This window comes from Ruditapes philippinarum, unplaced genomic scaffold (genome assembly GCF_026571515.1).
Source record: "Ruditapes philippinarum isolate M1 unplaced genomic scaffold, ASM2657151v2 ctg913_1_1_1_1, whole genome shotgun sequence".
NCBI lineage: Eukaryota > Metazoa > Mollusca > Bivalvia > Venerida > Veneridae > Ruditapes > Ruditapes philippinarum.
This window is the reverse complement of record NW_026854943.1, coordinates 454-144632: the sequence shown is the minus strand read 5'-3', so window position 1 is coordinate 144632 and position 144179 is coordinate 454. Positions and strand designations below refer to the sequence as shown.

Sequence of the window (144179 nt, the reverse complement as noted above, 5' to 3'; positions counted from 1 at the left end):
ATTATGATAACTGTAGAACATGGAAGACTAGTCTGGAATGTTTTTAGTTTAATATATATAAGGGGACATTTTTCATTACTTTTACCCTTAAGTCATCAGTTACCTTTTATGTCATCAATATATTTGGATTATCATTCAACTTGGATATTAAGTAATTTATTGGAGCTTGGATTTTAAAATAGATGAAATTATTCTTGTGTATTTTACTGTGGGTATTTATTCTAAAATGTTATTGTATTTAACTTGGATTTAACTGTGCTGTTCAAAAAAGGATCATTCCAGGATCAGACTAAACATTTGAGATTTACATTTTTATTTGAACTTCAGGTATTTGTAAACATAAATTGTTAATTCATTTTTCTTTAATAATTTGTCAGTAATAAATTTGTTATTGTTACAAGTTTTTTGCTGGCTTTTCTTTCTCGCTACGCCTGGTTCGTAACAATACCAAAATATAATGCAAGGAACTATCGCTGCATTTTCGAAAATTGCTCTCAAAAAGACAGAAAAATGATTAAGATAGTAAAAAGAAAGTTAAACTTAGTAAAATTAACCAAACAAACAAATATGATTAAGTAAATGTTAAAATATATAAACGAAAAGCTATATTGGAGCTTTTTGGATATTTATATTAGACCATCAAGAAATTATCATGCTGTTTGATAGCAAACGCAATGACAATGTTTGTTTGTTTGTTTCCTGCTTTATCCTTAATTTCCTTTACTTTTGAAAAGGCGATTATTTCTTCTTCAAATCAATTAGATATATAAAAAATTATAAAAGATTAATTAATCGTAGTATAAATTTTCTATATAGCTTTTAAAGAGCAGTATGATATTGAAGATGGAAGTTCGCAGCTGAATGATATATTAACACAAACGTTTCTAAGAAAGTATCTGTTAAAAGATAAAATAATACTGATAAATGTGAGATAATTTGTCCTTTAAACGATTATATACATTTGTCAAGACACACGTAAGACGTAGGACTTTAGTGAATAGATAGATAATTAAAATGTAACTTAAAGTGCATTGATCTACGAAAGGCATATGTTCCATCAGTATTTCAAATATTAGTTAAAACAACACCAATGAAATATTTGGATAATCTTATAAAATATTTCTTGAAAAAAAAATGTTTATAGTGTTATAAATTAATTAGGACGGACTTTTATCACTTTTTGATAAATAATGATAATATCTAGACAATCAATTTTCTGCTTTGTACAGATTGATCATGTGTTTCTCGCTTACCTACAACATTCATATGTTATAGTTCGTTCGTGGTTAGTTGTTTTGTCTGGTACTTAATAATATCAACATATTTTTATGGTTTTACAAAACGTCAGTTATGGGTCAATAACCGATATATTGTGCCTCTTCTCAAGAGATGATAATATTGTAGCTAAACAGTATCAATATATTTTGATACAATGGAAATGGGTCAATATGATATTGTTTTAAGGTTAAAAGAATCGAATGATATTGTTTTAAGGTGAAAAGATCAAATAAATGTGTATAGAATTTGTTCTACAAAATGATGAATAAGACAAAATGCTTTGTTGATATTGGTTACATCAAGAAAGTCAAAATTGGCAAACATAAATAAACTATAAAACTAGATTTAATATGTTGATTGTGAATCACTTTCAAAAGCGCAAAAGATATCAAGACTGTAAAACATTATCATGCGGCAAGATCTAAAATGCCTTCTGTAAAAAAATTTATTGCTTGAATTTTAGAAACAGTGGATATTTTGTTTTTTCTTCATGTGTACATTGCAACAACCCTCACCGATTTCAGTTTGGGTTTAACGGCATTACTGACATACAACTGATCGTACCGCACAGATACTATAATTATCAGAACTAAACTAATAGAAGTTGGTACAAGTGTATTAGTTAAAGTGCTATTGTGCTCATTTGTGTGTAAATAATAAGTGCACATGTGAACGTTTAAGTTATCTTAATATTTTGCAAAAATTTATCCAATAGGCAAACATAATGATCAATAATAATCATTACCCATACACAGTTCTATATAGAACATCCGGAATATGACGTTCAATTTTCAAAACGAGTGGGGCAGTCGTTTTGTAATTTATAGTGTTTTATACTTTATCCTGAGCATATTTCATTATGAAATATTATTGGTCAATCACCCTTAAAACAGAAATTTGCCAGATTCCGTTGCAGATTCGTTTTTTATTTCATTGGAAGGTGTATAAGACACAAACCCCCAACCCAAGCAAAAATGTCTGGGCGATTTTCGAATGTCATGGTTTTGTTTTAAGACAGGCGATATCTGTATATAAGAAGTATAATTATTCGTTAAAAATAATACCACCTACTCGAGTGAGGCATGATCATGTTTTGTGTTTTGTTTTTTTGTTTGTTTTTTTTTGACCGGCGATCTGTTCTTCTGTATATAAAGTGTATACATTTTTGTAAAAACAAATCATTTCTCGAGCCAGCATTCAAAATATCTTTTGTCTGATTCCTTACTGATTTTTTTCCCAATAATTTAGCGGGTCTTCTTTACAGAAATATAAGGCCCAAAGCACTAACCACAAGATAAATGTTCGGGGCACTTTCGAGTGGCATTGGACTTTGTTTTTGACCGGCGGCTTGTTCTTTTTGTATATAAACTGTATAAATGTTCGTACAAAACACCATTTTCTCGAGCAAACCGTTATAACATACACCATTTGGCTGATTCCATTGCAGATTCGTTTTTCCATTAGTTTAAAGGGGTTTTTTTGTGAGATTTCCAGTGGCATGGTCGTTTTTTCTGTTTCTTTTTTTCTTGATTGTGTGTATTTGTTATTGTGGTTTTAGGGTTTTTTTGGCACCTGTGATTTGTTTTACTGTGCATTAAATGTATGAATTTTGGTAAATAAATCAATAACATAAAAAACAAGAAATACATAACAAAAAAGGCTCAATCCAACCTTTAAAATACCATTTGTCTGATTCCGTTGCAGATTCGTTCTTTCATTACTTTGAAGGTTGATTTTACAGCAATAAAATGCCTAAAGCTCGAACCCAATAAAAATTTTCGGCAGATTTCTTTAAGGAGCTTTTATGGACTGGCCATTTTTCTTTTTGTATATAATTATAGTGAATACTTTTTTGGTAAAATCCCACCATATTTCGAGTCAAACGTTAAAACACCATAATTTGTTTTGAGAGTTTTCATATTATACAATTAAACTGATGAAATCATACGCTTTGGAGCATACATATTATGGAAAATTAAAAGTGCATTTATATAATATATCTCTCATTTAGGCCAAAAAAATACAAACCTTCGTGTACTTTTGACGTTCTTGCCTGAACTACATGAATATCATCTTCTTAATAAATTATGCAATCACCTCAAAACAAATTGTCTGTCAGTCATACATGGCTCTTGGTGTGCATGAAACTGTGTACAACCGAAATAAACATATCGGCCTGCATCTACTGAACTTTTCAACTTGCACACAAAAATATAAGAAAAAGAGAAATACATGACAACCGATAGCTGTTATTTTTATGATAGGTAGAATACGAGAACAACACTGTGCATTGTGTCTGCTATTGAAGATTTTTCAGAAGCCAACTTATAAATGTCGCTAGCGTAACGATACAAAAAACGTCGTAAAATTGAAAATGACACTGATTATATTACTTCATGTGTTGTATTATGAAAAATGTTCGTATCTATTGAAAGACATTTGATATAGGGAGTGACGATTCGCTCTTAAGATAATGTCGCTTAATCATAAAATACCAAAGCTTCAGCACGCATCGTTTTAATAATGCAGTTATGTTCGGGCGGGAAAATAATGAGTTTTGCAACAATCATTTAACCTTTTAAAACTAGAGTAATAAAATCTGAAGTTTTTAAATTTCTTATTACCTTAATTGGTAAACATTATAACCGGTCGGTATTATGACCGTAAATAGTCTGTAGGGAAATTGTATAATCTTTTTTTCTATTGTCCATCAATAACAACTCATGTGTATTTGGAAAATGAGAAAGTTATTGCAGTACATTTAAAATCATTCTTTCAACTATGAGTTCGATTATTCTATACTTTTATGTAATTTTGCCGTTTATATTTCATTACGGCATTATTGTGTCTTGCAAAAAGGTTTACGCTTTCCTATATCACTTTTCATTTTACAAAATTCTTTTAGATAACTGTATATAGTTGTAATATAATGCACTCAAATTGAATATTGTAGAAAACCGGACTTTTTGTCAAACAAAAATCTTCTATCCCTTCAAAGTGATTTGTTTTTTTGTTTTTTTTAATTCTTAAGCAAAACTGAATGATATGTTTTGCAATTTCAAGTTATTTAGTAAAATGTGCCTTTGTTTAAAATAAAGACATGTTCATGTACCTACGTATTTTATCTTTGCTTTGTGCATTTTATTACAATTTTATATTATTGAGATAAGCATCTTTGTAAATATTAGACCAGTGAAAGTTTATTTGAATATATATGATAGTGAGACATTGTTAATTTTCCAGTTATAAAAGAATTAGTCGCAACAACATTGCGTGCGTGAAAAGCATTTGATATATGCATACAAATTATGTTTCTCACGATATGCTTATAGTCTGTGCACGGAATATCTGAAACAAAACGCAATCAATGAATTACAGAAGAGATGGCCTATCAAGCGTATATTTTTGATGAAATTGTAGAGGAAGACAAAACGGCTTCATTTAAGCGTAAGATATAAATTGCTTTAGTCATAATCGACAAAATGTAAAAAATCAATGTTATGAAAGGAAATAAACAATTATATAGAGTAAAGTGGTGAGAACAAGCCTGCTGTTGATTTTTCCACGTTGTTAAAAAACAAGCAATGTATTTTCTCGAATCAAAATAGATAGTACGTTGAAGCCCGTTGAAAACGCCAAAGTTGAGATGTTGCAAGCTCGGTTTTGTTAAGCATGTTGGTTATGTAAGCACGTACAGCCCGCACGTCCTTGAATATGATTTAACAGAAAGTGATTAAAGGGAAATTAGCAGAAATCGCAAACACTTTAAAAGTATATCTATTCACAAGTGACAACTTCTACTAACTAGTCCATGCACAGCACAAAAAATGTTTTTCAATAACATTTTTCAAATAAATACAAGTGTTAGGGGATTAAAGAGGGCATTTTTCACTATTTTAGGCCCCCAAAAAGGGGTTGAGTAAATGAATTTGATAAGGGTTAAACACAAAGTAGAATCTGTTGACCAGTTACACTTTCAGTGAAAACTGCTGAACAATTAAATATATAGAAAATATGCTATTTTGCCCTGAATTTTTTATTTATATTATAATGTTAGTAAATATAAAAGATTCGACATCGCGCAAACCAATTAAAGAAATTGCTAAAGTGGTTTTTGCCCGTTTTTTTTTTCAGCAGATTAACGTACTGTACGTCATGCGAAAACTGCTGACCAGTTCAACGTAAATAGAATCTGCTGACCAGTTAAACATATAAAAATATCTGCTGACCAGTTAAACTGGCAGTGACAATTGTTATTGATAAAGAGAGAATATATGTTTAGACGTAAATTTGTACATACTGTTATTAAATATAAATTTTTATCTTGCAAAATAATAAAAACAAAACAGAAATCACTTAAGTGTTTCAGCAGTATTTTTACATTGAACAATGCTGACCAGTAAGATTTATTAATAAACTATATATTTGGATTTATAGAGAAAACTTATATACAATGTATAAGAAATAAATTTTAAGGAACTCTTAACTTATGTCATAAAGCGAGATGTAACAGAGCTAAAGTTTATAATTCTGATTTTATTGACTTACTCTTTTTCTCCTGGAAATAGAAACAAATTAGTTTTCATCTTTGTTCAAGCAGGTTTTAATATAAGCCAAAATCCTCTGACCTAATTATTTCTCATCCAATTAAGAAAGCTGGCACAAATACGATTACAATCTACATAGCTATGTCTACAATAAATAGGCCTAAAACGAGTTGTTATATGTGAGTAAATCTAAGAATACAAGTTTACACTCTTATAACCCATTACTGCATGAGCATTTTGTGAAAAATGGATGTTATCATTTAAAAGTTCAAATTGCTATAACTTGGAACAAACGTTGACTGGACCATTGCCTTTGTAAGAACATGCTGCGTCTTAAATCTCCTGTTACCTTGGCAACGAGGGGACATCTGAAAATTGCCAAAAATCACTATTTTGCTTTGGTTTTTTTCCCCTCAAAAATGATTTCAAAGTGTTTCAACTTCTCAATGGATTGAGTTAGAGTCAAAGGTTTTTCAGCGTTGGTTACACGTTACCTTATGATCGACCTGGGGTCATTTTAGCCTATCAGAAGTCCACAATTTTCTTGGCGATGAGGGGGGGGGGGCTACCGCCCATTTCAATCCCGCCCCAACAGAAGGGATACATCACTCTTCTGGCAACCCCCTGATGTATCTTTTACAAAAGTGGTCACTTTTTTAAACAACATTTAAACAAAAACAAGTGTTGGGGCCTAAATAAGGCATTTTTCACTATTTGAGACAACAAAATAGTGAGTGGATGAAAAGGGCGTTTAAAAGCATGTAATTCGTGGAATATGGTAAAGGTAAATGTTTTGTTTATTATAGTGTCACCCCTACTGAAAGGGCCAGCCATTTTGACTTATGAGACACCTTTTGGTTGCATACCATGTACCTCCCAATTCCTACCACTTTGTCAGGCGCCAGGCGGATAGAAATCGGTAACCATTCATTTTAACTACCTCGCGGCTCACGAAGCGGCCATTTCGGAACGAGTCCCACAAGATACATTCATCCTTCAATTAACGCTCCCCGTGGTGCTCGAACCTTCGACCTCCCGATCCGAAGGCGGACGCCTTAACAACTAGGCCAACGGTACCGTTAGGTAATTGATCAGGGCTTTGGATGGAACTGAGGCAAAAAGTTCTGAAATTGAATTTACTCGGTACTATCTATCACGAGCCTGTGAAAGGAAATGTTTGACAGTAAAGTATCTATTGCAAGCTATGTATATGAAACGTCGTATCCTATTAATAGTTTATAATATGTAACTCTAGTATGTCCAATTCTACATCTTAGAAGAACAGCTAGGTAATGACGGTTAAGGATAGATAGATATATATTTGTGTTGTTTTTTTTGTATCAAACGTTAAGATTGTATTTTGTTGAAGAAATTTACAAGGCGAGAATTTAATAATTGTGTCACCTTTTGTTCATTGCATGCAAAGTTAGCTGGAATAGCTCAAAGCCTATAAGTATGCAAGTTAAAATTATCCAAAATATAGAGTATTTGTTCTGCTTCCAGCACCAGTTACTAATATGCCAAGTGCATTCACCTCTTAAATTATGTAATTGTAAAATACACAATTGGATTAATAACTAAATGTAGGTAACCTCACAAATCGAAGTTATGTTAAAATTTTTACAACCTTTCTTCTTTTTCTCTGATCATTCATTTTTTCCTGTCTGAATATTCATCTACAGACGCCCTTGAACTTTTATTTTTTTACCTTTTAACTTCATTAACTCTCGTTCCACTGGATGACACACTTAATGGGTCAGCCACTCTAGATTGACAAACCGACTGATGTTTCACTTTACCGATTATGGTATTGATTTAAGATTTCCTTTTTCCTCACATTAGTTATTCTAACATTCAACACATGTATCAACAAAATAAAGTTCTTCTTCAATATTTTGTCTAACGTTATATGATATAATGATGATCGGACTGCTACCTGACTAAATTGAATTTTCAATTATTATTTTTATGTTTGTGTGTATGTCCATATTGGAAAGTGCATCACTGTTTATACTTTCGGTTTGGGTTAATAAGGTCATCCATGTTTACACGTTCTGTTTGGATTAATCAAGACATCCATGTTTTCGCTTTCTGTTTGAGTGAGTTAATAACGTCGTTTACAATTGTTGATCTTTGCTAATCTAATCACACTAAAGAAAAAATCATATCCATTTTTCAAGTTTTTCTTGATTCTGAACAAAAAATCCTGATTTCACTTTTGAAACATATTTGGCATCTTCATTTCTTGCTATTCAAACAGTTTTGCCACCGCTCTCTCTTATTTACTTTCTGGATACATCAGAGGAAGATCTTGCAAATGTAAATTACAAAATTGAGTGTGATTGTGACATCTCTTTTGAAGGTATTTGTCTGCATTTCAAGCAATCATTGTTTTAAATATTTCCGATGTTTATCAGTGAATTAATTCTAATAACGTCAAGGCAGTTAATATATTACTTAAATGGATAAAATAGATGTACGTGTTGCGGATCAACGGGAAACAACATCTGCGAGCCTTTAAATGTATAATTCAGTTGTTCGTGGTATGAACTTAAATCATTAAGTTAATATTTTATATACACCTCAGTTGCATTATAAGAAAAAATATGGTTCAATTTAGCATCTGTAACTGATTTGAACATTCAGTGAATCGAATCCCTTCTGCCATAAAATGACTGGCTTGTCCGGCCCTGTTGCTACTATGATTTGTATAAATATTCCACCTATAACATCGAAAGTCTGACAATATTATGATTAGGAATCTATTTCGTGATATTCTAAAAACTAAATCAGTCAAAAAATGTTGGATGTAAGCCGATTCTTTGGTTAAGTTGATGCTTTGACTAAGAATCCTTATGTTTTTTTTCTCAACCAGTAGATTTAACTAAGCCCTCAATAAGTAAACTCACTTCTTCTGAATGGAAATCAAATCGGGAAAAGGCTGTATTTAATAAACTTCATGATATTAGCCGTTGTCTTGATAAATTACCCAATTCAACGGTTGTAAGTATAGTGTGTACAAGGCTAAACTATTTTTGATCTATCAAAAATAAAACTGGTATTTTACGAGCCTTGATGTGTCACTTTAGGTTATATTTGAAGGTTCTATCTGATGCGAGTGTCTTGCTTATATAAAGGTTTTACATATGCAAAGTAACTAAAAATTAAGTCCGTATCAACACATCATGAATCTTAGTCAATATATGTTTGCTTCGGGGAGTCTTTTTACCTATAGATATATTAAACAACCGAAAAAAGCAACATCATATCTACAGATTTACTTAAAAGGTAATAACAAGGGATTTACAACTTCGGTTTATCGTAGTGTCATGTCATTTCCGAATATCCACAGAATACAATTTCAATAGATCAATAGATTCATGCTTTCAAGTTTCATCTAGGCAGCAGTAGTCTAATTAACTGTTGGAAGTAAAGCTAGAAATATCCAAGATATTTCAAGATGTCGAAAATATAGGATTTGAAGTAAAATTGTTGCCTGACAATAGAAGTTAAATAGAATTATAAACAGTTGCTTTCAAATAACTACAAACTAAATGAAAGGCCAAGAACAATTATTATCTGCAAGACGTTTTTGGGTAGGCACACTACTTATGGTCTTAAACATGAGTTTGCATAAATAATTCCATTATTCCATAAGGGAAAGAAAATTACTTACAAAACATGGTATAATGTCCAATATAGATTTTTCTGAGAAGATATTTTAATGGCTTTTGAGTGATTGGGTTATAATAGAGACAAGGGGATCTCTTAAGAACACAACCATTTGTCCCTCACCGCTGTGGGTTCGAATCCCGACAGGGACTTTGGATTATTTCATGTGAGGAAGCTATCCAGCTAGCTTTCGGAACGTCGGTGGTTCTACTCAGGTGCTAGTTCGTGCCTGTAATAATGCACGGAAGGGCACCTGAGGTCTTCCTCCACCAGTAAAGCTGGAACGTCGCCAAATGACCTATACTGTGCCGGTTTGACGTAAAACCCAGCAAACAAACAAACTCTAAAGAACACACAAAACGGCAAATCTGAAAATATTGCAGGCTCGGTGTGATTGAGTATGCCCAGCACCGGCTTAAGCAGAATTCAGCATTAATCATGGTAATTGTGAAAATTTGAATTTAGAAACCTTTAACGAGACTCGTAAGTGCCATTCCATGAAAAGCGGCGGATAAAATATGTGTGACCTTAACGAGAACACAATGTGCAGAACTTAATTTAATGTAATTTTAAAAAGGATCTGAGGTTTATTAAGTCTGCATATCCAGGACAAAAGTCAAACTTAAAAAGCAAGCAACATATCCTAAAGGAGTTTAAACAGCATTCAAGTTGGAAAAGCCAAAATAGAAGAAACTGAAAATGCTACATAACATGTATACACAAAAATCATATCGTGCTGAACGATTTTCAAGAATCGATAATATATATCATCTTTTATTATCAGTATTGGGCGACTTTGAAATAGAGAAATATGACGACTTTCTGGCTTTATTGATGGAGGTAGACATCAGGTACCCTTCCATTCACTATTTCAGGCACGACCGGGGTACCTGTCGTGAACTTCTTACGTTCGGAAAGCTATCACGCGACAAAATGAAGTCACTTCAATTTGATCCTCTCATAAAAGAACTTCCTGTTATTTTAGTAACACTATGTTATTGTATTCATATTGCATAATGTGTAGACTTTAAAACATAACAATATTCTCTGTGTAATTTTTAATTACTTTTTCTAACTAATGCATTTTAAAACCCTTTACTAACTAATTTTAGGATTAATAATCATAGTGATTTCAAAATTAGTGTTTTGCGTAATATAAACAGTTATCTGACAATATGTCGTTTAACTCAAAGAAACAAACAAATATTTTGAAACCATGTTTATTACATTATTCAAACGAAAAAGGACTGTAATGCATGCTTATGCTAGATCAGGGCACACATTCAGCAAAAAAGTCTATAAATTATTTACTGCAAAATAATTTACCCCTGACTGAATCGGAAACTGAACTGCGATAAAAGACGTCTATGTGACATTAATGTTATAGAATTTGTCAACGAAAAAGAGAACAAAGAAAAACGTTTTGGTGTCAGACAAAATTAGAAAGATTCCAAATTAACAGGTGTTAACAAGTATCAACTTTGTTTTTGTATTTATATTTTTCGATTCACCAAAACAAATAACTTCAGTTAGGAAAATCAAAATAGAACAACATATGAAGTAACGATTGTTAATTGTGTGTAATTAGCATCAGTTTTTGTTTCCACGCATATTTTCAACATTTAGATGGTGAGGTCCAGCTTTTTACATTTTTGTAAATATGACAATAGATCAAACACCTTGATATCAAGGATTATTTATCTAAATTTCTTAATGGGGTTATTTCAATCTCAGTGATTATTTGTGTTAACAATATTTACCGTTTTGATACAATATTATAAGTATATGTTTCATTCCCGAGTCACATTAAGCAAGCACCTTCCAGGAATATATAACCGTGAAATGCCATCCTAAAATTATTTAACATTGCGCCCGCTCCTGCATTTGTTCAGTACCCTTCTGGGCTTTGTTGAGAGATGCGTTCAAATATCTGGCAAAAAAGTGATCTATTGGAAGCATTAAAAACAGCATCATTACATGAAAAGTGCACACTCGGTTTGACCTAGCACTATGGTCATGTATTATTGTATAGTAAATTGTATATTCTAACACGATCTGCAGTTTTCCCTATTGAACATAGAAGAACCCAAAGTGTGTGTTATTGTGATATAAAAACACTGTTGGACATTCTATATTTAGTCATGTGACGTAATAATTATACATGTGAGGTGACTAAAATGTGACGCGCTGACAAAAATTACGGAAACAAATCAAGCGCAATTTAGGTTAATATCAGGTAGACCGTACGGCAGAATTTATTTGTTGATGTCATGTTAGTCTAATCAAAATGAATCGAAACCAAATTGATGAAATCACTGTTTGTCGTTCGGATGTGCATCATAATATCACTGGGGCTATGCCCTCGTGATATAATTCCTCGCATCCAAACTCCAATTAATCATTTCATTGAGCAATGAAATATCAGTTTGGGATATATTTTTTTCTTAAATTAAAGCATAATATACTGTTTTTATCCTTTCATGCCAAAGAGAATAGTATAGTTATTTATTTGGATAAATAAGTGTTCAGAACGTGAAATATGCAAATCTCCCAAACAAAATGTCAAAATATTACACTATTCTAGAGTTCAAACATGTTTTATATAAAACAAACTTAATAATCAGTAGGTAGAAAGGTCAAACATCGAATACCATGATGTAATTTCTCAAGCGATTTCATAAAAATCATTTGATAATTAGACCTGTTTATTCTTTAGTTTTTAGTATAACATGCCTGAAAATATTAGTACTATATCATTTATTTCTAAATAATAGCACTTTACGAGTATTTATTTATATTTTCATGCGAACTTTACGTACGTTATGTTTGTAGAACATAGATTCAGTATGTATGGAATTTTCAAGGCCATGTTCGCAATAAATCGTATCGTTACAAATCCCAGGTGAAAATTTACTGAATTCTGGAATAAGCTGGACTTTTCAACTTAATAACAAAATACTTTTCCATATGTAATAAATAATATGATTTATTACAAAACAACTGGAGAAACGAGGGAAACGTATACATGTAGATAAGAAAAATTGTGCTTAACACCGGTGATATCACAGTTGCCGCCACTGAGCACTAATAATGATATATTAAAGTTTATTGTTATATAAATTAACATAAATCAATTTAAATCTATAGCAAAAAAATCAATGAGGAAAGCGACATTCTTATGCGTTTCTTTACAAAAAAATCAGAATTGACTTATTCTGGTTAGTTTATACTTATTAGATTTAGTTCGATTGTGAAGGAATTGTTCTGTACAAACAAACCTTATAAAAAAACAAAATGTCTCTATTGTTGACTATTTGATTATTTTATTACACCAAATTTTAGCAAAATCATTATTTACACAGTAAATTGTGTATACCAGTACACCAAATCGATTAGTTTATATGCATTTATTTTAGTTTAATTGTGTTGGAAGCTATAAGTTTACTGAAACACACTCGATCGAATCCGTTCATGGAACCAGCAAATGTTGAAGTTTCCAATAAGTTTCAAGGATTTATTAATACATCTTTGTATCTTAAACGAGCTAACCTTAAGTCTGCCTGGTAATTTGATGTTCCAAAAATATAAACAAATTTCCACACAAATCACAATACTATAGCTAAAATAACAATAATTTACATTTTACCAACCCTTTAACAACAAAAACGCTAGGCAGTGCATGTTTTCATATAAGCTTCTGATGCAAAAAAATGAAAGTTTGCTTTTTCTCATACATTTACGGAAGTACCCACAATTCATCGGGTGTGTTTAAAATACGCAACAGAGATTTTTGGGTGTAACGAAGTAAACGGGGAAAAATGTCTATTGATTAACCTATGACAAAACTGTATAAAAGCTATTCAGAGTACATTTGTAGCATTTTTGCTGCCTTGAAAAATTAAACTCCAGCGAAACAGAAATTTTCTCAAAAAAAAAACGGAGAGATTTAATAATAAGGGGTCAGGGGACATATTCGAATGATCGCTCCGGTCAAATTGATTCATAACTCAGACATGGTGTTTTTAAGGTACTGAACATTTTTATATATTTGTGTGACATTCTAATTCTTTCATGTTTGTGTGAAGGAAATGAGCAGTGTTTTGGGTTTTTTACCCGAAACTAAGCATTTTGGTAGCTTTATATGTACATTTGACTCTCGAAATGGAGGTGAAAAAGTAAAGTAAAGTTGTTGGGTGGGGGTAAATGTAAATTTCTCTCAGTCGTTATTTTGAGGATCAATGTATGCAAAGTATTATTTTCTTCAATGTATGTCTATGCTTGAATAATGCTGTGCAACTGATTATCCTTAACAGATTTTAAGATATTTGGAATTGTATTTCTGGTCACACTGAACTACAAAATTGTTCATTTTTAGGTCCCGTGTCCCCTAAGTTTATTTATACCTATGTAACCGTATGGTTATGGAACAGTTTTTTTACAGACCAGTATGACTTCCGGTAATTTTCCGCTATTTTTAAATACTTTTTTAAAATAGTGCTGATAAAAGATCATAAAAAGTATGCATGTGAATGACTTCTTATGAAAGGTTGGTTGTTTTTATTGATGGATGAATGTTTCTATTTATTGTTAATCATTTAATTTTGTAGTGGTAAATGGTTTATCGACAGATATTTTACGTAAATCTTTTACTTTTGATAACTCTTTTCTTAATTTTTGGCTGTCGATTTCAACCATTTCTTTTCTTGACATGTTCTTATTGATATTAATTATTTCACAGTTGGTATAGACACAGCTTCACTGTATGAAAAGATTGAGAGTTAGGCGGTGTGTCACATACAGCATATGTAGATCTATTGTAAGAATATTTTTTATGTTTTCTATAATAAATGGGACTGTCCTAGATGATATGTTTCAATATTATATGTAAGGAATGAAACCACACGATTTCAACAAAAGACTATTACATAAAGTGACTGTATATTATTGACCCTTTTGTTTAAATTGCTATTTTAAATTGTCATTATTAACGAGCTAAACCATGCTATATTTATTTGAATTTAATGCATATTAATCTTTATTGTAGTAATTTTTCATCAATAATACTATTATCAATTGTAATTGTAAATGTTACTGTTCAATCTACTACAGTACGTTATCTGTCCAGATTTCATGTGGAATGTAGCACTGCATAATTAAACTACAGAACACAACCTTGCAAGTAAGATTTGTAATATTTGAACCTGACACCCGGGTTATACCTATATTTAACCAAAAGTAAGCATATTCAACCGAGTTTTGAAATTAAAACAAGTTTTTTTTCATGTATATTGAAAAGTTTCGATATTTTGAAGAATCTGATAAGACAAATTGTATCGGTGATATTTATACAATAACGAACACAATGTTATCACAGTATAAAAGTATTTAACTCTATCTATTACATATTTAATTAAATCAAATACAGTTAGTGACGTTCCATCCTATAAGATGTAATAACTTTAAAGGTATGCCTCAATTGATAATCTTTTTTTTCTCTGTTTTTATTTATTTATATGTTTTTTGTTTTTTTTATGTTGTTGTTTTTTGTTGTTTTTTTTTTTTTTTTTTTTGGGGGGGGGTTGGGGAGGGGGGAATATGGGGATGTGGCTATGTGACACAAAAAAATGATAGTCATTATGGCGTCATTTCAGCTTAACCAGTGGAGAAAGAACTCTGATGCCCCTCTTTGAAAAATTGTAAAATTGTTTCAGACTTTAATCAAAATGAAGCTATCGTTTTTATAATGCTCGATTTGTCGACAGCTTTCGATACTATCGACCATAACATCCTCCTCAATCGACTTGAGTACCATTCTGAAATCGCAGACAAACAATTAGAAACAATTAGAGTAGGTGAGATCTTACTTGACAGATCGCTTGCAGATAGTGTGCATCAATGGTGAGCTCTCAGATCCTGTTGAAATGAAGTATAGTGTTCCACAAGGTTCTGTGCTGGGACCAAAGAATTAAGTCATGTACACAAAACCTGTTTGTTCGATCTGTAGAAAACATCATTTACATAATCACTTGTATGCTGATGACTCACAGTTATACATGGCATTCAAATTAAAAGATGACAGCTCACAAATCAAAACATTCAACTGATCGAAGCATTTCTCAACGAAATTGTCAGTTGGATGAACACCAATTTGCTGAAACTTAACGCTGAAAAAACAGAATTAATTGTATTCGTTCCTAAACGAATTCTGCTTTGGCTAAAGATATTTCTTTAAAAGTGGGGGAATCTGTAATCAAGCCGTCTATGAAAGTTATAAACCTAGGTGCTATGCTTGATACTCATCTAGAAATGAATACTCATGTGTACAGTGTCTCCCGCGCATGCTATTTGCACATCCGACAGATTGGTCAAATACGGCAATATCTTACCGATGATGTGACAAAATCGTTGGTGAATCATTCAATTACATCGAGACTGGACTATTGTAATGCCCTTCTAAATGGCTCTTCAAACACAGTTCTTAACAAAATTCAAATCGTTCAAAATACCGCTGCACGGCTTATAACCAAAACTTCTAGGTATGTCAGCATCACGCCAGTGCTCAAAGAAATTCATTGGTTCCCTGTACACCAACACATAGATTATAAAATCCTCACTCACGTCTTTAAAGCCCTTCACGGAGAAGCCCTGCAATACATCACAAACTTGTTAACAGTATAATTATACACCTCAAAGACAATTAAGGTCTTTGCATGGACCGGTTTTACTGATTGTTCCACGTTCCAGTACTGTAACATACGGTGATCGATGTTTTTCAGTAGCAGCACCAAAACTTTGGAACACATTACCTTCAGAACTACGTGACTGTTAAGCTCTCTCGTCTTTTATAAAGCTTTAAAAACTCATATTTTTACAATTACCTACTTCTAATTATTTACACAAGTCTGTAAGTTTAACCGGTTTTATAAGACATTTTAAACGATTTATGTATGCAGCAGCACACGGGTATATCTTATTTTATTTTTTATTTTACTTTCATTTTGTATTTTCTTTGATATTTTACGTTTTATCCAATAATACTTTTGTGATCGTTCTTTTGTTATTTTTATGTACAGCGCCATTGAACGTGCTCTGCATGAAAATGGCGCTATATAAATCTGGTTATTTTTATTTTATATTCCAAACACACTCAATTTTGAACATTACATCAACTTTAAGTGTACTTCTGCCAGTATGTATTAATTAAACGTTTATGATTCTATTAGAAACTTGTTTAGAATGTACTGATTTTTCGGCGAAATGATATGGTTTAGTTCAGGTGTGTTCCATGCGTGGATTGGTCACTTAACCCCGCCCCCCCCCCCCTCAACTTCTACAATCCTCCTACCTCTCAAAAACATGTAAAGTGGAGAATTGTTTTCAATTCAAACATGTTCAAATGTTTGGTTTATGCTTTTAATTCAATTTCCATTATTCTTCAGAAAAAAATATACATATTTTTAGCAAAGGTATGCAACTCGCCGCTCAATTTTCAACACTCATCTTAATATGAACTCGATAACTCTAACATTCTTTCACTAATTTTCAAAGTATTGCTACCAAATGGTAGGGAATTGATTTTTCTTCAAGGAAATAAAGCTGTCATTACAATCATTTCAAGTTACATGAAGATATGTAATCTCGAAGTCATCGCAAGTGTAAGTCGACAGAGACCTGACCGCTGGGTATTGTCAAAGTTACGCGACGAAACGGCAGTTTATTCAAAACTAATGCATATTTTTTGTATTGCGGATATACATATGTTAAAGATTATATTATTATTTGCAATAACTGTTCAATCAAAATAGCAAATGAAACTATAACTAACCGTTTGTCCGATATGTATCGGATTTGTATCAAAGTTCCACATAGTATTTATCAAATACATGATAGCACTATATTTAATATCTACCAAAAATAATCGGTTCGTGATAATCTAATTTTTGTGACATTTGACCATACCTCTGTGGAGTACCTTTCAGGCTCAACTTGGCGTGTGAGTAAACAACAATATTACAAATCATTACAAAACAAGTAAAGTGACATATCGTTAAGTGAAATTATGGAAATGATATAAACATATTACTCTTCAGCGCATCGGTCGAATGTTTCAATATCGCTCACTGTATTGTATTCACTGTATTCCCTGAGCTTCGAAGGGAGCATACGTATGGAAATAGGTACATAAGGAAAAATGGAAATAATATAGTTGCATTATTAGAATCTGAGGATGACGCCATTATATATAATTAAGATCAAAAATAATGTCCTTCCAGAAGATGAGAGAAAAGATTCAACTAAAGGTGATTGTGGTTGTGAATTATTGTTGTAGAAGTACATGATTGGATGATTTGACCAAGAAAAATTTCAAATGTATTTACATGTACATACCTGTATGAAAAACACATGTCCATGAAAATTGAAAATGGCTGTTTGCTGTATATTTTAATTCGTATATTCAGATCCGTTTCATTGACTTTTAATAAAGAGTTTGTCATACTAAAGTGTTATCATTTTAAAGTTGTGTTCATTGAACGCTGCCTTTCCTTTTAAATCTTGACTAATATATGTTTGCAAAATATTTTTGTTGTTGATGATTTTGAGCTCATATGAGCAGTAGATCAAAATGAATGTCTGTCGTCTGTCCAGTGTCCACACTTAATTCGTTTACAATCAAGTTATCAGTTGTCACGATAACTGTCAGTTTGTTTCCCCCAGTTTAACATGATTCACATAAAGAAAAATCTTGTTAACACTATAGGCTACAGGTTCGGTTCGAATATCCTGGAAATTTGTCACAAATGTTGTTTTGTTGATTTCTTAACTCAAGCGTCACATCTTAGAATGGGGAAACTTGCTAATACTCTTTCGTTTATATTTTCAGCACAAATACCATGGAAACTTATCAGACTCGGTGTTTTGAAAATATCTAGCACAGATTCAAATATTACTCATCTGATGCCAAGAAATATGTCATAGAGCCCAACTTTTTTTAAAAAAAACCTTATAAACTAATCGTAGCTTCCGGGATTCGCTGAATCCTCTGGCTGACATTGGAAGCCACGCTGAAATGTCTGTCAGTGTCAGCTAAGACTAAGGCTAAGTAAGCCTTTGCCGAGCGAAACAAACTCAAGTAGGCCAGTTACAAAAGTACGATTAATATAGTTAATCAAGTTTAATTCCTTTACGTAATCGATCAGTCTCTTGGATTGAAATGAGGGGGGGGGGGGAAATCTCTAAATGAATTGACTCGATTTTTTTCTAACATGTAAAAGATCGTGGCATCAAATCAGACAAGGTAGCAATGAATATATTTGACAATAAATCGTTCATTGCAATCTATTCAAAATGGAGCATCGTTTCCTGTTAAGTAGTAAAAATGTAGAACTTTAGTATGTCTGATTCTACATCTAAGAAGAACAAGAATTTGTACAAAGTTATAAACGCCCCCCCCCCCCGCCTGATTGAAGGCGAAAGAAGGCAATTTTAAATGATTTGCTAAAATAAAAATCTGGAAAATAAGTGATCAATCGGAAGCATTAAGATTTGCAAAAATACATGAAAATTTCAGAAACAGTTTGATTGTGTCTGTACATGAAGGAAAGTGAAAAAGTGCATGACTAAAAAACGCATTGATACACTCCATTCATGTGCTGTGAATGTTGAAGTTCTCCCTGCTACTTGATAGCTATAGAAATGTAAGATTGTATAAAGCTATATATCTGCTGGAAAAAATTGTTTGAAAATTTCCTAAATGCTAACATGAAATAAATATGATAGTTAATTGTCTTAAATTTAATGGCGCATACACGAAATCATTGCTAAACAGATAAACTCCTACATAAAATAGCAGAATAATATTATTCCTGAACATTTTATTCTGTTTACGTAATATTTTGCATGTTAAATAACAGAGACAATTTGTGTTACAACTTGTTCGTGAATTGACCCTAAGATTAAGATTTTAAAAAAAATGATATATTATAAGTTCAAGTGATAAAATATGCGGCAAATCATTGGAAAATTTGACTGTTTAAACACGCGGTTTCACTCAACGGAAACAAAAAAAATTAAACAACATAGTATATATATTGCCTACTCAAAAGAATGAGCAGGTTCTACACGAAACAATATATCAAAACGTGATGAAATAGACTACAATATGTTTGACGCTCCGTCTTACACAGCCTCAAATGGTCACGTGGGAATGCACCGTGTGACATTGTCTAGTTTTTGTTTTTACATTTTTTTTAATAGTTTTTACCTTCTGTTCGATTCTTCAGTAAGCTTTTTCAAATGATTGTTTTTTGATCGCACTTGCGCTTAAAATAGCATGACAATAATGCGTTATTTATAGCTGCATAATCGAACTTTTATAATAATGTACTCTTTATGATCCTATCCTATAGGCAACACATAACAATGTACAGAAAAATTTCGTTAAACTGAAAGCTCAGTCTTATATAAATGCTATGGAGATAGAATTAAATTCATATTGATTTTAATGATAATCATCAGTTCTGAAGAGGTTCAAAATACGTCTTGTTCACAGCTTCAATTTATTTGAACTCTGAAGGAAATGTTCACGCACTAGTATAAATGTATTAGCACGTGCGTTAGAAATTCAGACATGTCTTGAAAAGTAAACATTTTAAAGAAAGTGGATTTTATCATTGTAAATTTTATGTTAAACTTAAAACATAATTTTCAGATAATATAAGTGTTTCTTTCAATGAACATGTTTAAATGGCAATCGTCTTTAAAAAGAAATCACGGAATTATGGAATAGCCTACGTGCACGATCCTAAAACTAAACAAGTTAAACAGAAAACTGTACGTTTACTGTAATAAAGTTCTGAGAAAAACTGACAACAACACAATAAGCGTGTTGGTGAAACCCAGTGCTATCTTGTTAACCAAATGTCATTTTGTTCTAGACAGTTCCATGAATATTCATAACTTACAAGAGTAGCTTAAACATTTTAAGACCGATAATACGAAGTGAGAAAAATTGATTCTGTCAGCATGCACTTGTGGGAAATCGTTTAATTTAGGAGATGTATTTCAATAGCTGGCATTACATTTAAATATTATCTAACAAATGTACATCGCAGACAGTGTCCAGTCAGCAGTATGCTTTGCTTGATTGTTCTTGATAACTTTAACTTATTTCAAGCAGTAGCTAGAAATAAGAATATACACAAAGGGGATCACGTGACTTTGTTTAGTAATACAAACGAGTAATGGCAACTTCTGAGTCTCGGTAAGTTCATTATTTTCATAAATTTAGATAAGAAACGTTCCCAACTAGACCTGGCCTATCATAAGCAATAATTTAATTTCTTTAAACATAAATACCATTGCATTGACCTACGTTTTATGATTTTCGAAAACATTGTTTTATTTGTGTGAAAGTTGCAAATGAAGCTTTAGTAATTCACACGAAACGATATAATTTTGTACCAAAATGAATGAAAATAAACTTTCTTCCTTTTATCAGGCCAATCTCCTGATAAATATATTTTTGTTCCTTCTCCTTTATTGTAAGAAATGATTGGATGAAGTTTAAACCTCTCTATGCTTAATCTGCACAAGTTTCATTTATAAATGATGTTACCTATACGCTAAATCCACAAATTTCTCCTATTGATAATAATAAATTGACATAGAAACTGGACGGTATTGTATACATTCCTAATAGCATAAAGTGCCAGACCATTGATCAAGTAATACAAACGTTTCCCCAAAATTAGGATGCGTGTTTTACCAAGATTTGGAAAACTGTATAAATTGTGCCCGCATCCCGCAAACCGCAGTTTCGTATAGCGAAGTTCAGTATTTTTTTTATTTTAGGAAAGCTAAAGTTCTTCTTAAAAATTTATAAATATGTTCATAGTGTCGTTAGTTTTGTGTATTTATAATTTCTTAAAAATACATCGAGCAAATTTTGGCTAGTTATGATTTATTTAAAAATATTCTGCTAAGGAACTTTTATTTTTATTTACAAACGGTACTTACAATTTATTTGAAAAGAATATTTACTTTACATATTTATTTTACATTACGATCTAAGCTATATTGTTATGTATTTCTATACATAAAGCAAATTTTAGATAGTTATGATTTATTTAAAAAATATTATGCTAATAATCTTTATTTTTATTTACAAACGGTAATTACAATTTATTTGAAAGAATATTAACTTTATATATTTGTTTTACATTACAATCTGTGCTATATTGTTAAGTATTAATATGTTCATGAATTTCAGTTTTGTACCATATATTAATTTGATTTGAAAATAAAGTTTCGGATAGCGGAGTTCAGTATTTTCTTCTTATTTCAGAATATAAGTCAGTCTTCTTTAAGAATCAGATCCCGAGTTATTCCCCAGGTCGTTTGTGTATTAAACTCAAATAAAAAGAACCAGCTCGATAATTTTAAAAGCGATGTTATCAAACTTAAAACGAAAGGATTCTTAGTTGCGATTCGTAATAAACATTGTGTACTTCCGTGAAAAAATAAAATAACTCTTGTATTTCGCTATTGATGTTTCGACATTGTCGGTTAAAATTGCCTTACTTCCGTGTTGATCTATTACGGATAGGGGTATTTTTATGAATCACAAATATTGCAATATCATCTGTAATAAACTATGACTTTAATGGTACTGTGCCGTCACATAATATATAGTGGTTAGAAATAATACTGAGGCTTAGTATAAACAACTATACAGCTGTAAAAAAGGGTTGGTGTTACTTCATTATTTTGCTTCTTTTTTGATGAGTAAACGGTCGACTTCACTTACTAATATTCCACAGGTCCTAGTAGGTTTTCATAGGATTACGTAGAAATATCATTTAAATGTCAGCTATTTTCTTTTGTTTGTGTTTAATGATTAAAACATAGGTTTAGACAGTAACACATATGTTATAATTCAATAATTTACTTTATAAGTACATTTAGACTTTAAGTTAATCAAAATCAAAAACATATACAATAGCTACGGTCTTTCAAGTTCATTTATTTCGTTTTGATTTTGTCTTTTACAGATAAATTTATTTAAACTCAATCTGAAAAATATGAAATCGATTTTACTAAAGTCGTGTGGAGGTTCTGTGACTGCAGGGACCGGTAGGGTAGAAGTGCGAGCATTTAAAGTCACAGATATAGAAAGAAAAGGTTTAAAGGTAAAAACAATCTAGCTCTATATGTATATTCACCCTGGTGAATACCTTACCGTTCTGTTTGTTATTTTATGTAATCTTCAATAACAATTATGCTTTAAAGATATTGATACCTAAAATATAACTAATGTTATTTAAAAAAATATATTTAAAATAATAAATTTCATCTCTCATTGCCAATTGCCAAGAGGAAAATACATTTTAATTAAATATCAAATACATGAGATGAGTAAAGTGTGAACAATATAATGTCGTCAGCGCGTGATCTTACGTGCAGTGTCCCCCAAGGAAGCTGTTTAGGGCCGTGGCTCTACCTCGCGTATGCAGGGACCATATTTGACATTGTTACCCCTACCATCTCCGTGTACGGCTTCGCCGACGATCATACTACCAGCAAATGTTTCAAACCTACACCCGCTCTCGAGGCCGAATCCATTGCGGAACTAGAAGAGTTCGCAACACAAGCAAATGATTGGATGAACAGTAATAAATTAAAAATGAATTCTTCAAAAACTGAACACATAATTTTCGGAAGTGCTCCTCAGTTGCGTAAACTGTCTAAAGATGAAATTAACATCTGTGGTGATAAGATCAAACGACAAAATACGATCAGATATTTAGGGGCATATTTGGACGAAAATCTGACTTTCAAACATCACATCAAGATAAAGTGTCGAACAGCTATGTTGAGCTTTTTTCGCATAAAAAATATTCGCAAATTCCTCACACAAGATGCAACAGAAACTCTTGTACTCACACTTGTTATTTCTCACTTAGACTATTGCAACGTGATTCTGTATGGTATTTCAAACTGTGATATTGCAAAACTACAGCGAATTCAAAACATGTGTGCCAAACTAGTATTGAATCGTAGGAAAAGTGACAGTTCTAAGCAGGCGCTATACGATCTACACTGGCTGCCCATCAAGGCCAGAATACAATTCAAGATTCTTGTATATATGTACAACTGTCACGTTGGAAATGCACCAACTTATTTGACCGACCTGCTTACACCTAAAGTTCAAAAACGTTCTCTGAGATCATCATCATTTTCAGTTGACAGTTATGAAGTGCCTTTTAATAAGTGTAAAACTTTCAGTGACAGAAGTTCAGTACAATCGGCCCGAAACTCTGGAATGATCTTCCATTAAATATCAGACAATGCTCATCAGTTGATAGTTTCAAGAAACACTTGAAGACTCACTTCTTCAGAGACTATTTTAATCTTTTTTAGTCAAAGTCAGTAAAGTGTCGAAACTAAGAGACAATATTTTTCTGCGCATTAACTCTGTGATGAATATCTGATTTTACAATGTATTTATTATCCAAGTAACATTTGCATGTCTTTTACCATGTCCTTTAATAATATAGCCATATTTTTAATTATTTTAAATAATATTACTTTCTTTTATTTGTGATACCATGTTTTAGATTTTATATTCAGAATTAATTGTTTTATTATTCTTAAACTACATTTATTTATTACTTTTAATGTTCTGATGTGATATTGTACAACGCCATTGAATATGTATTATATGTAGAAATAGGCGTTTAAGCAAATAAAACAGTTTCAGTTTCAGTTTCAGAAACGTCTTAGATGGGGGCTACTAGATGAAAAAATCTGTCTCGCGTTTAAGCTGATCAGGTATGACTCATTATTTAATATAGGGAGACGCCTACAGTCTATATGCGTAAAATGTTATGATGAATAAGATTTTTCATTGTAGTTGTGTACGTCTAAAATCATTCAATGTGGTGTCATGGTATATCTGGTAGCAATTACATGGGAAAAAAAGAAATATTATGCAATAATACAAAAAAATAAAAACAAAAATTCTTAATGCGATGATACAAAAAGAAATATCAGATAATACAAAAAGATAATACTAAAATATGTTTTATGCTTTAACACATTTTTAGATGAACCTCATATACAGTATAGGATAAGCATGTGAATATGCCTTTGTACTTTATCGGATAAATGAATCGTTTCGTGGACATTAAAGCAGAATTCCTCCGGATTTATATTTATTTTATACAAATTACTTTCGAATGTTCCAAAAAAAATATTGTAAAGTTTACAAGGACAGTTATTTACACATTGCAAGCTACGACAATTACTAAAATAGGTACGAAAAAATAGCCCTTTAGCCTACTGCATTAGTCACGCAGTAGGAATATGGTGATACTGCATAGTCAGGCATTAATTGCATATACTGAAACATGTAAGTTATATGCCAATTGTAATATTTGTATATTTTTCTCAATGTTGTCTTTCTTGAAATGTTATGGCCTATCTTATTTCGTGCAGCTTTAGCACATATTCTGAAATATTTATTTCCTAATTATGTTAACAACAAGAAATTTATATCTATTTAAACCATTATTGTAATTGCATGGATAAAACGAAAATGAAATAAAATAATTCACTAACGGAAAGAATTGATATTTTTGTGTTATTAAATATTCAGCTCGTGTGTTTTAATTGTTGCAAAAACCATTTTTTGACATTACTGGAAACTGTTGAATTTATTTCAACTACTCGAAGTTTTATTATTGCTGTAGCTTATGTATCTACTGAACGCAATTCAACTTCTTGGTGAGATAATCTAAAAATAGCCAATGCATATCATTTAACTTGCCACGTGCTGATCTACAGATAGCGCATCGTATTTGTAATCGTGTAACATAGTTGATACATGCTTATTAATTGGTACCACGTAACGAAGTATTTTAGTGCATTTACTTGTCTATAAAGCAAACGAATGATTTCTCTGCGAAAAAGGGGAAATGAAATGTTCACATTTGTTTCCCTTCAGTATGATAGATAGAGCTCCACGTTAGTATTTTTACGATTGATCATTTTATTTATTAGTTTTATACAATAGAGAATAGATTTCAAATCATTTTGACAAAAAATATTCGTTTTTCCAAAAAAAACCCAACTAAATAAATCCTTTATGATATACAGATACAGTAATTCAAAAAAATGTGATAATAAATTTAAACCAAAAAGAAAAACAATTTTAAAGGGTTGGGATGAAGGCACAATTGTGCAAGCTTTTCCTTTTAAAAGGAAACTTTTTTATAAATAAGCAAACAAACAAAACCCCTATCGAACAGTGTATGACTACTTTATCTTAGACGGTCTATTTAATAACCTTTTTCGTAAAGATTTTTGCTTTCGCTTCACCTGAATACAATACGACGTTCAACTCTTTTGATATTTTATCTTTCTTAAAAAAAATATTCCTTTTAAGTAAAACATGGGCAAACGTCCATTACGTATAAAGACGCCATATATTGATCTTGAAACGATTCAAAATGTTCTGTGTCAAATGTTTTTAATGTTACATATTTATTGGGTTGCGACTTGTATTTGTCGATCACATATTTATTTAACTTAAATATTGTTATCTATAAGGGTGTATTAGTCAATGTAATGTATATTTATAAGTCATGCAATTTTAATACATGATTTAACATACAGATAATATTTCTTAAATAACATTATGTTAAAAAGCAGACGAGTCTTTGGCCGAGTGATGAGGGTAGTTGACTAAAAGCACTTGCCCCTCTTCGCTCTGGGTTCAATTACCACAAAGGACTTTGGATTCTTTCAAGTGAGGAAGCTATTCAGTTAGATTACGGAAAGTTGATGGTTCTACTCAGGAGCCAGTTCCCGCCGGAAATAATGCACGGAGTGGCAACCGTGGTCTTCCATCAATACAGCTGGAAAGAGGCCATATGACCTTTTTAGTGTTAGAGGTGCGACGTAAAGTCCAAACAAAAAATCTTAATTAGCATAATGGGTTACACTGTTTTATAAGACATGCGTTAAAAATCATATTGCTTACTATAGTGTAAAATCAGTCAACAGATAATTCCTGTAAATCAGTTCTACTATTAGTTTCTAAAAAAATTTCTTCCTTGGTAGATCCATAAATAATTCATTTTGTTCTTTTTAAACTGATGATTTCAACGAGATTAGATATAAAGCGTTATTCTACTTGATACATATATAAGAAAAGTTTTAACATGATACATGTTTTTCTTTTAATTAGGCCGACTGGGATACGAATGGTGATGCAGTATTTCATCAACAATGTTGGTGTGATCTTGTCGCGACTTCCAAAACATCTTCACCTGATAAATGCCTTAGTGAACTGGAAGTGAAGTTAGTGAAAGAAGCAGAGAAGACGGCTGAATACCATGATTCTGATTCTTTTATAACAAAGGAAGCAGATCGCATAGTAGTAATGCTGAAGAAAGCAGAATATCCTATATTCTTTACAGGTACAATACTGAAAATGCAATATATTATATAATTGTACTTTTTAATATTGAATACTATCATACTTTTTGTTAATAATTTTTAATATTGAATATTATCATACTTTTTGTTAATAAGGTAATGATCTCAAAATTTACATTTTACATTGCAAGAGGATTTGTCTTCAATGTAAATTTTGCTTTTATCAGTTTATGGATTTGATAAGTCTTCTAATTTAGTTTTTCCCTATATATTACTGACTAAAACCGAGGAAATATCTTGCGTCTAATTATCTAATAAATTATCATGTGATGTATTGCTTGGAGTCATGATGATTTCTATTAAATTATAAAGTGACATTGGATCACGTGACATTTTTCTGTTTGGCAGGCGCAGGAATTTCTACAGCTGCAGGCATAGGAGATTTCCGAGGGAAAGATGGTAAATGGACTGAGAAAGACAAAGCCAAAGAACACGGTATGTACAAGGAAACGAATAAAACTGGTCCATCGTAAATAGTTGATCTTCAGGGACAGGTAGCACTACTTCAAATCCACACATGCGTGTACATGTAACATATTGAAATTACGTTATTAACGATGATGTTAAATATGAAAACTTTGTTTTATCTTTATACGGAAAAATACATTGAAAGTAGTAAATTTCTTACCTACAAATAAAACATACTTACAAAAAATGCGTTTGCTATTAAAATATAATATAATTATCAAATTAAGTATTACTCGGGCATTATATCAAAATATATTTTAATAAGCAATAAGTAAGAATAAAAAATATGTTGGGTTTTTTTGGTGTGTGTGTGTGTGTGTGTGGTTTTTTTTTAAGAATAATTATATGTTTCGCAACGCTAATAAAAGTATTGAACTAAATAATACTTGAGGTTTCAAATTCAAGTGCCAAAGGAGGTAAAGTAAAGACAGGTCGGAAAGGAATTATGGAGTTACGACCTACATATACGCATGAAGCCATTGTTAAAATGTTAGAAATGTGACTTTTTAAATACGTTATAAGTCAAAACACTGACGGACTACATCGTCTATCTGGTGTACCACCGGAGAAGATTTCAGAGCTCCATGGCAATGCTTTCATTCAAAAATGTGAAAAATGTGAAAAGCGTGTTGATGTAAATATAAGTCATAGAGCGCTTACCATGGGTGATGTTATGAAAGTTCCACCAAAGAAATGTGAGCGGTGTCATATAAGTCATAGAACTGGCATGACATGTCAAGACAAGGTTTGTACTGACATTATTCACATATTTGAACTGATGGCATCATGAATACCCCCCCCCCCTTTGTTTACAGCTATAGAACTCTTTCTTACACATGTTACACATCATTTTAAATTATAAATGCTTAAAACACTTAAAACTATAACATTGGTAAGTTTTAATGAGTATATGATACTCAGGGTATGCACAGAAAACTGCTTTAAAACACCAGCAGAATTTTACAGATCGTGAAAACTAATGACATTTCGTATTAACATATTAAAAATTAACGGATATGATGCAATAAATGCATGTATATAAACTATATATTTCAGGGACAATATACATTTTACATATATTTGATGACATGCACGGTGACATTTTATTTCTATTAGGAAATGAAAACTTAATTTACTTCCATGTTGTGTCAATAGTGACATCACAGTGCATGCTTGGTTTTGTCTAAAATCTTAATCAATTCCGAAACAGAATGTTTATGTTAAAAAGTACTAAATTTGGTAAATAATATCGGTCACTTAGACAACCAGGTATGGGGATTTTATTGAAAATCAACGTGGTCTGTTCGGATCTATTTCTTTTCAATGTATGAGTCGAACGGCTAGTCATTTGTCGATATGGAGGGCTTTGATGCCAAGATGGACGTTCCGCAATCTGAGTGGATGAGAGTGGATGAGAGCGTTAGCTGTGCTAAGGCGCCCAATAATATACAAGTTCCTAACGCCGAGAATTGCAATACATTGCCGGTACGGCGTTATCCTTAAGCTTACTGAATTCGGTCACTGGAGAGATCATTTAAGTCTAACCATTTTACTTAGTGTCTTTCTACTTGGTTAAATTAATAGGAATGCTCAGTTAAACATTATAGATCTACAACAAGTTGATACTACATATACACTGGATACAACTTACAAGAGCTGAGCTTTATTTCCTCACATAGTATTTTCTGAGTTCATGATGGAACGAATGTAACTAACATTTACTAACATTTCCTAACGTTTACCTTACTAGCAATAACTAACAGTTATCATTTTATTTATAATTTATTTAAAGATTCTATTCTATCTTACAACACATCCTTGGATTACTGAACGTGACATTATGCTCTTATTTTCATAGTCAAGTTTAGCTGAATTGACTTTATATTTCAAAAGATTGACTATCAAAATGGTGTTCGACCAACAATTGATTTTGGAAATTTTTTGGATAAAATTATAAATCTGCCCAAAAATTAAAAAGACTGTTCCTGTTACTGTTCTTTTTATAAACTAAGCGTTATAGGTAAATTCTTACGGATATTTACAGAAGTTTCGTTTGGATCTGTGCGTTATTTATTGTTTATGTGAACTTAATCATTCAATTAAAAAGAAATATGGTAAAATGAAAACTTATTTTGATATTCACCCGTTCACTCACTATATACCTTTGGATGGGTATAATGTCACTTGAATAAAATAAATAATTTTTGTTCTTAAAACAAGCTCTTTGTAGTTAATCTGGAATTATCCTATCAAGGCACCAACAGGCCGGAGTTTACCCTCTAGGTTGGAACAACGGCTATCTTTCCTTCGCCAAAAACATCACAATGTCATAAACATGTATACCGTTTTTACTCCTCATATTTTGAAAATGTAACCGATTGCGAATGTTAACAAATGTTTTAATACGATTCCATGAACAAAATATTTCATATTTCTTTATTTCTTTGACATAATCACACTTTTTAGTAATCTAGTATGACAAGCTTAAGGAAAAAACTGTTATTACCAGAATGTATCATTTATTTCCTATTTTAGTCATGTGGCGGTTATATGTTGAACACAATCATTAACTTTGGCGATTACCTGGAGAGTCCGATATCATTATCAGCGCAGAGGAAAATGCAAAGAAGGCAGATATTGTGTCCTGTCTGGGATCAACATTGATGGTAACACCTGCTAGTAGTCTTGTAGAGATGGGAGAGGAAACCTATACGCCTGGTGATGTGTAATAGGTGACCGCTGTACTTTTCAGAACTTGGTAGTCATGTCTTATTATAAAAGTAACCTATAGTAATAGAAAATTGCAGGAAATATTTATCATCCTATCAGCCTGTTACATTGAAATAAAAAAAGCCTGCAAAATGCCAATTTTCTTGAAAAGGGGTGGGGGAATAAAGGCACGTGAACCAAAACAATTTGAGTCGTTAACCACATATTTTTAGTCATTTGAACTGAGTATAGATTTTTAAAGACGTTTAAAGAAAAAAAATGAAATTTATATCAGGATTTTTTTATAAGCCGCTTTAAAGCTGAAAATGTGGCTTAACTACACCCCAATTTCTTTTAAATTGACATTCTTCTGTCCTTTTCTCAAACATTTTTTGGCGTTAAACGATAAATTTTATATCAGCTTATAGGACATATAATTTTCCGTCGAATACTGTAGAATTAAAGATATTCTGTCCTCCTATGGCGTTGCGATACCCGTAACAGTTGCCAAGGATACGCAACGTCGTCATGTCAAAAACGGGTTTTGATGTTCAACTTTGACGTCATGTATGAAACTATTGAAATAAAATCAACGGAATCTATCTGAAATATGTTCAACTGTTTACATGCCAATTTTCAGGACGCTACTCGAAGTGTCGCGTTCTACCTTGTGTACTGTGTAAAATTGCAAAAAGCCTAAGCTTATGAGCCATGTTATAAATTGAAAACAGATTTCGCCTTTTCATACAATTTTAGGAAATTGACCATCAATACTCCGACATTTACGTTTCTGCGTAATACTGTTAAATAGTTTTCTAAAATCAAAACGGCGTTAAGCTTTATTGTTTTGAAGATAAGTCCAGGATTGCGATTCATAAAATTCCTCAGTGAATTCTCAACAACTAGGACATGAGATCAGTTTCACAGCGAATTTGAAGAAATTAGACTTCAATAAATTCATTTTCATCAGAAGAGTGAAGAAATACAATGAAATGCACAACTTTTATCTACAATGTGTTATTAAAGAAAGATATATCGAAGGAATCATAGCCTACGAATCATATGTTTGGACATTTTCTTTGAAACGCAATTGTGTCATAGTTTTGATCTCAATACTGATTTTAGAATTATGACTTGCGATTAAATGCAACCCAGGTGTGCTTATTTGTTCCTTTATGTAATTTTCACTTCCATATTTACTTTTGAATAATTAAAAAAATGCAAATATTCTTTCGTCAACTAAGATAACATTTTTTTACCTAAACTAATAGATCTAATTAAAAGGTCATTTATTTAGTTTAGAGGATCAATCGTGATGCTTTGTGACAGAAATCAAGTAATAAATCTATATTTTTAAATATCATACTGAAGTCTTGAATTTATTTTCAAAGTATTTTTTCTGTTTTATAAAGATTCATGGAAATTGTCTTTTTTAAAAAAAGACATATAAATTTGTTCATGTAATTTTCATGTACATTAACTTAGATTTGTTGTCATCTTTAAAGAGTAAAAATATTATAAAAATGTAATACATTTTAGGCAAGGAACGCAATATGACGAATACTGCAGTCACCCGGATGAAAACGGTGATCCATGCGTAAGTCTAATACGTGGTGGTGTTGATAAACGTATGAAAGCGGTGATGCGAAAGGTTCTTACAGAAGATGAGTTGAAAAAATGGGAAGCTGCAAGAGACAGCCGGATGTTAGAATATGATAAAAAGAGACAATAAAGAACTAACTACGGCTATAATGATTTCTTGTAATACACATTTTCCAACTGAAATGTAATTAAAAATAGTTTTTACTTTCCAAAACAAAAGAATACCTAAACTGAACCAGAAAATTTTACAAAGTTCTAACCGCAGGTACAATATAAAAAGAAATGTTTATACTTTGTGTAAGATGTAAATAACAAAAGTCTTTGTATATGGCGCCATAATTCTTTTAGGATGGTTCTTACAATATACAGTATACCTGACTCTGGTGTTATTAAAAAAAACTCTAAATAAATCAGTTAAATTTGATTATGTATGCAATTGCAATATAAGTGCTTTGCAGTACATATTTCTTTTATCGGGGCTAAACGTGTGTGTGCAATTGAATAACATATGCTACTTATGATTTTTATTTCATCTAATGGCAGGTGTACTTAAAACTTACAGTTATTTCTCTTGATGTTTTATTGTGATAAAAATCTGTATATCTCTATATGGCTCTATAAAGCACTTCAACTGTGGTACATTTTTTAGAAGTTTGTTCCCAGGTAAGGCTGTAAAGGTAATTGCTGCACATCATAAAGAAGTTCAAAATCATGAGCTTGAACTATTTTATTTCCAACCTATTGTTATCGAGTGCATTATGCAGAATCTTATAGCGGACTTGTTTATCATTCATTGCAAACTGTGTACAGGTTTATATCAACATAAACACGTTTTTTATCAGATTTAAAATAAATTAGCATATGATACGATATTATTTAAGTGCAATTTTCATGATTTAAAGGTAGGAGCATGATTTATTATCCTTAAAACGGTACATAAAATATGCTAGAACAGAAAAGGGTGTTTTTTATCCTGTCACTGCATAAAGTGAACAGAAATGATTTTAATACTTTTTCTGATCAAACGGGCTATGTTTTCTAGCAATGAATATGCTAAAATATTCCATAAAATGTTCTATTTTAACAACTGAACTGTAGATATTTAAAATATTATACAATTGTGTTTTTAATATGATTAACTGTCATATAACTCATTAAACTTGCTATTTCGTTTTTGTCGTTCTTTTTTTCCGTGCGGAAATGACATTTAATATACATTGATAGAACGATGATGATGAAATGGAGAAATAATGGCTGCGTTGATTCAGTAAGCTGTTGTTTCCGTGAACATGAAACTTTACACTCATTGCTCAGTACTGGTTGGTTCCAGAAACGGATTCGAGAATATTTCAATAAGTTTATAGCTACCAACACAATCGAACGAGAATTCATATAAACTAAGTCAACAAACTTTTTAAGAAATACGTTCGCAAGTTTAGGTTTTTCTTTTTTAAAGGGTATATACATTTTTTCCTTCGTGTATGAAAAGAAGCAAAATTTTCATTTTTTCACTCTGAATTTTTTATCAATAATTCTGTAAATGTCCTCAAAATAAATGCACTGGGCAGACACATGAAACTAAATTTTTCTCTTCACAAAGAATAAATTGGTGGTTTCCTAAATTGACCTAAGCGGGTCATGTTAGAGCGTTTAGATTACACAATAGTTGGTACTGCACATGAATTATATAAATGTTAAAGAGCATGCCAAATAAATTTCAATCATACAATATCTACAATATCTGTTTTTGGGGAGGCTATGCCGACCCAATGTTAAATAACCGTCCGTCAAATCTTACTGCCGCGGTAATCAGATAAAAAAAATAGTACCTTGATTTTTTTCTAAGCTGACTCATCACTCATCAGACATTTACAATATGAACTTTTATTTCATATCTGCGATTTGTAAAGATAATAATTCTCTGAAAAATTCTTGATTTTTGTTTGTTATTTTTTCAAAATCACTACTCCGTGACGTCATACTGCCGCGGTAATCAGGTTTAGGCATACGTACGTTGGTAATAAATAGTTCTGGTATGAAAACCCTTCTATATAATAACTTTATCAATATTTTTTAAACAAAAAGCATAAATGAAAATTTATAGGTAAATGCTTTAATTAGGTGGCAAAAATTCTTAATATTTTTGATAACAATTTTCCAATTACTACGCAGCGACCAACTGTTTATGACGGGTTTTTAACTAGAAGTTGCAACACCGTAGTCTCAATATCAAAATTCATGCATGTTCTTTTGTTGTTATAAACCATTAATAGTCCTTAATATTTTTTAAAAGACAAATAATGGTAAAATGTCGCTTACATCAGAGACATGGATCATGCTTGCGTGATAACTAAGGAAAAATTACTTATTAGTACACCTTAGGAGGCTGTACGCGGAAACACTCATAAACCGCTATATCATATAGCTGTTATTAAATATTTTGCATACATTTAACTAAAAATTCACTAGTGGTGATGAACATATAGTTTGAAAACATTATATTCTTAAACCATGTATCGCCGAAAAAAAACTATTTAACTGCACAATCCGTAAGGACCCTCCGACAAAATATCACCAAAAGATTACATTTAATATTAGCAAAAAAAAACAAGCAATACTTATATTTTCATCTTACATAATTCATTAATCGAACTTTTAACATAAAAGTATCTTTTAAAAATATGTCTGGCAATTGACAGATCCCTACTCTGATCTTTTATTTGTAAAGGAATAAATTTAAACATGTGCTCTTTTGTTAAGGAATATTTTGTAGTGAAAGTCTTAATATATCCACTAATCTCATAATTAGAATTAGACAGGTCAAGGATTTATACATCCAGCAGTTTAGTTATCTACGCTCATTTTAATCCCAATAGAAACATTCAAATATTTGGGGTAAAAAACATGACCAAAGTACCTAGTAGTCGTTTACCCAGTGGTGATCCCATTAATAAACTGATTATAGATTCGAATAGAAAACACAAATAGAAACATGTGTTTCGGTACAACAAAAATCGGAAGTAAAGTGAACAGTTAAATGACAGAAATATGTGGTCAAATATGTTTTAACAAGGAAATAATTATTTCAGAGAAAGACGCAAAGACCAGTCTTCAATCAAATGAATGAACCCGTATTGTGTAATTAGAAAGTTTATTCAATTCTAGGGCAACGAATCATAATTTGATAGTTCGTGTGTGATAAAATTTTCAATACAGATTATGAGATACATAAAAATATTAAAGAATAAGAAACTTTAAAAACAAAACATAAAAAACGCATATATATACATTTACGAATGACTTACAGTCGAGCATGGGAAATTCATCAACATACCTTACGAAATTTTAATTTGAAAATGATATTTGCTCGCGCTGAAGTGATTAATGTTTATTTGAATAAACCAAATAAAAAGAACTTAAATGTTTGTGTTCTAAAAAGAATTGGCGGCATAAGACGAATTTCGTTATCATTTTACAACACTTGAAAAATTACTACAGAAAATATGTTGTTGTTTTATTGTTTTGTTTTCAACAAGAGTGTGTTTTAAGTGCATTCATTCTCGGCACCGGAATAACCATATGTCCGAGATTAAAGCATCGGGGACGTCTTTTTCAAGCAGAATCTTCCTGGTAGCCCATTCTTCGTTCGTTAGTGCTAAAGGAGACGACAGTATTGTCAAGGCATCAACTTCCTGACTGACGACAACAAAAACGGCATTCATTAGCGTCAAACCTCCAGAGTAAGTTACGACAGGTCAACCAATACCTCTGGTTCTTGAGATGACTTGACCTTGACCTGCCGTGTGCCTTCTCAGCGACGTGCATACCTCTGGAGGGATTTGGAGAAGTTTCAACAAAAACCTCCAAAACACGCTATTTATAACACCATTCATAGCACTGACGCTTCAATGTTCTCATCTATTTGCGGGAAATGGTCGACAAGGAAAACCCAACGTAATAACCGCACACTCTGTTAACAACAGATTTTCCGCAGTATATATTTTAAGCTAGTGAGGTTTCAAATCCATAAGTTGGTTGAGTGTTGGCGGTAAAAAAAGAAGATAAAAAAGGAGATTTAACTTCCTGATCAATTTTCACGTAGGTTGATTCAATTTTGAATAAGCTTTGCAGATATGTATTTTTTCAAGAAATATTTAGCTTTAATATTATCCGAAGCCGTCAAAGTCAGCGACGAGTAATGAAATGGGAATAATTTTCTGAAACGTGATTTTATTCGAGATTTGCTTCGGGAGAAGACAACTTTCTGTCCGTAGAGCATGAATATTAATACTCATCACAAGACAGTGTCTTATTGATCTCAATTATGGTACATGTAAATATGTATAATTTTTATGTTCAATTAAAATGTTGCTTAACCTGCAGTTGTTATTATCATTCAATGATGATAAAATGACATAAAGTATTTATGATGAACAGTCCTAGAATATTTTGATAAGGAACCGTCAGTTGTAAAATGGTATTATATGATCTTATAATGAACAGTCGTCATACCTGCTGGTATGTCATTTATAAATGTTTTTTATGTTTTTCTTTAACAATCCGAATGTAGACTTCAATGAAATGTTCTGGAATATTAACAAAATTAATAGTCAACCATATTAACCATTTATATGAATGGCTGAACGATAAATGGCGCAATGTGCACATCTTCTTATTTAACAGCACAATTTAAGCAAAAAGAAAAGAAACTATAAGTCTGAAACATTCTGTCATAGCCTCCCCATCAGTACATTCAGTGCTTTGATTGTAACTGCCAGGGTTTGTTCGAGTCATATGAAGAGTTTTAAAACTACGAAGTGATTATGCCAGTGTCTTAATTTCGTTCAACATAGATATCTAGATATATTTACAAATATATAGAATTTATACAGAAATTTATGCTGGGATTTAAAAAAAAAGTAATTTTAGCGCTATTTGAGTACTTAAGATATCATTTTGATATTATTGTCATTAGTTTGCCTGAATATTCCCTTTAACAGACGAAAGACACACAAATTGATATCAAACTTATATTTAATATATTTAAAAAAAATCTTATTCTAATACCCTGGCATGACAAATTTATTATCCTAGATTGATTTTTCCGTAGATATGTTTGAAAAGACAAAAATAGGCCCTTTATGACATTTAATGCTTTTGTTTTTGCGCTATCTATATATATTGACGAATGGTATCTTTGAAAACCTTTTCATTATGAAACAGTGTGTAATGTTTCATACGAAATATTTTTTGGAATGATTACATCACGTTTATTTCTACTTAATTCAGATGTTAATAATCTAACATACCCTAAACAAATTATTATAACATTATGAAACACATGTTTGACATTTCTTAAGTAATAAAAAATATGGATTTCTAGGGTGCCCTTAACATAGCAACATTGGCTGATAGTGCAATAACCCTGCGTCGAGTTAAAAGTCGTGGTAAAACAATCTATATGCTAATGAAGTCCAGTTATTACTTACATAGCATACACATTTGAAGGTTAATAAACATTCGTCTTGGGAAAACATATGGTCAATGTCTTCATAATCGCAGGTCCAGAAGTACATAGTACTGGACACTGTTAACTTCGGAATCGTGAACATATCTGTATGCAATAACGCTTTTGAATATGTTGACTGGAATAGTCGACATAAATCTGCTTTTATCTTAAAGTCTTGAAGTGCTTGTAAAAAATAAAAACAGCTTTGCATGGTAAGTCGATACCAGATCGTGTGTTTGCATATAGATATCAAATAAATATTTCCACGCCAATTATCCATTTCGTCGGTAATTTTAATTATAGTCAGAATACACACACACACACACACACACGCACACGCACACGCACACGCACACAAACACACACACACACACACACACACACACACACACATACATACATACATACATACATACATACATGCATACATACATACATACTGAATACATACATACATACATACATACATACATACATACATACATGGACAAAAATAACTAAAGTAATGTTTTAGAATAGCCACGTTGAAGAAGAAGTAAACCAATTAATAGACGACAATGTCTTAACAAACTTTAAAGGATTCCAAAATCAATTGAGACAATTTTCCCGGGTTAAAGATGATAGAGGAACAAATTTGCAAAGTCTTTTGAAAGAGCTATTATTAAATGGAAATACAACTTAAGGTCCAATGTGTGTAAGGGTTATGAAATGTTACGTACATGTATACAGATGAAATGTAGGATTGAAGCACAATTTTTATGATTGTAATCTTCATTTCGTAGGGTATAATATTATATCTGTATCATCATCATATAATTGGCTCTCAAAATTGTTTCACACACTAGGGTAATATATATATATATATATTGTTAACAAGCTATATAAACTTCTTGTAATAATTGATGACTCCACCGTTATGTATTTTTGTACAACTCTGTTGTCATTTCAATTATTATTTGTGTGATTTTGATTGAGAATACTCTAGCAAATATATCATTAGTCAATAAACTACCTGGTATAAATCATGCCTCTAAACACGAGCTAAGAAGTTGTAAAATAGGACTAATAAGACGAATTTAACAGCTAAACGTTACCGTCATATGGCTTTAAAAATGCCAAGTAATTGAACACATTCAGATTGGCTTCCCGCCTGTAAAGTGCCAATATTACATTTTTAAGGTTTATTGGATTTATTACAACTGTCATATTACAACTTTCGTCCTTGACATTTAATGTCATCTTTCAAACTGGAACAAACACGTGACTCCCTATAATAGTGTATGATGTAAGATATCAGGCTCGTCACAGTAAATTAAAGTTTGCATTTCTAAGGTCATAATGAGACCTTAACCAAATGTAGTTTCAATAAACTTGTCTTAGTAGAAAGTGTATAATTGGTAACTTCGAAATTGTGTATGTATACATACATGAACAAAATAGTGGCAAATTTGGTATTACAATTTGCAGAAATGTATTGCCCACACAATAGTTTAATATGTATTGAAATTATTGTGACTTAGTGTAAATATCGGGTGGGTGAAATGTAACAGCTACATAATTGTGATTTTTAACGTTATATCTGGTTAAGTGACTATTTATCTCATTTCATCTATGGATCAACGAAAGTGTTTGAGACTGTATGGACATGATATAACGCCATATGATATTGGGTTTGAACGATGTTCTATTTACAATGTCTAATATCAAAAGACAATTTTAACGCATTTACAAATGGCACAACTATGCGTTAGCTGTTAACACGTAACCAAAGTTCTGATGATAATCAAAATTCAATTAGATGTAAGCCCTCGTGTCTGCAGACAATACATTTCTGCAAATATGATACCAAACATGCCGATAATTTGCTTCAAGAAGTGTATACCGAATATCCTTGTAACCAAGTACACAATTTCTTTAGCAATTCAGCTATATTTACAAGTCCTTAATATGTCGAGGGCTTTTATTCACGCATTTTCAGGTTTCTTATTTGCTGTTTTTTCGTGTGTTTTTTTTTCACGCACTTTAAGGGTTTTACTATGTTGATGGCGTTAATTCACGCACTTTAAGGTTTCAATCACATCATTGAAATCATTTTCGATAATCCAATTTTGTAAATTGTCTTTTTCAAATACAGATCCAGAGCGCTGGAAAGGTTTCTATTAATTATGTTAAATAGGCCGTCATCTTTTTACACTACTGGATAAATTCTTTTGATAGTAGAAGAAATATAAAATGAACATTTTACAAATGATATCCATTCACAAAATTTCCCGCTCTATTGTTTGCTTTACTTCTCATTAACTCTTCATTTTATGCTCGTTCATCCGTACCTATATATCAACTACGGAAAGTAGTGTTAGGGAAAAGAAATCGGACTCGGTCAGCCGTTCTCATTATGCATGTATGGAATCAGTCCACAGTAATTTGCTTTCGTTGACCACAATAAGGAAGTAAATCCGCATTAAAAAGTGCCTGTGTTTAATGTTTGAATTGATTGTGGTCTGAGGCCGTATCAATTAGGAAAAAGAAATTCTCATTGTGCATAGATTGTATGCGTACTTGTGGAAGATGCTGGTCTCCTCGATTGAAAAAGGTCCTTCATGAACAATGAACATGAAAAGTAAAGACTCGATTTGAATTTGTCTGTTTATGAGGAATAATGGAAAGTTCAACACCTAACAACAATTTATGATAGCAAATAAATAACGCAACAAACCGCATATTATAAACCAATTTCTACAACATCAATAATAAAAGAAGATTTGTAGTTGGCAAATTTAACAAGATCTCGTGCCAAATTAATATTATATGGCTTTGATAATTCATCGGAAAAGATGAAAAATTCCGCACATTAAATGGTTATATTAATCGTATTTTTAAGGTTTAACATCACTGGAACGATGAACCCTGATAAAGTATCAGTTATTTGAATCCTGGACAATAACTTGAATTCTTATATGACAATATTTGAGTACAATCCTTCAGAAGAGTGTGAGGAGCATCTATAGTCGCAATACAGATACGTTACAGACGTTTCAAAGGAGTGTCAACATTGAACTTTTCCACATTATTGTAAAATAGGCATGGTGTGATTTAGTGCGTCAACTTGCGTAAAAATGAATAAAATCAGACTAAATACGTGTTAAGTAACCATGCTGATCGCAAACCCATTATGTTGGTTTTGTCATGGCGCGGCTCATATCTGAATAAAATTCTTGTGTTTTGAGATATTTCTTGGAATTGTAAAATTATTTTTTAATGTCAATACATTTTCATCTAGGAAAGGATAATCTGTCTATTTAGATACGATATACCGTAAATATATCAAATGTATAAATTCCCAAGAATAAAAGTATATTATACCATACATATTTTATATTTTCACTTGCTGATGCTGCATGGTCATATTTTCTCATAAAATGAACCTCCCTTGAAGTATGAAAAACGTGAAAATAAAATCAGCTTTTTTAGAAGTACCTACGGTAAGATATATTACCAACCGGCTCTTTTGTAAAAAGCCGTCAGGTAAATTACTTATTAAATACCATTCGTTGAAAATAAATCCCATATGTATATATACAAAAAAAAAAACCTTCAATATCCTCTTTATACCTCTTTTTTGCAGACATAACAGGTCTATGTTACATGAGGTGTTACTTTTGTATGAACACGTCTGCGGATGTTTCTAGATTCAAAATTTAACCATTTTCTTTTCTTGTTTAAATGTTGATACATGTACTAGGGGGCGTGGACGGTAGCTTGCACTTTTCAGTACCGTCCATGAACAGGCTCAATTAAACCGAGCCTGCAATTTGCCGTGTTGGGCTTTTTTTAGGGATTCTGTTTGTTTCTATTTGATAAGAATTCATTAGGGAAATAACAAATGAAAACAAAGTTTTAATTATTCTCTTTTATCAAGCAAAGTTTAAGAAAGTTCTCTAGTTTAAATCCTTTGTAAAATCAATAATCAATATTTCCAATTAGAGGCCTTCAATATTAACATGATAATTTGATTTATGTAATAGTACCATTGCGTATTCCATTATACTGCACTTGGTAATATAACATCGACGTACGAGAGCGGGCATAAAACATTTAATTTCCATGCTATAAAGATCCTCACAAAAATTGCCATATCAAAGGCACGGTTTATAACATTTGCTTCTTCTTGTTGTTAAGAAACAGTTTATAATTGCATCTTTACATTTATATCATATCATTAGGATTTGGCAGCAACTTAAAATGCTAAAATGCAAAAAATGTGTATTAACAAGGGCCCGTTACAATTAAAAGAAATATCTTCAACACTGAAAAGTACAGTGATGTTTATGTCCGGTCAACAATTATGTCAGTCCCGTATGGATTTATAAATTATTATACATAAATGTATTGGACATAATGACAATGTGTAGCGAGCAAGAATTACATAGTCACTTTCCTTCCAACCTGTCCTCGATCCATGTATGTGGTCGCACAGTCGAAAATCTCGAAGCATCCTGGTGATAAGGTCTTAATGTTCTATTTAAAAAAAAACTCGTGATAGGACCGTTCATTGATAGTCATGATGTCTTTTAGTCATTCAGTGACAGATTTTGTAATAACCTTGTTTAAAGATATGGTTCTTTAAAACAATGTGTGATGAGTTTGTAGCTTAAGATCAAGGTCACACTGTGACTTTTAAAGTTTATAGTTTTATAAACTTTTCATGGTACATTGATGATTATCAATTCTGTCATCTAGGAATGGGTTTTAAAATAACTAGGCATATTTCTGTGTCACATTTATTTAAGTGAAATGAAGAGTTTTATATACGTACATTTAAACAAAACTATTAGCAGATGCTGCTTAAATCCCATATCTCCACGAATAAGACCATGCTGTCTCATGTCATGCCATTATACATGTATTTTCACATTTTTAAAATTGTCAACACTTTTTATCATTTATTTCCTTCAATGAAACATTGTTCTAAGTATACACACATACCGTCAAGGATGGTATTCGACACATATACCATTTTATTTTATGCTTTTCAGTGGATTACTGATTTATCCGTGAAAATTATATTTGATAATTTCACAGTGAAAATTATCAAAATATAATTTCACACTTTTCAATGACGAAACTACTTTTTTAAGATTTTTCCCATGTGGTACCTCAATTTTATTTTTGCTAACAATTCTGACAATGTCAGGCTGTTTAAAGAAAACGCAAAGCTGAAATTGATAAATAACTTAAATGTCAAAAGTAATAAAAAGAAGAAAACTTACTTCTATTCATTCAAATTCCAATCACCAAATTTCGTCTCTAATTTTTTTGTTTCATTTTTACAGTCTGAAAAATACATTCCTTCCACATGCAAACTGCTCTTGATGACATTTGGGCATATTAAAGTATCCTACGAGCAATAACTGCCGTATGCTTTATGAAAAATTGAAAAGCATAGACAGCTATCAGCTCGTAGAACAAGTAAACCACCCAGCGTTCCGAGCAAGTTTCAAGTTTTCCATTTTCATAGCTGCTTTTTTCATGTTTTCACATCTGTCAACACTTATTTTATGTCTGTTTCAGTCCTCAAATATGTTTTCTTTCTTTTTAAAAGGTGTATGACTAATAAATCCAAATGATATCCCTCTGAATCAAACACAATTATTTTCCTCCCGTGAAATACACAACTTTAAAAAATGGCTGCCGCTTACATTTAACAAAGCCAGGTCTAATATAAATTCGCAGTAAGTAACAGAAATATGGAGGGATGGTTGGGATTTTCTCCTACAAGAATTGTTTATTTTTATTATTAAAACAAGCGATCATTCATATTTTTTGAACAAAATAAATAATATCACTGTCATTTAACGTTGATTGTCGGACTTATTTTTCAGCTCAAGACTTCTTGTTTTTAATGAGAAATTCCGACTAAATGGGGCTCTCAATGGGGAAAACAGATTTTAATATTTACGTTAATATTATGGAAATTTCGTTTTAACTTGTTTTTAGCATAAAATAAAAAGAAAATGTGTTTGTTGTGTAAGATGTAATTTAATTTCATCTCGTGAACTTTAAAAACAGTATTCTCACTCGTGGCTACGCCACTCGTGAGAATACTGTTTTTAAAGCCCACTCGATGAAATAAAATTTCATCTTACACACAAACAAACAAATATCCTCTATATAATATCTGCCATTTAAAATTCTCACTCTTATTTTATTTTCACTTGAAGTGCTGACTATCGGTAATTATATATACACTGCTTTTAATAGTGCAATTCGCGGTAGAACATAAATACTGCGGCAAGGCTTTAAAATTATTTTTGTTTCCCCTCCCAAAACCCATGCAAGTTTTGGTAGGGTAGGTAGGTAGATAAACAACAAGAGCTCTCACACAAGACAGCGAAGCTCGACTAATAAAATACTGGACCCAGTAAGGAAGAAAAAACTATGAAAGAAAAATCAATCATGTATAATTATGTATTAAGTTTTAGTAAAAAAAATAACATTGTTAACATAAATTCCAAGTTCAATGGAGGAATAATTATGGAAATAGTCACACTAGACCTTGTCACACAACATGTGTTTAATGATAAGAAATATATATATTTGAAGTTTAAAAAGTAAAGAAGTTATAATATTTCTTAAAGAAAATCCTAAGTTCAAAGATAGATAAATCTGAAAATATTGCTTCAAAAGTTATGAACCTTGTCACATGAGATGTAATTGATGATTAGAATAAGTGAATTTGAAGTTTGAAGAAGATACCTTTAAAAATAAAAAAGGTATAGTATATAAATAACACATGGGTTTGTGGGTAACAGTAAAAATATCATCCCGAGGAAAATACTGTTACCCGAGGCGTAGCCGAGGGTAACAGTATTTTTACGAGGGATGATATTTTTACTGTTACTCACAAACCCATGTGTTATTTATTTTATTACCCCGAACAAAAATACTGAGATGATCTGAAATTGTCAACTAAATCTAACTGTAATAAAAATAAACCAAGAGTAACAATAACAAAACTGTCCTTACCTTTTAAGTTTTAAGTGTACTTTACTGTAGGCCTACTTGAGAAGTTTTCTTTTTCTTTTATTCTTTAAGCAAGTGATGATATCTACAAATCATAAACATACAATAAGCTAGGTTTTATTTAGGAAACAAAACACTAACCCATTTACACGGTTATGATCTGTGAAATCTGATCCTTCTGTTTCCAGAATATTCTTAGCATGGTTTTTGACAAAATAACGATGATATCCTATGTCCATCATATCTGTAACGTTTCACTGATTAAATTTGTTAAATAATCCTTTGTTGCATGCTTAAATCTTCTGCATGTTTCAGTTTGACACATAATTATTTACATTGCAATCACTTCCGTTGAAAACGGATGTTCACTTTTTGACTTTTGAGCAAAAAGATATTTTATACGCGAAAAGCACACCAGGGTACAAACAACTAAATTTTACGAGAGTCATAGGGACTCCAGAGGAGAAATTGATGTCCTATCGGGGTTTAACGTCGAAAATAAGAATGAATCGAAAAAAAATGGCGGCCATTTTATTTCATTTTATTTAGGAAATAGACCACGTGACCGCTTAAAAAATACTGTTACCTATGTAACAGTACAAAATTTTTAGTCACGTGGTACACTTGCATTAACAGTAAAAATAACTCCCAGAGGCCTATGGGAAATTAGCATTACGAAAAAAGAGAGGGGTAATAATATATAAATAACACATGGGTTTGTGGGTAACAGTAAAAATATCATCCCGAGGAAAATACTGTTACCCGAGGTGTAGCCGAGGGTAACAGTATTTTGACGATGGATGATATTTTTACTGTTACTCACAAACCCATGTGTAATTTATTTTATTACCCCGAACAAAAATACTGTGATGATCTGAAATTGTCAACTAAATCTACCTGTAACAAAAATAAACCAAAAGTAACAAACTGTAAAACTGTGTAACTAAACTGTCCTTACCTTTTAAGTTTTAAGTGTACTTTAGACCTACTTGAGAAGTTTTCTTTTTCTTTTATTTTTTATGCAAGTGATGATATCTACAAATCATAAACATACAATAAGCTAGGTTTTTGTTTAGAAAACAAAACACTAACCCATTTACACGGTTATGATCTGTGCAATCTGATCCTTCTGTTTCCAGAATATTCTTAGCATGGTTTTGACAAAATAACGATGATATCCTATGTCCACCATATCTGTAACGTTTCACTGATTAAATTTGTAACTAATCCTTTGTTGCATGCTTAAATCGTCTGCATGTTCCAGTTTGACACATAGGCCTTACTACCGGTAATTACATTGCAATCACTTCCGTTGAAAACGGATGTTCACTTTTTGACTTTTCAGCAAAAAGATATTTTATACGCGAAAAGCACACCAGGGTGCAAACAACTAAATTTTATGAGTGTCATAGGGACTCCAGAGGAGAAATTGATGTCCTATCGGGGTTTAACGTTGAAAATAGAAATGAATCGAGAAAGCAATGGCGGCCATTTTATTTCATTTTATTAAGGAAATAGACCACGTGACTCATAAAAAATACTGTTACCTATGTAACAGTACAAAATTCTTAGTCACGTGGTACACTTGCATTTACAGTAAAAAATAACTCCCAGAGGCCTATGGGAAATTAGCATTACGAAAAAAGTGAGGGGTAATAATAAAATATAATATTTTCAAGGAAAATTCTAAGTTCAGTGGGAGATCAATCTGAAAATATTGGTGGAAGAGTTATGAACCTTGTCACATAAGATGTGGTTGATGATAATGTACATATATTCGAAGTATGAAGTTGATTCCTTAAGAAATAAAGAAGTAACAGTAAAAAATAGTATTTTTTAAGGAAAATTCTAAGTTCAAGTGGAGATAAACATAAAAACATTGGTGATAGAGTTATGACTCTTGTCACATAAGATGTGGTTGGTGATAAGGAACATATATTTGAAGTTTGAAGTTGATACCTTAAGAAATGAAAAAGTTGTAGTGAAAAATATTTTACTGCACCAAAACTGTAATCTGAAATCTGGACGCGGACGCCGACGCCGGGACGAGTAGGACAGCTCTCCATATACTTCGAATAGTCGAGCTAAAAATTATCCAAAAACATTTTCTCCCTATCTAAACTTATATGAATTCAAAACTTAATGTATATGCCTAGCATCTGTTTAAAGTTTAGAACCATATTTTCAAAGTTTTATTCGACATTATCAGTCTGTATAGTTACATAAACCGTTAGACAGACATGAAGATGCGATTCTCATTGACAGACTATGTATGCTTCAAAAGGCAATAAAATCTTTTGGATAGTTATGATATTTGTGGGTAGGTAGTAGAAGGGGAAACAAATGATATTTTATTTAAGGCCTGATACATGTTTTCCAAGTCATTGTAACGTAATTTTGTAAAAATCAGTTAACATCGTTTAATACTATTCAAGTTAGAGAACATGTACAACCAATCATTTTTATTGTTCTTTCTTACCTAAAATCATTTTTTAAAATCCAAGTACTATATATGTGTGAGTTTTGTTACTTCTATCTAACTGGGAAGACCCGATGCTAATGTTGAGAGTGGGTCAACCCTTTTGCCAAATATGTCATGTCATTGTATTGTAACTGTTTACATGTATGTATATGTCTTATTTTTGGCAATTAAATATGTTTAAATCAATAAAGCTATAGTAATTAACAAGATAATATTAGTTTTTGCCACGAAGATAAGTGGTAAATAGAATTGAGAGAAAAAAACCGCTTCCTAAATGAGGACTTAATGCGTGATAATTCATTTATTTTTGGTCTTGGATAATTGCTTTTATTCCATTAAACGCGACTTACCTAATTAAATTGATTTTCATGTTAAATTACATTTACAGTGCTCCGTCCTATTTGGTGTCCTGCCAGGTTTCTAGCCGGTGGTCCTGTGTTGAGGATGCGTTCATGGAATGCCTACCTTCCTTGTTCTACTTATTTTAGTAATGGTCGGGACAATATAAATCAGTTTAAGTGTTTAATTTGTAATAATTATTTATGCCTTTGATGTCTCCAATTGAACTGCAGATGGAAATTCACGTGCAATTATGACAGGGATACAGAACGCGTATATAGTAATTCTAGGAAAATACAAAAGTCATCTCGTCTCATTGCTAATTGGCAGCAGTTTTAGTGGTAGATAAAACAGATATGTTTTGCAAAACCTAAAATATTAACCCAAAACATCTGTAAGTTTTCACTGGTTCAGAATATAACCTGCCTCGTGCTTGAAATTGAGGTTTATATTAAATATTACTTCTATAAGTTTATTTTTTAGTCTCAGGACAGCGTCCAAAATAGCCACAAATTTAAAATAAGTTGTATTCAAATATACTTAAGCACGTGTGAATCTAAAGAAAGTTTAAATTATCTATAGCAGCAGTAACTTCAATAAAATAAAATGATTGGTACCTGACAAACGTAAAAATCATAAGGATTTACAAGATGTTAAAAGCATTATCTGATCGAGTGATCATGGTCATGAACATGAACTATATTTAAATTGTTTTACAAACTTTAATTATAAAATTTTCATGATTTTCGACATTGGATACATTTTCATTAGCCATGTCATGTGGTCCAAATATTTAGGAATATCGAAAACTGTGAGAGTCTTGAAATTAAGTCCAGGTGAAGCCGTCATGCAATATTTATCTCTAACTTACCTTTTAAAAGTTTTTAAACAGGAAACAAAATGCATTGAACTGATTTTTACTGCATTTTATTACATTCCCATCATTTTTAAAATGGGATTCAATATGGCATCAAAGGTTTCAAATAAATTGCTGACAGAATAGGATATTTTATAAAGATCATTTATTCCTAGGAAAACGTTCACAATTTAAGCATTGTAGTACATTGTGATATAGTCACAATTTTAAAATATTTCAAGTGGTAAAATTTATTCAACATTTAAGCATGAAACATATTTATTATTACTGCTGCATCAGAACATAAATGGCACTTATCTAGATTGCACAGTGGTGTGTATAAGTATCGACCGTCATTCTGAACTCCACCTCAAATTTTCAATGTCGCATGTCGAAAATGAGTCAGTAGTCTGTAATCAGTATCCAAGCAGAACTGTTTACACCTTCAGAACTTTGGAACCCAAAATGCGTTGAAATGTGACGTTGTAAAGTTTATCCCGCATGTTGAGGTTGGACCTCAACGTGCTTTGACCCCAAAATGCGGTGTTACATAGCACAATAGTGAATACAAAAAAAGTTATCAAAACTCCTAAAACATACATGTTTCGATTAGTGCTGTCAACGTAATTTCAGTTCAAGATATTACATGCAAGTCCTGTACGAATTGGTGTATCTCCGAAATCACTAAAAAATACAATAGAGGGCCGATCAAAAGCGAAAAACTGACATAATTTGAGAATGCTTCGCACCAAATCACCATTTTTAGCTGGAAAGTTTGTATCACTTTAAAACCGCGGTGCGGATGTTTTGTTATGGAAACTATAGTACAGGGGAAGGAGAAAAATTGGGCTTTACGCTGCTTCGCTTTTAAATTGGTTTTGAAAAAAAGGTCATTAGGCAATGATTTGTTTTAAATATCTTTATGCTAGACATTGTAGTTTCAGGAGAAGGTTTTCTAAGACAGGTTTACTATTTAACTACTTAAACAAAGTTACCCCAGGGGCATGATTTATTAGTTTTTGTAAAGGTCAATAAGGAAATACTTCGTGTCAAATGTCTAAGATCTATGCATTACAGTTTCACATAAGAGCACTTAAATGCAATTTCTCGACTAAAGACTCAAAGGGCAGTCATTTTATAAAAACACAAAGGACATGATATATACATTTTTTGTAGAATTCCATAAGCCAATGCTACATGTCTATATGGGTTCAGAAGCTAATTGGCCACTGCCCCCCCCCCCCCCCCCCCCCCCCCCCCCAAAAAAAAGAGGTTAGCCCGTTTTGAAGCCAGGAGAATAAATAATATTTGTACTTGCTTAATAGTTAATTCTTAGTATCTATACTTTGGGGCTTCTTGTTATAGAGAAGATTTTTAAGACTGGTTTTGTCTATAAGGTTGGGACATTCTTGATCCCAGGGGAAAGATTTATGTATTTTGAGATAGTTCTTTAATAAATAATAATACATGCTCTGGGCATTGGAGTTTTCCAGATTATAAAATGGATTTCCCAGTATATGTATGCATAAACTAGTTGCACCAGACTATCACATAAGCTCCGTACATTGTAGTTTCACAAAAGAACACTTACATGTGTGCAAGTCTATATAAGTTAACTGTGTTGCTTTTTCTTTCTGCCCAGAAAATTGTTTTGTTTCCGTGCCATTACAGGCCAAAACAACCCCACCTTTATCAGGAAAGAAGAACCCTACGACATTAAGTTTGGTTAAATTCCACCAAGTGGTTTCTTCTGTGTCCCTCTATAAAATTATGGTTCCATTCGGATGCAAGTAGATAACAGATAGAAATTTCATTTCACAGCGCTTAGATACATGGTATGTAACATCACCTTGTGAACTCTACAAAAGACACATAATAGTAAATTATGGTTTAAAGGTTCAAAATTGGCTCGTCCTATGGGTCATACACTTCAGCTATAGGAAAAACAAATTTAAAACATTCAAGAAAAAACATGGAATAGAGCTAAGGTATTTTGCACGTAGAATTTCCTTGTGACTTGTTCAAGGGTAATATACAGTTCTCTTGCACTTTGGGTAAAAAATTGAAATTCCCCGGGTCCCTTCTGTGAAATTGATGTGTATTGTAAAATAGATTACTAGTATATAATATTCTGCTCAGAAACTATAATGTGTTCGATTTGTCAATACGTAATTGAAGCAGACACATTTATTGGTGTGAACGGGGCCTCATACAAGGTACGCAAAATCTACTAATGTGGTGAATACAATCTATTGTAAGCGTTGCGAACGTTACATTTATGTTGGTGAAGCAGGAGATAAGTTGTACACAGCTAATGATTTTTCAATAATGGGGCTGAAAAAAAACTATACGGAAATGACTAATACGGAAAAACAATAGAAAATTTGTGGAAAAATAAATTAAGAACATATAGACCATATGGAGATAATACTAAAGAATAACGCGGCAGACGGCAAGCATAGCCACGGTTAAATATAAATCAGGTAGAACAAAATGATACAATGAAATAAATAAAAATGCGCATGTATTTCTCTTATAATAATTACGTTTGAAAGAAATAAATAAGTAATAAAGATAGTGTTGATAATAAAAGATTCTTGCAAACGAAACTTGATTTTCTCACAGACAATGAGTCTGATAAATTGTTTTTAGAGTTAATTTTTATTATGTAACTAGAAATGGTTGCTCCCACATTCCACTGTTATGTCAGTCTATGGACCAACAGCGGAACAGCGAGGCAGTGGGATAGCGTCAAAGCAGGACAGTGGGATAGCGGGACAGTATGACAGCATAACAGCGGGACAGCATAACAGCGGGACAGCGTGGCAGTGGGATAGTGTCAAAGCAGGACAGTGGGATAGCGCGACAGTTTGACCGCAGGACAGTATGACAGCATAACAGCGGGACAGCATAACAGCGGTACAGCGTGGCAGTGGGATAGTGTCAAAGCAGGACAGTGGGATAGCGCGACAGTTTGACAGCGGACAGTATGACAGCATAACAGCGGGACAGCATAACAGCGGGACAGCGTGGCAGTGGGATAGTGTCAAAGCAGGACAGTGGGATAGCGCGACAGTTTGACAGCGGGACAGTATGACAGCATGACAGCGGGACAGCATAACAGCGGGACAGCGTGGCAGTGGGATAGTGTCAAAGCAGGACAGTGGGATAGCGCGACAGTTTGACAGCGGGACAGTATGACAGCATGACAGCGGGACAGCATAACAGCGGGACAGTATGACAGTGGGACAGCATGGCAGCGGGACAACATGAAAGTGGGACAGCGGTACATCATAACAGTGGGATAGCGTGATGCTAGAGGCTTGGTTAATTTCCTGGGGTACTGTTTTCTTGGAGGTGGACTGTTTCTATAAATTTCTGCAAATGAATTAATATTCCCTTTTGGATCGCTCATTTTTGAATTGTTTTTTCTTCCCACTTATGAAAATCCCATTTATTTTCCACCAGAATTATAATTTGTCACAAAAACACAGTACATATTTATTCCACCACCTCTTTGAAAGCATGTTAAAGTCCACAAAATCCCACCGCTTGCCACCTGTGTAACTCTTATTAGACCTTTATAAAACTGGTCATATAGAATTTGTTGCCACCAGCTCAACATTTGAGCAGTTTCTATTTACACTATTTGTAGCGTAACACAATAAATAAATCATTTTTCTTCTAAGCTACTTTTTATTTCAGATTATATACAAGATAAATGCAATTATACACAAATTATTATACATTATTTTCATGTTGGAGGAAACAGTCAAAACTTTCATACCATTAAATTTCCATTTTTCTAAGTTTAAAGTTTATATTTCTGAAAGCTTCCCATATCCGATTCCCGAAAAGAAGAAAAAACCCAAAATGGATTCCCCGGCCTTTTTATAGTGCTAGGAAAAAGTCACATCACTGCCGGAAGGACAATAGTGACAGCAGACAAAAGTTACATCACTGCCGGAGGAACAATACTGGTTGGAGAGATAACTCCGACACTAAATCACATATTTTTTGCAATATCTTAATTATCTTCCTGTATATTTTAAATATTGAACCACCTAAACAAAGTTCAGTTCAAAGACATGACATTATACTACAAAAAGTCTGTATGAAAATGGAATATGGTACTTCTTTAAGTTTCTGAAAGAAGTATACAAAACATGGTCTTTTTACCCCACAACAGTAGATAAAGTCGACACTTAATTTTTTAAGTAAAAAATGATTGGAAAATCTGCATCAATAATTTATTTTTACATTTTATATGTTTTATCTTGTTTTTGCGAATATTTAAACAATTTTTCAAAAAACTTTCCCAAGCCAGTGGCCTGTGGTCAATACAATTCTAACTACCTTACTGTATTGTAATTTAGTAAAAAGAACGTTTTGAAGCAGTTCTGCCTATGAAAAGTTTAGGTTATTTGAAAAACATTAAAAAGTTTACCAAATTATAAAAAATCATCCCATTCTGTCCTGCTCCTATACTTTCAGGTGACCATGTGCTTGTTTGTTGAATAACAATATTATAACAATTATATTTATCAAGTGTCGGGGTTATCTATGCGTCTGAGTTATCTCTCCGACCAGTAGTGAAGGCAGGGTTGATACAAACTGTCCGTTGATAATTGACGGATCTTTACGAGTTAGAAAACAGTCACAGTTTAATTACGTGTGATAAGAATCAAAGAACTTGACCTTGTAGTAAAAATTAGAATAAATTTTATGTTTAGATAGCTAACTTTAGAAATTGTAACAATATCTATTAAGTGCTTAGTGTATCGTACATATACATATAAAAATACTCATTGTTTTGAAAAATATCTAGATGTACTTCCATTTGACATAGGCAAAATATTATGTAAATTTAGAACAATGAATCACCTATTACCAATTGAAAAAGGCAGACATTTGGCAATTGATCATGATAATAAGTTCTGTTCCTTATGTCCGTATCAAGCTATTGGTGATAAATTGAATGGTCGTACTTTAATGACATTAGACGTAAATCTCTTCTTCCCAGTTTCATATTCATCCCAATAGTTTTAAACTTGACAGATTAATGAAAAGTTGTCATAAAAAAATACTAAAACTATCTTACTAACTTTATTTTGTTTAAACATTATGTAAAAATTTAGATCTTCATTTCCACTTGTTACAGTATTGAATTCAGTAGTTGAAACGAACGATATGGTCTCCTTTTTCATTATTTAGCTTGTCATAACTGTATTCTCTTATTGATATTATTTGATTTTTTAACTGTTATTTTCTGTTCATTTGTGTATTATTAGCAGAGGGAACAATAAAAAACAATTCTTTCTTAGATTGATAACGTTTTACTGGGGTTAATTAGGTTTGGCAGTTTTTTGTCTATCGCTATATAATAACATTAAATATTCCAGATAATTGGAAATACATGTAGTATAAGATTGACAATTACATGTATATAGATTAAAATATTATATCTGTCTAAAGCCCATATGGCTGATTTTACTCCGGACAGTCGGAAGTGACATAAATTCAATTGCTCCGGATATCGGAAGCTTAATATGTTTATCAGATATAATCAAAGTAGCAATTATACATAAAAATAAGTCATTCGAAACAAAGAAAATTGAATAACGATATGTCAGATTATTGCATTATGGTAGCCATTTTGTTCTACAAAAAACCATTTGCATCGGATGGAAAAAGAGAAAATCATGAATGACTGCTTATAATATAAGCATTTCAAAACTTTGAATATGACGTGAACATAAACATGATATTCACAAACAATCTAAAACATGCATTCAAAAATTATAAGTTTTTAAACTAAACTAAACTCAAAACAAAATTTTAAAAACATAACCTGACTTTTGAAGGGAGATGAATAGTATAAAATATGAAAACTTAATGACATACCAGGGTTGTCTCTCTTTCTAATAAACTGCATTTATGAAATACGAGATTTCGTATAAAGCTTATTATAACCAGTTGCATATAACATGCTTTAGTTTAAGAAAAACTGTAACTGAAACTAAAGTATATTTTGCGCCTTTTTATGTTTCTTCATATTTATTATTCTTTAGAATAGAATCTTCGGTAATCAACTCTCAAAAGCTGTCATGATATATACATGTACATGTATGTGTAAATTACTTATTACATAGCAAGATGACGTGGCTTGCTATTCTTTTAACTTTAGAGATTCTACATTCAAATACATAACAGTTACACTAATTTATTTATTACTTGCAATCTCGGGAGAGTATCCATACAGTTCGAGATATATGTATGCTATAAAACATGAATAAAAGTTTCTACCATACCATACACTGACATTGTAATACATATACATTTACTTTCGAAGCTATGTCAATTTGCAACGTCTTTTTAGACACTTCGATGAACAAGAAATTATTAATGCCATATGACACAAACCATTGGAACAAATAAAACAACTGTTACTTTTAAGATATACATTTTAACATATCAAATGCTTCAAATTTTAGTATATGATTGGAAAATCACAAATTAATAGCCTTTACTTTTTTCATTTCATTTTTTAAAATTTCTTTTTAGTTTGTATATAATTATCGTGTTACTTCAACAATTATATATTTAAAGATATACAATGTATTAATAATACATCTGTCACGGGGTGAAATATTTCTAGTACTCAGTAAGTACAGAGACCAATATTGGGCGTAGTTTCGATGATAATTTAATTATGAATAAAACGGTCTAAAAAGATAACAATATAAATATATCCTATAAATATAATTCATATAGAACAAAATACAAACCGTTTTCAGTTTTAAGGTAATAGTGACCCTGACCTTTGACCTTGTGACCCAAAAATCAATAGGGGTCATGTATTGGACATGGCTGTTCATCCTAAAAAATTGTACAGCTGTAGGTTGATTAATACTTATGTTATTGAGAGGAAACTGTTTTTAGGTTTAAGGTAATAGTGACTTTGACCTTGTGACCCAAAAATCAGTAGGGGTCTTCTTAACAATATGGACAATCATCCTATGAAGTTTGAATATTGTAGGCCAAATGGAACTTAAGTTATGCTCCGGAAACCAAATTGCTAACTACAGACAGACAGACGGACGGACGGACGCCAGGGGGTATACCATAATATGTTCGAAATTCTTTCGGGCATATAAAAAGCAATTTCCTCTTTCTGAAAAGAATGTTCCTGGAAAAATAGCATATGATTTACAGTGTATCAACAAAGAAAGGTATTTGAGCCGTGTCACGACAAAACCAACATAATGGGTTTGCGACCAGCATGGATCCAGACCAGCCTGCGCATCCGCGCAGTCTGATCAGGATCCATGCTGTTCGCTAACAAACTCTATTACAAATAGAGAAACTGATAGCGAACAGCATGGATCCTGATCAGACTGCGCGGATGCGCAGGCTGATCTGGATTCATGCTGGTCGCAAACGCACTATGTTGGTTTTGTCGTGACGCGGCTCATTTGTGCTAAATGATAAATGACAGATTTACAAAGTAAATTGAATAACATAACATAGAAGTAAAAAAGAATAATTACAATTAAAAAATTCCAGTTTCAACATTTTAAAATGTCTAGATAAGTTTAAAATTGTATTTACACGTATCATCTAGCAACCATTCTGTATTGTTTATCATAAAAAGTTCTTTTTTAATCATATCACAACAGCTGTTTATTGTATTTAGTCGTATATGAACTTATGTTCTTATAAAACATCCTTCTTATTTTGTAATGTCGAGAGCACAGCAGAAGAATTTTACATTATTCAATGCACTGTCATCATCTTTACCTTGTGGCTCTTCTACTTTCGTTCTCATACCTAAATTAATACATTTAAAAAAATCATGTTTACGTGTATAAGGTTATTAAATATATACAATACAAGTAAGCCCATCACTGACAGTCTGTCTTTAATTCACTGATCATTTTGTGTATTAAACTGATAGACTTATATTGTTCAGAATTGAAAGTGATTATTTGCTGCGGTCTAGTTGTCCCATTTTTCCCTATTTTTATGGACAAGTTTTGTCATAATTTCCAAATTTGTCAACATTTTATTTAGCATTATGTATTACCTTTTGTATTGATGGACCTTCTCATATTATTATTTTTGCTGAGAATCAATTTCGTATTATTGTGACAGACAATCTTACCATCTAGTCTTAAATTATTAATTTCACATTGTTCTGTTCTGTTCTTGACTCTCAGACTCTTACTGTCCTAATAATTGAGCCGCGCCATGACAAAACCAACATAATGGGTTTGCGACCAGCAAACCGTATAACAAGTAGAGAAACTGATAGCGAACAGCATGGATCCAGACCGGTCTGGATCCATGCTGGTCGCAAACTCATTATGTTGGTTTTGCCATGGCGCGGCTCATATAACTTATTTGCTGTTATTTGTCATGACAGACTTTGTCATGCTGTATATTTTTAAACGACAGATTTCATACTTCACGAACTGTCTCATACTGGTAAGTTTTGTTAGGAGAAATGCTATACTATTACTATCTTTTTGCACCGGGCTACTGTGTCATTTTGTCACATTTTGACGATTGAATATCCAATGTAACTTCAGGCTTCACATGATGCTTACATGTAATTAAAACGTAACAGTGGTTGGTCTTTATAAAACAAAAGAACTCTATGAAAATTTACGAACCATTCGTATTTAATAGTTTTCTATATAACTTTACTTAACATACTTTCGAATGACCGCCTGTGTGTTTTTTTTAAATACGTAACGGTTTCGATAATACATTGACAAAAAGATCTAACTGTACAAACCACATATAGCCGATCCAGGCGAGCAACTTTCACTCTCCTCCCAATATTCCCCCCAAGGCTCACCCTTACCAGGAAATATCTCTAGCGGTATCTCCTTGGTGGTTTTCATTATATCTTGACATTTAAATGTGGCAAACGATGCGCCAATATCAATATCATGCTGTAAGTAGTAAAAGAGATCAAAATTACATGTGTACTAGTATATACATATAGATATATGAAAATTTGATTTTAAGAGAGTATAAAATGTGAAGAAATAATTAAATTAATTTTAAACACAATCTGCATATAATCTGCGAAATTCTGCAATGGAAATTTCTTACAGTATCCTGTCTTTAACATAAACACAGGGTTTGGAGCCCCATTTGAATCTCAAAATTAAGCATCGGTAAAAATATGAGTGTATGTGAATTTACTCTGATGCCAGATATAACAACAAATGTGACGGAGATAACAGGTCAATCACAGTTTTAAAACTTTTATATCAAATTCAATTTTTTTAAGAAAATCAAAATGCGATTCTATCCTTCTGACTTGTAAATCTACTCATTTTGTATTGAATTTTAAGGCAGTCTTTGTCGAGATATTGTTTCCGTTGTGTGTTCTTGTATACCCAGAACATGCAATGCGTATGAAGAAAATGTCGCTAAAAGGACCAAATTGTAGAAATATTTCAAATATATCAAGTAGTTAATCACATAAGCTTCGATTTGAATAACAATCCTTTAGTATTTTGCTTCGCTGTGTTTTGAGATGCAGTGTCATGAAATGAAATTAAATGAATATGCTAAATAATGCTATATGTACAAAGTTATTTTTATAGAAATGAGCTTTTTTTTAACTCTTATACCATTTGAAGACGAAATCGAGTTAGGAAAGTGGCAGTTTGTCCAGCTTTAGGACACAATTTATCTCTTCTGTAGGAGCCCCATTTGCTCTCCCACGACGTAATTGTCAATCCGGTGGGTTTTCCGAACCTGTCGGCACAGATCAATCTTATAGCATTAAGTCCAGTGTCATCTGCGTTGCCTTGATTTGGTTCGATCTGCAAAACATTAATAATAAATAACATGACTACACTTATATCACATATATGTACTCGTAATTTCACGTGGTCAAAAACAAAGTAACAAAATAACCGTTTATTGTATCATAGTTTGGAGACCTTTCTGTTGAAAATGTGTCAGGGTTAAATCGTATACATATACATGCACAGTGCGTTAACTGGAGTGCGGGTATTAGTTACCCGCACTCCAGAGCATGCCCATTGATTGACTCATTTTTGCTGGGGTTTACATATTGTGACGGCAGAGAAAGGGAAAGCGACAGAAATGTCATATTTAGATGTTTGTTCATTGGTTCATTTTTGCCGGGGTTTCATATTGTGACAATAGGGAACGTGCTTTTATGTTTGACTATGATACAAAAGAGAAAGAACACCAAAACACTCGGCAATCTGAGTAATACTCGGGGGCTACGCCCCCTCGTACAAATCAGATAGCCTCGTGTTTCGGTGCTCTTTCTATTACTTAACAACCAGATCGTTTCTAGAATGTTTCGTCGCTTAAAGGAACTCCACTGAGGTAAAACATAAAGTTTTAGTTTCTTATATAGATAAGCTGGGACACTTACAGCAATAACATATGCAAAAGATAATTAAGAAATATGCTAAGAAATAAATTGAAAATCGTGTGTTTGTGCTATTCTTAGCACGATTTGAGAGAAACGCTTTTCAATTTTGGGTCATTTTTCACGATTAAAATAACTATTTTGGAAAAACGGAGTAATTAAGCGAATGATCTGAAATTTTGCACACAAGTTATTAGTGTCTAGACCATCATCCAATGAAATATTAATCTCGAAAATTAATTTTAGTCCAGTCATGTCCAAAATCCTAAGCGGAGTCCCTTTAATAAAGTTGTTGTTGTTATTATTATAAGTTGTTTATCTAGTTACACAATCATATTATACCTGGCTCATTTACGCTTTTATTTCTGCGACTTACTTTTAGATTATAACCTATGGCATATTGTCTGTCTGGGCAGAATTCAGCATGTCCCCATTCACCGTAAGAACCGCCTTCAACTCTCAGAGTCTTGTTCACGTTCCACATCACTGTCAATTATTTGTTAGAAGAAAGTAATTACATTTTTAACAAAAATGTTCAAAGCTTAACCATCTTAAGTACATGGTACAACACATGTTACAGTATTTGTTCTCATAGTAAAATGTAGGTTTTCAAACTGTCTAAATTTCACTTACGCAATATGTACGATAGATGTAATAAATCAGTTCATGAAAATTGAGCCGCGCCACGACAAAACCAACATAATGGGTTTGCGACCAGCATGGATCCAGACCAGCCTGCGCATCCGCGCAGTCTGATCAGGATCCATGCTGTTCGCTTATAAACCCTATAAGAAGTAGAGAAACTGATAGCGAACAGCATGGATCCTGATCAGACTGCGCGGATGCGCAGGCTAGTCTGGATTCATGCTGGTCCTGGTAAATGTGGAATCGCTTAGATTAACAAAACTGATTTGGTTTGTTTGGGTTTTACGTCACAAAGACATAGCATAGGCCATACGACTTCAAATGCCCTTCCGAGCATTATTTCAGGCACGAACGGGTATCTGAGAAGAACCGCCGACGTTCCGAAAGCTAGCTGGATAGCTTCCTCACATGAAAGAATTCAAAGTCCCTGTCGGATTTCTCACCCACAACGGTAAGGTAAACGACCTAAACCACTCGGCCAGGGACGCCCCTAGGGGTAAAATAAGTACAGTTATGTCAAATATGGAATGCATTAACTTCTGGTGATTAGTTTTATAACTGAACGCAAGATTAAGGTCAGTCATTTAGCCTATTTTTTGCCGAAAAAAACTTTTAAAATGAGCACATTAAAATAATTGTGATAAAACATATACAAGTAATAAGATAATCATTTTATAAGCAATTTACCTGTTTTATTATATGGATCAGGAAATGAAAGCTCTGGATTGTTTTCTGCTCTGTATCGTCTGTAATCCTCCTTATACTTAATGATGTTAAACCGAATTGTTTCATAATCAATTCCAAGTGAAGCAACATATTCTGGTACAAACAGATCCTCAATATCTTTTAAGATAATTTTAGAAGGAACAGGGTTATCTTTCACCTCGGAAGCCCAAGTTAGTGCGTCTCCATTTGAAGGCGGGGCTGCTCCAACAGTTTTGGTGTGGGTTTCTACTCTCTCCGAGAACTCTTGTGCAGCTTGTCGCTGACTTGTTTCTAAACTAAACCCAGCACCAATACTTACCTTACCAGTAAAAGATGCACGGGCACTAGCACTGTATTGAGTCTCCTTAATAGACTGGTAGTCGCTTAAAGACATTTCATACTCATTTGAAAATCTGGCACCAAACGTGACCTCTGATAAAAAGTGTGTACCGAACCTATCCATAAACTCAATGTATGTTGTAATAGAGTCAGAAGCATCAAGTTTGCTCAGCCAAATGAGGAAATCATCATCAAATGATGGTGGCATTTGTTTGCGCAGCTTCACAAAGTAATAGTCACAAGTAGCCGAAGATATTATGTAAACGGACTTCTTTCTCTCCAATGTAGAGGTCATTTTTCTATATCCAAAACTTGAAGAAAACGCAAAAGCCTTATAACCTACACTAACTTCTGTCATTGTCGATAAAACATCTTGTAATTCTTTCCTAGTTTCCAGCACCGTTGAGGAAAACGAGGTTACACATGAGACACTAGCAACTGCGATATATCCATTAGGTAAAGCAAATCTACAGTCTGCCGTTTGCTGCATATTAGAATAGTCAGATTTGAAAATAGGATGAGTAAACCCTGGGTCACGTGAGTCTGCCAGCGGAAAGCCCCGATAAATGTCATATCCAAAGAAGGCATAATCAATGTTAGGGAACGACACTTTTGCCTCTATACCAGTGCAATCTCTTATCTTATGATCAATCATTATTCCTGAAAAAACGATTGCTAGTACATATATATGTAAAATATTTTATGGATCATAAACGCTAAATCACAAAAATTACTGACGCGTGTTATTTGATGTTTATACCATCTTTAGCAGATAAAGGAGAATATAATGTTGGTGAATTCAGTACGTACACAGGAACTTGAAATTCTTTCAATATTAATGATTATATCCAAAATATGTCCCCTATACAGTTTAAATAAAAACAAGGAATGAAACGCCTTTTCCCCACCCCAACATAATTTACGCCGAACAATCAAAATAATCTAACGGGCCATTTCGATAAACAATACATAAATGCATCAAATACCAACGATAACTTTTTAAAATCGCGTATAGCTGTGGATGAATAATTCAACATTTTCTGATTATTTCCCGCGATCTGAGTTTGTCGCCGACTCCATTCCGTGACGTCATTCGAGGAGAATAATATTTATTAAAATTATTTTTAATAAGTTCAAAAGAAATTATGTTTTACAATATGCAGTCGAACAAAACTCCAGATTATCTCTCATCATTAATACCAAATCCAGATCAATCCCGATACAGCTTACGAAACTCTGAAGATATCAGAGGAATTACATCAAGGACTACTCTTCTTGCCATTAGTTATTCGTGATTGGAACAACTTGCCTGTTATAATAAGAAACAGCCCTACAATATCGTCATTTAAAACTGTCTTAAACAAGGACAGAAAATATACACCAAAATACAGGTAGTCGTAAACTACAGGTCCTTCACACTCGGCTTCGAACGAACTGCAGCGCATTAAATCACCGCCTGTTTTTAAAAAAACCTTTCTCTTACCCCTTTGTGTAATTGTGGGCAAATTGAAACTACCCAACATTTCTTTTTCGAGTGCTGTGCGTACGATGCCGTCCACAGAACACTCCTCCTTAACTTATAAACCTTCATAAACCTCACTATGGTGACAGCTACTTGTAGTTATTAATCTATTATATATATAGAGGATATTGAATGAGTGTAAGTTCAATACTGAATTTATTGCACGAGTTGAATAAAATTATATTATGCGAGCCTCTGGCGAGCATAATATTATTTTATTCAACGAGTGCAATAAATTCAGTATTGAAATTACACGAATTTAATATTCTATTTATCGCATAACCCAAAACAAAGACCGTTTAAAGTGAAATAAGAGTCATTTTTCATTGTCGCGACTATAGTATAACGCTAACATTTAGCGCGTCTTTACACTATGTTTGTATAACGCTAATGACGTCACGTCAAAATATATGCACGGCCGTGCAATACCATATTTACGGAGTCGCAAAATCGGCACGGGTGTGTGATAAAAGTTTATATAGTAAGAGGGTATTTTTTCGTTTGAGTGAAATATGGAATATATTTTCACGAAACATGATAAAATGCCACATATTTTCACGAGCCGGGACGGCGATTGAAACTATGTGGCATTTTATCATGTTGAGTGAAAATGTATACCATATTTCACGAAAAACGAAAAATAACCTTTTTATTTAATTTCATTATCAAAGAAAAATGGTTAGGAAACCTATTGCTTGCTACGCAACTGCAATTTTCTTGCATGGCGGACTGGCGTTTCCGTGAGTTTTACCCATGCCGGAAATTTAACCTGGCATGGGGGGTGCCAGACGAGTCGCGTGCCAAACAACAACGTCATTTTAGCGCACTTTATGAATGAACCGCGTTAAAATGACGTCGTTTTAGAAAGGAAATATGTGCTTATGATGACGTCATTTCACTGTTGTTATTTAAGTTGTAAGTTTATACGCTATTGTAAGAAAATAGTAATGGATGAAATGACTTTAATTTCCATGAACATATATATCATATTGAGGTAAACCATTTTATATATGAAATAATATGGCAGAAAATGCAAGAAAAAATATCTAACATATGTTTGCGGTTCGGATCGGAATATCCGTCCCTCGGGAACCCGCCCATGGGCGGTAACTCGGCAAGCCTCGTTGCCGCCCAATGGGCGGGTCCCCTCGAGACGGATATTCCGGTCCGAACCGCAACATATGACAGATATTATTATTCTTGCATAGCAGACTGGCGTTTCCGTGAGTTTTACCCATGCCGGAAATTTCATCTGGCATGGGGGGTGCCAGATGAGTCGTGTGCCAAACAACAACGTCATTTTAGCGCACTTTATGAATGAACCGCGGTAAAATGACGTCGTTTTAGAAGGGAAATATGTGCTTAGGATGACGTCATTTCGCCGTTGTTATTAAAGTTGTAAGTTCATACGTTATTTTAAGAAAATAGTTAGGGATGAAATGACTTTAATTTCCATGAACATATATCATATTGAGGTAAACCATTTTAAATATGAAATAATATGGCAGAATATGCAAGAAAAAATATCTGACATACACTGAACAAAAGTTCTAACCGATCACCCTGAGTGTTCGCTTTTATGAAAAAGAAATTTATCAATAGATCCGACATTTATTTTATTTCGAAGAGAATGAACACATTGAGAATAATAAAATTATGAACTTTTTCTACTTAAATAATACTTTATCGATATTTAAAAAAAAATATTTTTATGAACAACCACTCACTTGTCTGATAGAGACTCCAGCATTCAACATACCAACTGCTACGGCACGATCTTACATCATCATTCGTGCCATATTTTATGTTTTTTCACTTGTAAAGTTAACAAGGATTTATGCAATATAAAATTTAATACTCACCACGCTCTGCACAAAAATTTCGTGCCCAAATGTGTAAACCGCTCCCTGCCTCCCGCGTGAGTGCATTGAACCGTATTAAATTATTTTTCATTCCACAAATCGGTAGAAAATGACACAAAAATCACAACTGCAAAATTTAATAAGGATCTATTGACCCGTTGTAAAATAGTCAAAATTTAAAAAATGATCGGTTAGAACTTTTGTTAAGTGTATGTTTGCGGTTCGGACCTGAATATCCGTCCCTCGGGAACCCGCCCATGGGCGGTAAGTCGGCAAGCCTCGTTACCGCCCAATGGGCGGGTCCCCTCGGGACGGATATTCCGGTCCGAACCGCAACATATGACAGATATTATTATTGCAGCGCGCAGCAATATATTATTACGTCTTGTCTTGCACGCGATATTTGGCGCTACCTTGTGACGTCACGTAAACAACTGTTTAAACGTCTGTATAGCGTTAATAACTGAATTAAAGATATTGGTGTTCGGATTTATTTTCTAAGATAGACCATTTTCTATCATTCTTGCATATCAGACTGGCGTTTCCGTGAGTTTTACCCATGCCGGAAATTTCATCTGGCATGGGGGGAGCCAGATGAGTCGCGTGCCAAACAACAACGTCATTTTAGCGCGCTTTATGAATGAACCGCGTTAAAATGACGTAGTTTTAGAAGGGAAATATGTGCTAAGGATGACGTCATTTCGCCGTTGTTATTTAAGTTGTAAGTTCATACGCTATTGTTAGAAAATAGTTATTGATGAAATGACTTTAATTTCCATGAAAATATATCATATTGAGGTAAACCATTTTAAATATGAAATAATATGGCAGAATATGCAAGAAAAAATATCTAACATGTTTGCGGTTCGGGTCGGAATATCCGTCCCTCGGGGACCCGCCCATGGGCGGTAACACGGCAAGCCTCGTTACCGCCCAATGGGCGGGTCCCCTCGGGACGGATATTCCGGTCCGAACCGCAACATATGACAGATATTATTATTCTAGATAGTTTTCAAAGCAAAATTCAACAAAAAGTTTTTTTGTATTTCTCAGATTTTTCAAACAAAATGGCGAAAGAAGTCCCTTAAAATAAATATGAGTTTTGACTCCGCCCACTTTCATATTTATATTTCATATTTATTTTCAAAAAATAATATGAAATTAGGCAAAGCCTAAGAACGGGGAAGTCGTTAAATAGAGAATAACTTGCTACTGTCTTTTGATATCAATTTTATCAGGCAAGGCTGATATGGGCTAGAAAGGGCGAGGCTTGTAACAATAAACTGTCAAAATAACAAAATAATCTACTTTAAAATAGCGAATTTCATAAAACAAGGCAGGGGCGTACCTCTGCTTATTATGAGTGTACGCCGAGTGCCGGTTTTTGGCCGAAGGATCGCCAGAGACTTATATATCAAATATAGCTATGTGCACTAACTAAGGATTTAGGGGATATTTAAGCTAATTGTACTACCATTGTCTTTATCTATAGTTATGAAAATAGTACATAAATTGAATGTAATAGAAATAACACGTAGTCTAACGTGTACACTGTTTGAAATAGTTAAAAAAAATTTGCTTTTACAAAAACAAAACATAGCCAAGTGTCTCTCTTGTAAAAAAGATGGGTTTTATTTCCTTTTGTAACAAGTTTAGTTTTTTCTTTGTTATTCTCTTTTGTTTCACTATAACTTAACGTGAGATATAATCAAGGAAAATATGCTTTACTGGAGCGTACCTTGGCTTATTTTGAGTATGTCAGGTCTTTGGTCGAGACTTATATCAAAGATAGCTCTTTGCTATTACCAGGGATTGTACTACTTAAAAATTGTCTTTATCTATAGTTATGAAAGTAACATCAAGTACATGTATTGAATGTAAGAGAAATTGCACAGTCTAGATTTTACACTGGCTTAAATGATTCATAAAAAAGTTATTTACTACCGTGTATCAGAAAAAAAACTAAACATAGCCAGGTGTCTCTATTGTTATGAAGATGGGTCTAAAAAGTCTTTTTCCTTGTTATTTTTCTTTGGTTTCACCATACCGTAACATGAGATATAATCAAGGAAAATATTATTTAAAATAATCTGTATAACGATAATACAAACAAAATAGCTTAAATGTTTTTGTGTAACAATAGGTTATCGTATTCACATCTAAATTGTAGTATCGCGAGATCATTTAAGTCCTATAAAAGTATTTCCAAATGTGCATTATGTCAATGTTAAAGAAAATAATTTTTATCTTTAACAATGTTTTTCTCAACTATTTTGTTTCAATTTTCATCCGAAATGTTTAAATTAGTTCAGTACATTGTTAAATGACTAACGCACATAAAAGCATGTTGGTATATAATCAGAAGTCGGTGAAAATAAAAGAATCGGGACATGATGTGTCTTATTATCTCTTATATAGGTATACGTTGTTCTCATTGTATATTTATCTATGTTTCATATTGTATATTTATCTATGTTTCATATGTATAGATGAGACTATGTACGGGGGTTATCCAAAAATTCGTGGACTTTCATTGTTGCGTAAAATACATTTGAGATTCTTACATTGCTTAGAAGAATAAATAACAAATAAACACAGAAAAACTCATGTTAGTAGCTTCTTATATGACAACAATATTTAATTCTACATAGCAACAATATTAAATTCTATATAGCGGCGCACTCCAAATGTTAATGACGTTAACGTCATAATAACGTACTTCAATATGTATAGATGAGACTTTATAATACTGCACGTTTGTAACGTCGCTTTTCATTGGATAATCGTGACGTTTATATAGTTTTATATACACGGCTGTTGTCGATTCATGAAGAAATCTTACTTTTTTCTCAAAAAAAATGATGTTTGCTGTATTATAAATTCGTTATAAAGATTGTTGATAGGTTATATGGCCGTATATAAACGGCTGTTTGCAATATAGCCCTCGCCTAGCGGCTCGGGTTATATTTACAAAAAGCCGTTTATATAGGGCCATATAACATGTCAACAATCTTTATAACTAATAATATATATCATTGTTTACAGTAGGTTGCAATTTATTTCTATAGTCAATAAAATAAGACGGTAGAAATAACTTTATATATTGATATATTTTTAGGTCAAATAAATATAAGTTGACTATGGTTTGGGACGATAGATGTGGGCAATGGTTTTGAATAAAATTGATATAAGATGAAAGAATGTTACTAACTTAGAAATGATATAATAACTTATAACTATAAGGTTAAATATAAAAAAAGAATTACATATTGTCAACTCCCTTCCATTGTGCTACAGATGTCAAGTTGCAGACAAGACTTAATTTTGCATATAAATGTAAAATAATGAAATAAATGTTCAGTTTTCATTGATTTTGATTCTGCGGGAAAGATGATTGTAAATGAATTTGACTTTTTATAATCATTATTTGGGTTAATTTGCATTATAACATTGATTATTTTGATAACTCAATGATTCAACCTGCAGAAAGAGAAATTTACAAAGAAATTATTCATATCATATTTTTTTTACATTGTGTTCGTCATTCCGTGGCTCTGTAGAAAGGCCGAACATTTTTGTTTTCGGAGTCCTTAATAGAATCCGCATACAGTAGGATATTATAAATTAAAATCTTAAGATAATTTAAACGATACCTCCATAAAAACTTTTATTACAGGGATTCCAGACTGAAACAACGATAGATCAATTCTCACTAAAATTGTGTATACACATTATCAAAATAGGTAACACATATTCGAATTAGGAAACATTCTCAGCATACATAAAGAATCAATTAGGAGCTACAAATATGTTGATCGATCTATGTCCGATTTGAAATTTTCTTTTTTTTTCTTTTCATACGCCCGTACGTATTTGGCGTATCGGTAGGTACGCCACTGCAAGGGGATTATTGTTCAAAGAAATAATTCTTGAAAACAAATTCCTCCGCCCCTGAAACTTAGAATTTGTAAATGGCGGCCATTTTTTCTTTCGACTTTGATAAAAGATACAACAGAATGTTAGGCCTAACACGATAAAATTCTTACCTTTAATTTAAACATCGATCCAAAAATTCCCTTAGAATCACATAAACTTTACTTGAATTTTCAAAATCAAAAGTTCACGATAATTTCAATCAAACAAAAAACAAATCGGCAATCAAACACAAGCTAACGTGTTACACAAACATGCGTCTTATTTTTTAAATGAAACAATTTGTTCACTTATTAAATAATCCGGCGAAATAGGGTAAACATTCACAAGTTCTCAAAGAAAATCGTCTATCCTGTTTGTTATGATTACATGTACTGGCATGCGAGCAGTTCCCGTAAAAAATCATAGTTATTTTTATTACGCTCACTCACCAATATTTGAATGTTACACATCAATATTCGGCTCGTCACACAAATCATGGAAATTCCATCATGTTCTAAACATAGAATAACCCTTACTTATGAGGCCTCATATGGGGTACCGAAATTATCCATTATTTTGTATGAAGAGAAGTAGTTCCCGTACATAAAATCTAACCCATTATAATTATACAATTTTATTATATCGGACCTATTTTTCATTTACAATTGTTGAAGAGACCATTATCTAAGAGATAAATAGATGTAATTCAGGAAATAGAGCGTAGACTAAACGCGGGTATCTATTACCCGGTACCGTTACCCCAACGCATTCATATGCAGTAACATGCTTGTATGCATGATATTTTACGCATCAAAGCCATAAAATTATTATTTATAGTAATATTGGTCAACATTCTGATAATTAAACAATTTTTCATCACATTGCCTACTTATTTGTAAACAGGTGGTATTAGTGGAAAACCCTTTAACAAGCCTCACGTGTAAGTATTTTTGCGCATGCGCGCAAGGACGGAATCCCCCAGAGAAAACAAGGTCACGTTTTGACGACGCACAGGTGAAAGTGATTTAAAATGAGACTTTATATACGTACTGCCGAACTGACACTTAGATTTTGTCTCGTTTATGTATCTGCTTGATTTGAAATGAATTTTTGAAGAATGCAAGTAAAAATCAAGCGTTTAAATGAAAAATACGGGTACTGCTTCTGTACGGGAACTGCTCGCATGCCAGTATAGTATGACGTGAACATCGATGATATCATTTGCAATATAAATTATGACGTCACTTCATAAAACTATTCGCTTGTAATTGAAATCGAAATCAAAATAATAAATGAATAAATATCGCATCTTGATTCAAGACTTGTAAGGGTATGTAGAATTCACATGCTGATAAAAATGAGAATATATTAAGCAATTGAAAAAATTCCGTTAAAATGGGAGGGGCTTATTTTTGGTATCAGGTTACTGGCCTGATATCAAAAATAATTATCAGGCAAGTGTTATCGGGCAGTTACCATAGCAGTTGCATGATAAAAAATTTGTTTCATTCTTTCCGTTTCAAAGGTGTCATTCGGTATTACATGCACCGCTTCCGTTTTCACTCGGAACACTCGACGATTATTATTTATCCGAAAAGTTGAGATTTGTTCCTTTATCGGAATACCCCACCTATTATCATTGAGTTACATTGTAAATGGCGGCGCCCGACTAGAACTGACACTGAAAATTTCATAGATAGGAATAGAATTCTATATATTTTTTAATATGTAATTAGGCAAAGCCACAGGCACGAGTATCGGACCTGGGAAGAAAAAATATGACCAGATTGATAAAAAAAACCTGTGTTCATCTTAAAAGTGTCAAAAAAACAACAAAAAATGTAAATAATGACCCCCTTTAAAAATATACTATAAGTTAAGAGAAGGCCGGAAACTCCAGATTCGAGCCTACGAGCAAGGGATTCATTTCCCGGGCCGTTGTGAAAACAATTGGTCAGACAATTAAAAAAACTTTTATCACTATTTCACGTTTATACTAAGCTTCAAAATGAGACCCACCCCAAGTCTCTAGCCCTTCCCGTTCATGAAATATCTATCAGGAAACGAGCGACTTCGTGCTAAAAATCCTTGGTAGACAGAATTGCGGCACAGCAATTCGATACGTAAACATAGACTAATACATGTATGTCAGCTGAGTATGGGTCAAAATCACTTGAATTTACTAAATAATAATATGAAATTAGGCAAAGCCTATGAACGGGGAAGTCGTTAAAATATTCCTTTCATTCCTTCCGTTTTAAAGGTGTCATTCGGTATTACATGCACTGCTTCCGTTTTCACTCGGAACACTCGACGATTATTATTCATCCGAAAAGTTGAGATTTGGTACGTTATCGGAATACCCCGCCTATTATCATTGAGTTACATTGTAAATGGCGGTGCCCGACTAGAACTGACACTGAAAATTTCGTTGATAGGTATAATATTCTATATATTTTTTAATTGTTTTTTATTTGATTTTCTTTTAAATATACACGTGTAGTCTATAGCCGGGCAAGCCAAAGCCCGGACCCGCTTCGCGGGCCCGGTCTTTGACTTCCCCGTATTACTTAATACATTAAGTTGGACCACTCACAACCGTCAGTAGCATCTGATACACGCAAAATTCGAATTTCAAACCTTTCCACGGTCTTTAGATTACTTTCTACGCCATTGTCAATCAGCTGTTCGATATTTTGTAACGAGTCTTCTGATTGGCCAATAGCAACGAAAACCGCAACGTTTCACACAAGATGCCTAATGGCGTAGAAAGCGATTGAAAGACCGTGTAAATGTTTGAAACTCGAATCTCGTGTGTATTAGATGCTACTGACGGTTGTGAGTGGTCCAACTTAATGTATTTAGTAATATTATTAAGTAAATTCAAGTAATTTTGACCCGTAGTCAGCTGACATACATGTATTAGTCTATGTTTACGTACCGAATTGTTGTGCCGCAATTCTGTCTACCAAGGATTTTTAGCACGAAGTCACTCGTTTCCTGATAGATATTTTATGAACGGGAAGGGCTAGAGACTTGGGGTTGGTCTCATTTTGAAGCTTAATATAAACGTGAAATAGTGATAAAAGTTTTTTTTAATTGTCTGGCCAATTGTTTTCACAACGGCCCGGGAAATGAATCCCTTGCTCGTAGGCGCGAATCTGGAGTTTCCGGCCTTCTCTTAACTTATAGTATATTTTTAAAGGGGGTCATTATTTACATTTTTTTTTTGTTTTTTTTTTTTTGACACTTTTAAGATGAACACAGGTTTTTTTATCAATCTGGTCATATTTTTTCTTCCCAGGTCCGATACTCGTGCCTGTGGGCAAAGCCTATGAACGGGGAAGTCGGTAAAAAATCCTTTCATTTTTCTGTTTTAAAGGTGTCATTCGGTATTATATGTACCCACTTCCGTTTTCACTCGGAACACTCGACGATTATTATTCATCCGAAAAGTTGAGATTTGTTCCGTAATCGGAATACACCGCCTTTTATCATTGAGTTACATTGTAAATGGCGGCGCCTAACTAGGACTGACACTGAAAATTTCATTGATAGGTATAGAATTCTATATATTTTTTAATTGTTTTTTATTTGATTTTCTTTTAAATATTCACGTGTAGTCTATAGCCGGGCATGCCAAAGCCCGGACCCGCTTCGCGGGCCCGGTCTTTGACTTCCCCGTATAAACTTATTTAAGACAAACCATACAGTTCGCCAAAGGAGAATACTATAAGACATTGTCTTTCATTCTCATCCTTTTCCATTGTGTAAAAATATTTTGTTTGTTATATATTTGTATGTACATTATATATACTTTCGGGAATAAATATGTTTAAACCAAAAAGAAATTGATTTACATGTTTTTTTAAAGTAAATTGATGTTTACTACATTTTATTTATCAATTTATCGGTTTCCCCATTAAATTATATTTGGAGTTTGATATTACACAAAAACTAAACTGTTCACGTAAATGGCTGACAGAAAAGACTGCTCTGTGAAACATCTGTTATTTTAGGACACATTTAAATTAGTTTGTTTTCATAGTCAAAAGTTTTGCGATATTAAAAGTGGTAAAATTAATATTTACATATGGTGGCTGATTTGTGCCATTCGTGTTTTCGTCACGCGATCCTGCCAAGCGAAAAATCGAGAATTAACAAGTTAAAATGGCGGGGCGCGCAGCGAAAACACGCTAATTAGCGAGGACGCGGGACGAAGTTGAATAAATAAAACTTCCCCGCGGGGCGATATTTAAGAAATAAAAAGTCGAGGGCGTGGAGCGAAAACACGCTTATTAGCGCTCCAATTAATAAGCGTGTTTTAGCTCCGCGCCCCGCCATTTTAACTTAATAATCGACTTTTCGCTTGGTGGGGTTGCGGGACGAAAACACGGTAATTATCGGGGGCGCGCGACGAAGTTTTATTTATTTAATTTCGCACCGCGACCCCGCTTTTTAGCGTGATTTCGTACAGCGACCCCGCCGTTTTATTTCTTTAATCTCGCTCCGCGCCCTCTGCGGGATAAAGTTTTATCCCCGCGCCCTCGCTAATTAGCATGTTTTCGCTGCGCGCCCCGTCCATTTTTACTTGTCAATTTTCGACTTTTCGCTTGGCGGAGTCGCGGGGCGAAAACACGAATGGCACAAATCAGTCCCCATACTTACATTTACACATTTATACATTTTTACTGATACATCAAATTCAATGATTGCAAAGTTATGTATCTACGGTAATCTTGAACCACCACCTTAAATATTTCATGATTGCAGATTGAAAATAAGTCAGTACTCAGTATTTAAGCAGAAGCCGGTTAACACTTTTAGAACGATGTACCCCAACGTTCGTAAATATGTAGCATATCAACGCACTTTGGGGTTCATTTCTGTATTTTGATTCCAAAGTGAGTTTGAACCCAAAGTGCGCTGTGAAGTTGACGCACTTTGGGGTCGGACCGCAAAGTGCGTTTGACCCAAACGTTCGGTGTTACATACCCTCGAGCTAGCTATACCGGGCTATACGAAGGGCGGCCATTTGATGTTTTATTTACTGTAGCTTATTCTGTGACAAATTAATTTAGAACACCGATATCAAAATCTAAATGCGGATGATTTGTAATGTAAATATCGGATGCAAATAATATACAGTGCATAGCATTACAAGTAAATTTTAACATTAATGTGGGTCTTACCTTGACTGAAGAAAAACTTTTGCATATCGGACATATTGTCCATTTTGGTTTCCCCTTCATCTGGATCGGTGAGATAAGCAGCAGTTGGAACGTCATTTGCAGAATTACTTTGCGAACCAGGAGCACTTCAAAAATAAATAAATAAAAAAAATCAGAAAACAGCCAATCACGCATGCTTAGTAGATGATTAAAACAAATGGTTAACATTCCCGAGTCTTAGAAACGTGATTGCGTTTGACTGTATCACTAAGGGGTTGATCAAAGCTTGGTTGAATTCTATATTAGTTTAAACATATTTATCTTAGCTAGGTTCCTGCACTAGGCCACCACTCTCCTTTTGTGATATGTCAGTATTCTTATGGTATAAGGTGTAGAGCCCGCTCATTCTAGTGAGGAACCAATACAAAGAAGGTTTGATAGAAAAACAAGCATTTTTGCTTTTCCCTTTAAGTATATATGTGCCGCGTCACGACAAAACCAACATAATGCGTTTGCGACCAGCATGGATCCAGACCAGCCTGCGCATCCGCGCAGTCTGATCAGGATCCATGCTGTTCGCTTACAAACCCTATAACAAGTAGAGAAACTGATAGCGAACAACATGGATCCTGATCAGACTGCGCGGATGCGCAGGCTGGTCTGGATCCATGCTGGTCACAAACCCATTATGTTGGTTTTGTCGTGACGCGGCTCAAATATTGTTATTTGCTCCAAGCAGATTAAAAATGTCACGTGCTATAGGCTTCGTGAATATATCGATAACCAACCATGTGAACTCATGGATTTTATTGGACATCAAATGGATCTGGCATTCTCTTGGTTTACTTACCTTAATGACTCAACTTTGTATGTAACATAGCACAGAAGACCCAGCTGAACTAGCACAAATAAGGTGTAAACAAATAAAACTAGCTTGCGTCTCCTTATGTCAACCTTGAAAATCGTTCTTCTAGGCTTTCTTTCCTGTAACATACAAACATACATGTAACAGATTCAATAGAGCTGGGTTTTTTTTTAAATAAAACTAATATAAACCAATGTATTAAATACATGTATGTAATCTTGGCAAACGATTTGAATAGGCCATGCCAATAGAAATCTAAAAAAAAACCCGAAGCATCATTTGTAAATGATTTTTTAGAGATTGTAAATGTTAAGTTCATGGAAAGAAAAAGATATTCTGAATATCTTCCAAGGACCTCCAGTGTCAGTGCGTGAGAAGGGGTTCCCATTATCTCTTGTATCACAACATAAACAATATCTTTCGTTTCTTGGTCAATTATTACGGGTATACCTCCCTGTTTGTATCCTCGATTTGCTATACATATTCAAAACAGTTTCATACCATTATTGCTTAACAAAATCTATCATTTCTCAGAACTAGACTATTCAAACAAGCTTCACTTTAATCAAGTTAACATCAAACAGAATTGGTTTTGAATGGTCAAATTCTTGATCTTATAAAATGCATTAATATCCATGGTTGATGTCAAGGGTGAAAAAAATGGCCCATTTAAACCCGGGCTCAAAATCCGGAACCCACGGAATGGGCACCGTGGTCTTAAGACAAATTATGCATCTTTTCCCCTAAACCCAAAAACAGTTTTTAAAATACCGGAAAACATTAAAATTTTATTTACATGTAGTAGTTAGAATTTTCCCAAAAAAACCCGACGTACGTAACAGCACCAGTTGCTTAGTATTTGCCCTACCTATACATCCAATGAGAATGGTTAAAGATATACTATGATCATCCTTGAGTAAAATATTTTGATAACAGAAATTTATTGAAATCTATAAAATTCTTACTGAATATGTCTAATTTGAAAAAAGAATGAATAAATTGTGTATTGGAAGCTGCGTTCCCTGTTACAGGTCAAGTAAAGTTTGTTCTTCCTTAAGAAAAACTGCCAGTTTTTTAATCACATGTCCATGTTTTCATAATCTGACCTATAGGGCGTTGAATTTTAAAAAAAAAACATATCTACTTTGTGTGAAGTCAAAACATGACTTTTTTCATACTTACAAAGAGACTGTGTAGGATTTATCAATATTTCTAATATCGAATTGAAGTATAGCATATCTTTTGTATAAACTGTCCTCGATAATGATTATTTTTATAATTTAAACCGTAATATTTCGCAACGCCTTGACATACTATGGTGGCTGATTTGTTTCATTCATGTTTTTTCGCCCCGCTGCCACCCATGCGAAAAGTCGAGAATTGGCGGGGGCGAGCGAAAACACGCTTATTGACATTACGATACAGAAGAATTGCTCCACCCACTGATTCAATGAAACAGTAAAATTTAAAAATGTTTTTTTAAGGTTTATGTGCGAAATCACTTAAAAGATGTACTATCTCAAATTTGATATTATAAAACATTGGTAATTACTACACGGTGTCTTTGTACATATGAAATACACAAAGTAAACTTCTTTTTCACTATCAGATACACCTCCAATGTCAGCCATGATGAGTACACTTGATGAACTTTTTTTCGCCGCTTCTTTGTCAAGTCTTAATACAGAATGTTATAATACATAAGTCATTAGTCATAAGACAAAAGTATGGAAGCCTTGGATAATATGGAAGCACTGGAGGGCCCTTTTGACTTCTGACTTAATGACTTTTGACTTGAGAGTAATGACTTTTGACTTGGGAGTTTTGACTTTTAACTCAAGATTTATTACTTCTAAGTTGTGAAATTAATTAATTAAACCACACTTCAAGAGAGAGCACGTGAGTAATAAGCGAAGATGGCTGTGTTGGTGCCAAAATGTGAAATTCGTGTTTGCTTGTTGTTTTCTGTGCACTCTGTTTGAAGATAACAGCTGGTGTGGTGCCAGCCTTACCTGCCTTTGTCGTCTCCGAATGTTGATAAAGCATCACTAATTGAAGAATATTTCAAAACAAGGTTTTTTAAAATACAGTGAAATTCTTGGATTTTTGCTTTTCTTAAGCATGGTATTTTGTTTTTGTCACTGCGGTCAGCTGAAAAGAATCTTGAAGAAGTTGAACCTGAAACGTCGAGGTGTACATTTGTAATCGCAGTTGAAAAACGTTGTTCGTGTAATTGGCACGGAAATGCATTATTAGTGGACAGTCCTGTCGGTTAATCGGACGATATGGCGCCGGCTGAAAGTGAATCATAATATGGATGTTAGCCATAAAAATGTTATGGAACATAATTTGAAGGCAAATAGATCCAAATGGTGTTGAAATGAGAAAAGCAATCGACTTAAAAGACGTTTCTATTGTGCAAAGGGGCCAAACAATATTTGGCATTTAGATGGTTATGATAAGTTGAAACCATTCAGATTTTGTATACACGGAGCAGTAGATGGTTTTAGCAGGAAAGTTATCTGGTTAGAAGTTTCTGACACGAACAAAGATCCAAAACTGATTGCGATATATTATTTGGATGCATTGAAGCGCATTGAAAAAACACCTCGCATACTTCGTTGCGATGCTGGAACAGAAAACATGTAGTGTTGTTTGTCTTCTACAGCAGTACTTTCGGAATGAAGCAACCGAGCACTTTGCTGGTAGTCGCAGCGTTATTGTTGGAAGAAGCACTTCTAACCAGCGCTTTGAAAGATGGTGGGGTACGCTACGTCAAAAAGGAATACAGTGGTGGATTAACTTTTTTAAGGATTTGTGCGATTCTGGTCGTTTCAATGAACTCGACCAGATACATTGTGAAAATTTGAAATATTTTGTTTAATGACCCTAATACAAACACCTGGATAGAATTGCTCAACAGTGGAATGTACTTTGAAATTAGAACCTCAGCACAATTCCGACGCACATAACGGAAAACCTGACATTATGTATTTTTTACCTGAAACGTTTGGGGGCGTGCTGATTAAGGTACTGTGGTTGACCAAACGTGATGTGACCTGTTGTAAAGACAAGTATTCAGAATGCCAGTAGATGCGGATTCAGCATTGAATTCGTTCCTGGAGTTGAATGATTTAGTGGCAAACTCGTATGAAGACTGAAGTCTTTTTAAGCCATAAAGTTGTTTTGTGAGAGAACAAATGATCAACACGATCCATCATTATCATCATGATCATCATCATCTACATCATCATGATTATCATTATAATTAAGTTGACTGCAATGATGATTGTTATGATGCTGTCCTCATGATGAAGGTCGACTATAAATTTAAAATAATTATGTTGTTGATGATAAGCAGAAGTTGATTTTCGATGATAATGATTATAATCATGACGATGATGATAACTATATTGAGGATGATGATCGTGATGATGTTGTAAACTATAGTATAATATATTTTATAGTTCATAACGTTAGTGGCATATGTTTATTTTTCTTATGTTTTGACAGTCAATTGTAACAAACGAATATGTCACGAAAAGTCAATTGTTATTTCTACGTTCAAATACATCATGGCTCACAAAGGTCTGTTTGTAACCGTTAAACGTTTCAGTCAAGAAAAAACTACGGACCTGTGACAAGTGTAGACCGAAAATTAGTCTGTGCAGGTGTGGCAGACTTACTAGGGCCTATAATACTTAACTTTCAGTTAATTAGAATCTGGCTATTAAAATAAATTCACTGCTCACGTTCATCTTTGTAGTACGAAACTTTGCACAGGATATCTAGCCAGTACTACCGTATTCTTCCTAGTAATCGCCCAGGGCGCTTAGAAAATTGTGACAGGTGGGCGCTTATTAGGAGTCTAGTCTTACAAAAGTAATACAATATGTAAGAGTCACAGCTATGCAAATTCTCGTATTTAAAGTGGTCCCGTTTTACTGGACAAATCATAACAATGGGTTTTGAAATGTGAAATATTTACAGTCTTTCCTTGTATTGTGAAATTTTCTAGGCCCGCGGAAATGCATAAAAATTTAAAATGTCGATTGTGGTCAGTTGATTTTTTTTCTTTTAAGACAATTTATCCTGGGTGCTTAACCACTTACAAATGGAAAAGAAGGGATGGGCGCTTATAGAAGCATTGGCTCTTATTAGGGCGAATAGGTAGTTATCCGTGGTAAGGTCAGCTTCAAAATTTCCAGGATGACGCATTTGTAAAGCTAAGAACGTTTTAAACGATATTGCAATGACACTTCGTGCACAATGGTCTGACTTGTGACTTCGTATTTCTGACTAGAGACTTCCTATTTGTGACTTTTGACTTCTTACTTGTGAGCTTCCTACTTGTGACTTTTGACTTCCTACTTGTGAGTAGTGACTTCAAACACTTGTGGTCTTGACTTTTTACGTATCGACCTCTATTACAAATGCATGGAATTAATACAGGTTTGGGGATTGGCAAAGGAACAGATATTCAACCGCCATGAAGCTGTACGTGTATCATAAAATACAACTAAAAATTTAATTATTCGAGGGCTTGGTGCAAAAACAGTTGTATTTCCTTCTTTATCTAGTTTTAAGTTACAACCATTCCTCAATAAGCCCTCAAAATGGATTAAACAACTAGACTCTATCTAGCCCTAGTATAAAGCGCCCGTTGTAGGGCAAGGTCTTGCACCAAAACTATGATTTTTTGTTCTTATTCCATCAGTCCTATTTACTCTAGCAAATTTAAGATTGACCATAGCACAGCTTTAGATACGAGACACCAGCACACGGAAGGTGGTTCTTTTTGTTATATATGACAACATATCAGCATCTCAGCAAAGCTTCTACTTAAGCTCACGCGAATAAAGAAACTACAATAAGAGCGTCATGGGCAGCACACTCGACTATTCTTAGTTCTTGGTATTAAAATGAAAAACCATCTTAGTCGACAAGGCAGTCAATTTTAACAAAATGCTTGACTGAGTTATCTACCATATCTAGGGGTTGGGGGTCATGGTGGTTAACAAGTCCTGCAAAATTTCAAAGCGATATCTTAAGGGACTTTGAACATAATTGATGTGGTATGAAAAAATTGGACAAAAACATTAAACAAACGCCCGACGCCCGTATGGGGGTGAAAGCTTCCTTATTCTTCGAATAGTCGAGCTAATAAATTACAGGATGTAAAATCAAGGACGATTAACACAATTGTGTTCTAAAAGCACAACATGACAATATCTTTTTAAAAATGTTAGTATTTATTATAATATTGATTTAAAAAGTACTTTTATTTAACAATAAACAATTGAAGTAAAAATAAAATCAGTATGTATTATATTTTGTTCCATTTCTAGGAGCAGCGAACTAGTAGTTGGGGCTGTTTTTTTCTTCTTTGTCTTTGTATTTTTAATGTTGTCTATGACTTCCTTTATACGTTGTTTCCTATTTATGTCCTGTAAATTACAAAAAGATAAACATTTCGAAAGATGCTTCATTTTGTGCTTTATTTTATCAACATTGCTTACCTGGAGTAATATTATTTAATCACTGTTGCACAAGAGATAATATTTTGTGATTTTGTGTACTTTTTGAAACTTCTCCATTAAAAATTTGAAGTTTCAGAATTCCTTTCTAATACTAACCATTTTAACCAGACACAAAGTATTCTGTATGAAGATAATAATCACACATGGTTTTACTTGTTTTAATAAAAACATAGCAAATTAAATTCCGTTTCTAATCTTTAAAATACAATGGATATTCTTATTAAGGGGGGGGTAATTATGGGAAAGAACAGGATACATACGGTAAATAAACAAAAATCAAGTCTCGATGACCGATGGGGAAGGTAGGGGCACTACAACCCAAACATATTTTCTATTTATTAAAACTGAAATCACTTAAGTTTTAGAAGGACTAACTTTATCAAAGTTAATTCTTCTTTCAATAAGCCTTAAAATTACATGAATCTATGAAAGCGAAAAGCAACAGTATTAAACAGAATAACGTTAGGGCCATCGTTGTTGTACATTAATATTTCCAGAGGGCGACAATGTGATAGTGCGACAACACGATGGTGGTAGTACAATGACGACAACGCGATAACATGAGGACGACAATGCTATAGACTATTACATTATTGTCATCGTACTATCGCATTGTCGCCATCGCATTGTCGCACTGTCGCATTGTCGTACTGTCGTCATCGCATTGTCGCCATTGCATTGTCGCTTTGTCATCATCGCACTTTCGTACTATCGTCACTGTACTCTCGTACTATCGCCATCGCGTTGTCGCACTATCACATTGTCGCCCTCTGGATTATAACGTTCAACCACGAAGGCCCTAACGGTATTCTGTACAGTTTTACTGATAGCAAAGTTTTTTTTCATTATTTTGATTACTGAGAAGGTCTAGCTGATCAACTAGCTAGCTGAACCAAAGTGTTTTTGTGTCACTTATGGCCTCCTGGGTCTTGTCCTGGCTTTCAAATATAATATGCCGTTTTTTTCATCTGAGGAGGCATTTTGTTCCCGTAATGTACAGTTAACTATAAATTTGGGAACGTCGAATGTGTTTGACCAACCCGAATCCAGTGATAAATCTAATTCTCATATACAGGAGAGGACCAAATGAATAACCTTGATAAATAAAATTGGTGTAATTGTATTTTATGCATAATCAGTCATTTAAAGAAGAGTGTTTCTTTGTTTTGTTTTAGTTTTGTGAATGGTATTAATACACTAAACGAAATCGATCATTCCCACAACCTTTTCTAAGTACATGTATATATAGTGGTCGAATAATTATGTATATATATACTTGTATAGAATAATTACAACGATTCTTGTATAACACTTATCATAGTATCATCATTTTATATCAGTAAATGCATTTTTGTAATAATTCAATCTTAACAAGAAGCCAATAACTGATTTTGGTATATATTTTGAAAACTCGAGCTTATCTGCAAGTTTAAATCTTAGTACTTATAAGTTTATTAAATATAGATTGTTTTGATTGATGAAAGTTAGATTCGGTTCCCCCGTGAGGCTTTGAAAGGAGTCACTTTTCTCACATTGAGGGAGAGTGTTAATTTCTTATGGTAAACGTATCTAGATCTTAGTGAAACAAAAATACACAGACAATCCAAATTGTATTGCCCGATTAGTGATGGATATGTATAACATCGCTAAATTACATTATTTAAGAAGAATATTCAAGCAAACTAACTAAAAAACTTACATCATCTGACAATCGCTGTCCGCCATGTTGCATCTCCTGGCTTAAAATGAGCGGCAATGCATCATCACAAATTACAAGTCACAACTCAGAAGTCACAAGTCATAAACTCCCAAGTCAATAGTCAAAAGTCTTTAAGTCAGAAGTCCAAAGGGCCCTCCAGTGCTTCCATACTTGGAGGGTCACTTTTGAGTTTCGACTTACGGATATTTTACTTTTGACTTTCGACTTTTGATTTGTGACTTACGTCTTATGACTTTTGGCTAACCCATTTTACACGTGCTTTAGAAGCTGAAAGCAGCAACTTTGGTTTCAGGTATGTTTTTAAACGTTTTAGATAATTTCATTCAGATTTGTCATGGAGGAGAGGATGTGTTAAGGAGGGAATTAAATATTATTTGATATAATCCCATAGTGGTAACATATCACAAACTTTAATTCCACAAGTGTGACTGTGTGTGTACAATCTTCTATGTTCTAAATATGTTCATTATATTAGTGCTTATACATCTTTTGTCCTCATCACAAAATCTGTCCATGAGTAACAAACAAAATAACTGTTTTACAAGTAGATAGGGAATACAAGTTTTACGTCTTAAAATGGCATGGTGCACAGTTTTAAACATGTATCGCAATTCAGCATTTTATTGAGCTAACACGGAATCAGTAAAGAACGGCAAGTGCTATGTTCATACACACAAGTACAAAGCTAACTTAAAATTGTAATCCAGCACCATTTGCGTCTAATTTTGTTGTATATTTTAACAATTGAGAAAAGAACACTTAAGAATAAACGTAGATATAGAACCAGTTAGAACAAAATATCCTACTAGCATTTAAAATATTCTTTTCGCACCTATCAATCTTTAAAAAACGGAGCTAAGAGATTTACCCATTTTATATTATATGAATGTATAAAGATTTAGATAAAAGATAAACTCTTATTTCAGACACAACTACTGGACAAAAGGTAACGAGGATGAAAACCTTGATGTTGATCTGTGTCTTCATCATTATACTGTTCAACATTACCAAAGCCACCGTGCCAAGATACCTACCCTCAACATCTATAACAAACAAAACTCTGCTGATAATGGAATACTTTCTGGTACAGCATGGCATTACGACGTCATTTAGTACAGTGAATAGACTTTTTAAACGCTTAAATTCTAAACGGCGTAATGGAATATATACTGCTATTGAGACTGTGTCTGATTTTATAAACAGAGAAATACAAACAAATGGACAACGCATAGAATACCGTACAATGTGGCGTAGGTTAATGCTGGATTATCACATGTTCGTCAAGGGAGACGACGTCATGGAAATAATGAGACCGCTTGATCCGGGTGGTATTGAGATGCGGAAAGCTCATAGCTTATGCCGACGCGTATACTACGCCAAAGAACCAGTTTTATATGACATATGGACGGTAAAGACAAACTTAAATTACAAGGATTTTATATCCATGGTGCTGTGAATGGGTAAAGTAGAAAAATAACATGGTTAGAGGTTTTCGACTCAAATAACGACCCACGCCTTATTGCAAGATACTTTTAGACACCTTTAATGAACATTATCAAGTCCCCCCTCACCCATTTACTAGGTTGTGATGTTGGTACGGAAAACTGCATTGCTTTACTATTGCAGCAATACTTCAGACACGATTCTACAGATCCGATAGTTAGTACTCGAAGCATTGTAGCTGGAAAAAGCACATCTAACCAACGCATTGAGAAGTGGTGGTGTACATTACGAGAAAAAATGGAATCCATTGGTAGATTTTTTTTCAAACACTTACGTACGCGATACTTGTGTATTTAATGATCTGGATCCGATACAATGTGAGAACTTAAATTTTGCTTCATGGACCTCATACAAACCGAGTTAGACCGGATTGCACATGAAATAAGGCAACAAAAATGTTCTTCTGTTATTTGTGGTAAACCTGACACACTGTCTTTGTACCAGGTCTGTATGAAACTCCCGACTTCGGCAATGCAGTTAACTTGAGAGGCGTATATATTTGCAAAGAACATGTTTTTACGCCCAAGAAGACAATGTGAGGAATTCATAGAATAAGCACCCCTTCTGAAACCAGATCTGCAGATGCCATTGGACGCTGATTCAGCACTACAACAGTGTACCGAGTTGAAAAATTTAATTTTGAGAATAGATTTAATATAAATACGCTTTGAAACGACTTATACTGATTTTTTTTTCGGTTTTTGATAATATACTAGGTTACTATAGGTAAAGTTTCAAAAAATGATGTTTTAAAATCATAAAGACGATAGTCTACGACTTCACTTCATTATATGGTTGTTTTAAGATATTGGCTTGTAAATATTGAGCAAATTACAATATATTTGTAAATTATCATTTAAGTTATAACCACTCCAATTTGCACTATAAGGCATTATGAAATTGACAACATTGTTTAGTGGTATAACTAAATGACATATGTATGCAAAATTTAAGAAAAATTTACCGTACGGATTTTGAGTTGTAGGCATTATTATGAGTCAGAACATATACATTAAAAAGGTTTTTTAAAAGAAATAAATTTATTGAAAGTCTAAAAAATATCCGTGTAATCTCATTTCAACATGTTTTGCAAATGTTGTTTGTTTATATGCAAATAATGGTTGCAACTCTTCTATCAAGCCCTGGTAACAAAACGGCTGCCCGACTAGGAATAGCACCTCGGTCTCCCGCGTGACTGGCAGGGACACTTTCCACTATGCCAAATGTCACAGGGGGGGGGGGAATATATGCAGCCATACCGGGATTCGAACCCGGAACCCCTAACAGGGCTAGCTCTGTCCCGACCGAGATTGCACATCATCTACTGAATAGATTCGTACCGTGACATATAAGTTATACGTGTAATTTCAAGTATGTGTAATTAGATTAAAATGTCTTATTCATTCGCAACAAAAATAGCAACCATACTTTATAGGATGTATTATGGTATTTAAAAGGAATATATATGATTGTTATTTCAAAAATAGTAATTGATCTTTGTAATAAATGCTGACTTATTTTCTCGTGTTTATTTTTTAGGTTTTGCCTTATGACTTTTCACTTATAATTTATCACTTTTTACTTATGACTTTTATCTTTTGACTTATAACTTTTGCCATTTGCTGTTACTCTTTGCCTTGGTATAGACATTAGTTTCACTTAATTTTAGATTAATGCAAAATAAGCAAATTTGTGATACAATCACCAAACGCAAGGGAGCACATCAGCCGAGAGTGGTGTTGAAGTCATATGATGTTTACAAGTACATTTAGCCACCAGCCTCATTTTTGCATTAGAATTATTGCATTCATATGTTTTTATCACAGTTGATCGTTTTTACGTGAAGAATTAACATCAATTGTTAATGTGAAATCATATGTATAGAAGTTTTAATTCGGGACATTTATTTATAAGTGCCGTCTGCAGCATTAAGTATTAAAGTAAATAAACTATTCTTGATAAATAAAGTATTTTCTATTCAGATTAAACAGTTCTTAGCTATTTTCTAGATGTGTTGCTTTATTACAATTTTTTATTAACATTTTACATCTTGAAATAGATTATTTAATTCCTTGTTGAAGTTAGTCACGGGTGACTGGTACGCTATTTTTCCGTGTTGGCTATTAAAGAGGGTACAAGCGTTAGGCATTATAATACATTAAAGTAAAGGAGATATATGTACGGGATATTATGTAGTAGTAGCTTTTTAAGGCTTTGTATTTTGCTACAAGCAGCGGTGGAAAATTGATCAATTTTCCAATGTTGCAAGTAGAAAAATGCATAGCCTCAGAATAGTACTACAACATAATTTTACTTTTATTTTATACCTTTTTGTTTTTAGTAAAATGATTTTCATTAAACTACACTTCTATAAGAATTTTCAGGTAATAAAAAATAAATTTATTACTGACGGATGAATACGTAATTTATGCAAAACCGGCGACGCCTCTTATAATTTTGGTTCCCGTTTCTAAATGCTACGTAAGACACAGCTAAGCCGGAATAAACAGTATTTAAATGTTACAGAGAATTTATTTATCTATGTAGAGATAGTGTTCCATTAAAATTATAAGAAAGAGGTTGAAATGAGCAAAGTAGAAATAGAAAAGCAATCACTATAGAAGTAAACTGTGTGGAACCAGCCAGCCCCCTTAACAGACTACCTAAATATACCTCTACCGAGAGACCACACTACCAAAGGTTTTTACCTCACGGTCTTGTCCGTGACAGGTTGGCAGAGCTATCAATAATTGTTTGGAATAAATGCGTTTAAACAGATAACAACAAACATTTTTTATTCTACAACCGTGCTTTATTTTGTTTAACAAAATTGTTGTCTTATAAGAAAACAAATGTATTAGATAGGCAAAACAAACTGAATTTGAGCTTCATTATATTTAATTTAAAAACAGAGATAAGAAATACAGAGGTAAGCATTTTTTTTAAATAGCACACATGCCTTACTTAAAAGCTTACACTAAGGAACAGCTAAAAATAAACACTGCCATCAACAAAAACATCAAGTATTTACGTCACAGAAGACATATATATATATGCAATATTTCTACAAACAACACACCGTTGATACGTTACTGATGAAAAACTAAGAAATCATAAGTGATCTAACGAAGCTTTTGAAAATATAAGATAAATTAGGTAAACTAGCAACGCTAGAGTGACTGTATTATTATCGAAGTCAAGATTTTTAAAATCATTGTCAAAGCGTTATTTCTTCATTTCTAAATGTTCAAAAGAGAGAAAAAAAACAAACACAGTCTCTAGCTAAAAATTTCTTAGTTACTTTTAAGAAACTGTATACATTGTATAATGTATATATTAAATAACGTCCACAAGTTCGTTTTTTTTTCGAAGAATAACCGACTTTATATGTAATGGAAATATCATAGTCTTTCGTAATGAGCATACCCCCAACCCACAGCATGTCGAAAAAGGGAATGTTTAACTTAGAAGAACGATTAAATGTTATAATCAAAAGTTTTGTTAACAACAAAATGCACTCTATCTCGACGATATATATCTGCCAGTAATTTCAAGTTGATGCCAGTTTTTGAGATAATTATGAGTTTAACAAAATCTAAGTATGAAATTATTTTTTTTTTTAAATCAACAACAAAGGGGATTTTCTAAAATGTAGCTATGATAGCAGAAGTATGTTTCTTTCTGCCTCGCCAAGCTATATTAAAATGCAAAGTTTGATTTCGATACCTTTCTTTTAAGTTTGAAAATTTACAATGGGCAAATACTGAAAATTATGAAAGCCAGAATTATGAATTCATGATTTTTCACACTTTTCTCTGTCTCACCATGACGTGTATATCGATACAAGTTTTGTACCATATTGAAGGTATGGACAGTATAAAATAAACGTGGCGGGACGTGACATTGCTTGTTTCCAATAAAGCGTCCACAATAAGTTAAAAAAGTTAAAACTTGAAAATTATCGAGCGTCGATCTGAAACAAGTGTGAAAAAGTAACGCTCGTATTCCAAAAATGTCTGAATATTTCCATAGACAATAACGAAGAAAACCAAATCACTAGTGTTTGGACATTTTGCATTTGCTAAACTGTACTACTTCTCACTCGAAACGAACGATGTTTTGCCATGAAACCTCTTAGTCTTCTAAACTGGCTCCGAAAACTTGACAAATATGTATTGCTGATGCTCTTGCAACTGCTTTGTAGTTGAAACCATTCGACAGCACGTCCTTAATTCCTACAGGTAGCTTTACTAGACTTTAAACTGAAAACATTAAAAGTATGTGTTATCACAATTGAAATGAAATACATATAATTATATACAAAATGAAATACAAAAAAAAATCCCTTAATACATAACTGTATAGAAAAGTTTATATACAAATAACATGTATTTTGTACTTGGTATGTGACCTAAGTTATTGATACTGAACAAGTGAATAAAGTTTCAATATTATATCATAACTGGTTTATGGGACCACATCTGACAAAACATTTTAGCTTTAAAAAATGGGCATAAGTATGTCAAATTTTGCGCCACTCATACGAAACTTGTTCATTGATCTAAGATGTCAACACTTAATATGTGTTCTAAGTTTCAAATGAATCGCTACAATAGTGTTTGAGAAACCATTTTCATAAAAATTCTAAACCATGAATTCAAAATCGAAAAGAGGCATAATTTGATAACAATGCAATTCAGAGATTTCTAACTTAGAGCGTGTTCTAAACAAGTGTGTGAAGTTTCAAAGCTTTATGATTTATTATTTTTGAAATACCATGTTTCATGAAACATCTTAACCACAAATTTCTTTGTCAAAATAAGGCCTATAATTTGGTCTATATTAGATGGACGAAGAATGAACTACGGGTGAAAACCGATTGTAACTGCAGCAAACAACAATGTGAGACTAGTTTGGATTTAAAACTGGAACCCATATAAAAAATAAAGTGTTTGATTCATACGCTGTATGTCAATTTGAGATTATATATCCCTGTTCCGGAGATCAAAATAAAAAATGGATACCCAATGCAATGCAATGCAATGCAAGCAAAGTATTTTCTTTTCTTAATCAATTTAAAAGACTTATATAAGAATAACATTCTGTTCTTGCATATGAGCCCGCATATTTGGTGTTTTTTTTTTTAAGTCTCCAGGAAACTTAGGTAAATGAACTTACCTCGTCTGAATCGTTGTCATATTCTACCATATTTTCCTTGGAGATTATAATTATGATGGAAAGCACCTGGGAAATAACAAAATCCATAAGTCAAAAATCAAAAGTCATAAATCAAAAGTCATAAATCAAAAGTCATAAGAAAATAGTAAAATAAATCTATAAGTCAAAACTCAAAAGTGACCCTCCAAGGCTTCCATAGGAGAGAGTTCAAGAATATTGTTAATCAGTATTTTTTGGAAACTGTAACAAGATACTAAAATAAAAAGTTTTTGAGAAATAAAATTTATAGCATTTCTGATGCACAATAGGCCTTTAAATATGAGAATATGATGTAAGTGTATGTTGTTTTTTCCAAGGACGTTAAGATTTTTAAATATGTTTACATAACAGAAACAGTGGTCTTACAGTTATAAGATGTCTACCTCTCAAGCCAGGTGTGTTCGAGCCCTACTTGAGTCACGGCCATGTTTCTTCAAATAACAAAAGTACTGGTTAGTACCAGCTAGGAAGCGGACAAGAGCACTCTTAAGTCGTTCGAAGTGGCAGAGAGCTATTTGCAAACTTGAGCTTATACAATAATGACGTTTAACTTATTTTTTACATCTGAAGGTAGAGAAAGATGTTATTAAAATCAAGAAACGTGTCACTATTTCTGAGTGTCTGTATGACTTTTTAGATACTTGTTAATAATACCGAAATTAGATTTTTTTTTAGAAAAAAAAATCTCTAGAAACATTTTTTTTCTCTATAAAGCGTCTTAGTTACAAATATCATACCCAAAACCACTACGAGCACACATTTCTATATACGTAACTATAACAGTTTATCCTTTCTGATTGTTAATATTTGCGTGATATTTCTAGACATTTCATAGTACATTTCGCATATACAAGTGAGATAATTTTTCCGAGTTATTTCCCTTGTCATGAGAGGGCCACTTTGCTAGAAAATATCTCCTTTCATTTAGTTCCTCCTGTTTATTTATGACTTTTTACTAACACTTTTTATCAACATAATGAACATTTAGCATGAAATGTGTATATTGGTTGGTATAGGTTAGATGTTTTATATTTTTATGTTAAAACAGTTTGAATTTATTCATATGTTCATTAAATGACATAAATATAATTCAATTTGTTCTTGTTGTTATCTTATAGTGTTTCAATAAAAAATGAACACAATGATAGAATTCTAAATAACATTAGTGATTTTCATTTTTGTAAGTATTTTGAGGTCATTTCACATTGTTGAGTACAATACTGATTTTTACTGGTGATAAACCGATATTAAAAAAAAATATCCAATATTTAATTGATAAAAAAACATAGTAGATTTACGAAAATACCGAAAATCAACAGTGTTTTGTTATACATAGAATATATATGTACTTCGAGTACAATATTGATTTCATATGGATCTTTTGTACTTTTGGAAAATGAAAACGAGGCTAAATAGGGTACAATATAGATTTGATATGGATTTTTTGACGCAGAATATGAAACGGGACAAGATGGAGTAGAATATTCACGTGTTATGGATTTAGACATCAGATGTACATAAATAAAATAAATGAAAAAATCACTAAAACAAAATCATAGAAAAAACGTAAAATGTTGAGTATTTATTATGGAAAAGTGTACATAACATATCACAAAAAGTTAAATATAGATTATAGAATGTAAGTAAGTGTAAATAATTAATATATATATTAATAAGAAAGTGAATATTCACATAAAATTTTGATTTTTTATACCACTACAACATTCGATTAAAAATATATAAATCACTTGCATTGATAATACTTTTGTCCATCGTAATCTCCGTTCAATGATTTTATTTTTTCTCAAATCTAACCGGTGTCGGATAAGTTAAATCAACTTGAATGATTTAATGAAATGGGTACATCAAGTTTATACATGTATTACTACGACATAGCTGCAATGTTGATTAGTAATGTTGATTACATTTTCTTATAGATAAATGAGCCGCGTCATGACAAAACCACATAATGGGTTTGCGACCAGCATGGATCCAGACCAGCCTGCGCATCCGCGCAGTCTGATCAGGATCCATGCTGTTCACTATCAGTTTCTCTACTTGTAATAGGGTTGGTAAGCGAACAGCATGGATCCTGATCAGACTGCGCGGATGCGCAGGCTGGTCTGGATCCATGCTGGTCGCAAACCCATTATGTTGGTTTTGTCATGACACGGCTCAAATGTGTATTTATAACAACAAGAAATGATAAAAAAAATATTAGAAGAAAAACATAGAAACACACAGCGATAACGTGATTTTCATTAAAATATGTAAATAAAAGATGATGAAAAGTGTACATTATGAAAACATTGGAAAAAGGTCGTTCAAGAAAGTAAAAGTATAAGGTCAGATACGGCGAGGTTCTTCTTATTTCAAATCCTCACCCTCTTCGTTTTGTAAGGATAAATGAGCAAAATGAAATTATGAAATAAAATCTATCATGATAGACAGGGTAAATTATGCTTGATATAACAAAATTAACACACACGCGTGACTGTGCACAACAAATAAGTCGGGTGAAATAAGAAGTACACTGATTTCCTTATAATTGATGTAGTGTAAAAAAAATAGCGAGCACTTTTCATGAATATCTAAAGAAAAAAACATGATTTTACAATTCACAGTTATCACATTAAAACAACCCATAATCGCATTTGGGACGGGGTGGAATTATTGCGGTAAAATAACAAATCCAGTCCAATATGTGTATAAAACGTGCAATATGGCATTTGTACTGGGATATATATACATTTATTAATCTGTTAATATTTTGATTCTTTGGATTCTTTTCACTACCCTGGAGACACGAAGCTTCAAAAGTATTAACCACACGATGTTTGTAGGTTAACAATAAAACTCATATTATACTATGGATACTTTATATTAGTGTCATGACACTTGAATAAATAAAATAAAATATAAACCATTTTTATAGTCTTGCTGTATTGAATAAGATATTTCAAGTGAGTTTGAAGTTCAGAAAACATTTTGTAAAGCAATTATTGCAACAATGAATACAATTGTAGCAAAATTGCGCGCGCTGCCGGAACTTCCGCCATCTTCGTTTTGTCTTTGGTAGAAAGAGTATCCGCCACATTTAGGATGGTATTTAGGTGGTGTGGGAAAGTCACCCGGGTCTCCGACCTTCATAACCATAGCCATACCTTGCATCAAATGACCCTCGGAATGACAGTGGAAAAACCACATACCTATAATGTAAACTATGACGTGTAATATTCAAAACTTTAGAAAACACTTAAAAGCACAACAACCACTGAAAACAAATACTGTAAAAATACAAATTGTTAAGAGTTTAACACTTTGCAAGACAAAGGAACTCGCATTAAATCAAAATAATTGAATTAACCAAACCCATATGCTTTATCTAATGTTTGCTTTTATTTACTATCGGCTTTACGTGTTATTCACTATTTGCATTTCTTAATGAAAAATATCGGTAAATTGGTAAAATAAAGAATGTACCCGGATTGTCTGCCTTGAATCGGATGATGGTATAACCTCCACGTCCCTGTACTGCTACCGTATCTTTATACAGCGGATTAGTGAGCATGCGCGGGAATTCCCCGTTTCCGTTGGCGTCCCTGGCCTTAATGTCATCAATGTCAATTTTCAGAAAGTCATTTGTTGATATGTTGGTCAGCTGCAATGATATAAGTCAAAATTTTGAACCATAAATTACAATAATAAAATATATGTATGCCATTCTGTTTAAATTAAGTGAATTGGTCTATGATCCGATATCGCATATATATAAAATGACAAATTTCTGATGTTTTTATCATTATTTGGAATACTTATGGAAAATGTGCTCATTGTAGACCTTATCAGTCTTAAAACAGAAAGAAACTGTCTGCAATATGTAGTCCAATCAACGTTTCAAAATGTTCTCCCTAATTTTTGTATAAACTTACATATCCTTCACCAACAACACGGAACGTGTAACCATGGAGATGCATCTGATGGGGATCTCCAGCCGCACCAATAAGAAACAACTCCACAACCTAAAATATATTTGTTATGCAATCACATTTTCTTGATACTAAAATTAGTTTTACTAGATTATTGCAAAAACGTCTAGCATTTTGTATATGCAAAACCGTATCGAACCAGCTTTGGGTTACTGCAGCAATTTGCAATGTAAATTGTTTATCAATTTGAAAGATGCTGATGGTCTCCACAAGGCCATAAGTCAAGAAGATGGCATCGGATCTTTTGCTACACGTTGCTTTACGGCACAAACACATGGTTTGAAGACAAACTACAGGGTATTAAATATTGCGATATATTAACATCCTTTTTATATACATACTTAACCTTCGCTGTTAAATATTATTCGCCCGTCTCTCGAGACACGACTAAAGCTATGAGCTCTAAACAAACCGTGTTCACATTGAAACACTTTTGTTCTGGTAGGCCCTTAATGTCACCAATGATTCAATAAGCCTTATCATTATATACTGTGTATCACATGCAACAATACAAGCCGATAAAAAAAACGAATGACGTCGCTGGCGTTTTACCAACCAAATTATATGTTATTTTGGTTTTGGAGTGATATATGTGGATATATTACCTGCTAAGATTTTATATTACCCGAGCCGTCAGGCGAGGGTGATATTATATCTTGGCAGGTAATATATCAACATTTATCACTCCAAAACCAAAATAATAATTTTATTACCCTTCCCCTGTCGAGTTTAAACGATTTTTTAACAAATCATTGCTGTTTCAAATGAAACGTCGAAATAAGATTCCCTTTAGGGTACCCCTTCATCACAACATGACGTCACATAAATACATGACGTATATTTTCCTGTACCTAACGAATGTAAACAAGAGAAAAGGAGTAGTCTATTAAACGCACTTTTTTGTAATTAATATCAAGCTTTCACAAGGTCATATTTGTTTTCAATACTGATGAGAATATGTATCATTACTCTACTGTGGTAAATATTTATCATTTGACAGTTAAAAAGTGCTTGTACATCGGAATTTACACCGCGTAAAATCGAACCGTACGCGCATCACCTCAGCGCATGTTGTTTACAACGTGGGGTACCCAACGGGGAAAATTAGTGTGTATATTACCCGTCTGGCTCGGTAATGGTGATAAATATCCAATCAAAAAGACGGAAAAAATCTGGAAGGGTAATAAAACGTTATGGTTGAATATCGACAAGTTATATAACAAGTTTTGGCATAATGCTAGGAATCCGCCGTTCAGCAAGGTATTTTTTGCCTGCACACTGGTTTCAAGCGTCGAACATGAAGAATGTATTTCAGTTCTATATATAGGTAACCCTAAAAAACATGGCGGAAAGCATAGGCGCCCCTTTTTGAGATCTTTTATCGTCCATTTTGTTATCATGTGGTATAATTCTCCAATATGATTGGCTAAAGGTAGGCGGTGTACGGGTAGAAATGGTCAAATCTTAAGAGTACATGTTCCCGACCAGGAATGGTGACAACAACAGGAGTATTAAAGACTGTCTGACTCTAGAGGATTTTACTAGAACGCATCATATTCGGTGCTACTGCATATTGTGAGATCCTGTCCTAGTAAAATCCCCTCGCGCCAAATACAAGTTTCAGACTTGTCCCTATAATACTCATATTTAAGTAAATGCAATACTATTCTACATTTACATTTTACATTATGTACAGAACATACCTCGCCTTTAGGAATGTCCAGCATGTGTGTGCATAAACAAAGGTCATCGTTGCATTGAGTTTTCGTGTTTATTGTTGACGTGTTACAGAAATTCTTCTCAGCATCGTCCCACTGTGTAGCTAGCGGTGCAGCTGGACGTACCATCGTAAGCTTCTCTTGTCAAGGTCACATTATATTCTCATTGCTAATTTTAAATTTATTTTTCTTTTAAAAATGCAAAACTTCTATATGTACAGTACAGATGTTCTTTAAATTACATATGCTTACTAGTATCAGCATTTGTCAGACATTAAGTTGTGAAAATAACAATTACATGTACATAAAATGTAATATGACCGAAAAATCATATCCTAATTCAAACATATACTGTGCTACTTCTGCAGACCAAAATCCTTTAGAAGGTAACGAGTTTTGTTGTGTTGCGAGAAATTACTCTGGAGTGTTAAATCTTAGTATAGGAAGATTTAACTATGCTGTTTTATAGAGGTTATCGCTCTACAGAGTACCGCTGTGCAGATGTTACACCGTATGATATATAAGTGGTTAGGGCGTTTGCCTATCAACCCTGGGACCGGATCTAAGGATCGAATCTTACGGGGGTCATGCCTTGTTTCCTTGTGTAACACCAGTATTAAAGTTAGCACCAAACTTTCTTTATAATCGATGTTAAGTACATAACGAGTAAACTATAAGAAAATATCAAAAATAAAGGATACATTATTTAGAGTTGGAGTAAGAAGTCCCCATCTGACAGGGTTCGGGTAGTACTCGGGATGACTATAATATGAGTTATCTGTAGACTGGTACCACAACACTGTAATAATGTAATAAATTCAGTTTACAAGGAATTATGTTCCAAAATAACGTCTACACACACCGTCTATGGATCATTTCTGCAGAAATACTGATTTAAATGTTGCATGAACAATGAGGAATTTTACACTTTATTAAACTTCAGCGTGCTGGTTACAACTGACTACCAATGTGACCCATGCAGACCAAGATCATCCAGCACAGCATGATCCGCACTGTTCGCTATATAGTAAATAGTTACTTTGAAAACATCCCTAAAACTAATAAATAATTTTGTCTAGATTGTAAGACGGACAAGTCCATTGAATAGAACAAGCGCTGTATGGGATGATAAATTAGTACCAGCAACCACGAACTTACTGATATAATATCTAAGACCAACTTTCTCATCCGTGAAGTCTTCGGTTTGTCCGTCAGGAGGGTCATATCTCATATTGGCATGCGGAAGAATGCTTGTGTCAGTGTTCTGTTCCGAGCCAGGATTCAAAACCTAGAATACAGAAACGTATCGTTATTAAAGGGTGCGATGTTTTAGTATAGTCGTACTGTAGACTTGTTAAAGACCCAGTATGCCTTAGAAATGCTATATTTTGTATTTCTATAAAAAAAACGTTCTATCTTTGGAATCTTGTCACAGTTTCCAAAAACTACTCATTTACCAATTAGATATACTATATGTTGCTTAGTTGCCTCCGTTTGCAAATGGTATACATTGTGTGTATTTATCAAATGAGTAGTTTGTATGGTGTATAGAAGTCAAAATACTAGCTACTTTGTTTACATTTTGCTAGCTTTACAACAAATCACTGTATGTTCAGCGCTACTTTTTTCATGTGCTACTATTTAACATAATTATGCTCTTAATCCGTTATTAAAACAGTATCAAACACATGTTCGGCATTTCTACAATTTTTACAGAATTTCAAAAATATGCTTATCTGATGCATAATGTGCCTTTACGAAAAAGCGCAATAAAGATAACACACAAATTGATATTAAAGACATATTATGCCTCAAAAATCGATATTTTTAATTCTATAGAGATGAATAATGACTAAATAATGGGTTTTGAATAGACCCTGTTAGTTGTTCAATAACTGAAAAAAGTAGTGCTGATTTCTGCTGAACATACACGTATGTGTCGTTAAGGTAGCTTAAGGCAAACAAAGTATTTTGACTTCCATACAAAATACTAAATTTTTCCAAATGGCAAAGCGCAAACAAAAGCAAAAAATAGTACATTGACGAGCCATTAAGTAAAGTTTTGAAACTGTTACAAAATATCAAAAATTAAAAAAAGAAGTTTTTTTTGAGAAACAAAAATGTTGGTTGTGGTATTGGTAGTTTTCACTCTGGATCACGACAGTAAGCCACATTGAATTTACCAGAGCACAGTTCAGTCACTGCATTGTTCCCGGGTATGCTGTCAAGCACTGTACCAGTACTAGTTGCCTTCACTTCGCAAGAAACTGAAACTTCTGTACATACCAGAGATGATGTACAGTGTAATTGACCGTAGAGAAGATTTCATGATCAGTCACAACGAAAGTGACCTGCGTCGTCCGGAATCGAACCAGGATCGACCGATTCACAGTCCAACGCTCTACCTATTGAGCTAACCGGATTTATTGTTTTTATCATTATTTGAAATACTTATGGAAAATGTAACCTATTCACTTTAATATCTAGAATGTTTCGGTTTCGATATGGTAAGTATCTTATAAACACTACATTACGTTGTAAAATTATATGTATACGGTGTATGTATTGGACTGTAAAATTGTATATTCTTTATAAAAAAAAACAACAAGATGTTATGCTTACTATGCCTTCTTGAGAAAAATCTTCTACGTTAGTATTTGGCATGTAATCATCATTGCCTACGTAGCCGTTATAATGCAGTATAGCTGCACCGTGCCCATCATTGTCACCACCCACACAGTCACCGTAAGATTGAATCCTTATCCAGTAGTCACCGGACGTCTGGTTGGCAAGCAACACAAAGTCGTACCTCTCACCTGATTTTTATAAAGCGTGAACAGCACTTTAAATGGTATGATTGCGGAAACTTACATTTCGTTACGGTACAATTATGACCAAATAGTAATTTACGAGAAGGCTACTATTCAGAAACTGTTAAAGAAATATTTAAAGTATGAATAGAATTAATCAATCTCATTTAACAACTTCATGAACTTTGATAACATGTTAAATCAAATATCACAGTCTTAACATATTCATGTAGATTTTGATCTTTCAAAATTGTAGGTCGTGACTGATATTGCAGAATACTGTACCTGGATGTATCATGAATGAGTTAACAGTTGATGGAGTGATTGGCCATCCATCGGTTGTAATCACTGTAAGTTGGTGGTCTTCAACCATCAACCGGAAATAGCATCGTGCTGTAGCTCCAATAACCCGGAAACGAAACCTAGAAGCAAGATAAATAGATGTAGGAGGGTTATTATAAAGGAAACTTCAGTCTTGCCCTTTGCATACCATTTCTTTTTAATTAGCCATACAAATCGCACCATTTTTCGGCCAATCAAAATTTACCCACTGAACGTGGTTCGGCGCTATCTTTCATATTCGTTTCTGCATTGTTCTCCCTATGAAAAGTAATTTTATTTAATGATGGCCAAATTGAAAGGTAAAAAACTATGTTCTCAGGCGTGTTGCTAAGGTTTATACTAATAAACCTTCTCATGTGTTAAATAAAGTTTTTAAAAAAACTAAGATCTACAAAACTAACTGTGTTGGTCTGTTATAGAAGGCGTACGCGTATAAGCGTCTTCCCCCTTTAATATTTGTTTTAACATTATAAATATGATTGCAATAAATGAAGCTATCATTAAACATAATTATTAGGGTTTTTTTTGTTTTTGTTCCGTATATAGAAGGCGTCCGCGTATAAGCGTCTTCCCCCCTTTTTTAATTTAAGTTTAAATGTTAAATACAGCTTTTTAATCTTAGTGTGGGATATAATCCCACCGTTTTCCGGCCCCATCCAATGCAATTATTTTGCATTTTTGGGGCAGGAAATATTGTACTCAGTACTCACTAGTCACATATGCAGATATTAACTAAATAAAGTGTTTTCCCTATAATAAATGAAGCATATGCTCGCCCATATGGTTTTAAACCGGTGGCGAGGGTGAATAAACCCAACACACACACACACCCTTTGCATACAATGCATGCGCAGGCTGGTCTGGATCCATGCTGGTCGCAAACCCATTATGTTGGTTTTGTCATGACACGGCTCAAATGAATGAATTCATAAACCGACTGCATGTATGTATCCTAAGCTTAATGAGTGTCCATTCGCCCTTTCAAGCACTGAGAGTACGAACTACAAATCGACTGCAATATATATATATATATATATATATATATATAAATATATATATATATATATATATATATATATTATATATATATATATATATATAGGTTTGTGAAAAATATTTGCGACTGCTATAATTTGGAGAAAATAACGTTCATATATAAATATACTTCGGCGTATTATATCAGGGGTGTATTACATGTATATATCTCATATAGTATTTTTATATGTATGATTTATATATATATATATATATATATATATATATATATATATATATATATATATATATATATATATATATATATATATATATATATATATATATATATATATATATATATATATATATTATATATATATTATATATATAAACGTCACGGTTATCCAATGATAAACGTTACAAACGTGAAGTATTATAATAATCATCATATACCTTTCACCAGACGACACTGTGAAAACTTCATAAGGCGTATATCCAGCAACCGTATCATCACCTTTAATGACGAAGTCTGTGACCTCATATTTTCTGCCACGCCCATTCACCAATACTGTTCATGTTGAAAATTAAATATTTGTAAGAAAACGTGATGAAAAAAAAAAAAAAAAAAAAACAAGAGGGCCAAGATTAACATTGATCGCTCACCTGACCAATCGAATTCATCCAAACAATTACTTAGACAAGCATCCTGACCAAGTTTGATGACGAATGAATCAAAATTGTGACCTCTAGCGTGTTTACAATGTTTTTCCATATTTTGGCGGTGTGGCCTAGTTTTTGACCCCAGATGACCCATATTTCAGCTTGACCAAGAAATCATCAAAACAAACTTTAAGACCAATTTCCAGGATATTTGGATCAAACAGTAGCCGCTAGAGTGTTAACAAGATTTTTCTATTTATAGCTCCTGTGACCTAGTTTTTGACCCAAGACGACCCATATTTGAACTTGACATCTGAAAGCATCTGACCAATTTCCAGAACATTTTGATCAAAACTGCAATCACAGGTGTTAACAAGATTTTACTATTTTAGCTTCTTTGACCTAGTTTTTGACCGGAGATGACCCATATTCGAATTTGACTTAGAAATCAACAAAACAACCTTCCTGATCAATTTCCAGGATATTTGGATCAATGCTGCAGCCACTAGAATGTTAACATTAAGCTCCTGTGACCTAGTTTTTGGCCGGAGATGACCCATATTCGAACTTGACCTAGAAATCATCAATTCAATCTTCCTGATCAATTTCCATGATATTTTGATCAAAACTGCAGCCACTTGAGTGCTGACCTAGTTTTTGACCGGAGATGACGTGTATTTCATTGAGACAAACATTCTGACAAAGTTTGATTATGCATTACATGACTATGGCTTAAAAATGGGTTTGTTATATCGAGGACAATTTCATAAGGAATTAAAAGGAAATACGGTTTTGATCAATTTAAAGTAAATAGATAAAAACGAAATACTTTTAATCATCTTCGGTGTAACCCAGCGGTGCTGCATTTCCTCCATATAGGTAGATATTTCGGGTTTCTCTGACCAATCAGTGATCACCATAATGTGATCCGACCTGTCATAGTCGTAGAGACTCGAGGAGGGGTCATTAACCTCCGGCTCTCTTACTATCAGGGCACCGTGGACACCGTCCCCTAACTGGACACCAGAATGAGAGTGCCACCAGTGAGTGCCAGCGTTCTCCGCGAGAAACTCATACCTATATATTAAGTTATAAAAAAATAATAAAAATAATAATAAATAAAGATTAATAATAATGATAATAATTAATAATGGTAATAATAATAACTAAAATAGTACTAATAACAATGATGATGATGATGTGATGATGATGTAACAATGACGACGACGATGACGATGATAGTGATGATGATAATGATATTAATAATGATATAGGTGATAATCATTATAACGCGAAGAAGAAGAAGAAGAAGAATAACAAGAAGAACAAGAAGAAGAATATGATGATGATATAAGTCAAAAACATTTACTGATATTTTACAACTTGTTATTGATATACCTATTTCTACTTTAAATGTACCTTCTACTTATTTCACAATATCTAGGAACTATTGTTTCATTAAATTATTCGGCGTATTCAGAAAGAATAGCGAATATCGTTTAGAGTACATGTAATATAACATAGTTGTAACTGTAATAAAAATTAATACTCTCTCCACTTGAACAAGTTCAATATGATGTATCTATACTGAATTAATATACACTATTATAATTTATAAATTCACGTTTAAAGCTTTCTCAACCAATGCATGACTTGTTACACACAGTAAACATTAAAACACATATACATGTATATGTTATACATTTTGCATCTCACTATACATATTTTTTAGGTTAAAGGTACATATATGTATCAGAGACGAATAAATATTTCATCCAATAAAATCTTTAATTTTTAAGATAAATTGGGTTAGCCTTCTTATATTCTGTACATAATTTATAGCGTAATATCTCCATTTGTTCGTTAACCAGTAAAGCTTGGAAAAACACCGGATGACGTAACCGTGTTTTGTGTTACCTTGTAAATATAAATAAGATACAATGATATAATACCCCGAATATAAAATATAACTACGTAAAACAGGTAACATACCAGATAAGTTCAGTCAAATCTGGCAATATTTTTTCAAAGCGGAAATGCAATTTAAAACAATTGTGGGCTACGTTCAGACGGAAAATCAACGGTTCTTAACGGAACTCCAGAGGTGCTAAAGCCTAATACTGCCCTCACACATACCTCGCGACCTTACTTCGTCCTTACTGCGACCTTGCTACGACCCAGGACGCAGCACAGTCGCCATGGACGCAGCAGGGACGCAGCGAGGTCGTAGCGAGGAACCCAAGGACGCACAAGGTCGCAGACCGTCGGCGACTATTTTGAACATGCACAAAACAGTCGCAGAAACTTTGCGTTCTTGCTGAGTCTTGGTTAGGTCGCCGTGGGATCGCAGTGGAGTCGCCATAGTCGCAGCAGCATCGTAGTTAGGACGCAATAAAAACGCAATAGACGTAGTACACTCGTATTAAGGACGCCGTAGAGTCACCGATGAAATTACAAGAAATTGCTCGGAAACCTTTGGCGACGCTACTAAAGGTAAAAAGTATTGTTTTTATAGACGTAGCAAGAACGTAGTAGGGTCGTCGTACAGTCGCAGGACAGTCGCCGCACAAACGCAATAGTCGTCGTAGAGTCGCCGTAAGGACGCAGAGAACATAGCACAGTCGCAGCTGGGTCGCCGATGATCGCCGTGGGGTCGCCTTGGGGACGCAATACAGTCGCAGTGGAAACGCCATGGACGTAGAAGGGTCGTATTGACGACATAGAGAAAACGTACTGAACACAAGACTGCAGAGCCCCGGACCGTCTGTGAGAGAAATTTGGAAAGAAAACCAACGATTTTCGAAAGAAAAATGCTATCTTACTAGTTATCAGGTCGCAGTAAGGTCGTGGTTTATATGTGAGGGCAGCATAAAAACATAAAGTTTGAATGTTCTACGTTGATCAGCTGTGGTACTTAAAATGAAAACATATGAAAAAGATTATTAAGAAATTTACTAATATTAAAATGAAAATCGCATTTTAGCGTTGCGCTATTCTCAACACGACTTGAGTGAAAAGCGTTGCAACGTTTTCAATTTCGGGTCAGTTATCACAATAAGAGTATAATTTCTGAGAAACAAAGTAATGAACGAACAATCTTTTATTTTGCACACAAGTTAATGATCTTCATCAAATGGAGCATTTATCACAAAAGAAAATTCGACGGTCTAGTGCTATAAGGGCGTAAGTTGTACTTGCGCCCTTTTATATGTTTTTACACCATTCGCAGTAGGACGCCACCGCGCACCTGCTGACAAAATATATTTTTACCCTAGCATTTAAGTTGGCTTCAATATCGAAGAATCATTGGTAGGGCGTAAGTGCATCGAGCTCAAAAGGAAAATTTTATAAGGGCGTAACTACACCATAACTACACTGTGCCCAAATTTTATAAGATCCTAAGTAGCAGTTCGGCCCTTTTAAGATTTTGATACGTTAGTTCAAACAGATAGTCATATAGTCACACTTACGCACGTAAAGACTTTGTGTCAGTCAGGGATATATCTTGACATATTTAAGGATACGCATAAGGGGGTAAAACTGAATCACTTGAAGCAAAATGAAAAGATTAAAAAAAATAGCAATATTGCATTCAAACAGGCGCTTTGTATGTTTCGTAATATATACACCGTAGGGAACGTGTTACAGTATCGCGTTTTTCGGTTACAGTATAGAATTTTCAAGATGGAGGATTATTTGTTGGGAAGAGAGGTAGGTGATTTTTATTCCGGTCCATACTACAAGTAGTTTAGTTTCTGAAAGATGTTTTTGTGCTTTGCTTGTAAGGAACAGAATCCGGTATCTAGTCATATATTTCTTTAGACCCTGCATCGCAGATTTGTCGCTATATTGTCTCATAAATATGCAGATTTGACAGTTTGAAAATTTGAATCGAGAGACCAACGCATTTTTCTCCAATTTCGACATTATTTATGCATGCCTAGAAAAAGTAAATCTGCAAAACGTTAGTCCTTTATGTTAGGAAACGTTTATAAAAGTAAATGACCAGATGAATCTATTTTCCTGTTCGTAAAATGCGTTTGAAAAATAAACAATGTTACAGTATAGAGCGAGGTGATTTGTGCAAGGTTACAGCATAGACCTAGCGATTTTTATCCGATTTTGTTACAGTGTATACTCAGATTTCGGTTACAGTTTAGACTTCGATATTTTCTATATATACTAGGTAAAATGTATGAATGTTACATAGACTTTTAAATCTCTGTGAGTTTATTGGCCCGATGGCGTACATGTGTGTGCTCAATCTCATCCGCTCAGTAACTACTTGAATAAATGTGATGAAATTTACATGACTTTCTACCAATTAGTTGTTCAAATGGTTTCGGTTGCAATCGGGGATACGAAAACCCAAAACATAGATTTTGAAAAAAGGCAATGTTTAAAGACCCTTCTCGTCTCGAACCAAAAGCATTCAAATCAAATCATGATCATGGCGTCATTTCGAATGCTGCTTTGTTGAATTTATGATTATTTTGTCATTATTAAATTAAAACTCGTTTTTTCTTATTTCAGACATTCTGTATAGCAGTTTTCATGATTCTGAAAAAGAAAATAATATTGAAAGTATAAATTAAGGTCAGACATTTAAAAATATCTTCTCTAGTGAGGCTGATGGAAGTACATAAAAGTGGCAGAGTCGGGATAAGGCTATCTTTCATTTACTGCTGTAGTTGAAATCCAATCATGACTTTGGATTCTTTGTGAGGAATCTATCAAGCTCATTTACGGAAGGTCGATGGTTCTAGTCAGGTGCCCGCTTGTGTCTGAAATGTTTCACAAAGGGTATCTGGGGTCTTTCTTTACACTAAAGCAGGAATGTTTTCACATGACCTCAGTGTCGTTGGAACTTAAAATCCAAGAAAGCCAAATGTAACAAACCCTTTTAAATACTTACAAAATACATTATGGTAGATGGAAATTCCAACTTAATATACAATTTAAGATTGAAATATTGCTCACTTAAATACTGTTTAATCATTCTCGGGATATTGCCTGCTTGTTAATTGTGTCTTTTGACAGCTTATCTATGGTATGCAGGCTTCATAACCTCCAATCCCCTCTCAAAATTTCATTTTATTTAGTTTCACTCATTGTATTCTCGTTTAGGGCACACGAATTTATCATGGGCGTAATATGCCGCTTTTCATAGAATGGCAATAACGTGTCACATTGAAGGTTCCATGATAATCACCATGTGAACACATCCACAGATGTTAAAAAATCTAAAGTGTACCAGTTCATGTTTAATGTGAATTCTGCTGAAGCCGGTGCTAGGAGGCGTGGAAGGTAGCTTGCAGTTACCACTACCGTCCATGAACAGGTTTAATCAAACTGATCTTGCAACATTTTCATGTTTTCCGTGTTGGACTTCTGTTAAGGATTCTTTTTTTCTCTATTTTATCACTAATAGGCATTATTATAATGTGTAATGAAATCAAGCAATAATCTTTCTTCTCTCCATACAATTCAATAAAAGTTACTGTTGTTGTCATGAAAACAGTCCTTACTTAGGACATTACATATTCTGCAAAAAGTCTCAATCTGAAACTAAAAGTAAGAAAAATAGCAAACTATAACTTTTCTGCTGAAGAAAAAAAGTAATACAACCTTTCAAGAATGTATTAAATAGAAGGGTATGAGTTATTTTATAAAAATAATGGATACACGAACTTTGTTTGAAATTTGGCAAGTACAATGTATCTAAACTGTAACCAAAATCTGGGTATAAACTGTAACACAATGGGTTCAAAGTCGCTAGGTCTATGCTGTAACCCTTCAAAATTAACCTGGCTCTATACTGTAACATTGTTTATTTTTTCAAACGCATTTTACCAACAGGAAAATAGGTTCAACTGGTCATTTACTTTTATAAACGTTTCTAAATACAAAAGACTAACGTTTTGTAGATTTACTTTATGTAGGCATGCTTAAATAATGTCGGAATGGGAAAAAATGCGTTGGTCTCTCGATTCAAATTTTTAAACCTTCAAATCTGCACATTTATGAGGCAATATAGAGATAATTCTGCGGTGCAGGGTCTGAAGAAACATATGACTAGATACCGGATTCTGTTCCTTACAAGCAAAGCACAAAAACATCTTTTAGAAACTAAACTACTAGTAGTATGGACCTGAATAAAAATAACCTACATCTCTTCCCATAAATAATCCTCCATCTTGAAATTTCTATACTGTAACCGAAAAACGCGATACTGTAACACGTTCCCTACGGTGAATCAGGTGGGTGTAGTAGGAATGTCTCCGCCCATGGATAAATTTCCAAAAAAGAAACAACGTTATTGCATTAAATTGTCTTTATAAACATTCAAAATTTTGTCATGTTAAAGAATGTTTATTCTACTCCGATAGCTTCGTGTGGCTTAAAAGAAACTAGATATTTTCAACAATGTGTCTTTGTGCAGTAAACACTTTAGAAACTGACAAAATCCACACCGCTTCTGTGTTAGAAATCATTCTGTGATGACAGGAGACACCGTGCATGTCAAGCTTGTAAAAGACCCAGATTACATAAAAGCTAATATTAATAATTCCTTCATGGGAAAACTATTATTTAATATTTTTAAAATAATAACGAAGGTTATTGTACATTGGGCCATTGGACAACACTGTGTGACGGGAACAGACACTTTAATGTTAGATACAGATGACATTGCTTAGTCTTAGTGTCATTGATCTAAAGTTGATTGTTAATTAATCATAATAAAATTTGAATTTGGATCTGTTAGTAGTATAAATGGTGTATTCTTTCATATTTCAAAGTGCTTTTAAGCTTGTATTTGACAGTTTTTTTAAGTAATTCTAATTCCAACAATATGTACATGTATACATGCATACATGATTTGATGATAATATTTCATGTCTATTTTATGAATGATCATTCATTTTTTCATGCCTCAATATAGAAAAAAATATTCATTTTGTGTATTTTGTCTGAAATGTATATTTTAGTTTTAAAAAGTATTTTCAACTCGCTTGAATCTGGCTACTGTAACAAGAACCTAAGGTTTAACTGTTCAAAACCCGTTAGGACAAAGGTATTGTTTAAATGGGAGCAGTTTCAAGTGTGTTTAGATAAGCTTACAACTTCCAACACAACCGAACTTAAATAAATTTGTATAAACTAAACAGTTAAAATGTATCAAAGTTGCCTTTATGTTTTGTATTAGCTACCGTGTATGCAAAATTGTACATTAAGCGTTAATAATGTTCCGTGTGTGATGTTTGAGTGCTTGGGTGAGCTTTTGTCTGTGATAAGAATATGTCTGTCGTCCGTCGTTAACCACAATTTCTTTAGAAATATCTTTATTTTAATCATAAGGTGGATACTAATCCAACTTGAAGTACAACCTTTTCCATTAATGGTTTCAATGGGCCACATGAAACTACGACATAATACTCAGAGCTTAGCATTACTACGTGGGTTTTCCACACACATAATGTATCAGTCATTTAAGTTAATTCTAGAAAATAATCAAATTGTTGTAACTTCTAAGGTTAATTATATAATAAGCAGCTGGATGTTAATTTAATGAAACACAGAAACTGTTCTAAATCAAATGATTATGTAACATTTAAAATCAATACGTGTTTTTCCCTGCGGTCTGGAGACCGCAGGGTATTGGTACGCGTATAACTTTTGAGGCATGGAGGAGCACGTGACCTGTTTTCGGTACATGGAGGAGCATGTGATATGTAAACCGTACACGATTGGTTAATTGACCTTTTCGAAAACCTGGCTAAATACCATTTGTCGGTACGTTACGGAATAACATCTAGGGAATTAGTCAGAATTACACCTAATTTAGAACAAAAAACTATTACGTGATATTTCTAATTTTTTATAATTATTTTACCGTTTAAGGTGGAAAAACTTGAATGATGTATTTGAAAATTATCATTGTATCTCAAATTTTACAAACAATAAATTGTTTATACTGAAAATCTACAAAATTAAAATATTCGTAGTGGCATCTGCCATAATAAATAGAGATATTTTCTGCGTAAACTTGTGTGTTTATTTTATTTTTTTGCTTGGAATTATTCATAAAATGGCAGGCTTATTTAATCATTTTCTTAAAAAGAAATAATTGTTTTATGTTCGACCTTCTCCGGTTATCAACGGTCACCAGTTTCCAAAGACCTTCTTCTATTTGATCGATTATTGTCAACTATATTCCTGATACAAACGTTTATTTAATCCCCTCTCCCAAAACAATGTTGAAATTAGTTAAATGAAATATCTTTATATCATTCCCCGCAGGAAACCATTTTACTTGTATTTATCTGTCATGTAACCTTCACATACAATGTCATATGATAAAAGACAAAGGATACTTTAAAAATGGTCACTTATTATAATTCATTATTGTTATAGATTAAAAACAATTATATAATTGTATTGAAAAATTAATGAATACACTAAAATCTATAAGGGCATATATGGTAGTTACGCCCTCTTTGGGCTAAGTCGAAGTAACAATTTTAAAGAGCGTAACTGCTAGTTCAGTCCTTTTAGAATTATTGGCCGATGCATGAAAATGTAAATATTATACGGCATAAAACGCATTCCGTGAATTTTATTAAGGTGATGGGTTATTTTAATTTGAAAAATGTTTAAAAAAAACTCGATATTAGTTGTTCTAAGTGTGTCCCAAATTTTATCATGATTGATAAAAGATCAAAGTCTGCAGACAGTTTTCTTCCAATTTCCAGAAACTTGTAAAAATGCATTTACGCCCTTATAGCACTAGACCGTCGATTATTCCCAGTCCTTTCATGTGAAAAGACCTCGGTGGAGTCTCTTTAACACTCACACGAGTATTGAGCGCTAAGGTGCTCTTAAATGGTGGAACACATAGGTGTAGCAACACACTAAAAGGTAAATTTAACATACTTGAATGATTCAAACGGCTGAATATTGCACTGGGTGAGTCTAGGTACCCCGTCCATAAAGTTGGTGTTTGTTTGTGTTATTCCATGCCAGTGTATGGTAGTTGCCGACTCTTCGTCGATCATGTTGTTAACCCAGACAATAATAGTATCACCTTTACATACCTGAAGAACACGTATAATACCTGAACTGAAAATTGATATGCATGGGTCACATTATCCGCTGTAATATATCAGCAGATGTGTTGCTTTTACCTGTACTTGCATAAATGTTAATCGAAATATTTAGCAACAAATTTTATTTTTGCGACGGACGCGCCCTCAGGCGCGTTCAGAGCTAAGTCATCTACACGTGGGATTTCGTCGGCTTCAATCGCGCAAGGTGTCCTAAACCGATTAACAGCCCAAAAAATAGTACATGAATTTGATCCTTCAAAACTCCCATACTTTGTCGGGATATCTTAAACTCTTCCATATTTAGCCTTTTCAATTTCAAATTAAGTTATCCAAGTTAAAATATGAACGTATATTATTGATAAAAACGTTGTAGTCCCATAGTATTATTGCCAAATATGCAAATTACTGCCGAAACGATTTACCGCTGTCGAAAAAGTAGGACAGCAAATTATACTCCAATTAAGGTGTAAGCTCTGCAGTTCCAAGACATTATTAGTAGGAAATAAATATTTCTACATTATACAAAACATTATTATTAACAAATTAAAAGTTTTTCGTGACTCCAGGATAACTCACGCATTAATAAAAGAAGAACTATTTTCGTGACTCATACCGCGGATGTAGCTGAATATTCAGCAGTTATTAATAAATTAGATACAGTACAATGGTTAGTATAAATATCTATTTTTGAAAATGCATGTAAGAACAGAGTTTTTCAACACTTTACCACCTTGTATTCTTTCATGGTAAGGAAGTTATTATATCAGTTCTACTTCCGATTATTTTGGTTTGGTTACATATTTTTCTAGGTCACGATATGAGTTAACCTTCGCTATTCTAAAAATAGATTCTGCTTCACATGTGCTGATTATTAGGGAGTACACATTATACTAGTCAAAATATATTGACGTGCCAAAGCTTAATTCTGAGATATTTTCGTTCTGGGGCAGAATCTCGCTTTAACGTAGAGGCACACGAAAATAGCACAATATCTCGTCGCACAGTACAATTAGTTGGACTAACATTATACATGTAATAAACCAGCGGTTTACATGCAATACTTTTAGAAATTCTATACAATTGTAAGAAGCAAACAAGTTGAAATGGAATTTAGTGTAAAATTGAAAAGGACAACTAAACACTGTAGTGCTTAAGTGACATTTAAATTAAAATAAAAACGATGTGCTCTGGCCTCTACATTTTTTTACCTTGTTAATAAAAAAAATCTAAAAAGTACACTATTAATTGCTGATGATTTTAACCAAATTTTTTAAATGAGACATATCCAAGGAAAGGAAATAAAAATACAAATGACTAATATTTTATTGATTATTATACACTATATGCCCACTATGATATAACACGAAGCAATTCTAAATAGCATTCTCAAATGTATAATGTATTATGCTTGAAGTTTATTTGCATGGTTTTATTTTAGAAATATTTCGTTGACAGTATTTTTTTCTATTTACATATCATTTCTTGGAATAAATCGATAAGGACACTGATTTACAAGTTTGACCAGAGTTTTTAGGCATAATTTTCATTCTGTATTTAAGTGCGCACTTGAAAGTAGAAAATCTGAATTATATCAGTTTGGGACACAAAATATATTGCTCTACAAATCTCGAACTTGTATGGAACAAATTTTCCCTGTTATATATTTTGTGTTTTGTTTTTTCTTAAAAAAAGCCTTAATGTCTCTCCGGTTGCATGTCCGTCGCATTCAGTGCTGCAGCACTTTGATTTAACTGAATATCCTACTGGGCAAGCCAATAGGCCTGGTGCTGTATCACCCTACCTCGCGTATTCCAGCGATGCCAAACTTATCTTAAAAGATGGATTAAACTGATGATTTTCAGTTTAAACACATTTGCAAAACAATTATTATATCCTCTTTGTCTTCGTAAAGGAACATGATAAATTAAGAAGTCCGTGCAAACATGTATGTTCCAGTCTGATGCTTTCGATCACTTCATTAAATTTACAAAGAAAGTACATGTATATTAATATAAAAGTGACCTTGGTATCTTTAAAATCGCCGATATCCTCTATAACCTACATTATGGGATGACAGATGGACATAACTTTCTGTAGATCGGATAAGCAAACTTGCCACCGTAACCTTGAACCCTGACCTGTACAAGTCTTCGAATATATTTTTGTGGTCTAGGCCACAATGAATTTTGGCAAAACAACCTCAAAATTAAAAGATCCCGACCAACCTTCCTCTGCCAAATCAAAAATTGGTAGATCAAAATGTCCAATAGTAAATATAACAGAAAATGTCTAGTCTACGTACCGCCCTAACTTCTTCGAAGAATGCTATAGTATCATATGATTAGTATTAATGACACACTATTTAAGTTATTTGTAATTATTTGACTCGACAGGTTCTGAAAAGCCCTCATTTACAAAGCATTTGATAATCAATACAGTGAAAACGATGCAATATTGACTAAAGTAAGAACATATTTTCGTTTATTTACAAAGTTATTCCATGCTTAAAACGACTTACTAAATATTTGACTTGCAAAATTAATGTTGTGTGGAAAATAACAAATACTGCCCGGGGAAATCTTCATGTGTCACGCCGCATAGGAAAAAAAAACAAGTTACCTCTATACTAGGTCCTGGCAGTTGGCGGTTGACGGTGTGCAGATGTCTTTGTTTACCATTGGTAGATACACAATGAGGCCGGAAACAGTCGGTGTAATTGAAAGGACATCGGTAGCATGCCTGTAAGTAATGGCGATGTTTAGTACATTAGAACACTAAACAAAATACAGCTTTTATTAAGATTGAGATTTCCTGGCTGAAAAAATCGTAAAAAAATCACTTTTGAATAGTATGAACTAAATAGTTTTTTTTTCAGATAGAATAGTGACCTTCTCTTGAATTTAATTTGTATGGAAATTCATAAAAATCAGGTGAAAACGTGTGATTACATTTTACTTTTCAAACGGGCGCTTATAGAAAAAGATTTTTTTTTTTTCATTTTTTATAACAATACATAAATATTCTATTAAAAATATAGATTACCTACCCTCGAAAGGACATAGTAATTTTCTACAGTAAAATTGTACTCGCAGGTCATATGTTTACCAACTTCACATTTTCTGTTACATTTGTGATTGGATACAACTGCAAATATAAAACATCGTGTATAAGATAAAGAAGTTATTATCGTATTTTAGTTTTACATATTTGGACTCATCTGAAACTGTTTGTGTTACTGTACTTTCGTATTATGTTGTAAAACAACGTCAGTAATGATATAAGTTTTGTATGTTGCCATGTTGATAAACAAATTAACAAAATAGTCATGTGTTTTGTCTTCTGAATAAACTAGGCCTTTGAAAGAGGTTGGTAGGTTTAGTTCAGGACAAAGATATAGCATAATTAACAAAAGAGCATCGAAACACGAGACTACATGATTTGTTCTAGATGGGGGTAGCCCCCGAGTATAAATCAGATTGCCGAGTGTTTTGATGTTCCTTTCTCTTTTGTATCATAGACAAAAAATAAAAACACGTTCCACGTTGTCACAAGATGTAACCCCAGAAAAAAGAAACTAATGAACTCAATATGATATTACTATCGCAATCCCTTTCTCTATCGTCACAATACGTAAACACTCGAGACAAAATGAGCCAATCATGGATATGCTCTGGAGTGCGGTTCCAATTAAGGTAGTCTTACTGTAATGCTTTCCCGCAAAAACATTTTTAACATCGGCCAATATCGTAAAAAATTGGCCATTTCGTTAATGTAACGTTATTTTTCACAATCTTCGGTATTCAATATTTTCAACAGTTAATAACCGGAATTTAAAAGCGATAAAGGATCAATGATTGTCAATAATCAAATGCCGAGATTTTGTTCATAACGTTCCGGAAATAACCGATTAGCTACGACATTGGGCGATGCCCCTCTCCCCGTATTAACCAGATTGTCGAGTGTTTTGATGTTCTTTCTCTTTTGTATGATAGTCAAACATAAAAACAAGTCAAGATATGAAACCCCAGAAAAAAGTAACCAATGACCGAGCATCTGAATATGATATTGCTATCGCTTTCTCGTTCTCTGCCGTCACAATAAGTAAACCCCAACAAAAATTGAGCCAATTAGTTAACGCACTGTGCATGTATATGTATACAATTTAACTTTGACACATTTTCAACAGAAAGGTCCCCAAACTATGATACAACTCTAGATATATAACAGTGGAAATGAATAAGCGATATTTGAGACAGGTATCTTCATAACCTCGTTCCTGTCTGAGTTTGTGTTTTTGTTTATGCATCTTCTTTCGTTTTGTTGGTGTATTTTGGTAATTAAAGACTTAATGTCAGCATATATATAAAAGAAGACATGACAATAATTATTATGTTACTGAATATAAACTTTACATCATTTAATTAATGAACATGTCTACCATATCCTTTTATGCGCATGTCCTTATAATATCTGTTTAAAGCCCATCTCACACAGAACACACGGCTTATACGGTTGGCCACCCGTGTAAACCGTACATACAACCGAACTGACCGTGAGTTTAACCGAGTTACACTCGGGCCATTCGAGTGTATCCGTGTAAGCCGTGAATGATTTTAAAACTTTTAAAAAACTGGTACGGATGTAATGTCCGTGTATGGTCGTATAAACGACCGTACAAGACCGTAAGAGACCGTGTGAGACCGTGTGAGACCGTATGAGACCGTATATACAACCGTATTTGAAGTCCACTCCACGAGAGAGCCCAACCGTGCCAAGATCGTATATAAATCGTATGGAATCGTTCGAGACCGTCCACAAGTCCTACATCCAACACCCGATTAACATCCGAATGTCACACGGTACGATTGACTCGAGTGCACAAACGGTTTTATACGAACGCCATACGACCAATACGGTTCAAGTACGAATCATACATGGCATACACGGTATAGTACGGGTATACACGGTCTCACACGGCCTCGTATACGGTTATAGATGGTCTCTACATTAGCCGAAAACAACAATTAGCTGCTGCCACCCTCAATTGCTAGATCTACCCAGAGTACTTGCTGCATCATACTAGAATGTATCCAAAGAAGAAGGTTCCCATGCACAGAAGGATTGCAACAAGGGTCACCCAACCTTCTGCCCCTGTCGAGCCTGGTGAGCAGGAGGCCCACCAATGTCTGTCAGGCTTATCATGATTTCTAACTCCCTTATCCTGTCATCTGTTGCATCTGGCACCAAAATTCACATATATAGGTGTTCTTCGTTGAAGGTTCGAGTATTTATAAGCCAAGCCATCCGAATGGGTCAATTTATATCATAACAAACACAAATAGGTGATAATTCAAGCATAACTGGAACAAAAGTCGGCGGGACCCTATGTAAACCCTGTGAAAGTCGAGTAAATCGAGTAAAAGTCGTGTTTAATCGTACCAGGCCGTACTAGACCGTACTTATAACCGTGCAACAATCGTATGTATTCGTATGCAAATCGTGTTCAAACCTTGCTTGACCGAGTTTATCCGTCCTTTATTCGTACATGCTCGTGCAACATTCGTGTCTAACTCGTGCCAACCAATCCCCAGGCACGGCTGGAACTAAATACTCGTACAAGTCAATCCGTGTATAACCGAGTGTACCGTATGGGAACCGTGTGCCCAACCGTGTTTTGTGTGAGACGGGCTTAACATATCCCCATGTAATGTGGAATTGTAGAATAGAGATTTGTTTAACAGAACCAATGACTCAAAACTGAGTCGGTCATAATAGAAATAATATCAATAATCGAAAAAGTGTTTTGCTCCGGTCTCCCCGGCCTATGTTCATCATTTCTTTAAATGTCTATCTTCATAATATATTTATGTCTACCATTTCCTTTAATGTGCATGTTCACAATTTTCTTTATGCCAATATTCATAATTGGGGATGTGCATGTTTATGTTCATCATTTCCTTTATTTCGCATGTTCACCATTTTCTTTAATGTGTATGTTCATCATTTCCTTAGTTTTGCATATACAATATTTTCTTTAATATCCAAGTTCACAATTTTTCATTATTTCAATGTTCACAAGTTCCTTTAATGTCCGTGTTTACCATTTCCATTAGCGTCAACTTCGCCATTTCCTTGACAATGCATGCTCTATATTCCCTTTAATTTTCTTTTATGTCAATGTCAACATTTCATTTAATGTCCATTTTAATCATTACCTCTAATTTGCATTAGCAAATTTCTTTTCATGTGCATGTTCATTCACTCGAACTTGGTCCGTACTTTAAAGTTTAAGAACCCATGAAGCCCGAATACATATTTTTTACAGTTAATCTTAATAAATTGTTTTTATTTTTCCACAAATAAAGACATGCTGCATACATAGATCAGTACATGTATATAATTATTTAGTTTTGTGCTGTGTTATTTCCCCTGTTGTTCTGGATGTATTCTTGTTTTTGTTTTATTTTAGCGAAGCAGTCCTAGCCCTTATCTTGCTAGAGTATTAAGATGGACATTTCCATCTTTCAATCGGGACAAAAAATTCCAGTCATCATTTCAAGGGAAAATTCATATTAAAGTACTGATCAGTGCAGACCGTGGTAAGACCGATTGATGTAAGTCTGTACTGGTGACATGGATAGAATATGTTTTAGTCAGCAGGCCAAGACTTAAATACCACTTTTGGATTGAAAACGTATCAGTTACTATATACTGTCAGTAGATGGCCACATAAACTCATCTACAGTAAGGTAGGTCCTATGGTTTGATCATCGTCTACACGAGACATTTCCAACACCGTACGTCAGAAAAGAAATTACATTTGTATATTTTTAATCAAACCAATACAAAACCATTGTTCACACATTTTGTGGCTTGTTTGTTGCTTTGTCCTACGTATTTAAGTGTTACTGCGTGAAATTAAAGAAATTAAAGGTTTAGGCCAGGTATTTATATAAGCAAAACGACACCCTAATTCAAGAGTCTAAAATCTATAGCGTACCCAATATAACCCCGTTTTCATTTCCAGAGTTCAACAAATCTGTATCAAATGCATATGATATAATATAATATAATATGAAATGACACGATATGATATGATATGATATGATATGATATGATATGATATGATATGATATGATATAATATAATATAATATAATATCCTACTACGTAAAACACGGTGATAATGTGCCAAAATATTACATTTTCTATTCATCATCATATCCATTTTAGTTTTGATCATATTAAATCTCGGGCTAGGTATTGACGAAATTAAACAGATCGCTATCAGCTTCAACCTAAGTTTTGACATATTGCTGGCCAAGAAATAACTCATGTATGTCTTTATGTTGATAAAAAAATCATTTTTTTTTCATACCATAAACGCATTTATCATAAAATCATAAACCAATAAAAACTTGTTGTTTTTTTCTTCAAACTATTATTTGGGCATTAGAATGACAGCACATACGGCCTTGGACTGAATTGGTTTGCCATTGCAAAGTCTTGCGTGTGTATAGCTTTGCTAAATCTGTACGTTGTACCGGTTAAGTCTGGTACAAATGCCTTTGTCTTATGTAATATAATCCGTAAAATCATGCGCTTGTTTGCAATGCGTTCTAAATTACACTTATTTAAACGACTTTGTATAATGCGTCTAAAATAACCCATTTTTTGGCATACTTTATGATAACCTTGTGGTAGCACATTTCACATAAAAGGTCCAATTCCGCCTATGTTTAAAAGGTGTGGCACTCTGACGGTTTTTTTACTATCAGAAACAAAAGGAACAAGAAGAGTTTCAGCCGAAATAAACCTAGTTATAATTGTTTGGCTGTTTTGCATTATTTCTAAATCAGAAAAAATGTTGTTATTTTTTTATACAGTTACAAAAAGAGAACCTGGCTTGAGTATTTTCTTATATAATTAATGTATACTGTTGTATAATGTTGAAAATTGAGCCGCGTCACGACAAAACCAACATGGAGCGTTTGCGACCAGCATGGATCCAGACCAGCCTGCGCATCCGCGCAGTCTGATCAGGATCCATGCTGTTCGCTTACCAACTCTATTACAAGTAGAGAAACTGATAGCGAACGGCATGGATCCTGATCAGACTGCGCGGATGCGCAGGCTGGTCTGGATCCATGATGGTCCCAAACCTATTACATTGGTTTTGTCATGACGCAACTCAATTGTTATGTCATTAAAGAGGAAACACGTATTGTCATGATTTCCAATTAAATTTTATTAAATTTATTACATCTTGTCATCCCATGTATGTGATATTCTAAATAATATTGTGTAATCAACAGTGCACATTTTCCACATATTTTACTGAACGAAAAATTATTTCCATTCAATAAAAGATGAAGATAAAAACAATGTTAACAAGTACAAATGTTGCTGCAATGCAGCAATTGAGAAGCTCCGCGCAAAAAAAATGCGCTCATTACAGATACCTTACCAAATTATTCCTACGCACAGGTCATGTTATATTCAGATTAAGACTTTTAAGTACAATTGTAGATTTTTCCCGAATGTTTTGTAAACCATTTTTTGCATAATTATACTTATCTTATGCACTGTCCATAATTAAAAGGAGGGGAAAGATATTTAATATAAAAAGAATGCTTTCACTGATGCCTACCTGGTAAGGAAAGTAATTCCATTGAATACAAACAAGACTTACAAGACTTGTAAATGTTATGTGACATGACTGTACTATGTTCTGTTTGTGTCACTACTGTAGTCAGTAACATAAGATGATAAAAATATCAAAGTCTGTTTTTTTTATTATTATAATTGTAACAAATATACAAATAGTAACAAAAGGGACTAATATTATAATATACTAATATAACATGCATTTTTTTCATGTCAAATTAAAAAAAATGGTTTCTTTCAATACTGAAAGTAGAACACACTCTGGAATGGAAAAAATGGGATGAATTTCAAAAAGACCAAATTCAGGAATTTTTTGTTTGTTATACACGCGTTACATGGTGATACAGTATTTATTAATATAATAGAAGACTGTTACAGGTATGAGGTAATTCACTAACATCATGTCAAAGATATAGAAGCTATTTGACATTGGTGATATATATAAAAAAAATATTTTGTTAATTGATTTATTTAGAAATCAATATATACTTTATTGTTTAATTGCTTTAAAACCATTCATAAAAAACATTACATTTCATGTTCAAAATGCAGATCAAATCAATAATGCTATCTATCTATCTATAGACTATGCTTAATGAGGCTCCATCCGCTCGTAAGGCCACAAAATACATGTTTCGCTGTGGCATACCCTTGGCAGGATGAGCTATTTTTTACGGACGCGCACAGTCACGAACAGGTCGCGTCACGACAAAATGCCTCGAACGAAATTAAATAATTTATCGATTTCGATAGAAAATACTAAAAAGCTCACCAAATAGTGTTGGAGAACCCATAAGTTTATGATGCACCAATGACAGATTAAAACAACAACATCTGGTCTTCGGTTGCTAAAGAGATGCTATTCAAAAACCTAACTGGTATTCAATCTTTTTCCTTTTTACCTAATTCTTTGATTTTTTTGATGTTACAACTGGTTTTGGTATTTGAATAAAATTATATCATTTCTACAATTAATTATTCTCTGTACGTTATACTATAAGAAAATAACGTACTTATAAAGTAATTCTTCACAGACATGCACCGGACATGGATCTCAAAGTAATACTTCACAGATATGCACCGGACACGGATCACGGGTCTCGTACCATTGGAAAAGCGGCCTACTGAGTTATTTTTGAAGCTCAAAGTGGTGTGCTGTATCACTGTCGCCAATGAAATGTAACTTTATATACTAAAGTTTAATTATTTCAAAACAACCAATATATCAACATGTTATTACCAAACATTTAATTTCATAAATATAAATTAAGAATAGTTATCAAAAGCAAAATTATTAAAGTTTTATTCATGAAATCTTCTTTATATTGACAAATTCAATCATAAATAATATACTTGATATGCTGTGTGTAAATTAATTCAAAATGTAACAAATTATAATTCCATGTACTACTAAAAAAGGGAAATAACAACCTAAGTGTCAAAAATCAGAACATTTAGAGCTATTTATAGCTTTCGAATTCATGTACAGCAGAACTGCTTACCTGTTCTGATTCATTAATATGACATGTTGCGAATCAACGAAGGGGAAACCAATATAAAAATCGAAAGGAGTTCTTGAATGCGGATTTACTTTTAGCTGTAAATCGAAGGGATTAAATGATCAAATCCGGGCCTATGGACAAAAAAAATAGTAAACACAAATAGCTCCGCGCCTGTGGGCGCGGAGCAATAAAAACCGAGGCAAAATGAAAAAAAGGTGGTTAATTATTTTTTATCAAAATTAAAAAAATTACTAGAGATTGTGACAAAAAATTGTTTATTGCCAGGCGGACAATTTGGCTTTAGGACTGAAACTTTAACTATAAATGCCCCATTTTAGCATGTCTTCTATTATTCATTGTTAACTGTTCTTAAATCAATATTATAACAGTCAATCTTTTTTTTTTAAATATTGACACAATTCAACTTCAAATGACAATTTAAAATGAGAAAAATGTCGTTTTGATATTAGTTAATTAGTCAAGAAATCAATTAAATATAAACATACCATTTGCCGTTGTAACTACCAGAATACAACACGCTATTATAATCCGAGCAAACATCTCTACTGTTGGGTAGTATATGCGACGACTTTCGAAATTGCACAACTTTAAATAAATTAAGAAACAGTTGTCGTGAAATACCCCATGCGTTTAGAAGTGTTATCAATAAAACATATTGACACAGATTATTTTAACCCTTCCAATACTCGTTTTTTGTATACTAAAAACAGAGCACTTTTTGACATTTTTCCAACTATTCATTGAAAATGCATTATTTCGGATGACATTAAAATGTTCAATATCTATTTCTAATGAACTTGTACTTGCATATGGGCGCGTGTTTGAGTGCACGCGCGTGTGTGAGGGTGCGTGTGTTTCTTATTTTTAACAGTAAAATAGTGTTTTCTCTATAACATTGTGGTTTATTATTAAAAAAGTTGTTGTATAGATTGTCTTTTTATATTTACCACATAAAGTTATTGTACGTTAATATAAAAACATGTTCCGGCTGCTTTTTTGATAAGGTTTTAACCCTTGAAAGATCCTGTAACACATTTTTTAAAAGTTTTAAATCATAAATATGATTCTCAAATTAAGATTTATTTATCATTTTTATTTTTTTTAAAGATTTCGTGCATTGTCCATGTCCTATTAAGAGGAACATGTTTCTTTCATTTAGGTATTTTGTAAGTATTACGTTTAAAAAATTAACAAAACAACTGACACACAGCTTAGTTGAACCTCAATTTTCACAATACAAAATGCGTGACAATTACGGTTTTACATAAATTTTATACAAACATCGAAACGCATTGTGTCAGTGTATTTTAAGCTCGCACTCGCATGTCACGCCTGGACGTTTTGATTTGACAGTACAAGTTAAGTCTCCCATCAGTGTCTCAAGGAACTTCACTATAACTTTGCCTAACGTCCGTCTGTACTTTTGTCCTTTATCACTTCTTCTGTAAACATACTTATATCTGTTATACTGTTGAGAACCTGCTTATATCGAGTGTTATGAGTCAATGATTCGTGGTGATAGAATAAATGTTTTACAATATGAAAGTTTATGCATATTGTTGCATTGTCAAGTGCTATGAAATTTAATACCAAAACGCTTAAAACCATATGCATGTAGAGAAGCATGAAGGCATAATTTAAGATAAAATTATGGAAGCATAAACCTGCCCTTTTTTACTTTTTTACTTGTGTCTTATGACTTTTGACTTGTGACTTATGACTTTTGACTTGTGACTTTTGACTTGTCTGTTGAACATGATAATTCGGCGCGTTTTTGAATGAAATATGGCAGACAACGAGTTTTTACATAGAATATTTTTGTTCATTGAATTGTATCAGTTAAATTTAATATAATCTACGTTTTAAGTACTTTTCTCGATTTGTTATAGATTGCGTTTGTGATGTTTTTGTGTTTGAAATGTTGTGACAGTGTTTGTGATGTTTTCGTGTTTGAAATGTTGTGACAGTGCGTCTGATCATCTTTCCTATAAAGTACCTATGAGAGTGTAACCTTAAGTTAACTATTGCTAAACAGATTCAGATTTATGTAAACTATTAAAATTTCTTCACAATGTGCATTCCAAGTTATAGATATTCATGTAATTAAGCTTAAATTTTTACATGTAGTAACATAAGCTTATGCTATGCACCGTAATTCAATGTGTTATCGTTGTTGTTTGTCATTGTTTGATCATCGTATATAGTTTAATAATAATTTAACAACTTTTTGGATTTTATATTGATAGTGAAATAAAGTAAATATCAGCAAAATCTTAGTAAAGAGGAGAGACAATGGTATATGTTCTTATGTTGGAAAGAAGGGAGGTGTAGTTGTATGGGTCGTTGTAAGGTCCAATAAAACAAGGGTAGTTCGAAAAGTGTTGTAACTCGACTTTTTTCTGGTAAACTATTAGAGAATGACATGTTATAAAAAGTTTTATTGCTAGTTATTTATCTTCGTGCTATACAACCATATAATGTTGCGAAAATCAATGCACGATGCATATCAGCAATTCATATCAGTAGTGGGTATGGTTTATATACTGGGCAAAAAATCGAATGGCTATCTGCAAGATTTAAGAAAGAAAAAAAAAACGTAGTCTTCAACAGAAAGAACATTCTTTAATGTGCAAAACAAATCTTTATAATATCTTTATTGGTTTTCCAGAAAATGGTCATGTGGCAATAATTTTCGAACATCTCTTGCTTTGTTTATATGTTCCTTCTATAGTTTAAAAAAAATTAAACAATTAGTTTCAAAATTAAAAGTGAAATCTTTGAGGTCTTTTTCTTTGCAACCAAAAACACCTTTGCATGTACCTCATTGAGGAAGTTGCTTGCCAATGTGAGACATACTACTGCCAATGATGTCGTGCCAACGTGCCAACATGACACAAAAATGCACCACAATTTGACAATTCATGAATTGGCCTCTGAGACCTTTGCCATAGAAAGAGGGACCTGAACGTGCAGCACAATTTCTATTTATATTGTAAATTTGGCTAGGCTATTTGAACATCCCATCATCATTTACTCCTTAAACAAAATGTTTTACAAAAATGTGACCTTTGACCTCTGAGTGTGACATTGACCTTGAAGCGAGGAATCTGTGTGATGTCAAAACATCTGGTAGAAGTGAACATTTTTGCCAGGTTATATGAAAATCCAATCATCGGTGAATGACTTATATTCGAGACACGAAACGTTACACCACAATGTGACCTTTGACCTCTAAGTGTGACATTGACCCATTGACCTTGGACCTTCAAACTTTATATGTAAATGCACCTTCATCAGTTCTACATACCACATCCATTATTCTGTTAATTTCCAAAAGGTCACATTGTGGTAACGATGACCAACAAGTGCAAAGACTTTAAATGGTCATATAATCTAAGTGCTTTGATCTTAAGCATTCAAACTTTCTAATATATATACACACTTTGGTTCGGTACTGTGACACTCACCATTGACTTTGTTACTTTAAAATATGTGTGGCAGGCATTACTTACCATGTCGCATCATCATCTGCTGTTTGAATATTGTTGATGTTATCTGTTTGAAAACAATCTAAAGAGACTCGGATACTTTGTACTTTTGTTAATGAAACAGGAGCAGGCACGGGCGAACTTTGTTCTAGACATACATTTATAATTAAACTTGTCAGTTGACCTAAAGTCATCGTCATGTTGTAAGATAAACTAGAAATGATATATGTTGTTTGGATTGGGACTTGTCTGTCAAATTTGGTCGGACACATTGATTGATGAATTTCCAATTACATGTATATATTTTTTAATAGATTACATCAACAATCTTACAACAGCATACGTGGGCGCGCCATGGTAATAAAAATCTCGAAACAAAGTGATCCCTCGGAATAAGCCATATCTGCAATTCTCGTATTTTTATATGCAAAACACAAATGTCATTGACTGATCCAGTTTTGAGTTTCTTGTGATTAATCCAAAACACCAAGCTCATTATTGTCATGATTGAAATATTTATTGCGAATACATGTACAAGTGTATATATAAGTACGCTACTACTATGACGTTTAGCCATTTTATTGAATTTGAGGTGCGGACATTAACAAAAGTTGTATATATCAACATAAGAATGATATCATAATTGATCAAAAAAGAAAAGAAATCACTGTCGATTATCAATGAGGATAGTCTATTAATGTTCCACAGAAAAAGGCTGTCTCTGTTTATCTTCCTAGCCTTGTAGGAGTACCGGTTTCTCCACTGGATGGCAGACCGCTCGGTGCAGATATCTGCGGCACCACTGAGTGCGATATAGCGGTAGTTACCGGAATAGGTTCAGTAGTATCATCTATGTACATTAGATGGAGGGATTTTGAAATAATTTGGCACAAACGTTCACCATCGTAAGAAGATGTACCCGGTATGCAGACACATCTCTAACATTTAATGATAAAGGTCAAAGTCAAGTATGGGTCAACACCAAATGTTGACATTCAGACGAATGCTGCTTTTGTCCAAATGAAATTTTGTTAAAACATCAAGGCTTTAGCTTAAATAATAAAGAAGTTATAACAGATTAGTTATAATCTGTCCAAGTGACCTTGACCTTCCACTCAGGGTTGCGGCTGTATATAGCGACACCTCGTCTCGTGATGGTGGACATTTGTGCCAAGTTATTTCAAAACCCACTCATTCATTTAGAAGTGGATGTTTAACCTCTAAGTGTGACTTTGACCTTCAGTGCGGAAATGTGTCTTATACTGGGACACATCTTATGATGGTGAACATTTGTGCTAAATTATTTCAAAATCCTCCATCCATGTAGAAAGAACAAAGCGGTGACGAACAATTTCAACCCAGTTTGACAGTGTTGTGGATACATAATTACATACATTTGTAGTAGCTGTTTATATATTTACAGCTGTGTAGTCGTGTTGCATTGTCGTTTTAGTCGCAGGTTGTCTGCTACCCATACAAATTTATTGAGCTCGAAAAACAATTGCTGTGCCGTTTCAGCGTCATGTGCCATTTGTAAATCCGGTTTCAAGAGTTTAGCCAATTCTTTAAAGTCTTTATTTCTGTTCTTCGGGATTGAATACATCCGTTGACAACAAATTACGTCTTGTATATCAACATTTGTACCGAAATCTTGACTATCAAATAGTTCGGGTAAATAGAACATTACGCCAGGTTTTCCATATTGAGCTCGTTATTCTTTTGGGGTCTAATAGCGTGAGTATTCCAGTTTTGAGCAATTCGATCAAGTTGTGTTGGAATTAGATCCATGAAGCAAAATTTCAGATTAACAGAGTGGACTGGGTCGAGTTTATCATATCGTAAAGAATCGCGCAAGTCTTTAAAAAAGCTGAGCCACTACTGTAAATCTTCTTGTCGTAAAGAGCCTAACCAAAGTTCAACTCGCTGATTGGAAGTACTTTTACCAATTATAACACTTCTGTGTTTTGCAAAAGCGTCAATTGCATTGTACCGAAAGAACTGTTGTAAAAGGTATACATCAGAGTTTTCTTTTCTAGCATCACAACGTATGATACGAAGTGCCTTTTCAAATGACTTCAGGGAATTAAAAAAAATACTTTGGAATGAGGTATGGATTATTGTTTGTATCCGATACCTCTAGCCAGATCAGTATTCTACTTAATCTATCAATAATACCATGGATACAAAATACAAAGGGTTTTAACTTGCAATAACCATCTAAATGCCAAACATAGTTGGGACCTTTCGCACAATAAACACGCCTTTTGAGACGATAGGTTCTTCTCAGATCAGATGAGTGCCCTCAGGATCTAAAATCTTCATTACCTCCATAACTTCCTGATGAGTTGTCTTCACATTATGATTAATTTGAAGCCGTTGCCACAAAAACCTATAACCCATAGTTTGTCCACAAGTATTCAGCTCTTTGTGAATGGTATTAATAACTGTGGGGTTGTAATCCCAGACGTTTTAGGTTAAACTTCTTTAGGAATCTATATTATTGCCGCATTGACAACAAAATTTTATGTCTATTTAATAAAAATCCTAGAATAAATCTCAGTGTATTTGAAACCAAGTTTGAAATATTCAATAATAAGTTCGGACCTCTGATTCAAAATTTGCTTTGGCAAAAGGGTTGGTACAACACACATCACCACATAAAAAAGTGCCAAAATCATTAATATTATGAGCCCAATCTTCATTCTTATTTCATTTCATCTATATCAGTATCTGTCAGTATCTGTAAAGTATATAAAAAATAGTGTTAACAATCAGGATGATTAGTGCAAATAACAACAATATATCTGGTACTATATGTTCTAGCATAGTGTAAAGAAAAATCTAACATGAATTGTCCATTTTTTTTTTTTTTTTTTCAATCTTTAACTCGCATGTCAAGGGTTTGCTTTGGATAATACATAACATAATTTATTTAGGTATGATAGTGCAGAAAGGTTGGAGCTTACATACACTCTCTAGAATCTCTTATAGGAACGTCAGCAATGGTTGTTTTTTGCCCAGTGAAGCACCAGCTAGCACATACCTAGCAGGCAGGATTTAAACCTAGACTGCCAGCAAATCCTCCTATCATAAGTCAATTGTGTGAACCACTCAGTCAGCCTGCTACCCTGAGCGACACTATGCGCTAGCTAGCAAATTGATTAATGTGAATATATATTTTAAAATTAAAAAATCCATCAACCCTCGAATGCATCAGATACTATCTTAATTTACAGGCTATGTACAGCTTCCACAACCGTCATTAAAACAATAAATTTTAAGAGAATCTACACGTGAGAGAGGTTTGTATAACACTTACATTTTGAATAAAACAGAACAAAGGTCGACAATACGAACTGTTGAGCAGCCTTCAAGTCGCAGCTAATCCAGATGATAAAATACGATTTTAGAAGAGACTGTGTTATCAAACGCCTCAATTAAATGGGAAAAATGTTCTAGAATATAAAGCGTTTTCGTCTGCCATATTTCATTCGAAAACGCGCCAATTTATGTCAAACAGGTAAGTCACAAATCAGAAGTCAAAAGTCATAAGTCGCAAGTCATAAGACACAAGTTAAAAGGGCAGGTTTATGCTTCCATACTTGGGGCTTCCGTGCATTTGAAATATGATATTTCATCATTTAAGACTCATTACATTTGTACATCTTATTACTGATTTGTAGCATAAAAAATAAAACCACTTCGTTAATGATTGAGATAACACTGAAGTAGGAACAAATACTTTCTAAAACAAACATACCCAACATGGTCTGAGTCAGACGGTTACTTTGTGTCATTACGCGTTTGTATCAATATGCAATAATTCTTTGGATCCAAAAGCTTTCTATACATGCTTTGTCCATATCATATTTGACTATTATTAAACAGAAACAGTTCGGCAGAACTACTGTGGGGTGCTTTGGATGTTATCACATGTATAACATGTATCTCACTTGTTAGCATGACTAGAACTCCGCGAGTCGGATTTGTCGCCTTGTGAACAATATAGTTTAGGAGAAATGGTAAAGACAAAAATGAAATATGAAAATTAACAAAGGGCAATAACTCAAAAAATAAGAAATGCAGCGCAGCAGTTTCTGTGCACTGCACTTCTTATCAATAAGATCTATCATCCTATGAAGTTTCAAGTCTATAGCTTTTATAATTTATGAGAAATGGCCTTAACAAAAACAAAGTATGAACATTAACAAAGGGTAATAACTCAAAAAAATAAGAAATGCAGAGTACCAGGTCTTATGCATTGCACTTCTTCTTAATGAGATCTATCATCTTATGAAGTTTAAAGACCATAGCTTTTACACTTTAGGAGAAATGGCCTGGACAAAAATGAAGTATGAAAATTAACAAAGGGCAATAACTCAAAAAATAAGAAATGCAGAATACCAGTTTTTGTGCACTGCACTTTTTCTTAATGAGATCTATCATCCTAAGAAATTTCAAGTCCATAGCTTTTATACATTAGGAGAAATGGCCCGGACAAAAATAAAGTATGAAAATTAACAAAGGGAAATAACTCAAAAATTAAGAAGCGCAGAGTACCGGTTCTTGTGCACTGCACTTCGAGTCATTATAAGAAGCATGCATACCAAGTTTGAAGTCAATCTGACTTATAATGACTGACTCATGCTCCGGACAAGCTTAAGGGGACGCCGACACCGACACCGCAAAAAGTAACCCCTATATGTCGCCTTTTCAAGGCGACACAAAAAGTAGCTATACTTCTTACTTACTTACGGATGCTATGGGAGAATAAATAGGGAATATAATAAGAAAAGTGTATATAACTTTCCTAGATATACCAATTTTCATTTGAGAAATTTATTGGTGAAACCATTTTACACATTTTATACAATGATAAATTGATAATTGCTCGGACACTCAGTTTATTTTTAGGTATGACTGTTGAAAAACCGAAACTGAAACTGTCTAAATAGTTAAATCAGACACGTTTCAACCACTAAGGTCGATTGTTTACCCATCCGACTAAGCATTATGAATGATCTTATTCATATTACGTAAACAAAAGAACTGTCACGCATGATTTACTCATTTGTGATCCTTCATCGACTTTGATTTCTTCATCGTCTTTGACAATAAGATAATCATGTTATATAATATAATAATAACATTCCTTTTTATTTACAATGCTGTTTGAATTATATCGATTTCATTAAAAAATCTATAAAATCAATCATCAAAGTAAAACATATTACATGTATAATTAGTAATTACCGGCTGATCCATTTCAAACTCCATTGTTCCCTTATATTACCACCCCTTGAATTTTTGGAGCGCTTCTTACACGAAATGCATATACAATGTGACAGTACATGGTATAGACAGGCAAGGTTAAACAGTAAATACCCCATCAATGTAATAAAGGTATGATACATTTGATCGCGTTTCTTCCTACAACTTAACATAGCGTAATACCGTATTATGGGAGAAAGATTGTACTTAAATAATTCGGTAAAGTACCTTTAACTTTTTAAAATTTTATATTTACACAAATTCAGTGGGGCTTCATTGGGACAAATTCTCAATGTAAACGTACATGTAATTTTAACTACGACAAAGGGTTTACAAAAGAAGACTATCTTGTAAATGTACGCGTTTATTGCACATAAACTAGCCTTAATTAAGGTTGGTTTATAGAATTTATTTTATTTCGACTGTGTAGGATGCTAATTAGAGGATATTAAATGAGTGTAGTTTAATTTATTTAACGAGTTGAATAAAATCATATTATGCGAGCCTTTGTCGAGCATAATATTGTTTTATTCAACGAGTTCAATAAATTTAGTATTGAATCTACACGAATATAATATTCAATTTATCACATATATAAATTAAGAACAGTAAACAGTAAAATCGAGTAATTTTTCAATGACGCGCCTATTATATAGTGCATTAATATCGTTTTTATTTGTTTGGGTCGTCAGACCAAACAAATAATGGTAGCGAAATTTCAGAGTCTGATGCTGTTAATTGCAAATGCCGAAAGTAGGCCGCATTTTTGAAGCGGTTACTTCCCTTTATATGTACACTAACGCCGAAAAAATTCAGGGGAGATCACTGCGTAAAGATGGTCAAATGACAGGCGCATTAATTTTCAAGCAAAATAATTCCCGAATGGCCGAAGATTTCATATATTGTTTTATCCTTTATAGATATACATGCTTATAATAAACTTCATGATTATTAACATCTGTGTTAAACAACAGTTAGCGTCGAAATAATAAGGGTTACAAACCCTAATTTAGAATAATATGGTTTTCTTCAGGCCTTTTACATATAACTTCACCGTGGCCGAGGGGTCTGGAGTTCAAATCCAGGAAGGCAACTCTTTTTTTCTTCAAATTGTTTAAGTCAAATAAACATTGAATTGAATATCAGTGTTGCAATTAGTCTTAAAGCCAATTAACTACAATTAAAACGCTGGAAAGCACTGGTGGCACTATACAAAAACAAATTGGTTTATAATCTCACAACCTTCACCTTTCTGACATTCTGAGACCCAAACAAATTCAGCGCCTTCTGTGCTTTGATTATTAAATGGCTTTATTACACTACCGCGCCGCGTTTTATGTGATAAAAGTTTAAACGTTCCCGGAACCAACCAGCGTACTGAACAATGAGTTTTAAGGAAACAACGACTTGCCCCTGACGGGATTTGAACCCAAATGGCTAGCGGCCATTAACATGCCCGGCAAGCTGTCGCTCCACTTCAAAATTGTGGTGTACGGTAAAACGAGCGAACGGCATTTCCGAGATAGAGCGGAAGGCCGATTTAAACGGGTAATTGTAAGTGTTGTTTAATTATGTTTTTGTCTTGTTATTCATTTAAGTTGTATTTTATCGAAAAAATTGAAAATGTAGTTTCGTGTAGGATTGATTTAGGCTTCTAATGATCTAAGCTGTTAAATAAAGAAAATTATATCAAGCCTGGGAGAACTTTTCCCCCTGACGAAGTGAACGACGATTTGTTCAATATCAAACTTCAAACCATGAAAACGCTCTACGCTCTACACTGTAAAAAGTGTTTTACAAAAAAATTAACCCGTAACAAGAGCTAGTCTTTCGTGCAAAATAAACTACTCTTGGTGTATTTTTTTAATTTGTATATCGAATTTTTTCTAAAGTAGTGGAGCCAAAGGGCAAGAGATGGAGCGAAAGGTCGGTTGTTGGGCGCAAGGCAATATTAAGTTGGTGTAAAGAGCGTAGTCTACAAATTTTTAAAAATAAAATCTTTCAAAGTTAAAATAGACGTACTAAAATGTGAAGCCGGAGAAATATGATAAGATATTAATTTATTTCTACTATAACTAGGTCTTTCAATTATTAATAATTTTAGTCCGTACACCGACTGAGAACTGCCTTTTTTATTACGTTCGTTTTGTTCATAGATACTCTGAATAAACGAACAAAATTTTACAGATATTTCTTTTAACTTATTTTTTTTTAATTAATCAAGATTTGTACTGACAATATGCAGTGTTTGATTATAAAAGTGAACATTTCCATTTATACTTTGAGAGGAAAATGGTAAACTAAACAACAATGATAAATAAGAAAGAAAGTATCTTGAAACATAACTGAAACACTAATATAACCCCCTCCTTCCCCGGGTCTCGTATCCACTTCCCCTATACCCATTTACTTTGTGAGCCTGTTAAGCAGTCATTTATCTTTTTTCTTTGTTTTCCTTGTCGGTTTTTATGATTTCTTTTTATGTTTCATTTTATAACAAGAGCCATGTCAACATGGCCATCCCCCGCCGAATGTGTTTGCTCATTTTTTGTTTGACGGCCTCCTGGGCTCCTTGCCACCGGTTCTTGTTGCTGGGTCGCGTGGGGTGGCGTTCATTGAACGCCGCCTTTCCTTGTTAATCTTGTTTATCATATTTCATATCATTACAACAACTGACACTTTGTCAACAATGTTCATAGAGATTCCCCGCCTTACAAAAGTCTTTCTTTTTCATGAAAACGTGGTTTATATGTGTTTGACCTTAACATGTACGTTAGAGCTATTAATTACAGAAAGTCATAGTAAAATGAACTCGGTAGTAGTGATCCATTTAATGTGCCCCGTGTATTGCATAATTTTGTCTCTGTTCTGCACCTTAAATATCTAACTTTTCGAAAATCATAACATTTGGCGGGAACAATCGTGTCGAAAACATTTGTTCGCGGTAGAACTGAAAATATTCGACTTTGTCGAATTTGCACGGACACACGTTTTTAAATGTACATGTACATAACCGTGTCAAAAATCATGATTGACCTCGAATAAGTGGCACCCTGTTTTACGCCATATGATTCAATGATCGGGCCTCATCCAAATTTGAAACATAAATAATGGAATCTATACGGCAGCCATAGGTGACACTTTCGCGATTACATTTATTACGCTATAGTCGTTGAAAGGATATCACGTTTTATTAGTTGTCTTTAAAAGGTATATATATATATATATATATATATATATATATATATATATATATATATATATATATATATATATATATATATATATATATATATATATATATATATATATATATATATAATTCATAGACCACGCTTTTCCCAATATGCCAAATTAATATCGTCTTGCGCTCAACATCGAACCTTTCGCTTTTGGCTCCACTACTTTCGAAAAATATCGATTTACAAATTAAAAAAATCTACCAAGAGTAGTTTATTTTGCACGAAAGACTAAGTAATTCAGGGCTGGTAATCAAAACTGCGTCGTATCCTACAAAATGTAAACAAACGTCGCTATCCTGGAACGATTAAGGTATGTTTTTGTTTATAACTCTTTTTGTTCGAAATGGTATGTATTAACACTCTCCACTTTTTTCCGCTTCGTTCGGCATATGTTGCTTGTACAAATAAAAAACACACTTTAGTATGAAGGTATGTTAATATGCCATGTCTCTAGTCTGTGGAAAATTCAATGCTTTTAATTCTATATAGGGACAACTTCTTCAATACTATTGGCACATTATATCGCGCATATATCAGTATCAAATTTATCGGTACCTTATCATTTTGCCTAATCATTAACATAATAATCACCAATATCATCACATGATAATAATGATGATGATAATACTGATCATCATCACCATTATCATCAGTGTCCTCCAACCACCTCCTTCTCCTCTTCATAATATCAGTGTGACATTATCTCTATTTCTTATTAGACAATCTCAACTATCCCTTTTTCTCATACAATCATTTTGCCTTATCATCAACATCATCATCACCACCAATATCATCACAAAGGAATTTGAAATAACTTGGCACAAATGTTTGTTATGATAAGACGATGTGGCATGCGCAACAACCAGACCCCTAACTCCAGGGTGAAGGTCGCACTAGCTCATTCAATGTCAACATTTTCTATTGAGGGTATATGTCGTGTCCGGTCCATAACTTTCTTATCTATGAAGGGATTTTGTAAATACTTGCGACAATTGTTCACAAAAATCAGGCGATGTGTCATGCGCAAAAACCGGTCACCTACCTTCAAGGTCACACTTGGAGGTCAAATATCAACATAGTCTGTTAAAGGGTATATTTTGTGTCCGGTCCATAACTTTTTCATAGATCAAAGGATTTTGAAAATACTTGGCACAAATAGTCACTATAATAAGAGGATGTATCATGCGCAACACCTGCATTCCTACCTTCAAGGTCAAGGTCACATTTAGAGGCCAAAAATTAACATAGTCTGGTATAGGGTATATTTTGTGTCGGATCTAGAACTTTTTCATAGTTCAAGGGCTTTTGAAATAACTTGGCACAAATAGTCACAATAATAAGACGATATGTCAAGTACAACACCTGCACCCCTACCTCCAAGGTCAATGTCACACTTAGAGGTCAAAGGTTAACAGAGTCTGCTATTTGGTATATTTTGTGACCCGTCCATTACTTCTTCATAGATTAAGGAATTTTGAAAATACTTGGTACAAATAGTCACAATGATTAGATGATATGTCATGTGTAACATCTGTGTCCCTACCTCCAAGGTCAAGGTCACACTTGGAGGTCAAAGATTTACATAGTCTGTTATAGGGTATATTTTGTGTCCAGTCCATAACTTTTCCATAGATCAAGGGATTTTAAAAATACTTTGCACAAAAAATCACAATAATTAGACGATATGTCAGGCGCAAAACATGAGTCCCTACCTCCAAGGTCACATTTAGAGGTCAAAGATGAACATAGTCTGTTATAGGGTATATTTTGTGTCCAGTCCATAACTTCTTCATAGTTCAAAGGATTTTGAAAATACTTGGCACAAAGTCACAATAATAAGACGTTATGTCATACACAACACCTGCACCCCTACCTCCAAGGTCAAGGTCACACTTAGAGGTCAAAGCTTAACATGATAGATTTTTAAATTCTGTGTTTTATGTTATTTCTTTAATAAATTTATTGTTGCATTGCAGATCTAGCATTGATCATAATTTGGTACTGAATGTCCTGAGATACATACAAAAAGAATTAGCACAATTTTATGCTTCATATAAAACTTCCCCGAGGCGGGGGACGTTGGTAACTCTGTTACAAATTCTTGTTTATACACTGTAACAAGCTGCAGGGTTTATTTTTAGGTCACAAATAATTTGCTCTCTTCATCAAGCACTACTAGCACTGCCTTACCCCGTTAACTTGGATATTTGTTGTTGTTTTTTCCAAACCTCTAAAATGTGAATAAAAACTAACCATTGTTTTGTTTTTATTGTTTTTATTCATAGATTACTTCCACCATATAATACACTGAACCATCTCTCACAAAAGCTTTACAAAAAAATAAATGAAGTAAATAAAAATCATAAATGCTCTACATAATGTACGATTCATGTATTCAGAGAAATGAGGGGTTAAGTACTAGTGTAAATTAATGTTTTGTAAAAATATATTTTTGCACGTTTAAATATTTTCTAATAAAATAGGTTTGAATTCTGTAACATCAAGCATTGTACTATGATGATATCAAGCATTGTACTACGATATGAAGCATTCTAATATGATGATATCAAGTATTGTGCAACAATATCAAGTATAGTGCTATGATGATATCAAGCATTATATTGTGATATCAAGCATTGTACTATGATGATATCAAGCATTAAATTATGATATCAAGCATTGTACAAAGATGTTATCAAGCATTAAATTATGAAATCAAGCATAGTACAATGATATCAAGTATAGTACTATGATGATATCAAGCACTATATTATGATATCAAGCACTGTACAATGATGATATCATTCATCTATATATTAGAATCCTTCTAGCGTATGACCTCCCTTTTCATTGTATGCAAAATTTCACATAGAAACTTCAATGCAAGACTAGACATCTAAGTCAAATGTATTTTGTACTTAGGCCATATCCTTTACATTAAGTTTTCGTACATTTGAAAATCAGATAGTATTAGACGTTGGCTTCACTGGTATAAATCTATGACTTACAACATCGACTACAGAGGAAAACGTTTACCAATTATCACACCTTAGTAAGCAATAAAGGCACATATACATTTTGCGTGCAATTTAATACAGCAAATAATGCAAAGGTTAACGAAAAAAATATTAAAAGGAAAAAATTCACAATCATTTTTTTTTCTTGTAGAAATAACATTTGTCAACAAAACACGAGTTCAGCATAGTTAATTTACTTCACAACAACAGAGTAAATATAAAAAAAATATGTTTTAATTAATATAAGACTATCATAAAACTATCATTGTAATTTCAGATGAAATAAAGTGGTAACAATTGCTGAACAACAGGGACTTACATGACATAAGATGAAATAACCAATATATAAACATATTCTAATACAACCATTCAGAATCACTATATTACTTGTAAACATGATGATAAAAAAAAAAACAACGAATTTTTTATTAGGCCTTATTGCGTAGAAATGTGTACACATTCAAATATCATGTATATTCGTATATAAGATTATTTAATTCATATACAAGAATGTATTATGCTAATGTTTTACATGTATACTTAAAATGGCTACATATGTTATTCCATCAAGGAAAAGTATAAAAATAATACGATGACATAATATCCATGACTGGGATGATAATTTTGTAGATTTCACCTTCCTTTTAACGACTTATCCCTTTTTTTACACTGCTGATATGTAATGGACTTTCCCTGATCTCACTTTCGCACAGTCCATTTCAAGTTTAAGGGATTTCAGTATAGCAATGCTTATAATTGTGCATCGAAACAGAGCTATCACTAAATCAGTAATGAGCCAGATCAAACTGCACGCCGCACACAGAGCCTGACCTTGGTCGATACTGGTGCCAGAGTCTTTGCAGTTACACTTCAAGCATTGTAAGGATTAACATAATAATTTTGTTCATTCCATAAATACCCTCAAAATCATGTTTCAATCAATATAAAAAAATCAAATTTGAATCTGTAAAAATTTGGTAACAATTCAATGGTTTAGTCTTTACAATATTTCGGTATCATCAACAATCTTTTAAGAACACAACATGTTTTGGTGATGAAGGTTGGTTACTTGGCATTGCACATGTTAACATTATACACATTACGTTTTACATCTGACCTTGACATTTACATTACATTTTCTTACAACACTATTGCATTGACTATGAGGATGAATAACATTTAGTTTTAATGAAGTAAATGATGAATAATATATGAAAATGATTACGTACTAAAATTTTGTACAAGATAAGTTAAATATATCATAAAAATAGAAATGGACAGATTGTTATGAACCTATAGTGTAACAGAAAAAAAATGACAATACTGAAAGGGGGAATAATGTACACAGTAATCATATAAACAAACATGTTCCCAATCATATAACAATATGACATCTTCTTTATCGTAAAAAAATATGTAAAATTGCCTATTATCAAATTACGAACACATTCCTCAGAGCAGAAAAGTAATCTTAGAATATTTTTTTGTATGAAAAAGCAATGTAGCTGGACTATATAAACACAAGTAATTTCATGGGTTCAGATGGAATTCAGTCTTAATGATTTTTGAACAGCAAAATTAATATGGTAAGGCAATTTCAAAGAAAGTGAGCAAAATGCACCAATCAGAATGTTATAAAAAAAACAACAACTGGATTTCTTTACACCTTAAATCAATACACTAATATCTTGATAAATCATATTGACCATATTTTTTTTGTATAACATGCATTCGCTAATTATGAAACCTTGAAAATTTAAGACTATTCCTGTAATGTTGAGAGCAAATAATAAGTTAGTCTCAAAATTGTGGCTACTTGTCATCAGATGTAAAGCCACATGGTTAAAAGTTGTTACATTAGTAAAGAAACTGTCAAGAACATAATCTAAAGCTCTAAAGGCAAGTCCTTTGCAAAGAAACAAATTCTGAACACAAACACCAAAGCAATCAGGAGTCTTCCAAACAGTTCACGTGACCCTTCAAAGGTCAAGGATATTTTAGAGGTCAAGGACATTTAAGAAGCTGCAGTTATCTCCTCATCATGACCATTTTGCATTGCATTATTCTTCTGTTTTTCAAGAGCTGGGTCATCATCATCAACTTTGTTTTCAACTATTTTTTCACTGATCTTAATTTCCTCTATCTTTGCCACTACCTCAATCTGTAATGATATAACATATCAAATTACTATACATTATCGCATTACTATACATTCTATAATCACCCATAACTAATAGCTTTTCACTGCCTTATTTAATATCCGAAACTTCCCAAGCTTTCAATCTTGGAGTATCAAATTTTACTTCCTGCAAAATCATGATCAACAGTATTATAAGTTTGATTAACCTGCACAAACAGGCAGGCTAAACAATATCTGTAGAAATTTCTTGACATAGGTCTGACATTATAATTATCATTGTAAGCAAAGACTCAATCAATCTTCAGCCAGTTTTAATACTTTCAAGCCACACATTCCCATGATGCTGAAGTAGTAACACTGACAAGTGATTTGTTAGTTAAAACATGTGTGGGAAAAATCCTGACATCAACTGTTAATGCAATTTCATTTTAAGTGTATACATTAAATTTTATTTCATTGTATACTTGTAAATCATTTTAATAATTAACAATATCATTCACAATTTAAATGGAACATTAATTTTGTCTTAGTTTAATAATTATACAAACAAATAACTGTAGATTATATCAAGCATAATGAACTGCAAAAAAGATTAATTAGCCTTTCTGCTCAGAAACAACAACATTTAATGATCTAATGTAAAACTGAAGTCCCATAAAAAAAGTTAACATATTTGTGAAATGAAAGACAAAATAAACTTGTGTAAAAAATGCAATGTATGAAAAAGATATAATGATAGCTATGTTGACACATGCTAGACATACAACAAAAGGTGATATATAATGACAGAATGATGCATGTTTATGTATTAATTCAATACAAATCTAGCAGTTGCTACGACTAGCTTTCATACATTATACTGGAAATTTATGCACAATATACAATTGTTTATTTTAAGTAATTACATGTTTATAAAATGATTACAATTGTTAATGGATATTTTTATTCAACAATCTTATATACATGAATTTACTGGTATATGTATAAGTTAAATAGAAATCAAAGTGTCTGTGTACAAGGAAATAGCTTGATTTAAGATTTGAGCCGCGTCACGACAAAACCAACATAATGGGTTTGCAACCAGCATGGATCCAGACCAGCCTGCGCATCCGCGCAGTCTGATCAGGATCCATGCTGTTCGCTATCAGTTTCTCTACTTGTTATAGGGTTTGTAAGCCAACAGCATGGATCCTGATCAGACTGCGCGGATGCTGGTCGCAAACCCATTATGTTGGTTTTGTCATGACACGGCTCATTTCTTTGCAATTGAATAATTCCTCCTCTAGAGTACAATAGATTGAAGCCAAGTTAATGGGGGCCAAACACGAGTTACATAACTTTGAGTAACCTCACAATTTCATTGTCTAAATGACATTAGCTTGACCTATAATTCTAAGAACGCAGGCCAATTCTGATAACTTATCATTGATATAGGGAAGGCAATCAGGTAGCTGTTTAACTTAACAAACATCCACTTGTTTCCTCATAAAAAAATATCAACTAATTCTTAATCTTCTGTTTTAACTGCAAGAAAGTCCTATTGAAATAATAAGTGAAGATTTGTTTCAATCTTCACTACAATAGACTACTTGTTGCTTACAGCTTTTCATCTTAAAGAGACCAGTTCAGTTCATGAAATAACTTATTTTCACCAGTGATAAGCTTTCTTTTTGACTTCACACATGCACAAGTACTTGCAAAATATAAATCCAGGGTACAAGTTCATAAGTATATTTTCTTCACTTTGGGTTGGAAAAAGTAGATTTACTACCTTATCATTACATAATTACATATAAAGTACAACAATGTGTTAGGTGGTTGTTTTTGGAAGTAATATAGAATAGTTTATCTAACACCAAGGTATACTAGGAGCACAATATATAGCTATCTCAGTTTTGGTTTTCCTCACCTCAACTTTCTGCTGGGAAGCTTTAGTGTCATCGGACGTGTTTTGTTCTGGCGCGTCTGTAGGAAACAAAAATTATACACAACACATAACTTAAGGCGAAAAACATCTTTTTTTTTTTATAAATGAAGTAAAAACAAATAAAAGCCAGAAAATAAAATCAGTCAAAAGTATGAGGTTATTTGCAGTATGTTACAAATAATCCAATTATGCACCTTTTTAGCATAAAGACAAATTAAATTACCATATACATTCCAACATTGAATAATAATTTCAACAAAACTACTTAAAGATATTCTATGCTCATCTGTTGGTAAATATTTTTACTGCATAAATTTTATTGAAATTTACAACAATGTCATTCTTACTGAATTTGTCTAATTTGAATAAGGGAATTCACAAACTAGAACTGGTCCAGTTAATTTGGCCCTTTCTTGAAAAAGACTGCTAGTGTTTTTCTTAAATGACAATATGTTGTCGAACTATGTACACCTATATAGTGTGTAGAGTTAAACATAACAATTATCTTCTCTGTGTGTTTTAGATTTTTTTAACATCTTAAAAGATACCATTATGGCTAATGCAATAATCAGTGTGTTTTTTTTAACATCAAATTTGAGCATAAAATATCTTTAAGATTGAATTATAAAAATCAATTTGATATCTTTCAACTATTTTATCATGGAAAATTAATGTACTTTAATGTTCTTGTAATTATGCAAGTCTATAACAATGCATATGGTAATTATCAACAAAAAAAAGAGGCAATAATGCATATTTTAGTTTCAGCTCTGTCCGACATTTTTATAGAGAAATTACATGATACATGTTAACTAACAGAAAATATCAAGTCATTCACTAAATTCAGAGCACATTTTGAGCCGTATCACGACAAAACCAACATAATGGGTTTGCGACCAGCATGGATCCAGACCAGGCTGCAGGTCAGGATCCATGCTGTTCCCTATCAGTTTCTCTACTTGTAATAGGGTTTGTAAGCATGGATCCTGAGCAGACTGCTCGGTTGCGCAGGCTGGTCTGGATCTATGCTGGTCGCAAACCCATTATGTTGGTTTTGTCATGACGTGGCTCCTTTTTATAATGTAAAGCTTTATCAAACCAAATCTTAAAAGTATCTTATATGCTAGAGCTGAAACCTATGTAAACAGTAAACAACAAAATTCATGATAAAATGTAGTTTTATCGAAACAAACAGTCAAGGGCAACTCATAATCCTTTCAAAAGAAGCTGGGTAATTTGCAATCATTCTAGTTTGGTTGTGCTAAAATTTCCAGTATTATATATTCTGAATTATCATAGAAAGCTAACAAAATGCTGCTGGAAGGAAATGAATAAATATGAGCCGTGCCATGGCAAAACTAACATAATGCGATTGCGACCAGCATGGATCCAGACCAGCCTGCGCATCCGCGCAGTCTGGTCAGGATCCATGCTGCTCGCTGTCAGTTTTCTCCACTTGTAATAGAGTTGGTAAGCAAACAGCATGGATCCTGATCAGACTGCGCGCATGCGCAGGCTGGTCTGGATCCATGCTGGTCGCACACGCATTATGTTGGTTTTGTCGTGACGCGACTCATATGTTGAAGCAATGAGAAAGCTGATTGTTACATGATATAAATGCTGGTTACTGCATAGAATATGATATACAGAAGCTTTGGAGAGACCATCCTGGACCAAATATGTTCAAATAACTCATAATTTCAGTGAAATATTGTAATGTCTTCTTCATTATCATTTCAAGAACAGAAGTGAAATAAAATTATTCTTTTCTCATTGTTTAATTACAACAAATTCTTCAATTTTGCCATTCACTGGGTAGGATTGTAAATTTAACTTTACGATTTAAAATTGTTTTTTGTTTTAAAAAATTTCTATTTCATAATTTACATACTTCTACATTATATCAACAATATTTTTTTTATGTATTAAATTATAAATATTTCATTTTCTAAAAGACAAATTCTAATTTCAAACAATTATGAATATATCGTATAAGAATATATGAAAAACCAAAATAGAAAAAAATATCACACATTTGATCCAGGTTGGTTGTGAACATACAAAGAAAATCCCAGTGCAATAAAAAAGGGGGCATCACTTCAATTGAAAAAAAAAAATCTTCATAATCAGTAATTACCTCCCCCTTGTGTTACTTCTTGTGCGATTACAGTTGTTGCTTCAGTCGTAGTATTTGAAGTAATTGTTGTTGTAGTTTCTGATGTGGTTGCCTCGGTAACAACTGTTTCCGATGCATTACTTGTGACACTCGTGTCTCCAGTATGATCAATTCTGTGTAAATAATATATAACTATCTTTCTAGAATATTTATATAAAACTCTTTTTAAATTTTTGTCGTTTTTTGGTTTAAGTCGCACCAAAACAGTATAGGTCATATGGGCAGCTTTACTGGTAGCAGAAGACCTCAGGGCCGTCAGTGCATAATTTCAGGCACGAACAGGCACCTGAGTAGACCATCTATGTTCCTAAAGCATAATAGTATAAATTTTGCAAAATAAAGTATCTTTCTCAACAATCTGACCAAATCTTTTTAAGACGACCAAGAATTTATTTATTGCCTAATTCAAAGTAAAGGAGTCCTTTATTTATTACAATGATCCATCATTTATTTCATAAAGGATATTGGTGACCATTAGCAGACAAACATGCAATGAAAATTTGTGGAAACATAGAATTTAATACAGAACCTTTTTCTTTATATAATTAATATACGAGACTTGGATACTTAAATTTTTCTTGGGATGTATTTCAATTATTAAAATACTTAAAGTCAAACTAGATATTGAAATTGGACCTTGACTTTACGACTCCAAAAATCACAAAATTGTCAATAGTTTGTTCAGTTGATACTGGAAAAAGTAGTGTGTTAAATGCGGTTTAAAGAGGCAATTTCAAATAATAATTTATTAACTCAAATTTTCAGTATCATCCTAGCAGTGCAAAGAAAACTATATAGCATCATATTCGATTTAATATATAGCAGTCGTTCCATTTATCAAAATATCTGAATATATAATTATTTTCCAAATAGCAAGGATTTTATTAGTTTATATATATATATATATTATGTATATATATGTGACTATATGTGTCAAACAAATATACACAATTAGGATTATACAGTAAGTCTGCAACCATGCAGGTCTCATCTTTTACATTTCAACAATTGCAGTAAATACATGATAAAATCTTTAAATCATTTGGTATTATAAAACATCAAACTTTCATTCAAGTACTATGTGAAATTTTAGATGTTTAATTACTTACATTGCAACACTATCTTGAGTAATTTCTGCATCAACTGTGGTGTTTGCCATAGAATCCACAGTTTCATTTAGTGCCTCTGATATATCTTCATTATCATACTGTTCTCCTTGAGTTGCTTCCCCTTCTCTATAAAAAAACAAACATGATAACATAACATTACTCTACTGTCAATAATCTGACTATAAGAGACATAAACAAATTGACTTTTCCATTGCTTTTTGTTAAGCACTTCATAACAATTTTGCTCCGAGTGTATATTAACACAAAGCAAGCAATAGAAGTGGTTCTTTTTTTTTTGCAAAGGGCTTTTTTCCATTTTGCAGCATGCAAGCAATACAATAATAACAATAAGCAATGAGAAAAACCTTTCTGTTGTTTCATTTCCTATGGGTGGTAATTTAGCACACAATAAGGCATTGAAACTACTAGTATCTGATTGTAGCCATAAAAAAACAAATTTAATTGTTCAAATCAGATAAATAGTGAAAACTATTAATATATTTCTACAGCAAACTTTACAATTTACAGCTGTCCTTTTAAACCATTGTATTTCTCACACTTCAAAAAAAAGAACAAAAAAAAAGAAAGAGAAAAGTAATCTACCCTTCTTTGGCTTGTTGTTCCTCACCACCCTCGGCTCCAGCCTCTGGCTCTGTTTCCGGTTCTGGAGGAGGCTCGGGCCTCATACCTTCTGCAAGTTCTAAGGTGCATGTTGGCTCTCCCTGTGTGCGTGCGGACAGTGAGATCCTTTGGTATTCAGATGATGTTAGGAGGAAGAAACCCTGGCCATATCTTGTGAAGATGAATGAGGTGATGCCACTGTAAGCATATACAATCACTTTGTTTGAAACCATTATATATAAGCATGTATCGCACACAAAAAATTATATCTTTCAAAATCAAAATGTGATGTAGTAGTGGCATAGTCTTTTGTTTCAAACTGTGTCTCAGGGGCACGCCATTGTTTCTTTGAGCAAGAAATTTCACACTCACTGCTCAGTACTGATTTGTTCCAGGAAAGGATTCAAGAGTGTCAATAAGCTTATAGCTTCCTACACAATCAAACCAAAATCAAATTGTGTATATACCAAAATCACTAAACTCTTTCATTAAGTGCTTAAAAATAGAATGAATTATTAAAGCACAAATAACATAACATGTAACATTGGTTGCTGTTTATTCAGTTTAGTATTTGCAGGCAAAGTTGTAAAGACATTCTTTTAGAAATGTATAAAACTTTATTGGATAAATGAATGCTTACTTAATATCTTCCCTTCTGATGGCTGAGGCCTGCATCTGTTGTCTCAATGTAGAAACAGAATAAACACTCAGTTCACCAAGGTTACTTAAACATGCTATGTCATTCTCAGAATAGTTTTCATCTGACCGGCTGCGGAAGTTAACAAAAGCTACTTTACGTATTCTTGAACCATCTACGGCTGTTAGCTTAAACTTCCATTTAGCTTTCAATTGTGGCAAGGTGAATATCTATAAATGGTAACAACATGAAATACATTATTAAGACATATTGGTTGAATTTTCTGTCACTTAGACTTTTTAGAAAATGCAAGTTTGAAGGATTTCTTTATGTTTCTTGGTATTTCTTTTATCCCTACACAACTTATTTATCAGTTAGTGAACAATAATGGATAAAATCTTGATTGTGAAATATGCTTTATCTACTATATCATGAAAGCAATACTATAATAATAATAATGAAAGCAAGATAGGTTATTACTTTATCAAAAATATTACATCAAGGTTATTGCTTTATGAAAAATACTACATCAAGGTTATTTCTTTATCAAAAATACTACATCAAGGTTATGCTTTATCAAAAATACTACATCAAGGTTACTGCTTTATCAAAAATACTACATCAAGGTTATGCTTTATCAAAAATACTACATCAAGGTTATTGCTTTATCAAAAATATGACATCAAGGCTATTGCTTTATCAAAAAATATGACATCAAAACAACAAAGTAACCTTAAGTTGCTCCTCTGAACAGATGATAACGGAATGATGTGAAGACATATCTGGTGCTTTAGCTCGCTCATGTTGCACTTCCAGTGATTCAGGCAGTATCCTAGATTTACCATCAACAACTCCAATAGAAATAACTGGAGCGTGGTGCCGCAATTTTATTTCCTTAGCTAGTATACAAGTTACAGAGTCTTCGTTACGTTTCTCACCACTCGGGACTGTTACATTATAAACAAATACATGACCCCCATTTGTTCCTACCCACAAAGATGGATTATGAGAATGACCTGAAACACAAAAATATTTCACTTTCCACACTTCCTCTGCCAAAGTTCTGTTAGGGACAAATAATTCTTGGTACTTTAAATATCAATTTAGTAACATATGTATTTTTAATCGTTACCTTATATAAAATCTTTTTTTGTTTTTTTTTTACTAAAATTGTTCTCTATCACATACTTTATTGTTCAAAAATACATTAAATTTTCTTTACAGTTTCAAATTGGTTTTTCTTTTTGCAAATAAGCAACAATATACTAAAGAAAAGATCATATTGTCATACAGGAACTGTGCTTAGTGTACAGAAAACAATTCTTTATAACTTAAATAAAATTTCAACATCACAGTCCTTCACTTAGCACTTTGTTGTTTTGAAAGCCAATTAGAGTATAAATTATTTTAAAGCATCACCCAAAATGTTCTGATAAATTCATAAAATTTTGATCTCAAAACAACTATTACCATTTACAATGAAAGTGTCTGCGAAGTAAAGACATCTGACCATAGATGCCATGGAATCCTCAGTAGACCTGAATTCTACGCTACGCTCCACTGGTTTAGGCTCAGATAAAGCCGGTGATGCCGGTGGCTCACCCGCAGCTGCTGTTGATGGGCCAGCTTCAGGGCTAGTTTTCTCTTCACTGAAATTTTTATTTAACAAATAATGTGTATACAGACTATTAATATGCAATACTTAATTTTTGACCAACATAAAACAAGGGCACTAAATTTGTTTGTTTGTTTTGGGTTTAACGTCACATAGACACAGTATAGGTCATCTCGCAACATTCCAGCTTTACTGGTGGAGGAAGACCTTAGGTGCCCTTCCGTGCATTATTTCAGACACAAACAGGCACCTGAGTAGAACCACCAACGTTCCGTAAGCTAGCTTGCAAGCTTCTTTATATGAAAGAATCCAAAGTGCCTGTAGGGATTCAAACCCACAGTGGTGAGGGGCAAGTGGTTTGAAGTCAACGACCTTAACCACTCAGCCACGGACGCCTCTATGGGGCACTAAATAATGGTAAGCCAAAAATGTCAGGAGGCTGGGCACAGGCCTTTTTTAAACAGCTTAAAACTTTTTGGTTTGAGTTCGAATTACAAAGTCTTTAATTTGTATATGATGGTGATAAATCTCTTAACAATTTAAGAAGTCAATTTGTCCTTTATATCAAAATTAAGAACCATTATCATTCTTAATTAAGAACTATTATCATTTCTCTCAATATGGTAAATATAGGGCTGAAGACAACTTCTAAAATCTTAAATTACTTAAAGGCAGATAATTGATAAATGAACTTACATATTCTTATCTCCCTTTGAAGCATCCTCTTTAGCCTTTGCCCTTCTCTCTGATCGGCGACGTCTTAACCTTCTGAACGATTCACGTAGTGACTTCTTGAAAGATTTCCTACGTGACATTGTTGTATCTGATGTCCCTGTCAAGTCTGTAAAATATTGTTTGTTGTATATAATTGTTTGTTGTATATAATTGTTTGTTGTCTATAATTGTTTGATGTCTATAATTGTCTGTTGTCTATTATTGTTCGTTGTCTATAGTTGTTTGTTGTCTATAATTGTTTGTTGTCTATTATTGTCTGTTGTCTATTATTGTCTGTTGTCTATTATTGATGCTTTTAATAAACATGATACTACAATTGTAACAAATAATTTCACACAGTACACCACCGTTACATTTCAACATTCTCACATTGATTTACATAAGAAAATAATGGATATTTTGTATGAGTTTCATTGTTTGGTGATCAGAATTAGATGAATAATTTCAGGACAATGCCAGTATAAAGCAAGCGGAAACTTTTAGCTAGTTTTTCGTCTCTGTCTTGTATCTAAAGCATCTCCCACTGTGCCTGTGGAAACTATGCCTGTGATAAACTATGATGAACATCTGTTTATTACCTTGTGGATTTAATGTACATCTATTTGTTACTTCCTTCTTCTGAACGTAATCTAACAACCCAAAACCATGAGCAGTACCAGCTCCGACCCTGAAACATTATTTAATTACAATATATTGACCTTTATATATATAGCATACAAATAGAGGATATTAAATTTATAAGTGAAAGTTCAATAAATTTAGTAACAAACATATATGGCACATACCCAAAATAAGAACTGTTTATAGAAGAAACAATCATTTTTTCACAAGTGAAAATAAATGCAAAATTAATGCACAGTTGTACCATACTATTTTTACAGAGACACAAAAGCAACACAGGTATTTACTGAATATCAATTAGTCTATAAATAATCTATTTTCTGAAACAAAATTAAAACTTTGATAAAATCTAAAATTGTTTCAATTAACT

General features: G+C 33.2%; 3 protein-coding genes across 4 annotated transcripts in view; all 3 read right to left on the bottom strand.

The window, feature by feature from the left end:
• Window positions 1-54156: 54156 nt before the first annotated feature.
• LOC132741549 (uncharacterized) lies at window positions 54157-126068 on the bottom strand. Of its 2 annotated transcripts, XM_060729740.1 has the most exons (8): window positions 125952-126068; window positions 73423-73556; window positions 72594-72718; window positions 59746-60762; window positions 58790-58899; window positions 57635-57829; window positions 56785-56944; window positions 54157-55814 (listed from the first exon to the last, which is right to left on the bottom strand). In XM_060729740.1, exons 1-8 carry the CDS (start codon window positions 125973-125975, stop codon window positions 55717-55719), a joined length of 1863 nt encoding a protein of 620 aa, XP_060585723.1. In that variant the 5' UTR covers window positions 125976-126068; the 3' UTR covers window positions 54157-55716. The 2 variants fall into 2 exon arrangements, with proteins under 2 accessions (XP_060585723.1, XP_060585724.1); XM_060729741.1 differs by lacking the exons at window positions 72594-72718; window positions 73423-73556; window positions 125952-126068 and adding an exon at window positions 67533-67820.
• On the bottom strand, window positions 89597-117765 carry LOC132741548 (uncharacterized). Its single transcript, XM_060729739.1, has 14 exons — window positions 117696-117765; window positions 110068-110165; window positions 109641-109760; window positions 106849-107009; window positions 98744-98991; window positions 97708-97822; window positions 96220-96356; window positions 95747-95940; window positions 94283-94412; window positions 93826-93923; window positions 93110-93259; window positions 91350-91439; window positions 90901-91078; window positions 89597-90626 (listed from the first exon to the last, which is right to left on the bottom strand). The coding sequence occupies exons 1-14, from the start codon at window positions 117748-117750 to the stop codon at window positions 90394-90396; spliced, it is 2007 nt and encodes a 668-aa protein (XP_060585722.1). The 5' UTR covers window positions 117751-117765; the 3' UTR covers window positions 89597-90393.
• Window positions 126069-131466: 5398 nt separating the features above from the next.
• The window catches only part of LOC132741547 (lethal(2) giant larvae protein homolog 1-like), a gene marked incomplete at its 5' end in the record, with an annotated part of 13141 nt that continues 428 nt past the window's right edge, over window positions 131467-144179 (bottom strand). Inside the window, 10 exon segments of the mRNA XM_060729738.1 lie at window positions 131467-134389; window positions 136278-136333; window positions 138433-138584; window positions 139581-139706; window positions 140184-140399; window positions 140842-141068; window positions 141571-141854; window positions 142309-142487; window positions 143150-143294; window positions 143767-143855. Coding sequence (XP_060585721.1) covers window positions 134243-134389; window positions 136278-136333; window positions 138433-138584; window positions 139581-139706; window positions 140184-140399; window positions 140842-141068; window positions 141571-141854; window positions 142309-142487; window positions 143150-143294; window positions 143767-143855 — 1621 coding nt within the window.

Excerpts from the sequence above, each read along its gene's own strand:
- LOC132741549 (XM_060729740.1), bottom strand. The coding sequence starts at position 125,975 with ATGGAGTTTGAAATGGATCAGCCG. Across the intron at positions 73,557-125,951 it reads AGTTTGAAATGGATCAGCCG|GAAAGAAAGCCTAGAAGAAC; the intron begins GTAATTACTAAT and ends TGTATGTTACAG. Across the intron at positions 58,900-59,745 it reads TGATCCATATAATAAAACAG|TGATGTGGAACGTGAACAAG; the intron begins GTAAATTGCTTA and ends AATAATTGACAG.
- LOC132741548 (XM_060729739.1), bottom strand. The coding sequence starts at position 117,750 with ATGTTTGCTCGGATTATAATAGCGTGTTGTATTCTGGTAGTTACAACG. Across the intron at positions 93,924-94,282 it reads TGGTCTTAGATATTATATCA|TGTTGTGGTACCAGTCTACA; the intron begins GTAAGTTCGTGG and ends ACATTATTACAG. Across the intron at positions 91,440-93,109 it reads TGGACATTCCTAAAGGCGAG|GTTGTGGAGTTGTTTCTTAT; the intron begins GTATGTTCTGTA and ends AATATATTTTAG.